Source organism: Schistocerca cancellata, chromosome 7 (assembly GCF_023864275.1).
Source record: "Schistocerca cancellata isolate TAMUIC-IGC-003103 chromosome 7, iqSchCanc2.1, whole genome shotgun sequence".
In the NCBI taxonomy this organism is placed as follows: domain Eukaryota; kingdom Metazoa; phylum Arthropoda; class Insecta; order Orthoptera; family Acrididae; genus Schistocerca; species Schistocerca cancellata.
Window position 1 is genome coordinate 402,992,871 of NC_064632.1, and position 144,179 is coordinate 403,137,049.

The 144,179-nt window shown below is 43.6% G+C and overlaps 1 pseudogene; it reads right to left on the reverse strand.

Annotated features, from left to right (window-relative positions):
• Positions 1–127,788: 127,788 nt before the first annotated feature.
• LOC126093002 (5S ribosomal RNA) lies at positions 127,789–127,906 on the reverse strand (annotated as a pseudogene).
• Between the last annotated feature and the right edge of the window lie 16,273 nt (positions 127,907–144,179).

Sequence of the window (144,179 nt, forward strand, 5' to 3'; positions counted from 1 at the left end):
GTCGTGTTGTGTTGAAGTAATATCAGCCCACTTTACTGGAGTGCTTTGCACAACGGCCTGTACATGATGGGCAAAGAAATTATTTTCAAGACCCTGATGTGTAGCCTGCCCTTCAAGAGAGGTGTGATGTTGGATGGTATCGGCCAGCTTTGTTGAACTTATTGTATTGCAGGGACTACATGTGTCAGTGAGCATGATTGGGGATAAGTTGGCATGTACAAACGAGTAGATGGACAGAGTAAGCAGAAGGAGGTAATGGACAGAGAGAGGGGAGGAAGGGGGGGGGGTGCATGAGGCAGGTGTAAGCTTTAGAGGGATGGTGGGCAGGTGGAAAGGAGGAAGGGGAGGCAAAGATGGAAAGATGCAGGGGGAGAAGGATATGGTCAGAGGGAGGGGAGGAAAATGTGATCAGACAGAGGGGATAGAGGAAATGGATGAAGAGTGTGGAGAAGGAGATAAAGAGACAGAGTGACGAGAAGGGGATAGAGGTGGAAGGATGAGGTGGGCAGACAAAAGAAGGAATGGATGGACCCAGAAAGGATAAGAAGAAGGTATGTTCAATATATGTTATGTGCAGACTGAAGTCGGAGGGGCGGGGTGGGGTGGAGGAAGGAAAGCAAAGGGAAGGGATAACTGATATCAGCTGCTTTGGGGCATTACGTGTAATCAGCGGCGACGAGTGAAAATGCGTACCGGATTGGCATTCGAAGCCAGGATCTCCTATTTGCTAGGCAGGTGAGTTAACCACTGCACAATCCGGGACACAGTGTTATCACAAATGTGTGGACTACCTCGGCACGCTTCACAACTGACCCACGTTCCCACCTGTCTGCGTTTCCTGTCGATTTCCTAAATGCGCGCTACTCTGAGATTCCTGCAGGACGTCGAACTTACTTGTTGTGCATTCGCACTCATCTAGGTGAACCAGTTATATGAATGCGTGGTGTCGAATATATATGTGGGAGAAGCCATGGGGGAAAGGCCAGTTTTCCAACGGCAACTATCTACGTTCATACATGTTCCTACAACTTTATATTTATCCTCTATCCACTCCTGTTATGTTCACTCTCTATCAGGTTCATCTTTACGCATCTACACTGATGAACCGAAACATTATGTCACTGCCCTTGGAGATACTGAGTGCCACCTGGTGGCATGTGACGCGGTAACAAGAGTATATAAATGGGGAAATACACGGAAATAAGCAACTTTAACAAAGAGCAGATTGTAACAGGTATCTCGGTAACAGCGAAGTTGGTTGGTCGCATGCTATGTCATGAGGCTGAAGGAAGGCCAAACCACAAATTGCCAAAAAGGTGTTGGACGGGTTACCAGCACCTTGTCGCCCATATGTGGTTTCGCCTCAGCGCAGAACATAGCAGCTGGAGGTTTACACACTCTGTAAAGCCGGGTTTTCCTAGGAGTGGGAATTGTGCGCTGTGTGAATAGTACCGGGCGTTTTGTGTTGTCAGGGACACAAAACTGAAAATACGAAGCATTTGTGAAACTGCTAGCGCATTATCTATTCAGTCCATAAGTGATGTCTGTGAAGTTCAGTAAGTAAAAGCAGATTTCTTACCGTGACAAAAACAGCAGATACATACAACCACGGCCGGTTCTAAGCGCTTCAGTTTGGAATCGCGTGGCCGCTACGGTCGCAGGTTCGAATCCTGCCTCGGGCATGGATGTGCGTGATGTCCTTAGGTTAGTTAGGTTTAAGTAGTTCTAAGCTCTAGGGGACTGATGACCTTAGAAGTTAAGTCCCATAGTGCTCAGAGCCATTTGAACCATACAACCACAAAACAATTTTCCATTGAGTTTTATACAGCAAATAAGGTGTGGAACATTATGCAAAATGCTGTCTTGTTTTGTATGACTTATTGTATTAGTACTGCCCATCAGAAGCTCATGCAATGAAAACTCTAGTGATTGACTGACAATGTTAGTTATTTGATACATTAAATGTATCGGCAATTGCTTATAAAGACAACCATCAGCAGTAGAATGTAATGACGACAATGAAAACTTGTGCCCGATCGGGACTCGAACCCGGATTTCCGCTTATTGCGAGCGATTTCCTTACTCTCTCGCTATCCGTGCACGACTCACGGCCACACACAAACTTCCATAGTCGTCAACCATGTTTCTAAAACCTGTACTCGTACATCCATTATATAGGGTGACCGGGCCAAATATCTCACGAAATAAGCGTAAAACGAAAAAACTACAAAGAACGAAACTCGTCTAGTTTGAAGGGGGAAACCAGATGGCGCTATGGTTGGCCCGCTAGATGGCGCTGCCGTAGGTCAAATGGCTATTAACTTTTTTTTTTAAATTGGGAACCCCCATTTTTTATTACATATTCGTTTAGTACGTAAAGAAATATGAATGTTTTAGTTGGACCACTTTTTTCGCTTTGTGATAGATGGCGCTGTAATAGTCACAAACGTATAAATACGTGGTATCACTTAACATTCCGCCAGTGCGGACGGTATTTGCTTCGTGACACATTACCCGTGTTAAAATGGACCGTTTACCAATTGCGGAATAGGTCGATATCGTGATGATGTATGGCTATTGTGATGAAAATGCCCAGCGAGCGTGTGCTATGTGTACTGCTCGGTATCCTGGACGACATCATCCAAGTGTCCAGACCGTTCGCCCGATAGTTACGTTATTTAAGGAAACAGGAAGTGTCCAGCCACATGTGAAACGGCAACCACGACCTGCAACTAATGATGATGCCCAAGTAGGTGTTTTAGCGGCTGTCGCGGCTAATCCGCACATCAGTAGCAGACAAATTGCGCGATAGTCGGGAATCTCATAAACGTCGGTGTTGAGAATGCTACTTCAACATCGATTGCACCCGTACCATATTTCTATGCACCAGGAATTGCACGACGACGTCTTTGAACGTCGTGCATAGTTCTGCCACTGGGCACAGGAGAAATTACGGGACGATGCCAGATTTTTTGCATGCGTTCTATTTAGCGACGAAGCGTTATTCACCAACAGCGGTAACGTAAACCGGCATAATACGCAGTATTGGGCAACGGAAAATCCACGATGGCTGCGTCAAGTGGAACATCAGCGACCTTGGAGGGTTAATGTATGGTGAGGAAATACGGGAGGAAGGATAATTGGGCTCCATTTTATCGATGGCAATCTAAATGGTGCTATGTATGCTGATTTCCTACGTAATGTTCTACCGATGTTACTCCAAGATTTTTCACTGCATCACAGAATGGCGATGTGCTTCCAACATGATGGATGTCCGGCACTTAGCTCGCGTGCGCTTGAAGCGGTATTGAATAGCATATTTCATGACAGATGAATTGCTCGTCGAAGCACCATACCATGGCCCGCACGTTCACCGAATCTGACGTCCCCGGATTTCTTTCTGTCGGAAAATTTGAAAGATATTTGCTATCGTGATCCACCGACAACGCCTGACAACATGCGTCAGCGCACTGTCAATGCATGTGCGAACATTACGGAAGGCGAACTACTCGCTGTTGAGAGGAATGTCGTTACACGTATTGCCAAATGCATTGAGTTTGACTGACATTATTTTGAGCATTTATTGCATTAATGTGGTATTTACAGGTAATCACGCTGTAACAGCATGCGTTCTCAGAAATGATAAGTTCACAAAGGTATATGTATCTCATTAGAACAACCTCAATAAAATGTTCAAACGTACCTACTTTCTGTATTTTTATTTAAAAAACCTGCCTGTTACCAACTGTTCGCCGGCCGCGGTGGTCTAGCGGTTCTGGCGCTGCAGTCCGGAACCGCGGGACTGCTACGGTCGTAGGTTCGAATCCTGCCTCGGGCATGGGTGTGTGTGATGTCCTTAGGTTTGTTAGGTTTAAGTAGTTCTAAGTTCTAGGGGACGTATGACCTAAGATGTTGAGTCCCATAGTGCTCAGAGCCATTTTTGAACCAACTGTTCGTCTAAAATTGTGAGCCATATGTTTGTGATTATTACAGCGCCTTCTACCACAAAGCGAAAAACGTGGTCCAACTAAAACATGCACATTTCTTTACGTACTACGCGAATATGTAATAAAAATGGGGGTTCCTATTTAAAAAGAACGCAGTTGATATCCGTTTGACCTATGGCAGCACCATCTAGCGGGCCAACCACAGCGCCATCTGGTTTCCCCCTTCAAGCTAGACAAGTTTCGTTCTTTGTAGTTTTTTCGTTTGACGCTTATTTCGAGAGATATTTGGCCCCGTTACAATCAATGGACCACCCTGTATATTCCCATGCAGGTGAGGCATTTTATTTGAAAGTCGCTTGCCCGGTGTCGGCAAATATATTCGGTACTGCAGTGCCTGTGTTATCCTGAGTTACGTTGCAAAATTCCTTTTAACATGCATGCACTTTCAAATAAAACCCCCTTCACTTTTTCTCTCCTTCCTCCCCTTTTTTCCCCGTCATCTGACCAGTTTCCCCCCACCTGCTCTCGGGTGTGGTATGTCATATTTGTGCCAACTTTTTAGTGCAGTGTTTAAGTGAGTGTTCAGTGTTGTGCGTCTTTCCACAGTGTTGCGAACAGAAATCATGCTGTCGCTGGGTGTGCATTTTATATCTCTTGCGAACAGAACCCAGACTGTCGCCGTGTTTTTTCATTGTCTGTCTATTATTTTTCTGCTTCCTGTGTATTTTATTAGCATCATCAACCCTGTGTTTTATGTTTTAAGCTCCAGAATTTTCTGCCATTTTACCTTTAAGTCACCGATTATATCGCCAACTGTTATTATTTTTTTATTATCTTTATCTTTTTAAAACAAATTCTGTAGGCTGAAGAGCGGCGTAATAAGCTGCTCCTAGCCCGCCCCCTTTAGGGGGAATCGAAACTCAATAAAGGAAAAAAATCAAATAAAGTGTCTCACCTGTATGATAATATACATAACGAATGTACGAGCACATATTGTAGATGCATGGTTGACGACGTATGGAAATTTGAATGTCGCCGTAAGTCGTGCACGAATAGCCAAATGTCGGGTTTTAGAAACTTATGTCTTCAGTGAAGTATATTACGTTGCGCAGGTCTTCCCGCGATGATGGCCCGCAGACTGAAACAGCTGTCTGGTCGATTCCTGTGGCGCCGCCATATCTTTCGTGTCCGGTTTGAAGTAGTGTCTAGGCCTCGAAAGATTGTAGGATTGGGTCTTTCCGATATCAAAATGATGACATCCATCTTATTTTCCCGCCGCAATGTTTTAACCTGTACGCGGGCTCCGCATTCGGTTACCTCTCGTTTACTTTCCCACCTCTGACCCCTCCTGTTGATGTTGGACGGATTAATCCTAAATTGCGGCACATTCGTGAATACTTTCTAATTATCGGTATCCTATGTGCTGATATACATTGTATGACGCATATTAATACCAACATGCTATCACCCCGTCGGGGTGCACCATGTCCCCTTTCTTCTGTTGACCTTGCTTCCCCCCCGTCAACGTCTTGGAAAACGGTCTGGTCTCGTCTTAGTCTTCCTATATTGCCGATGGAAATTGCTTCAACATGGTATAAGGTCAATCACTGTCTGATACCTACTGGTGATCGTCTTTTTCGTATTGGCCTTCGTCCGACTGATCAGTGTGAGGAATGTCATCAGACTGACACCTTACTTCGCAGGCTTGTTGCTTGCGCACGGGATCAGCGGCTCTGGGTCCGCCGTCAATTAGCTTTCCCTTACTCGGGGCCTGAAACCGCTTTCCCAGACGACATTCTCCTACATCCGGACATGTCCTTTTTTCCTCTGACGAAAACGAACACAATTGTCTGGCTCTTGGGTTACCATGTTCAACATGTCGTTGAAGGCGGGAATGACCCAGATACCCACCTTTTTCACCATTATCTGACGACTGCGCATTGGAAGTGGCAGCGGTCGCCACGGTACTGAACGCTTTCTGTGAATACACTTTTTCTTGTGTTTAACCGTCAGGGTGTTGGTTAAGCTCCCGTGTGATATCTGTTTCTTCCCTGAGCTTGAGTCCCCTACCTTGTAGCTTTGTTTTGTCACTTTTTGTGCTCCACATGTATGTTAAAAAATTGACAAGAAGGGTGGGATAATGGGTTAGACTTTCCGTTCAGAATTTAATAATTGTTTGTGCTTGAACTAATTTGTTGATTTTCTTCTTCCAGCTGATATTAAATGATGATTTGACTACGTTTCTCTGATTTTCATGAAAATACCAAGTCAATCTGATAATTAAAAAAATGGTAAGGTGACTATTCGTGATAAGCGGTAAATCTGGGCTCGAGTCCCGGTCGGGCACAAATTTTCAGTGTTTTCATTCCATTTTATAGCTGATGGTTGTCCATATTCGCAGCTGCGAATACATTTAATATATCTCCCGGTCCCGGCGGAGGTTCGAGTCCTCCCTCGGGCATGGGTGTGTGTGTGTTTGTCCTTAGGATACTTTAGATTAAGTAGTGTGTAACCTTAGGGACTGATGACCTCAGCAGTTAAGTCCCATAAGATTTCACACAAAATTGAAAAATTTGATGTATCTCATAATGGCTGTAGTCACGGCAGTTCCTGCAACGTATTTCGGAATAACACAGGCACTCCAATATTGTATCAGTTATTTGAGTCACTTCACCAAGAGGTGCGGTAGGCATATTAGTTGGTGGCCGTGGGGAACGGCGCGCACGAGTGCTGCGAGGACGAATGACTTCGATTATATTCCAAAGTTGGTGATCGAGAATCGCATTGTCGCTGTTGGTTTAACACTTCTAGAGAACTCCCGTCTTGTCCTGTGTAATGGGATCTGGCCCAAATTTTTTCACTGCCCTGGCCACGGTTGTAAAGAGGATATCTACTGCATTCATGCATAAGTCGTAAGTTTAATAAACACAAGAATATGACTTAAGTCAATAATACTATGTTCTCCTTGACTATTTGCGATGTCTACCAACGCTGAGGTAAATTTTAGATTCGGCGACTGTAGAAATCAGGTGGTTTTGAGGCGAGTATCTCATCCAACTGTCGGCCGAAGTGGCCGAGCGATTCTAGGCGCTTCAGTCTGGAACCGCGCGACCGCTACGGTCGCAGGTTCGAATCCTGCCTCGGGCATGGATGCGTGTGATGCCCTTAGGTTAGTTAGGTTTAAGTAGTTCTAAGTTCTAGGGGACTGATGGCCACAGAAGTTAAGTACCATAGTGCTCGGAGCCATTTGAACCAATCTCATCCAACCATGTTCAGAGCGTATTTTCGTCCGGAAAGGATATTCCTTGAAGATTGTTCGTCAGAGAGCGTAGAACGTGGATATCCGAGGGCACAAGAGCAGGTGAATTACGTGGGTGCAGAACGACTTCCCAACCCAACTCCTGTATAGTGTTTTTTTTTTTTTTTTTTTTTTGTCAGTCTAGCAGAATGTGGACGGGCGTTATCGTGATGTAGCATCACTTCATGTAATCTTCCTGGTTGTTGTTCTTTTATTGCGTCTGCAAGACGTCTCAGTTGTTGACAATAAATGTCAGCAGCTATGTTTACAACTTGGGGAAGCAATTCATAGCACACCGCACCGTCACCGTTCCACCAGACGCATAACATTATCTTTTCTGGACGCGCGTTAGGTCCTTGTACTGGGAGTTGCTGCTTTGTTTGGATCCAAATATTGTTTTATTTTCCTTATGTTAGCACAAAGACACCATTTCTCGTCACCCACTCACTATCTCCAAATGACAAAATGACAATATGTAAACTCAGATAACAGCAGTGAACAGCAAATAAAATGGCAGTCGATAAATAAACCCGCACCTACCAGAATATTAACGGGCAAAACAAAAACGCTAGGAACTTACGCACCAATCTTGTGGTGGTTTTGAAAGCTCTCCCAAATAGTTTCTGAGCTGGTGTCTGAGTTCTTTGTTATCATTTCAGTATCTGAGAAGTGCTTCACTTCTTTCCTCTTTTTCGTAGGAGGACACTGGTATTTGGCTTAAAGATGTGGTTTTAGTGTTCACTGAGATTCGGAGAAAAGTGGTTCATACTCAGTTTTTTTCTGGACATTTATCATCGTTGCAGCTGAGGCCATTACTGGCTTCTGCCGACACATTAGGACAATTTTACTTGTTTTCAGTGTACGATATAACATCTGAAAAAATTGATACGTTAAGGAGCTTGGCTTGGAGCGGTTAAAAAAAATGGCTCTGAGCACTATGGGACTTAACATCTGTGGTCATCAGTCCCCTAGAACTTAGAACTACTTAAATCTAACTAACCTAAGGACATCACACACATCCATGCCCGAGGCAGGATTCGAACCTGCGACCGTAGCAGTCGCGCGGTTCCGGACTGAGCGCCTAGAACCGCTAGACCACCGCGGCCGGCTAGCGGTTCAACAAGTTGATTTATACAATCAAAAAAATTAATGGCAACGAACTTTTCCAGAGGTCCATAAAAAGACGTGAACAAATCTTTATAATACTGTAATAATAAACCCAAACAATTTGTGTACTAAATTTACGATAGTACAATTATTAATATGACGTTAGTAATCAAAAGTTTATTCTCCTTTTAGAAAAAAAACAGTAACAAAGTCACATTGTGTTACTGAGTTAACAACATGAAACCAATATTATTATGCACTTGCAGCCCTTAGTGTCCACAGGTACACGGGATGATAACTCCTTGTTCACAAATAGTTTCAAGACCATGAAAAAAACTTAGAAAAACATAAGACCTTATGTTTACTTACCGTTCAATTGTGTTAAAGTAGCAGAATCCTTACACAGAACATACAGTACTGAGTGTGTTTAATCTTTAGTCAGTGCTGCCGAAGCACACATAGATTTCAACTCTCTGCAATCAGTTACTGATAGTATTCTTTAAGCAAGACCATACTTAGGTTTGGTCTTAAGCACTTACACAGTTATACATTAGAGAGACAAGAATTCAGCACTTGTGGGCACACTGGCTTGACTTGAAGCAATCAATCACAGTGCCCCAACTATCTAATCTAATACTCGTACCGTTGCAGAAATTTTAATTTATGCGACCGAGAGGCCGATCCCAACCTCAGGTCAAAAGGGCGTCAACCGATAACAGGTAAGAGGTTACTTATGCATGCCGAAGTCAGAATTCTAAAGTACAGAGAAAACTTACATTACATAAAAGCCTCTGTTCACCTGAGCCAGTATCAATTTTTCTGGTAGCAATCAGTTCTTTAAATTTAACTTAGTTAAGTTTAGCCGGGCCAGCGTAGACCTCAGAGTAACAGATACCAATTAATTAATTCGACCTTTCGAGAAAAACAGTCAGTAAGATACGTCCTTGGGTGCCTCGCACAGCAGCCCACATTAACTTACGAGATTAAACAATATTAAACTTCCTCTTCTTATCTCAAACAAATTTCCAACAGAATCCACATATCAATAGATTAACTGTAACACTTGCGGCGCCTGTGTCAGCTGTCTGATAATTCGTAATTCAGTAAACATCTGTACCTTATTGCACCGAGAACGTTCTCGTCCAGATAAAAGCATTCAATATTTACAATATGCCTGGCGTACAACGCGCCGCAGCCTTTGCAAGTAAGCGTCAAGGCCAGAAAGAACATCAGCACTCTATTCAGTCGTGTACACTGGTTACTACCGTAACACACATAACGGGAAATTACTCTACCAACTAAGCATTAAGAAAATCAGTGCTCTAACGCTGAAGCTATAGAAACTACAAGCGGATGTGGTCTTGCTCACCCACAGAAGGTCCTCAATTTTTAACTAAGCAGACCAAATACCTTAGTAAACTGCGAGCGTTCTTACCGGTGCATAAACCTTCGATTTTGGAAATACCGCCGGCAGGGGTGGCCGAGCGGTTCTAGGCGCTACAGTCTGGAACCGATACCGCTACGGTCGCAGGTTCGAATCCTGCCTCGGGCATGGATGTGTCTGATGTCCTTAGGTTAGTTAGGTTTAAGTAGTTCTGAGTTCTAGGGGACTGATGACCTCAGAAGTTTAGTCCCATAGTGCTCGGAGCCATTTGAATCATTTTGGAAATACCACTGGAGCACAACTGTCACTCTGACTCAGCAGTAAAAGAAAAACCAACACGTACGGAACAGTAACTCTCATTAATCATGCACGGAGATTACTACTGAACACACACAATGGAACATTAATCCACTAGTTAATGAAACACAAAAATTTTAACCACACTGATCTAGACGCTCGAGAGAGAAAATTGACTACAAACAGACATGGGCTTGCTATATCAGCTGATCAAGCTTCACGAGCAGACCAAATGCCACACTTCCCCCTGAACAGCAAAAAAATATAAACCACGGGGTAGATCGTAAATATCGTAGCTAATTATCAATAACTGGTACCAGGTCGGGAAAGCACAAAAGCCAACAAAGGAGTGACCAAGTTTTAGCACATGCAAGTTGTTGGCTAAGAATAAGGTTTTTTTTTCCTTTATTGTTATTTCATCCCCCTTCGCCCTATGTGAAACGAGGGGGGGGGAGGGGCTGGCAGCGGTACAGTCAACCCGTTCTTCAGCCAGTAAACATTATTCTCTAATTATATTATAAAATAAAAAACAAGAAGAGATATTTACCATGAATTTAAAATTATTTTAAAAGATGATGTTAATGGGAGACTGCTGTTTAAAAACAATGGAAAAAAGGTGGACAGACAGCATAGTTAAAAATACTCGAAGACCATCAAACACATTGACCATTAAAAACAGAGCACTATACATTTTCACTAAAAGTGGAAAAATACCTACCCTGGGATGGTAGATTGTTGATGAGAAGAGAACTGGGTATAGATGGAGATAGGAGACGGGTAATCTTGAGAAATCTGGAAGGAAAAGGAGTTTGGGGGGGGGGGGGGACAGGAAAGGGGAAAAGGAGGTGTGATATGAGGAGAGGACGACGAGGGACCCTTGGAGGGTGGATAGGATGGGGTGAAGTCAAGATTGGTGAAATGGATATACGTCAGGGAAGAGGTCGGGGTCTGTTGAAATTCCTTTGGGAGAGGACGTGAAGAGTGTGTGGGTGGAGGGTTAGTAGGATGTATAGGTAGAGATGCGGCAGCACACTAGGATCGGAAAGGAGAAGGTCCATAACAAGACTGTTGGAGTCGAGTTTGTGGATGATGTAGGTTATTTGGAGGTATTTAACGTGAGTGAAGAGAGGTGGGAATTCATGAGTTGGTAGAGGATCCTTGTGGGGGAAAGGTAAGGGGATGTGGAAAGCGAGACGGAAAGCATGATACTCGAGGATTTGGAGGCATTTGTAGAGCTAGGCTGTGGCAGACATCCATGTACCATTTGCATATCAAAGTGTGGTGCAGATCGGGGATTTGTATGTGTGAAGGACAGTGGAAGATGTAGGCCACGTGATCGACCAGTTATTAGTTTCCGTAATTTTAATCCGTTGTGGGCTTTTTGTTATAAGATGAGGTATCCACGTTGGTTGCCAGTCGAAGATTAATTCAAGGTATTTTAGTGTTTTAGTTAGTTGGATTGGACAGTCGGAAATGGTAAGGCAGAAGTCTTGGAAACAGAAGGTGCAGGTGGTACGTCCTATAATTGATGCTTGGCTTTTGGAGATGTTAATCTTAAGGAGCCATTGGTTGTGCCAGGAGGTAAACTGATGGGGGTGGATTTGGAGGGAGCGTAGGATAGAGGACAGGGTAAAAGATGTCATCAGTATACTGAAGGGGGTGGATGGAAAGATGTGATTTCAGTGTGTCGGCTGTGTTTGAAACGTAAAGGAGAGCGGAGGAGAACGGAACCAGGGGGCACTCCTGATGCAGTGGGATGGAAGGTAAGGGAATTAGTGACATAGGATGGGCGGCTAAAGAAAAGGATGCAATAAGGCACACATAGTTAATTGGAGGTGCCTAAGTCTGGATTCTGAAAAGGTGACGAGAGCGCCATATCCAGTCATGTGCTTTCTCTAGGTCAAGAGGGACAAAGATGGTGGATTCGCGGTTTTTGAGCTGTTGGGAGAGGAGATGGGTGAAACTCAGGAGGAAATCGTCAGCAGCGAAGGAGACATGGAAGCCACACTGGGTATTAGGGAGGAGGTGGTGTTGGCGCAGATTGCAGTGGATGCATCGAAACAGGATGTATTCAAAAACCTTTCTAAATGCTGAGGTGAGGCAGATGGATGGGGTTCAAATGGTTCAAATGGCTCTGAGCACTATGGGACTCAACTGCTGTGGTCATAAGTCCCCTAGAACTTAGAACTACTTAAACCTAACTAACCTAAGGACAGCACACAACACCCAGCCATCACGAATGGGTGGGGTGATACGAGGAGGTGTCAGTAGGGGGTTTGTTCGGTTTAACAAGAAGCAGGATTTTGGAGTTTTTCCACAGGTCGGGATAGTAGTCTGTGGAGAGAATAGTTGTATATATGAATAATGGATGTTCTCACCAAAAAAAGAAGAAGATGATCGTGTAACGACTACACACAGGCCTTCCGCGTTGTAGCTGCAGTGCCCAATAGATTCTTCTTCAAGCAGCCGCCGTCTCGTCTCTCCGTTTGTCTTCTCAAGGCAGCCCGGCCCCAGACCTCACACTACGTACCTTCACTCATTCGCACTAGCGGAGTAAACACCCTTCCTCGGGCTCACTGTCTAGTCCGACCTCTGCTATCACCTTGCTTCTGCTAAAAATAAAACGAGGGCTAGAGCAGAGTCGGTAGCATGCGGTGTGCCAGGAATACTGGCTCACATGGTACAGAAGTGTTCGTTTAATATTCCACACATTCTATAAATCCCAGCCTGTCCCTGTAGAAGGCTCTCTTCTTTTTTGCAGCAGGCTCTGTTCACCTATTATTTCTTTTCTCTTCGTTCTGTAGAGATCACGAACATTCTTCCACTGTCTTTGGCACTCACTCACTCGAACGCAGCGTGCAACGCAGCAGACTCGTCCAGAACCAGTTGGCCTGGCACGCCTGATGCAAATCGTTGGCATTGCGCTCTGTCGGAAAACACCACCACTCTGTCACTGTCGAGTGAACGACGCACTACTTCTGGAGCATTACATACTGCGCAGTGCAACACTTGTGCTGCGAGGAAGACCCCGATTAAAGCAGGATAGGTGGCGATCACTGCCAGATATGACGACAGGGCGCACAGCTGGTGCAGGCTCAACTCTTTCGGAGCACGCCGTTCAGTGCACACTGTTGAAAATGGGGCCCCACGTCAGAAGACGCCCTACATGTTCCCATGTTGACTCAATGACGTCGTCAGTTACGATCACAATGGGTATCGAATCATCGATATTGGGCTGTGCATCAATGGAGCCGCCGTCTAGTCCAATGTAATACGTTTTTTTGTCGCGTCAGGTCGACGTTCGTGTCTGGATACGCCGCTATGCACGCGAGTGGCTGCTATGAACATGCACCGGCGAATGGACGCAAGGTCGGTGGCGTCAGTGTTATGCTGTGGGAGACAGTCTTGTGATGCAGGAATTGAACAAGTTCGGCAGTTTTGCATTTGTAGTCCAGATCAGTTAACGAGAAGCGCCAGCTTAGAATTAAATATACACTCCTAGAAATTGAAATAAGAACACCGTGAATCATTGTCCCAGGAAGGGGAAACTTTATTGACACATTCCTGGGGTCAGATACATCTCATGATCACACTGACAGAACCACAGGCACGTAGACACAGGCAACAGAGCATGCACAATGTCGGCACTAGTACAGTGTATATCCACCTTTCGCAGCAATGCAGGCTGCTATTCTCCCATGGAGACGATCGTAGAGATGCTGGATGTAGTCCTGTGGAACGGCTTGCCATGCCATTTCCACCTGGCGCCTCAGCTGGACCAGCGTTCGTGCTGGACGTGCAGACCGCGTGAGACGACGCTTCATCCAGTCCCAAACTTGCTCAATGGGGGACAGATCCGGAGATCTTGCTGGCCAGGGTAGTTGACTTACACCTTCTAGAGCACGTTGGGTGGCACGGGATACATGCGGACGTGCATTGTCCTGTTGGAACAGCAAGTTCCCTTGCCGGTCTAGGAATGGTAGAACGATGGGTTCGATGACGGTTTGGATGTACCGTGCACTATTCAGTGTCCCCTCGACGATCACCAGTGGTGTACGGCCAGGGTAGGAGATCGCTCCCCACACCATGATGCCGGGTGTTGGCCCTGTGTGCCTCGGTCGTATGCAGTCCTGATTGTGGCGCTCACCTGCACGGCGCCAAACACGCATACGACCATCATTGGCACCAAGGCAGAAGCGACTCTCATCGCTGAAGACGACACGTCTCCATTCGTCCCTCCATTCACGCCTGTCGCGGCACCACTGGAGGCGGGCTGCACGATGTTGGGGCGTGAGCGGAAGACGGCCTAACGGTGTGCGGGACGGTAGCCCAGCTTCATGGAGACGGTTGCGAATGGTCCTCGCCGATACCCCAGGAGCAACAGTGTCCCTAATTTGCTGGGAAGTGGCGGTGCGGTCCCCTACGGCACTGCATAGGATCCTACGGTCTTGGCGTGCATCCGTGCGTCGCTGCGGTCCGGTCCCAGGTCGACGGGCACGTGCACCTTCCGCCGACCACTGGCGACAACATCGATGTACTGTGGAAACCTCACGCCCCACGTGTTGAGCAATTCGGCGGTACGTCCACCCGGCCTCCCGCATGCCCACTATACGCCCTCGCTCAAAGTCCGTCAAATGCACATACGGTTCACGTCCACGCTGTCGCGGCATCCTACCAGTGTTAAAGACTGCGATGGAGCTCCGTATGCCACGGCAAACTGGCTGACACTGACGGCGGCGGTGCACAAATGCTGCGCAGCTAGCGGCATTCGACGGCCAACACCGCGGTTCCTGGTGTGTCCGCTGTGCCGTGCGTGTGATCATTGCTTGTACAGCCCTCTCGCAGTGTCCGGAGCAAGTATGGTGGGTCTGACACACCGGTGTCAATGTGTTCTTTTTTCCATTTCCAGGAGTGTACCTTGTATTACAGTGTGGTAGGTATTACGGAAAAGCTATTTATTCAAACTATAAATTGGAACTATTGCAAGGTTTAAGAGAAAGTGAAAAAAAAGGGACGAACCGAGATGTGTCTATAAATGTTTGGCAAAATGCATACTGAAGATGAGTTTCTTAATAAAAGCGTATAGTGACGAAACTACCTTTCATACGTGCGGTAAAGTGAATCGGCATAATGTTAAGATAAGGCATGTTCATAAACCAAGTCTCGTAATCGAACATGTGCGGGGCTCGACTACGGCAAACCACACGGGATTAGCCGAGCGGTCCAGGGCGCTGCAGTTATGGACTGTGCGGCTGGTCCCGGCGGAGGTTCGAGTCCTCCCTCGGACATGTGTGTGTGTGTTTGTCCTTAGGATAATTTAGGTTCAGTAGTGTGTAAGCTTAGGGACTGATGAAAAATGTTCAAATGTGTGTGAAATCTTATGGGACTTAACTGCTTAGGTCATCAGTCCCTAAGCTTACACACTACTTAACCTAAATTATCCTAAGGACAAATGCGCACACCCATGCCCGAGGGAGGACTCGAACCTCCGCCGTGGCCAGCCGCACAGTCCATGACTTCAGCGCCTTAGACAGCTCGGCTAATCCCTCGCGCTAGGGACTGATGACCTTAGCAGTTAAGTCCCATAAGATTTCACACACATTTGAACATTTTTGACTGCGGCAAATGTTTTTGTGCTGTAAGCTGTTACCGCCATATCGTATCTGGAGATGCTTCAACATCATGTAACACCACAGTTACAAAACGATATGGGCACCGAATTTATTATCCAATAAGATGACACGCCACCACGTACGATGGAGAAGTTGTCGCATGTCTCTGTAGGAATGTGTCGACTTGGGTTTGACTTCGAGGAACAGTATCGTGTCCACCACCTGATTTAACGCCAATGGATTTCTGTGTATGGGGTCACATTAAAGACAGAGTGTTTGTTCACCCGCTTCCGGAAACGTCGACGAGCAGTGACAACGGATAATATGAGCAGTTCCCACCATACATCAAGACTTGCTTCACATGTGGCATTCATAGACCTTTCAGCTGCATATGATACTGTAAACCATCGGAGGCTCCTTAGGAAAGTATATAATGTGACAAGAGATTACCGTTTAACATCACTGATAGGTACTTTCCTGCGTAATAGGAGATTTTTCGTCTGTCTCCAGGGCAAGAAGAACAGATGGAGAAATCAGAGGAATGATCTACCTCAGGGAAGCGTCCTCTCCCCAGCTCTGTATAATACACTCCTGGAAATGGAAAAAAGAACACATTGACACCGGTGTGTCAGATCCACCATACTTGCTCCGGACACTGCGAGAGGGCTGTACAAGCAATGATCACACGCACGGCACAGCGGACACACCAGGAACCGCGGTGTTGGCCGTCGAATGGCGCTAGCTGCGCAGCATTTGTGCACCGCCGCCGTCAGTGTCAGCCAGTTTGCCGTGGCATACGGAGCTCCATCGCAGTCTTTAACACTGGTAGCATGCCGCGACAGCGTGGACGTGAACCGTATGTACAGTTGACGGACTTTGAGCGAGGGCGTATAGTGGGCATGCGGGAGGCCGGGTGGACGTACCGCCGAATTGCTCAACACGTGGGGCGTGAGGTCTCCACAGTACATCGATGTTGTCGCCAGTGGTCGGCGGAAGGTGCACGTGCCCGTCGACCTGGGACCGGACCGCAGCGACGCACGGATGCACGCCAAGACCGTAGGATCCTACGCAGTGCCGTAGGGGACCGCACCGCCACTTCCCAGCAAATTAGGGACACTGTTGCTCCTGGGGTATCGGCGAGGACCATTCGCAACCGTCTCCATGAAGCTGGGCTACGGTCCCGCACACCGTTAGGCCGTCTTCCGCTCACGCCCCAACATCGTGCAGCCCGCCTCCAGTGGTGTCGCGACAGGCGTGAATGGAGGGACGAATGGAGACGTGTCGTCTTCAGCGATGAGAGTCGCTTCTGCCTTGGTGCCAATGATGGTCGTATGCGTGTTTGGCGCCGTGCAGGTGAGCGCCACAATCAGGACTGCATACGACCGAGGCACACAGGGCCAACATCCGGCATCATGGTGTGGGGAGCGATCTCCTACACTGGCCGTACACCACTGGTGATCGTCGAGGGGACACTGAATAGTGCACGGTACATCCAAACCGTCATCGAACCCATCGTTCTACCATTCCTAGACCGGCAAGGGAACTTGCTGTTCCAACAGGACAATGCACGTCCGCATGTATCCCGTGCCACCCAACGTGCTCTAGAAGGTGTAAGTCAACTACCCTGGCCAGCAAGATCTCCGGATCTGTCCCCCATTGAGCATGTTTGGGACTGGATGAAGCGTCGTCACACGCGGTCTGCACGTCCAGCACGAACGCTGGTCCAACTGAGGCGCCAGGTGGAAATGGCATGGCAAGCCGTTCCACAGGACTACATCCAGCACCTCTACGATCGTCTCCATGGGAGAATAGCAGCCTGCATTGCTGCGAAAGGTGGATATACACTGTACTAGTGCCAACATTGTGCATGCTCTGTTGCCTGTGTCTATGTGCCTGCGGTTCTGTCAGTGTGATCATGTGATGTATCTGACCCCAGGAATGTGTCAATAAAGTTTCCCCTTCCTGGGACAATGAATTCACGGTGTTCTTATTTCAATTTCCAGGAGTGTATATAAACAAATGACCAACCAGTGCCAAACATCACGCGCCAATTTATGTATGCCAATGACACTGCAGTTGCAGCCCAAGGTAACAATTTTATGGATGTAGAGGAGAAATTAACCAGTATCTTGGAAGCTATCTCCCAGTATTATGAGGCAAACCACCTAAGGCCGAACCCTTCCAAGACGCAGGTCTGTGCATTTCATTTAAAGAACAACAGGGAGGCATATCGTGAATTAAATGTAATATGGAGAGGTGAACGTCTCGAGCATTGTAAAACGCCCAAATATATTGGTGTCACGTTGGATAGCACACTGACCTATAAACATTATTGTAAAGCCACAAGGGAAAAAGTCTCAACTAGAAACAACATCATCAGGAAACTAACCAGCGGATCCTGGGGTGCAAACCCAAAAGTCCTGAGAACTTCAGCCCTTGCGCTCAGTGTGTCAGCCGCGGAATACGCCGCTCCAGTATGGTCTGCGTCAACACACGCGAGGAAAGTTGATGTCGCGGTGAATGAAATGGAACGGATTGTTACCGGATGCTTGAGGCCAACCTCAGTGGACAAGATGTACTTAATCATGGGGACCGCACCGCCCAACATACGATGTGACATCGCTGCCGAAGCCGAAAAAACCAAGCAAGAAGAGGACATGCGTCACCCTTTATATGGACACCAGCCTGCTGACCGACAGCTTTGTTCGAGGAAGAGTTTCCTGTTACGTAACCGAGCCCTGGAAGGGTCGGCTGCAGAGAATCGTTTGAAAAGGTGGGAAATCGGCCTGAGAAACCCCCATAAAGATGTAAAAGAAGAACTGGCGCCTGGTGGAGACCTCCCATACACAGTGTGGAGAACCCTAAACCGTATGAGGGTAGAAGTGCCAAACTGTAAGACAAACTTGCAGCAATGGGGTTTCCTAAAAGAGAATGAGAACACTCTCTGTCTGTGTGGTTCTGTCCAGGATCCTCAACACCTGCTTATCTGTCCATATTTAGACCAGCCCTGCACAATGAATGACTAATGGGAGGCAAATGACAAGGCCATATTGGCTACTGATTTTTGGTAGTTTGAAGTCTAGTTCCGGACACGGAAAGTAAGTACTTGCTTCACATGAGTTCGCATGAAACTGATTACTGATGGGACATTTGTCGTGTTAGCCACAATGAACATACTTAAATAAAACTTGAAGATGTACTGCATTCAGTGCTGTATCAAACTTTTTTCACAGTTAAAGGTTACTGTTGTATAATTAATTTCTAAACATCCCGTATTATAAGAAGGCTAACATCGCAACGACAACATAAAAATCAACAGTAAGTATAACACGAACAAAACATATACAAAAAACTAGCCTTTTAGACTTGAAATTTCATTATATTGTCATGCAACAAAAAATTCTCGAAACATCAAAGATAGTTTTACGTAATAGATAAGTTATGTTGAGTTAAACTGGTTTTGTATGTTTGTCATTATTCCTTCGAATGTCACCTACTGTTGTCTTTATGTGGGTATCATCAGAGATTACTGATGTAGAGAGCTACTACTTCAGCTAAATGAGAGAAATCAAACACCAACAACGGGAGCTTTCGTACTTCATGCACGTCAACAGCATGTGATTAGTGCCACCGTAAGAAATATCACAATGGCAGTAAGAGGCGTCCTTGAAGTGCACACAGTAGAGATGGGAGGGATGGTTGCAATAACTGAGTCTGAAACGGTTGATCACAGTTATTAAGTCCGACTCCGTGGAACAAAGGCTGGTTTGAAATACACTGTCCAGTTACATTAATGTGACTATCTGTCAAAAGCTTGAATAAAAATCTTTTGGAGAGCAGACCACTGCGAGATGTGCAGGAAGAGAGTCAAATGGTTCAAATGGCTCTGAGCGCTATGCGACTTAACTTCTAAGGTCATCAGTCGCCTAAAACTTACAACTAATTAAACCTAACTAACCTAAGGACATCACACACATCCATGCCCGAGGCAGGATTCGAACCTGCGACCGTTGCGGTCGCTCGGCTCCAGACTGTAGCGCCCAGAACCGCACGGCCACTCCGGCCGGCTAGGAAGAGAGTCAATGACGGTCACGAAGGTACCAACGCGGACGTGGAGCCATGCCCTGGTCAGCTGCGCTAGGGTTCTCGGTTAAGGCTCAATGCTGCGTACAGACCTACTGAGGCGGTCCAGCAGATATTTAGTTGGGTTTAAATCCAGCGAATTTGCTGGCCAGGGGATAACGGTAAATTCATCCTGGATGCCTTCAAACGATGCAGGTAAACTGCGAGTTTTGTGACACATTGCATTGTCCTGCTGGTAGATGCCATCTCGCCGAGGAAAAACAAACTGAATTAGGGGTGAACATGGTACCCAAGGATAGATGCATATTTGTGTTGATTTATTGTGCCTTCCAGAATGACGAGAGCACTCTGAGAATGCACGAAAACACTCTCCAGACAATAACGCATGCAGAGTGTTTGCTTGCAGAGACATTGGGGTCACGCCGTACACGCAAACGGCTGTCTGTACAATGGGGCATAAAACAAGGTTCATCGGAAAATGTCACCTGTCAACCAAAATTGGCCGAGAAAATAAAGTATGATGCGCCTTTATATGACTCCTGAGCCGTGCGGCTTCCGCGAGCGCGCGCGCGTGATCCTACCGGCGCCATTCAGCGCACGTTCCATCGACTCTTGCGTCGCCGTGTCATCTTCGCTTCGTTATGTGTTCCTTCTGGGGGTGTGTGGTGGTGAGTGGTTTGTCGGACACCGAACTGGAGTACTCGGCGTCCCGGCGATGGCAGCGAGCCAAAACCGTTTACCGTTAAGCTATGGGCACCTGTGTATTCCAGCAGCGTTGACCGTTGCTACCAGCGAATTTACCAGGCAAGGAGCGGCTCTCTTCGGTTGCAGCCTGATTACGCTGTGAATCAGTCAGTTGGGTGTGGTAAATACGCCGCAATCTACTGAACAGCTTGCTAGCAGCTAGGCAGTCACCGGGAATCCTGGAGCTATTGGTCCCCTTGGCATTTGTTTGAAATTATGTATGACAAGGCTTAACAACTGGCCGGTTTTGGGCGCGAGTACTCGCGTCTGCTCAGACACGTGCTCGCGAGCAGCTGCAAGGTCGTGGAGTAGGGAGGGAGGGGAGGAAGGGGAAATGCGCGCGCACGTTTGAATAGGGCCGCAGCGTGCCTATTGAATTCGCGCCGACTGTGTAACGTTTAAAGTACTACGATCAGCTCTTAACAGTCACTTCGCTGGTTAAGAATCATGTGAAGTCGCCGTTGTGTAACCCCAACCATGCTTTCGCAGTTCAACCCCCATTGGGAGGAATTGTATCAGTTTACTGAAAAAGATGGTGTTGCAAAATGTTTAGTATATCACAAAACGCTGAATCCTTTTACGAAATTTAATTTGCAGCGACATTATATGTCGTACCACGCGAAAGACTACGGACGTGGAAAATGTGATTGGCCAGATCGTGCACAGGAAGTTATTAAACTTAAAAGGAAGCTATCCGAAGAAGATCTGGACGACGAAGAAAAATCAACTCAGGCAGCTCTCAGAGTGGGTTACAAAATTGCTTTGCTTTTAGCAAAATCCCTGCGCCCCTTAACTGATGGCGATTTAATAAAAGAATGTTTGGTAGTTGCAGCGGAACATTTGTGTCCATCTCAAGTTGAACAGTTTCGGATTGTGCCATTATCTAACATGACCATTATGCGTCGCATACAGGACATGGCAGACGACGTCCAGAGCCAGCTTGCAAATATCTGTAAAGATTTTATGGCGTATTCTCTAGCTCTAGACGAAAGTGTTGATATCACTCGAACAGCGCAGCTTGCCATATTTATTAGAGGTGTTAATAGAGATCTTCAGGTTAGGGAGGAGCTCCTCGATGTAGTAGCCATGAAGAACACTACAACCGGAGGTGATATTTTAAGTAGTGTTGAAGAAAGTGTTGAAAATATAGGATTGTCGTGGAATTCTTTAGTTTCAGTGTCTACAGATGGTAGAGGCATACACTAAGCTAATAAAATTATGTGGCACGTGTACATTCTCCTTTATTTGTTTCATTTGTCGCAGTAATAATTCGTGAGTGATATCGCTGCAAGTGGCCGCGAATTTACATCGACTGGCGGCAGCTGTTGTGTACCCCACGTGACTCTCCCCACTCTCCGCTCTGGTCCGGTAGTGGGGGTAGCGTGATCGCGCTGCTCCGTGCTCGCGCCTTGCTGCTCACAGCTTGCTCCGCGAGCACGTATGTTGTGAATCCCTGATCTATCAAGACTGTTTACTAAGTACCAGTACTTACAGACTGTTAATTCTGCCCAGTTCGACCTGACCAGGAATACAGTTTCTTAATGCCTTTCGATGACCCCTTGGGGCTGCGCGTCTCAGTCTGGGGGTTTCTGTATGCGCCAAGTTAGTATTTTGCAATGTCAATCTTTCAGCTGAAATCGCGGTTTGTTACTATAGAGTATTTGATACTACTGATTGCAACTTCTGTTTGTTGTAGACATCATGGTTCTTCCAGGTACGAGGTATTGGATTCAGCCTGTAACTGAAGTTGTGTGCGCTCAGCCTAAAGATACGCATGTGTGGGTCATATGTGTGTGTGTGTGCATGCTTGTACTTGCACACTCTCTTACCCCATGTTGAGAAGCCCCTCAGGTTACAGTTGCACAGTTTAACCAGCCATCTGCCATTTGGTTCATATACTAATTATAGTGTCTATTAGCCCCTAAGAAGCCCCAGTAGAGATATACCTTGATTCTTTAAATGTTGTTGTAATTATTCTGGAAATATTCTTTTAAATGACCTTCTACATTGCTTCTTGTTATTGCTGGTAAGGTTAACTTGCAATGTTATGAGTGGGCCGCTCCCATACCGAAATTTTAGTAGTTGAATTTTCAATTGTCCGTGTAAGTATTACTGTGCATCTTAATTTTTATCAAATTTGTTTTGCTGTTTGTTGTTTGATATATTGACACCCTCGCTTAGTCAGCGGTTGACGTGTTCGTTGCTGTTCTGCTAGTCTGGGGTAGGGACGCGTTTTCCTTCTGCTTAGGCAGCCTTCCCGCCATCGCACAAGGCCTAAGCCTGTGTCCTACGTGAGCGACAGAAGCGAGCGACTTCTGGATATGCGACACTCCAGCGACAAGCAGCAGCATCGGGCGAAAACCCTGGGTGTCCTGCATGCGAGCGACCATGTCGCGCTACAAGATGGCTGCTTAGAGCCATCCAGCTGTTTTTATAAAAGGACGTCCCTCGTGCACGAAATTTACAAAGGGAGGAATCTCCATGGAGAATTTCATAAATATCATCAACTACGAAGATTACCAGACAAATTCTTCGAATAAATGTGAATGAGCAGAGGAGCATTCGACTATCTCATCAATAAATTAAATACGAATGTTTTTTACATGATAAAGGACTTTTAACAGTCAATAAATGCAGAGGAATGATTACTACATGACTGACTACGCTAAATACAAACATAACTACACAGGTTGCACCAAAGAATATATGCTAGTTGTGGTGTAGGGGTAATGTAAACAGTGCATGATTACGTGTTAGGAAATGGTCCTGGGTTCCATTCTGGGCCAATATTATATTTTTACTGACTCAGTTACAATTCTGAATACTAAGTTTTATGTATACTGTTTACACTGCATCGCTAAGTATATTTTTGAGGTCTTGCCAAAGAACTTGATCTTCACACCTATCCCAGTATATCACACACATTTAATTCCTAATAAATTACAATTAACCATGATATTTTACATATATTTGATGTTGCAAACGTAATTCATCAGCAGTCAATGTTAGTTTGTAAAAGTAAAGCTCAAAAAGTTTTTGAAAAGAAAGTCAAAAGTTTTGTGTAATGATTTGTCTAAAAGTATGAAATACAAAATATTAGGGAAACGTTTGGTGAACCTCATTTTCTGTTCATGATTTCGAGCATCATTCAAAGGCATGTAGAACGTTTCTCTGATCTACCTATTTCTTTTATGCAAATCATTTCATAAAATATTTGACTGATTTCTTTCATTTTTTAATTTCAAGTTTTATTCAGGAAGCACGATCTTACTGACTCCTCATTTGCTTTCCTAACGTACTTGATTCGAAGGAAGCCTTTCTGACGTTAAAATACCGCACCAATGTATCTCTTTATGTGTCAAATAGCTAGGTCCTGAACAGATGAAATTTTTACACTTCATTTACAACAGCTTGTCGTGAAATACTTCAATTTTTCCAAGCTTATTAAGTTTTCGTTAATTACTCTGACTACTTTCAAGCAGTTAAATATTTTCATGCCAAACTAGACCTCATGCTGGTCACTGTCATACCCCTTTTACCTGTTTCTCTCCCTTTGTTTGGCTCTGAAAATTTGGACAAAACCTCATGGTGTAAGTTACAGGGGGTCTTGTTTTTGCTCTGCTCACGCGTTTACAAAACCATATCGAGTGTTAATCACATGATAAAGTAGCCCTTTCTGCGTGCTGTCATTCCCAAAATTCGTCGTTTCGATATCTTGGACCTTTTATGAGATACGACGATTTTTACGACCACTTGATTCCCGAAGCGCAGGAAAGGTTCGGACGCGCCGTCAGCGACCCGTCCGCGGATACAACAACCAATATCTCAAGAATGGAAAGAGATATCATTCCGGTCTCAACTTTAAATACAATTTAGATATATTGGTTACATTTCATACTCAATAATGTATGGCCTTAAATGAACACAATGTGATTTTACCTCTGCAAATTCTTAAAAACTTTGTGCAGCCATGTGCTCAGTTTCGTGCAGCACAGTAACTATGACGAATAACGAAAATAAATCCTGACCTTTATCGTTTAAAGATATCAAGCTATAAGTTGCGGAAGAATCAAATTTTTTCACCGAATAATTATCTTAAAATCGGATTTTAAGTAATTCATAGCTGCCGTCGCGTCCGCTCCACTGCTTTGCCGAGAAGACGCGTGGCTGTCGCTCTGTGTCGCGTGTGCTCCAGCGACAAGATTTAAACACGTTTGGATTCAAACGTCGCCAGCTGCAGCGGGAGACAGGCAGCGACACAGCTGTCGCTCACGTAGGACACTTCCGTAACTACACCTGCGGTTGTGTTTCGTCGCCTGAAGCTGTCATGCACTGTCGTTCGCTTCTGTCGCTCATGTAGGACATGGCCTAAGCGTTGGCAGGCCACACACGATTCTATGGATCTCCCGTCCCAGCCTCAGGTTGAGTAGCTTGTCGTTATTCTTCACATATTGTCCAACGGCGGGGGTGTGGCCGGATTTGGAAGTAACTGACCCTGTATTTCTGTTATTGTATGACCCTTGTGCGCGTGTGATGAATGCCTTTGGGCAAACTAAGTACTAAGTTTCTTGTTTCCTTTAAAAAATTAAGGATTTAATTGTCATTATCATTTTAATTGTGTTTTTGGACCCCAGTAATTTATTTAAGTACTTAACGTGATTTATGTGGAATAGGCTTGCGGCCAATAAGTGAAGCACTACTGTTGCTTCGGTTTTACACATGGGTAGCCTTTGGGCGACTTGGCTGTATCTTGTCTATATGAGAGCAGAATAACCAATAGAGATGAACGCATTTTAATGTTTTTATTTCATTATATTCAAGTCCTGTTGTTGGATTAGCCCACAGTTGTGATCTAGTTGCTAGGACAGAGTGGCGCCGCAGGTTCGCTTAACTCTTTGTATTCGGGGCCACAAGTGTGGCACAGTTGACTTTTTTGAATACTTTTTGTAATTTTATGTACAATGCAAACGTCCTTATACATTCTGAATTTAATTTGAAATTCTTAACTATTTGTATGTATTTCGCAATTATGGTTCAAATGGCTCTGAGAACTATGCGACTTAACTACTGAGGTCATCAGTCGCCTAGAACTTAGAACCAATTAAACCTAACTAACCTAAGGACATCACACACATCCATGCCGGAGGCAGGATTCGAACCTGCGACCGTAGCGGTCGCTCGGCTCCAGACTGTAGCGCCTAGAACCGCACGGCCACCCCGGCCGGCATTCCGCAATTATCTTGGTAACTGTTGACTCATGATTGAACAGTTATTAAATAAAAATATTTGTTTGGGAATGTTAAATGACTCATCAAGTTCGGCCACCCTTCCTCGTATTTTCCTTAAATTAATTCCAGTCCTTGTTTTTGGTTGCCACTCCATGATGGTTGTTGGAATAACGTATTCGCACGTGCCATCTAGCGTGAACGTCGGTAACTAACAGTCTTACACGGGAATAAAAGATGAAGATATAGTGCAGTCCGTGCTGTATCAAACATTTCTGTAAGCTATTTACCCATTTCAAAATTACAGAATACTTTTTTACGTAACTAATTCATATAATTCATAGACAGCCTCTATTGGTGAACGTAATGAAAATTTGGCGGACCGTGTTATCGAATCTGACGAAATGTCAAACATTAGCTAAACATGTAAATCTTGTGAAGAGGAAAAGTTCCATCATGGTTCTGACACTTGAGATCACGATTTGAGAGGAAACGTCAGGCTTCTAGATTTTCACTTCAAATACTAATCTGTGAACGGATGGACTTCATTATCACTGCTACTGAAACAGCTGTTGTTTGATATAACGATCATATTTCTGGCCTTGCGTTTTGTGTGCATTCCTATCCGTGTCGACACAAGGATTGGTGGCTTAGTACACAAAGCTCCCATCCTGAATCTTAACAAATGGCAGTGCTAATGGGAGCCGTCTGCACGTTGGATACAGTCGAGGAAACGGGTGACTTCTGAAAGAAATGCCGGAATGCTGGTTTCGCTGTTCGGTTTTCCCTGTTGGTCACAGCTAGTGAACATCCTCTTCTGTCTTTGTGAGGAGTTCCGTGAGCTGCCATGCCTTCACAAACATATTTTCCCTCCTTCTATGCTTGTTCAATGAAAAAGTAGATACTTTGGCTCCAGCACTTTTTTTGAACCGTTCTGGAACATCAAACAATCACGAACAGACTTATGTGCGACTATCTCCCACAGCAACAAGTAGACAAATTTCTAAAAAAGGTTTTTCCCTCTTATAATTAAATTTTCTTATCGTTTAAAGAATAGGAGGCAAACTTTTGCAAGCAATTAAAGGTCTTTACATGGATACTCAGTCAGCAGTTAGATTTGACGGTAAATTGAGTTCATGGTTCAGAGTAGTTTCAGGGGTAAGAAAGGCTGCAACCTGTCTCCACTGTTGTTCATATTATTTATGGATCGTATGTTGAAAACAATAGACTGGCTGGGCGAGATTAAGATACGTGAACACAAAATAAGCAGTCTTGCATATGCGGATGACTTAGTTGTGATGGCAGATTCGATTGAAAGTTTGCAAAGTAATATTTCAGAGCTAGATCAGAAATGTAAGGACTATGGTATGAAGATTAGCATCTCCAAAACGAAAGTAATGTCAATGGGAAAGAAATATAAACGGATTGAGTGCCAAATAGGAGGAACAAAGTTAGAACAGGTGGATGGTTTCAAGTACTTGGGATGCATATTCTCACAGGATGGCAACATAGTGAAAGAACTGGAAGCGAGGTTAGCAAAGCTAATGCAGTGAGCGCTCAGCTACGATCTACTCTCTTCTGCAAGAAGGAAGTCAGTACCAAGACTAAGTTATCTGTGCACCGTTCAATCTTTCGACCAACTTTGTTGTATGGGAGCGAAAGGTGGGTGGATTCAGGTTACCTTATCAACAAGGTTGAGGTTACGGATATGAAAGTAGCTAGGATGATTGCAGGTACTAGTAGATGGGAACAATGGCAGGAGGGTGTCCACAATGAGGAAATCAAAGAACAACTGGGAATGAACTCTATAGATGTAGCAGTCAGGGCGAACAGGCTTAGATGGTGGGGTCATGTTACACGCATGGGAGAAGCAAGGTTACCCAAGAGACTCATGGATTCAGCAGTAGAGGGTAGGAGGAGTCGGGGCAGACCGAGGATAAGGTACCTGGATTCGGTTAAGAATGATTTTGAAGTAATAGGTATAACATCAGAAGAGGCACCAATGTTAGCACTGAATAGGGAATCGTGGAGGAACTGTATAAGGGGGGTTATGCTCCAGACTGAACGCTGAAAGGCATAATCAGTCTTAAATGATGATGATGATGGTTTACTTCGTACAAGTGAATCGAAAGAATCGCCATCCAGATTTATTTATTTAGTGTGTGCCTTACAGAATTCCACGTAATTAATGATATGAATCAGTACAAGCAGATACGTCTATACAGGTAGTCTGAAACGGACTGGAAAGCTTGCAAGGATGTTTGATGGTACGTTGTTCGGAGAAATAATTTTTCAGAAAAAAATTCGGGACGCTGCGCCGTTCCCGAGTTAATTAGCACTGAAGTTCGCCAGTGAAGCCGCTGCGCCAGCAAATTCAAGCGATCCGCCAGACACAATTAGTGGTAGTAGTACTCATAGCGTAGATGCTAGCGCACTAGATTGCTCAGCCTTTTGCTTGTTTTTTTTTCAGACCCTCTCGATAACCACTTTTTTTTTATTCCACAAAAACAGTAACAAAAATGGCTACAATGAAATGACAGATAATTGCAGTCATAAATTACAGCATTCAAAGAATGAGGAATCATATTCAGTCGTTAGCAGTAGCAGTAGCACCTTCACTGTCCCCTTCAACTGGTAGCAGTTAAGCAAGCACATTTTCTTCTTCTGCAGCCTGATGTTCCTCATCATCATTTCCCAGACCCAAATTAATCATTCACTAAATCCTTGATGTGTGTTCCTTCCAGGGTAAATTACGTGGACAGAAGAGCAGTCCCGAACAGCGACATCGCAAAATCCTTCACTGCCTTGTATTTTTGTCAGTTCCAGCTTTCTAAACGCATTCTTAGGGACCGATCCTTACTACCGTCCGTGTCCAATTTTTGTAACACTCTGTTGGTCAGGCCGGCCGTTGTGGCCGGGCGGTTCTAGGCGCTTCAGTGCGGAACAGCGCTGCTGCTACGGTCGCAGATTCGAATCCTGCCACGGGCATGGATGTGTGTGATGTCCTTAGGTTAGTTAGGTTTAAGTAGTTCTAAGTTCTCGGGGACTGATGACCTCAGATGTTAAGTCCCATAGTGCTTAGAGCCATTGAAACGTCCCCTTTTGAACATTTATACAAGACTGTGCTTAAACTGACACACAATATTTTTTAGCGCAACGCAATCTGACTTTCAGAAATCCCTACAAAGGAATGGCCCTGATTAACATTAACTTGTGCCTTTCACAAATCACTTACCTCACCAAAAATCTTCGTTACTCGAACTACTGCAATACAGCGAGCGCCACTACTGCCAGCTAAATAAAAGATTCAAACTACTGAAGGCACTAACTACTGATAGGCATAGTTAGCAAATGAAAGATTTTAATAGAGAACAAACAATGTATTTACCTTAATAATCATAATATATATGCCATCCAGTCTTACAAATTTCAAAACTCCGCCATCTCTCTCCTCACATCCACCACTGCTGGCGGCTCACCTCCAACTGCGCAACGCTACGCGCTGTTCACATCCAGCTGCCGCTGCCCAACACTACAATGGCAGACAACAATGCAAACTAGCCACAGACTGCACACAGCACAGCCAGTGATTTTCATATAGAGCGCTACGTAACGTTGCCAATAAGAAAACATAAATAGCCTACTTACATAAAGAAAACATAAACAGCCTACTTACATAAAGAAAACATAAACAGCCTACTTACACCATTTGAACTATTTTTTTTTGGTCATTTTTAGAATACCAAAGGAGGAAAATGTTTGGCGGGTTGCTCGAATGTGAGAGCGCAACGGCATGAATAGCTAACTCGGACACGGCGCAACCTATGAAATTTTTTCTTAATAGTTATTTCACAGTACAGCGCACCCTGATAACATGATACCACCCCGCACACACGGTGAACATGAATAAAACAAACTGCAGGGACCGATTCCTGATTGGAAATGGGAGATAAAAGGTCGGGTGAACATGTGTCCGAAAATGCATCGTTGCCACGGCAGATGGCGATGACGAATGACAGTTCCTCTGCCCACCTACCTTGCGTGTTGCAGGCTGTGTAATTCAAGCAACGTACTGTACAAGCGCGCAAAAAGGCCTTGAAATTCTGTTTGACGTGGTTGGTGTCTGTGAGGGTTTTCTATAAGCATGCTGCGTCTATACCGTTTCTCTCTGCTTGGCACCGGCCGCTGTGGTCGAGAGGTTCTAGGCGCTTCAGTCCAGAACCGCGCTGCTGCTACGGTCGCAGGTTTGAATCCTGCCTCGGGCATGGTTGTGTGTGATGTCCTTAGGTTAGTTAGGTTTAAGTAGTTCTAAGTCTAGGGGACTGATGACCTCAGATGTTAAGTCCCATAGTGCCATTTGTACCATCTCTGCTTGGCCGTACACAAACTGTTGTGTATGAGGCGGAACTATGAGCCTCATGGAAAAAGGGTGACTCGGCTGAGTCACGCAATTTGACTCTTAGTCTGATCACGAGGTGTGACCATTGCAGCATTGAACACGTGAGCTGACGTGAGGATCAATGAACTACACTTGACGGGATGTATCTGGAACATTGAAAGGTGGCTACACTGAGCCACAGCGCCAGAGATCGCGCTAGAGAGTATTGTTCTGCCGCCTCCACTGGCAGTGCTTATTGAGAAGTAGCGGAGTAAAGTGCTTGCTGAGATGTCGTAGTGAAGAGTTCTTGTCGAGAGATCGTAGTAGGGAGTGCTTGTGGAGATGTTGTAGTAATGGGTGCTTGTTCCATGTTTTATGCAGTTGTTTGATGGGCTGCACTACAGATGTTGTTCTAATGGAGATATTGTAATGATTAGAGTGCTTTTCATCAATATATATGAAGGTAACAAACTCGCTTTTTTTTCATTATTTCAATGTCTTGAATAATGCGTCACTACAGGTTCAGTCAACAAAGCATCTGGCTGGTGTTCTTGTGTTAGAGTTTAATTCTGGTTTTCGTGCGTAATTATAGTATTTGTATTTTTTTTATTACTTCAGTATAAACGGTATTTAAAATTTCTTGTCTTGTTGAAGAAGAACCGTGCCAGATGTGTACGTTGAATCACACTCCCACACACAGAACAATTACACTTGTGTTTTGGTTTCGTAGGTTTTATAGTTGCTGGGGACTTAATTAATTAATTGTGTTAACGAAAATTTTCATTTCATTCTTTGTTGTTGTTCTATGCAGTCAGATTGCGTACAAAAACTAGTCAGGGCCAACCGGTTACGAGACTTCGTAATCGGACAGACAGCTACGAAAAATTAAAAAATATTTGCCTTTTATAAAAATTAATAAAGCCCCCATGCAACATTTTAGGTGATTAGAAGTTAGTAGACAGGAATACAATTAAATACTTAGCTTTAATTCAGCATCAGCGGTGAACGTCGATCTTGACTTTGTACAATACTATTTATAAGTGCAGTTATAGACTGAACTGCGAATACTGCTTTACAATTCTGATTGCTTCACACATACAGATCAATTGACAATACATAAACTGTATGTGGCGCCTGGGTAGGTCGTAGCTACTGACTTAACTGAAGGCTATGCTAACTAGCGTCTCTGCAAATGAGATCTCTGAAGCTATAACAAGTGAACCATTCCTATTAAATTCGGCTGTAGAACTGTGCAGTGCTCCAGCTTGTCTCGTAAGACCAGCCGAGTGGCGGCGCTCGGTCTGCTAGCGTCGACAGTGGCGACTCGCGGGTCCGATGTGTACTGACGGACCGCGGCCGATTTGAAGCCTACAACCTAGCCTGTGGGGTGCCTTGCGGTGACACCACACAAACACCATCTCGGTTTGTTTCCGACATGAATATTGGACCAATCTGCTGCTTACAGTACGCTTCGTGAATCAAACAGCCTGCAACAAAGAACGAACACAGGATTAGTGGTCAGAGGAACCGTCGTTCGTCAGCGCCATCTACCGTGGCAACGATGCATATCAGGACACTTGTTCGTGGGATCTTTTCTCCTCCATTTCCAGTCAGGAATACTTCCCTGCAATTTTTTGTAAATGTTTACCCTGCATATGTTTGTATAAGTAATACGAAAGCTGAAGAATCGACTGTAGCTAAAAGAAGTTGAGGTATTCATCATAGCTGGATATCCAAATATCCCAGATCGTTGACTGCTGCATTTGTTGCATCTATGATGTCTTTCCAGGTACCCATGAATTTGCTTTTGGGGCAGTCGTGCAAAATGTGCTCCAGTGTTTGTTCCGACGTTTCGCAGTTGTATTGGTCGTCATAGGTGTATTCCCACTTGTGTATCGTTGCTTTAGTCACGGCGTCACCAGTACTAATACGGTTGAGGGAGAGCCATAGTTTTCCTGGTTGGTTTGCTTCCGGGGATTGGAGGGTCGGATCTGTTTTACCAGATTTCTTATGACCATGGACGGACGTCCATTGCTTTCTCCATTCATTTCTTAGATTATTGCGTTACGGGGCTAGTCGATCATCGTTAACCCAGATTCGTCCCCTAGATTTTAGCCGGTCTACGTATTAAATCTCGGACTCTTTTGAGTTTCATCAGTTTATGTGTTATTGCTTGTTCTTGTTGTCGGAGAGTTGGACGGACAATATTTGCTACACATTTGACACGAAACGTGGTAGTGTGTAGCGCCTAAGTCTGGATGCTGCTGCGTACGCCGCAAGCAACACACCTCTCTAGCTCCTCCGTTGTTGCGAAGAGTTTCCCGTAAACACAAAGCACAAAAAATTAATCGTGCTTAGGAGACATCAAACTGACGCCGTGGAATGCCTCGTCTAACCTTAACAATGTCCTCTTAGATAAGAAATATAGACCACAATTTCATGATTTTAAACATGGCTGCGGCAGCAACTGTTAAAATTCTTCACAATAAAGGATGACAGCCAAAAACAGCTGCAGGATAAAATTTTTTATTAAAATTCTTGACCAAGGTTTCGGTACATATAAATATACCTTCATCAGAAGTAAAACTTCTAAAATTACATCATGCAATGGAGAATAATAAAAACAATTATGCCAAAGGCGTCGTCAGTAATTACTGACGACGCCTTTGGCATAATTGTTTTTATTATTCTCCATTGCATGATGTAATTTTAGAAGTTTTACTTCTGATGAAGGTATATTTATAGGCGTAATTACTGACGACGCCTTTGGCATAATTGTTTTTATTATTCTCCATTGCATGATGTAATTTTAGAAGTTTTACTTCTGATGAAGGTATATTTATATGTACCGAAACCTTGGTCAAGAATTTTAATAAAAAATTTTATCCTGCAACTGTTTTTGGCTGTCATCCTTTATTGTGAATAGATCGCAATTTTATTCGCGTATGCGACATTCGGTGAAGCCATTCATTCATCATTAGAAACGGTAGATCTATGGAATTGCAGGGATATTGGTTGCGGCTTTTCACCATCTGTTTCAAATAGTCCCAGACATTTTCTACGGAATTAATATCGGAAGATTTTGTGGGCCTTCGAGAAGTGCGATAGACTGAGTTTTTGTCAACTCGAGAACACGCACATGCAGCCGAAAATACAGGGTGTCTCAATAGAAATGGACATATTCTGGGATATGACAGGAACGATCATTGGAAACAAAAAAAAAATGGTTCAAATGGTTCTGAGCACTATGGGACTTAACATCTGTGGTCATCAGTCCCCTAGAACTTAGAACTACCTAAACCTAGCTAACCTAAGGACATCACACACATCCATGCCCGAGGCAGGATTCGAACCTGCGATCGTAGCAGTCGCGCGGTACCAGACTGCGCGCCTAGAACCGCTAGACCACCGCGGCCGGCCATTCGAAACAGGCACTCTGCAATGCACGTCTTAAAAGATATGAGGCACGTCTCTCCTACTCAACAATTGCTCACAGCTCGTTAGGTATGAATTTTAGAGCGCCTATTTACTAGACAATTTTGCCTTGTTTCGGTCCTTACTACCTGCTTCAATATGGAAAACAAAGAGCTTGCAGTAGAAGAGATTTGTTTCACAGTACCGAAGATGAGGAAATGTTGATGGCTCTTAAGGTATGCATTGCAGAGCCCATATTTACTACACTTTATTGCTTTGAATGATCATTCATGTCATATCACTGAACTCTACAAAAAATAAACACCGTCTGGATCACAACTTTTTATTTTCCTACAGGTTGGACAAAGTCGATAAGAGTAACGATTTGACAGAAATGAGATATTACCCACACACAAACAGAGAACGAATTCTGTAGTTTTTGTAGAGGATTAGTAGCCGGATAATTGGTTAAGGATTTTGTGTAGTTTTGTAGTATCAGAAATAAATGATTAATAGATAATTTATTACTATCGAAGAAAATGTGATTTTTATGGCCTATTTTAGCTTTTCATATAACAGGCTGTAATTATGAAGAGCAAATAAAAAATTACGAACACCTGTCTCACGGATAGTAGAAATAACAACAAAATATTACGAACCCACACATCCCTGGCGCTGCAAATTACAGTTTGTCAACTTTGTGGGGAACTAACATAAAAGACAAGGATATGGTGAGGAAGAAATATTTTTTCCTTTGATCACAAGACACTTGAGGAAGCCATAGATCAGTGCATTAAAGCAATGTAAAATTATTTCTCCCTATATAATTAAGTAAACAATTAGTAAAAACTTCGACTTAAAGAACACGTTACTGTAATACATTTCAGCATGAATGATGTGTTACACAATAATAGATTATAAACAAATGTTACAAACATACTGACAGGACACTTGCCCACTGTACATTTTCGTTCTCGTTTACATGCTTTAAAAAGTCAGTGCAAAATAACCGAACATATAAGAGACCTTTAAGAAATTTCTCTTCACTGTTATGAATAAAATAGAAATACAGTGAGTTCTCTAACAGCAAGTTAAAAAAGGGGGATGAAAAAGGAATCTAGTTGCGAGATAATCATAACTACGTGAATGTAGTACGTTTCAATATGAATGATGCGTTATGCAATAGTAGATAAAAAACATGTTATAAACATACCGGCAGCAACTGAGTATCGTATATTTTTGTTCTTGTTTACATATTTTAAAAAGCAATGCAAAATTACCAAACATTTCTGAGCTTTTAAGAAATTTCCTTAATTTTATGAATAGGAACGGAAATACATTGAAGACTCTTACTGTAAAGAAAAGCCGGCCGCGGTGGCCGTGCGGTTCTAGGCGCTTCAGTCCGGAACCGCGAGTCTGCTACGGTCGCAGGTTCGAATCCTGCCTTGAGCATGGATGTGTGTGATGTGCTTAGGTTAGTTAGGTTTAAGTAGTTCTAAGTTCTAGGGGACTGATGAGCTAAGATGTTAAGTCCCATAGTGCTCAGAGCCATTTGAACCATTTTGTAAGGCAAAAAGGGAATTTTGACCATTCCCCCTGGGACACCCTGTATATGCATGCAGACGGTGAACGTGACTGCTGCCATACTGTATGATGGGTGTGTCGACGCAACACTCTTCAAGAGCGTTTGACAGACAAAAGGGACTGGTAGGGGACAATGGAACAAGCAAATAAACCTAGTAAACATAGGCCCAGAAACCAATGGTTTTCCAATAGAACATGAACACCTTATAACTGAGTTCTCGAGGATCCAAAATGCAGATGTGCACTTAAGAACAAACACATCATAATAAGTGGTGCACATGTCCACTGCTCATGTGCAGGCAGGCTTCAGCCTTTCTCCTCGTCGATGCTCGTACGCGTTCAGAAGTCCCAGTGCTATTCTGAAAGCAAAGGCAACTATCTCGACTCTATTAACAGGGCTCGAATGCACCAGAACTTGTAAATGCCCTAGGTGTTCAAGTCAGGGGATGTGGGATGCCGTGTTATTGGAGAGCCACGACCGATACACTTATTGTTGCAACGCCATCAACCGGTGGATAAACACGTTATATAATAGATCTCTAAATACAATACAAATCACCTAAAAGCTACTTTTTGAAGCAAAGTGAGGTGTGCAGGACATCACAAGTAAAACTGTTATTTACTACCATAGCTCTTACATATGTCTTTCACACAGCGATTAACCTCTTCTAAAACGAGGGCCGATCAAGACAGACTGATTTTTTTTCCCCAGATGTTTTGTTTATTACTCCATTTCAACGTTTACGTGATGTTTCTCCAAGTACTCCCCTCCTAATAGAATGCACTTTTTACACCATCTCTACCAGTCCTCGAACACATGGTATAGGTTATTCTCTGACAGACCCTTGAGAATCGCCTCACTTTTCTTGAGCACTGCCCAAAGCTTTTTAGTGATAGGAATAGAAAATCACAACCTGCACGATTGGGGCTATAAGGCGGATGCCGTACGCAGGTAATATTGGACTGAGCCAGAAACTGCATAACTTGATTTGTGACGTGAGGGCGTGCATTGTCATCATGAAGTCGCCACCCAGTCCGAGAAAGTTCTGGTCGTTCTCTTGCGATGTGCTTTCTCAGTTTAGCCCGTACTGACGTGTAGTATACTGCTGTAACAGAAATGAAAGGGTGAAATGCATGCTGGTAGATCATTCGTTGACAGTCAAAAATATGAACACCATAACTTTCCCTGCAGATGGAACAACTTTCGCCTTTTTTTGTGTTGGAGAACGTGGCGCCTTCCACTCGTTTTCCTTCAGAACTGTAATGATGCAGCCGCGACTCATCACCGGTGATAATCGACACGAGAAACGCATCCCATCCATTGGTAGAGAGAGGCGGCACCTCACGGCTTGTCTCCATTCGCACAACTTTTTGTTCGGGAGTCAACAGACGTGGCACTCACTGAGCACAAACACAGACCATACGGAAATGATCACACATAATCGTAAAGAAACTGTCATATGAAATTCTCAACACTTCACTGTCGTGTGACTAGGGCCTCCCGTCGGGTAGACCGTTCGTCTTTCGATTTGACGCCACTTCGGCAACTTGCACGTCGATGGGGATGAAATGATGATGATTAGGACAACACAACATCCAGTCCCTGAGCAGGAAAAAAAAATCTCCGGCCCAGCCGGGAAAAGAAACCCGGGCCCTTAGGATTGACATTCTCTCGCGCTGACCACTCATCTACCGGGAGCGGACACTTCACTGACGTTACGTAACGTTTTCTGGTGACCTCACGGTCAGTCACAGCAGCTGTGTTGATGTTGACTTAGTCACAGCTAATGCCGCAACACCATGCCTACCTTGTGTAACACTAAAAATTCGGCCTTCTTGGAAGTCCTTGAACCACTTAAACACTGCTACACGAGGTAGTTCATCTCCACCGTACGCTTGGTGCAGCTTTTCCTAAGTTTTAGTGGCTGTATGGTTTAATCGAACGCAGAATTTTACTGCGCCGTACTGCTCCTAACGCGTCACAGCCTGTACCGAGCGAGGTCGCGCAATGGTTAGCACACTAGACCAGCATTCGGGAAAACGACGATTCAAACCTGCATCCGGCCATCCTGATTTAGGTTTTTCATGACTTCCTAAAATCGCTTCAGGCAAATGCTGGGTTGGTTCCTCTGAGATTCTAAACATTCTGCGTGGTGTCTGTTTGTTCTATATCGTGTCTCCCTACCACTATCGCGCAACGACGCTCTGAGCGTGTTTTTTAGGGAATTGATTACTTTGAACCTGGGACCTGTTGCTGGTAAGGAGACGTCAGACCACACATGACATGTAGAATTCAGAAGAGTTCAGTGAGACTAGCGATGATATAACCAAATACATAATGATTTCAGCGTCAGTTCCATTGCACTTCCTGTAAAGGAATCTTAATACTAACTAAATTTAGTGGAAGGGGTTCAAGGCTTTCCTATTTTTAGTTAGCTGGTAAAATAACGTCGAAAAAGCAGTTAAGTTGACCATTGGAAATTTTATTCTACTCACAAAACATCGTTTATAAATTGCACTATTGATGAAAGGAAATGTTTTAATACAGGATGGTAAAAACCAACTGCGTTCAACAAAAATGTGAACGAATGGGTTTCCAAGTTCTACAATGGATCGAAGGATGACCTATGCCATATCACATCTATAATCTAGGTTTAAATTAAGTTTCACAAGAGAGAAAACTATCAAAATGGTCTACAGTGACCCTCAATTATCTTTAATTACTTATCTAACTTGTCGTAAATTACAGTGGCTGGTGTGGCTTTTCAATAACTATATAACAGAAAAATCATCGCGTTTTATATTTTTACTTCAAGTGGCAAATGTGAACACCATGAGCTTTAATTGACGATCGACACTAGTATTACGCAAAAAGGGGTTGTAACAGATGAGACTTCTGCAGTTCTGAGTGAAGCCTTATGCGCTCAAAAATGCGGCATCGCGTGCGTTCATTACCTTGTCGGTGTTCGTCAGGGGGCGGCGCCCGGCGCAGCTCCGTCCAGCTCGCCCTCTCGGAAGCAACTCTCTTCTAAGTTCTCCTTACCATTATTTACCGAAGTTGGTTTAAAAAAACTATCTGGCTGTGTTTTCATCTGACCAGTCAGGGTCTCAATGTTAACCTTAAGCTCCGCCTGCAAAAATTCTGTCTATCCAATGAGAAACGTTATACTTTTCTTGGTGGGGCAATGTTTTTAAAGTTTGCAAAGTAACAGAGAAGCTAAAAAGTCTCACGCTAAAACTTGCAGCTGGTGTGGTCCTTTTAGCGTTATTGTAAGATCTATTCTGTTCTTCTGGAGGGCTCTATCTTTTAACATGGGCTGGGGGGTGGTCCTAACGTAACAGAGACGCGAAAAAGTCTCACGTTAAAACTTGCGGGTGGTGTAGCCCTTTTTGTGTTATCGTAAGATCTATACTGTTCTTCTGGAGGGCTCTAGTTTTTAACATGGGCTGGGGGGTGGTCCTAGCGGTTAGCTGGCGACGTGGGTGTCCGTCCCTTATCGTAGGGCCTTCAGCTTAACACGGTTCTGCTCTCGGCTTCTGTTCTCGTTTCTCCCCTCGGAACTGCGTCTGTCTCACGGTGGGAAGGTATGACACGCATTTAGGCATTCTTGTGTTAGCCTGTGGTATTCCATTTGCTCAATCGTTACTCGTATTACTTTGGTTAATTTAATGTCAAGATTTATTCGGAGCTGTGTGACATACTACTGGATTTGCTTATCATGTCAGGGTTTTCATCGAAGGTGTTGGATTTGCCTGACACCTTACAAGATGGCATGGCTGACTTCCTTCCCCATCCTTCACTAATCTCAGGGGACCGAGTCTAAATATATATCTAACTTCTGACTTCGAGTTGGGGTGGGACTACGATTACACAGAGTGTCTGCTAGAACTTATTGTTTCACGTGCGTTATACGAGCGAGAAAACTAGCAGGTCTATGAATAATGCAATGGAGTTCTAAGCGCTTAGCAGCTAATGAAGGGGAACGGGTCGTGAGAGGAGATCACAATACACTACGGAGATCACGCAGCTGCGTCATTTCGCCTTCGAATTGTTCGGCTGTTGGATGCCTAAGCTTTTATCGGCCTGAGTTTTCCTGCATCCGTGACAGTCTGCTAATGAGTCTGCGTTGTTAAGCTGGAAATTAATGAGACCTTTTAACAGGTGCGTGGAAAGCCGTTTGCATTCCCGGTAAATGTTGTCTTACCTGTCTTACATTAGTTTCGCGTGATGTAATCCCAGAAATTCCATCGTTCGACTCATCATTTCGGCCAAATATTTCCCCTGATGCGTTACAAGAGCGTTTCGATAGGTTTCTTTGCTAGTTACGTAAATTGTTTATATTTATTTTCCTTTTGCACTTATTTCATCTGACAATTTCTTAAATCTAACAAGAGATCCTTAGTGAGTCAACACTACAGTATGTTTACGGATCTCTCGCGGACTGAATGTGAAATAGGAGCGCGAGTGTTTCTTTATCGAAATAAATGGTTGAAATACCATCGTAAATTGCATTAGTAAGTATCCTTGGTTACTCCTTAAGCTGCTTACGTAAGAAGTCTAACCTTTTATTTAATTACAATACATATAGTACATCAGCATTACATAATAATAATTACAATGGTAATTAATATTATGATTTTTATTATTATATTATTATTGTTATTGTTATATTATCATAATTATTATAATATTCATTATTATTATAGTTATTGTTATTATTATTATTACTATTATTGTTATCCTTGGTAATATACGCTCATCCGCAGCTTGCAGACCATCTGTTAAGATATGGTGCTTCTTCATCACCAACTTAAGTACAGTACACAAGTTTATACTTTTGCTTATTGGAAAACAGACGGCATTAGAATTGGGCCAGTATAGGAAATTTGCAGGTGGCTCTGAGCACTACGGGACTTAACTGCTGTGGTCATCAGTCCCCTAGAACTTAGAACTACTTAAACCTAACTAACCTAAGGACATCACACGCATCCACGCCCGAGGTGGGATTCGAACCTGCGATCGTAGCGGTCGCGCGGTTCCAGACTGTAGCGCCTAGAACCGCTCGGCCACTCGGGCCTGCCGGAAATTTGCAATACATTCGTTGTACCGGCACTTTTAAGATACATTAAGTTTTAGTAAGAGAATACTTGCTCAGTGGTAAAACTTTCACAGATAAATTAGTCTACAAGTTCAAAATAATAACCTTGTATAAAACATAACTTTCCAAAAAGGGTTCAAATGGCTCTGAGCACTATGGGACTTAACTGCTGTGGTCATCAGTCCCCTAGAACTTAGAACTACTTAAACCTAACTAACCTAAGGACATCACACACATCCATGCCCGAGGCAGGATTCGAACATGCGACCGTAGCGGTCGCGCGGTTCGAGACTGTAGCGCCTAGAACTGCTTAGCCACTCCGGCTTTTCCCAGCGCATTTTAATTTCAAAAACTTCGAGACAGCAATATTTAATATACAGTCAAAGTAACGAAAACAAAATACTTCTTTAAATTAAGAGGTGCAAAGCGATCTGTTAATGTTCGGCACCTATGACCATGAGTAAATCCCTTTACTAAGGTTAAGACATTTACGAGCAGGCAGAACTGTGTTCCAAGACGACACAGCTCGCATAGTCTAGGAATGGTTTTGTGAGCACGAGGATTAACTGACGCATCTTACCTGACCACCACAGTCACCAGATTTCAATATTAATGTGTGTGAAATCTTATGGGACTTAACTGCTAAGGTCATGAGACCCGAAGCTTACACACTGCTTAACCTAAATTATCCTAAGGACAAATACACACACACACATGCCCGAGGGAGGACTCGAACCTCGGCCGGGACCAGTCGCACAGTCTCAATATTATTGGGCCTTTGTGGTGCAAGGAGAGAAGGAGGCGTGACCGATATCGTTATCCACTATCGGTACCCGAACTTTCCACTATTTTACTGGAAGGCTAGTACAAGATTCTCTTGCAAACCATACAGGACCTGCATTTATCCATTCCGAGGCGAATGGGAGCTATTTTGAATTCCAACTGTTTTCTTACACCGTCTTGGTCGTGCTAATGTGTTGTGTGTTTGGTGTTCCCACATTTTTGTCCTACCCCTGCAATTGTCAGAAAGAGATTTTTCACTCTGCAGCGGAGTGTGCATCGCGTCAGGTGCAACTTCCGTCACGGCCAAAGCAAAAAAAAAATATGTTAAAATGTGTGTGAAATCTTATGGGACTTAACTACTAAGGTCATCAATCCCTATGCTTACACACTACTTAACCTAAATTATCCTTTTGACAAACACACACACCCATGCCCGAGGGAGGGCTCGAACCTCCGCCGGGACCAGTAGCACAGTCCATGACTGCAGCGCCTAGACCGCTCGGCTAATCCCGCACGGCACGGCCAAAGCCAAGCTGCCTTTGCGACGTACGACACGCGAGACAAAGCCTCTGAGGTATTGCTCCGCCGTTTTACCAAGAAACGTCTATTGGAGGGCCCGGATTAAATATCTGTGCTGTAACGTTGCTAAGTAAATAAGGATCATCAAATACGTTTTGAGCCGGGAGACTAGGTTAAAATTGTCGCTTCCTCCGTATCACTAAAAATGGTTCAAGTGGCTCTGAGCACTGTGGGACTTAATTCTCAGGTCATCAGTCCCCTAGAATGTAGAACTACTTAAACCTAACTAACCTAAGGACATCACACACATCCATGCCCGAGGCAGGATTCGAACCTGCGACCGTAGCGGTCGTGCAGATCCAGACTGTAGCGCGTAGAACCGCTCGGCCACCCCGGCTGGCACCTCCGTATCACTAGTCATTGCGCTGTAGTAACACAAATACAGGGAAACTTCCTGACAGATTAAAACTGTGTGCCGGACCGAGACTGGAACTCGGGACCTTTGCCTTTCGCGTGCAAGTGCGCTACCTATTGAGCTACCCAATCTCATTCTGGAAACATCCCCCAGGCTGTGGCTAAGCCATGTCCTCGCAAAATCCTTTCTTCCAGGAGTGTTATTTCTGCAAGGTTCTCAGAAGAGCTTCTGTGATGTTTGGAAGGTAGGAGACGAGGTACTGGTAGAACTGAAGCTATGAGGACGGGTCGTAAGTCGTGCTTGGGTAGCTCTATTGATGCCGGCACGGTAGCTCAGCGTGTTCGGTCAGAGGGTTAGCTGCGTCTGTAATAAAGAGACTGAGTGAGACTATGAACTTTAACTGGTGTCATGGGACGTCACCCCCCCCCCCCCCCCCCCCGAACATATCTAAAGAACAGTTATGAACAAAATGAGAAAGCAAAAAAAAAAAAAAAATGGTAGAGTACTTACCCGCGAAAGACAAAGGTCGCGAGTTTGAGTCTCCGTCCGGTACACAGTTTCAATGTGTCAGGAAGTTCAAATGGTTCAAATGGCTCTAAGCACTATGGGACTTAACATCTGAGTCATCAGTCCCTTAGAACTACTCACACACAGCCATGCCCGAGGCATGATTCGAACCTGCGACCGTAGCTGGCGCGCGGTTCCGGACTGAATCACCTAGAACCGCTCGGCCACAGCGGCCGGCTGTCAGGAAGCTTCCCTGTAGTTGTGTTGCTACAGCGCAATGACTAGTGATGCAGAGGAAGTGACAGTTTTAACCCAGCCTCCCGCCTCAAAACGCATCTGGTGTTCCTTATTTAGACTTAACGACGTTACAGCACAGATGTTTAATCCGGGCCCTCCTACAGAAGTTTCTGGGTAAAACGGAGAAGCAATACCTCAGAGGTTTTGTCTCGCGCATGGTACGTCGCAAAGGCAGCTCGGCTTTGGCAGTGCCGGAAGTTGGACGTGGCGCGACGTAGCGTGAGCTGCAAGGGCGGACGAAAGGCACGCTTCACGTTGCACGGCCACACGCTGTTTCCCGTGAGACCGCTCGTGTGTTCCGTCGTTTTGGCCTTCCAGCGAGGCGCGGGAAGGTATGCTTCAATGTCACAGTCTTTGATGAATTTCTTATGAACCTGCATACAATACGGGTTTTCTACATCTGCGTCTACATCATACACTCCTCAAGCTACCTTGCTGTGTGTGGCGGAGGGTACTTCGTGTACCATTCTCACACCCACTTTTTCTGTTCCAGTTGCGAATAGTTCGCGGGAAGATCGATTGCCCATAATCCTCCGTGCGGGCTTGAATCTCTCTAATTTCATCCTATGGTGTTTTCGCGAGGAACACGTCTGAAGAAGCAATATGTTTGTTGACTCTTGTAAGGACTTACGCTCTCAGAATGTCGACAGTAAACCACACTGTGAAGCAGAACGCCTCTCTTGCAGCGTATGCCACTTTATTTGCACGGTCACTTCCGTTACGCTTTCGTGCTTGCTAAATGACGCTTTAACGGAACGCACTGCTCTTCTTTGGATCTATTGCGTCTATCAGTCCTATCTGATCCAGGAAGTTTCATATCAGCGCACACTCCGCTGCAGAGTGAAAATCTCATTCTGGAAACATCCCCCAGGCTGTGGCTAAGCCATGTCTCCGCAATATCCTTTCTTTCAGGAGTGCTAGTTCTGCAAGGTTCGCAGGAGAGTTTCTGTAAAGTTTGGAAGGTAGGAGACGAGGTAATGGCAGAAGTAAAGCTGTGAGTACCGGCCGTGAGTCGTGCTTCGGTAGCTCAGATGGTAGAGCACTTGCCCGCGAAAGGCAAAGGTCCCGAGTTCGAGTCTCGGTCGGGCACACAGTTTTAATCTGCCAGGAAGTTTCATACCAGCGCACACTCCGCTGCAGAGTGAAAATCTCATTCTGGAAACATCCCCCAGGCTGTGGCTAAGCCATGTCTCCGCAATATCCTTTCTTTCAGGAGTGCTAGTTCTGCCCGCATCTCGTGGTCGTGCGGTAGCGTTCTCGCTTTCCACGCCCGGGTTCCCGGGTTCGATTCCCGGCGGGGTCAGTGATTTTCTCTGCCTCGTGATGGCTGGGTGTTGTGTGGTGTCCTTAGGTTAGTTAGGTTTAAGTAGTTCTAAGTTCTAGGGGACTTATGACCACAGCAGTTGAGTCCCATAGTGCTCAGAGCCATTTGAACCATTTTTTTGCTAGTTCTGCAAGGTTCGCAGGAGAGCTTCTGTAAAGTTTGGAAGGTAGGAGACGAGGTACTGGCAGAAGTAAAGCTGTGAGTACCGGGCGTGAGTCGTGCTTCGGTAGCTCAGATGGTAGAGCACTTGCCCGCGAAAGGCAAAGGTCCCGAGTTCGAGTCTCGGTCGGGCACACAGTTTTAATCTGCCAGGAAGTTTCAGTCCTATCTGATACTGCTCTCACACTAACGAGCAGTATTCAAGTACTGGTCGAATCAGTGTTATGTTGGTGGACACCATTTCCTGAGTAATCTTCCTATGAGCCTCGTTCCGGCATCTATCTTTTGAGCATCTCGTTTAGCGTGATGCGGGCTGTGGACGCCTGCTTCATTCAGAATGAAGAAGAAGCTTCCTCACCGTCGCATCCTGGTAAGACATGAGGTCATGGACCCGCGGTTCCGTGAGCAACGGGGCTGTTGCGCTGGCGACGCGAGGAGGAAGAATGTGCCTTCTGTCGTATTGTGACATGGTTTTGCTGGAAGGGAAGAGCTCAGAACAGGTAAGAAGCCACACCCGATTCATAGCTCCGCTGTCACGACTGAGGAAAACGGAAAAACGGCCCGCAAAAGCCGGCCCTGTTCATCCTGGAAGACATTACAGAGTTGTGGGCTGTACAGCTCGTTCCATCAGTAATGCAACGCCCTTACTGACAATAATGTGATCTTGTTTCCTGTATTATTATTACAATTTATTTTATTATTTACAATTAACAGAATAAATCGAGCGAGGAGTTCCTAGATAACAGGACGCAGCATGTTATTCTCAATGGAGAGAAGTCTTCCGAAGTAAGAGTGATTTCAGGTGTGCCGCAGGGGAGTGTCGTAGGACCGTTGCTATTCACAATGTACATAAATGACCTGGTGGATGACATCGGAAGTTCACTGAGGCTTTTTGCAGATGATGCTGTGGTGTATCGAGAGGTTGTAACAATGGAAAATTGTACTGAAATGCAGGAGGATCTGCAGCGAATTGACGCATGGTGCAAGGAATGGCAATTGAATCTCAATGTAGACAAGTGTAATGTGTTGCGAATACACAGAAAGATAGATCCTTTATCATTTAGCTACAAAATAGCAGGTCAGCAACTGGAAGCAGTTAATACCATAAATTATCTGGGAGTACGCATTAGGAGTGATTTAAAATGGAATGATCATATAATGTTGATCGTCGGTAAAGCAGATGCCAGACTGAGATTCATTGGAAGAATCCTAAGGATATGCAATCCGAAAACAAAGGAAGTAGGTTACAGTACGCTTGTTCGCCCACTGCTTGAATACTGCTCAGCAGTGTGGGATCCGTACCAGATAGGGTTGATACAAGACATAGAGAAGATCCAACGGAGAGCAGCGCGCTTCGTTACAGGATCATTTAGTAATCGCGAAAGCGTTACGGAGATGATAGATAAACTCCAGTGGAAGACTCTGCAGGAGAGACGCTCAATAGCTCGGTACGGGCTTTTGTCAAAGTTTCGAGAACATACCTTCACCGAAGAGTCAAGCAGTATATTGCTCCCTCCTACGTATATCTCGCGAAGAGACCATGAGGATAAAATCAGAGAGATTAGAGCCCACACAGAGGCATACCGACAATCCTTCTTTCCACGAACAATACGAGACTGAAATAGAAGGGAGAACTGATAGAGGTACTGAAGGTACCCTCCGCCACACACCGTCAGGTGGCTTGCGGAGTATGGATGTAGATGTAGATTTGGCGATTATCAAAGAATCTTGCCTTCTATTCACAGGTCATACGGAAGAGGCGCTGCGATCTTGCGAGGAGAATTTCACAAAGCACTGAACGACATGAATCGAAACAAGGCACCAGGAGTAAAAGCCATTCCTTCAGAATTAATAAGATCTTTAAGAGAACCAACCGTGGTGAAACTGTTACACCTCATATGCAGAGTATATGAGACAGGAGAAATACTCTCAAACTTCTAGGAGATGTAATAATCCATGGAGTTGACTGGTGTAACATCGAACTATCAATTTAGTAACTCATGGTTGTGAAATACTTACACAAATTTTCTAAAGAAGAATCCAACAATTGGTAAGAACAGACGCAGGGGAAGATCAGTTTGAGTTCCAGAGAAATGTAGGAACACGCGAATTTATGCTGGTCTTACGACTTACAGGGCTTATGAGGTCTGTTGAATGGAACTGATCGTGATTTAAAAACAAAGATAATTATCGAGTACAACAAAAAGTGATTAATTGAATAATGATTAATTGAATAATGACACTGTCTGATTCGCAAGCTGCACTACAAATGCTACACCACCGCCAAAGCCAACGCAACAATAACCTCCTAGCGTTCGAGATAATGCGGCAAATGAACATTCTGCAGCAGAATAACACTGAAATTAAATTAATTTGGTAAAAGACCACCTCGGGATAACGAATTAGCGGACTGATTAGCGAATAAAATAATCATTCAGTCATGAGTACGACCGATTTACCTAACTAAGACTTTGTTGCGACTTTAAAGCAAACATTATGACACAATTGAGGCAACAATAGAGACCCAAGTCGTCTTCACAAGACTGTCCTGTAACGAGCTGTATCACCGCGTCTCAGTCTCGCAGTGGTATTTCAAATAATATTCCAAAGAAGCCATCCCAAAAAGGTTCTATGTGTTCTATGTGCCGGCGACATTTAGGACATTATACACACATCAAAAAAAGTTTTGTATCACCTCGGATCCGAGAGTTCCGGCAGAAAATTGGAATAGAGAACAACATAAGCGTCATTTCAGCCCTTTTTATTGCTCATGAAAACCACACGTTGCGTGTTGTACCGCCATATAGCGGGACCTTCAGAGGTGGTGGTCAAGACTGTTGTACACACCCGTACCTCTAATACTCAGTAGCACGTCCTCTGGCGTTGAAGCATGCCTGTACTCGTCGTGTCATACTATCCACAAGTTCATGAAGGCACTGTTGATCCATATTGTCCCACTCCTCAACGGCGATGCAGCGTAGATCCCTCAGATTGGTTTGGTTGGTCACGTCGTCCATAAACAGCCCTTTTCAATCTATCGCAGGCAAATTCGATAGGGTTCATGTCTGGAGGACATGCTAGCCACTCTAGTCAAGCGATGTCGTTATCCTGAAGTAACTCATTCACAACATGTGCACGATGGAGGCGCGAATTGTCGTCCATGAAGACGAATGTCTCACCAATATGCTGCCGATATGGTTGCACTATCGGTCGGAGGAAAGCATTCACGTATCGTTCAGCCGCTACGGCGCCTTCCATTACCACCAGCGGCGTACGTCGGTCTCACATAATGCCACCCCAAAACAGCAGGGAACCTCCACGTTGCTGCACTCGCCGGACAGTGTGTCTAAGGCCTTCAGCCTGACCGGGTTGCCTCTAAACACACTCTGACGATTGCCTGGTTGAAGGCATATCCAACACTCATCGGTGAAGAGAACGTGATGCCAGTCCTGAGCGGTCGATTCGGCATGTTGGGCCCATCTGTACCGCGATGCATGGTGTTGTGGTTCAAAGATGGACCTCGCCATGAAAGGCTGGAGTGAAGTTGCGCATCATGCAGCCTATTGCGCACAGTCTGAGTCGTAACACGACGTCCTTTGGCTGCACGACAAGCATTATTCAACATGGTGGTGGTTCCCCGAACTATAATCCGTAGGTAGCGGTCATCGACTGCACTAGTAGCCCTTGGGCGGTCTGAGCGAGGCATCTCATCGACAGTTCCTGTCTCTCTGTATCTCCTTCATGTCAGAACATTGATTTGGTTCACTCCGAGACGCCTGGACGCTCCCCTCGTTGAGAGCGCTTCCTGACACAAAGTAACAATGCGGACGCGATCGAACCGCGGTTTTGACCGTCTAGGCATGGTTGAACTACAGACAACACGAGCCGTGTACCTCCTTCCTGGAGGAATGACTGGAACTGATCGGCTGTCGGATCCCCTCCCGTCGAATAGGCGCTGCTCATGCATGGATGTTCACATCTTTGGGCGGGTTTAGTGACATCTCGGAACAATCAAAGGGACTGTGTCTGTGATACAATATCCATAGCCAACGTCTAACTTCAGGATTTCTGGGAACCGGGGTGATGCGACACTTTTTTTTATGTGTGTATACACACTAAGAAACACAATATCTGATCAAAGGTATCCGGACTCCTGTTAGTGGACATTAGTGTGATGTGTGTCCACCCTTTATGACGGTTTTAACTCTGATGGGGATAGTTTCACTGTCGTGTCTGAATATCTGTGGAGGAATGGAAACCCATTATCTTTCAGGAGCCAAAACCAGACGAGATAGCAATATTTGGCGCCGGTGTTTGCGACGAAGTATTCCTTTTAAACACATTCCACTGGGGTCAGGTCTGGACTGTGGGCAGTCCAGTCCATTCCAGAAACGCTGTTGTCCAAAAACCATTGCCTCACAACTGTGGTTTTATTGCACAGTGCCTTAACATGCTGACACCATCAGCCACCGTCTCTGAACTGTTCATTTACCGCACGTAGTACACAATGTTGTATAATGTCTTCACATCCTTCGCATCTAGCATTTTTCTTAAACACAATAAGGGGCCCACACCCTAGCCACGAAATCATCAACATGCATTAACACTATCTCGTCCATACTTCACTGAAGACACTACACTTGACGGCAGGTCGCAGGTTCGGATCCTGCCTCGGGCATGGACGTGTGTGATGTCCTTAGGTTAGTTAGGTTTAGGCAGTTCTAAGTGCTAGGGGGACTGATGACCTCAGATGTTAAGTCCCATAGTGCTCAGAGCCATTTGAACCATTTTTTTATTTTTTTTCAAACTTCCATTTCTGAGAACGCATGCTGTTATAGCGTGATTACCTGTAAATACTACATTAATGCAATAAATGCTCAAAATGATGTCCGTCAACCTCAGTGCATTTGGTAATACGTGTAACGACATTCCTCTCAACAGCAAGTAGTTCTCCTTCCGTAATGTTCGCACGTGCATTGACAATACGCTGACGCATGTTGTCAGGCGTTGTCGGTGGATCACGATAGCAAATATCCTTCAACTTTCCCCACAGAATGAAATCCGGGGACGTCAGATTCGGTGAACGTGCGGGCCATGGTTGGTGCTTCGACGACAAGTCCACCTGACATGAAATATGCTATTCAATACCGCTTCAAACGCACGCGAGCTATGTGCCGACATCCATCATGTTGGAAGTACATCGCCATTCTGTCATGCAGTGAGACATCTTGTAGTAACATCGGCAGAACATTACGTAGGAAATCAGCATACATTGCACCATTTAGATTGCCATCGATAAAATGGGTGCCAATTATCCTTCCTCCCATAATGCCGCACCATACATTAACCACCGAGCGACGTGGCGCAGTGGTTAGCACACTGGACTCGCATTCGCGAGAAGGACGGTTCAATCCCGTCTCCAACTATCCTGATTTAGGTTTTCCGTGATTTCCCTAAATCGTTTCAGGCAAATGCCGGGATGGTTCCTTTGAAAGGGCACGGCCGATTTCCTTTCCAATCCTTCCCTAACCCGAGCTTGGGCTCCGTCTCTAATGACCTCGTTGTCGACGGGACGATAAACACTAACCACCTACCTACCATACATTAACCCGCCAAGTTCGCTGACGTTCCACTTGTCGCAGCCATCGTGGATTTTCTGTTGCCCAGCTGTGCATATTATGCCGGTTTACGTTACCGCTGTTGGTGAATGACTCTTCGCCGCTAAATAGAACGCGTGCAAAAAATCTATCATCGTCCCGTAATTTCTCTTGTGCCCAGTGACAGAACTGTATACTACTTTCAATTCCTGGTGCATAGCCGGCCGAAGTGGCCGTGCGGTTAAAGGCGCTGCAGTCTGGAACTGCAGGACCGCTACCGTCGCAGGTTCGAATCCTGCCTCGGGCATGGATGTGTGTGATGTCCTTAGGTTAGTTAGGTTTAATTAGTTCTAAGTTCTAGGCGACTGATGACCTCAGAAGTTAAGTCGCATAGTGCTCAGAGCCATTTGAACCATTTGAACCTGGTGCATAGAAATATGGCACGGGTGCAAACGATGTTGATGTAGCATTCTCAACACCGACGTTTTTGAGAGTCCAGGGCCGGCCGCGGTGGTCTAGCGGTTCAGGCGCTCAGTCCGGAACCGCGCGACTGCTACGGTCGCAGGTTCGAATCCTGTCTCGGGCATGGATTTGTGTGATGTCCTTAGGTTAGTTAGGTTTAAGTAGTTCTAAGTTCTAGGGGACTGATGACCACAGATGTTAAGTCCCATAGTGCTCGGAGCCACTTGAACCATTTTTTGAGAGTCCAGATTCTCGCGCAGTTTGGCTGCTACTGATGTGCGGATTAGCCGCGACAGTAGCTGAAACACTTACTTCTGCATCATCATTTGTTGTAGGTCGTGGTTGACGTTTCACATGTGGCTGAACACTTTCTGTTTCCTCAAATAACGTAACTATCCGGCGTACGGTCCGGACACTTTGATGATGTCGTCCAGCATACCGAGCAGCATACATAGCACACACCCGTTGGGCATTTTGATCACAATAGCTATACATCAACACAATATCGAGCTTTTCCGCAATTGGTAAACGGTCCATTTTAACACGGGTAATGTATCACGAACCAAATACCGTCCGCAGTGGCGGAATGTTACGTGATACCACGTACATATACGTTGGTGGCTATTACAGTGCCATCTATCACAAAGCGAAAAAAGTGGTCCAACTAAAACATTCATATTTCTTTACGTACTACACGAATATGTAATATAAAATGAGAGTTCGTATTTTAAAAAAATGCAATGATATCCGTTTGACCTATGGCAGCGCCATCTAGCGGCCCAACCATAGCGCCATCTGGTTTCCCCCTTCAAGCTAGACAAGTTTCGTTCTTTGTAGTTTTTTCGTTTGACGCTTATTTCGTGAGATATTTGGCCCGGTCACGATCAATGGACCACCCTGTATATATATATATATATATATATATATATATATATATATATATATATATATATATATAAAGAGAACTATGTAAAACTACCCAGACACGTGAACAGGGGTTGACAAGAGGTTCGTGAATTTACACCACTTATTGTCCGAACCGCCAGATTCTGAGTCAAAAATATCGTTTTAGAATGGGAAGTGTTTCCCCAAAATATAACACAATACGATATAAGCTACTGAAAATAAGCAAAGTAGACTAATTTTCGTGTCGAACGATCACTCACTTCAGATACCGTTCAAATAATAAAAATGGCAGCATTAAGTCTTTAAATAAGATCCTGAACGTGGGCTTTCCACGACAGTTTACTACCTACCTGAACACCTAAAAAATCTGGACTGTTCAGTTTCACTAATCATATGCCCATTCTGTGAAATTAAAACCTCAGGTTTTATTGAATTGTGTGTTAGAAACTACAAAAACTGAGCCATACTGTGATTTAGCGTTAGTTTATTTTGTACAAGCCGTAAACTAAGATCATGAGATGCACTATTTGAAACCGAGCCAATGTTGCACACAACATCCTTCACTACCAAGTTAGTGTCATCAGCAAACAGAAATGTTTGCTGATGACACTTTTAAGTGTCTCATTTCCTAGTCTAATTCCCTTAGCATCACCTTACGTAATTCGATTACATTCCATTATCCTCGTTTTGCTTTTGTTGATGTTCATCTTATATCCTCCTTTCAAGACATTCCATTCCGTTCAACTACTCTTCCAAGTCCGTTGCTGTCTCTGACAGAATTACAATGTCATCGGTGAACCTCAAAGTTTTAATTACTTTTCCATGGATTTTAACAACTACTCCGAATTTTTGTTTCCGTCACTGCTTGCTCAATATACAGATTGAATAACATCGGGGAGAGGCTACAACCGTGTCTGACTCCCTTCCCAACCACTGCTTCCCTTTCATGTCCCTCAACTCTTATAACTGCCATCTGGTTTCTGTACAAATTGTAAATAGTCTTTCGCTCCCTGTATTTTACCCCTGCCACCTTTAGAATTTGAAAGAGAGTATTCCAGTCAACATCATCAAAAGCTTTCTCTAAGTCTACAAATGCTACAAACGTAGGTTTGCTTTTCCTTAATCTATTTTCTAAGATAAGTCGTAGGGTCAGTATTGCCTCACGTGTTCCAACATTTCTACGGAATCCAAACTCTTTCAGCTTGATCTGACTTTGTCCGAAATATCTTCATATAAGTATGCATGTCACTTTTTACGTAGAATGGTCATTTTCTATGTACAAAAATGTTCTGTCTGGTAATCACCGAACCTATGTGAAAAGTATTTCGAGAAATTAGTTGTTGTGTACTGTTTTAGAAGAAAACAGAAATAAATATAGAACTAAATTTTGATAGTGCATTTTTTATTGTTTTGCTGCCCTACTGTGCATCTTTAATTGTATGATACAGCATGAATGCATGTACGTTTCACGAGTAAATAGTGAATGGAAATGTGAAGAAATCCGGGCTCAAGTAATTAGCGTTAATTTTTCTGGAAAGAGCGGCGGGTTGTAGTCGCCGCTGCTTTTCCTCCTTGTCCATTGTTCTGCATCGTCGCAGGACTTCCGCGTACAGTATCACCCTAATGGTAATGTCGGCGTGGAGGCTTGTGCTTTGCATGCAACATATTTTCATTAAAAAAATTAGTAAAAGATTTTCCTCCCACTTGCCGCCCTTCTGCAACCACTCAGCGAAGTATTTCAATACATCATTTTACGTTTTGAATTAATGCTTTGCCGCGGAATAAAAAGGCGAATGCAACCTGACTGTTAGACGTTAGTGTGCAACACAACTTTTTCGTTCAACCTCGTTCCCCCAAGCTACCAGCCGAACAGGTAGTACACAATCACTGCATGCTCAAAAAGTAGCAGGGGAAAAAGCTGCAGCTTTCCTCGCTGAGACCGCGTAAATAGAAAGCGGCGGAAGTGCACGGGTAGAGGTGGGCCCCGTGGTTGGCTGGCGTTGCAGGAAAAGCCAACTAGTAGATACGACGATCGAGTTACGACACCACACCTAGCCGCCGCCTCTACTCGCCCTCCAGTTGACTGGCTGGCGCCGTTACTACCGAACACCTTGCTTCCTTGTTCGCCACGACTGTGGACCCTGGCTGCGCCTGTTGCTGCCCAAGATATGGCAACCACATTGATTTGCTCTGTGCTGATGAAAAAGAAAAAAAAATCATATTCGTGGCACTACGAGTCACAGCTATCTTCAAGGACGCACAAACGTCTCAGCAGTAAATGTGGCTTTACCGAGACTGTTATTGACATTAAGGAGCTCCAGAACGCCCTATACTTGCAATGTTAAAATAACGCTTATAAATTACATCTTTCCTCACAAAGTATTTGAGGTAGGAAGTTGAACTTTTTACAGATTATTTATTGGAATATGGGCTAAAACTTAACACAGGGATTTTACAAAATTTTAGTTCAGTTATTAAAGATGATTTTTTTTCAATTGTAATGAAAATTCACAACATTTTTTTGCAATTTTTTATTTATATATTCAAAAATATATAGTTTTTTGGAAAAAGGCTGTGTTAAATTATGCAGAAGGTACTGTGTAACATTTACTGAAAGTTTGAAACAAATATGTATGGAAGATCCTTAGAAAACATGTAATTAGTATGAGAAAATTAAAGTTTTGGGAATCGAGCGACAAAGATTGGATTAACTTTTTAGTGCATTCCAGGTCCATAGGATGGATTATCTTCATCCTCTGCAAACTCCTCCTCCAGCTTCCTCTTGTTCCTCCTCCTGTTTACTCTTGCTTGTATTTCTAGACTCTTTACAGCCCTGTCTGCAGCCCGAAGGCGTTCCTTGTCTAAAGTAAGCATCGCTCGTACCATGTTAGAACCTATCTTCATTCCCATATTTCCCATATTTCTAAATACCTTGCACCTTACAATGTTGCCATCATTGAAAGTCGCAACAGCATCATACACACCAAAGTGAAGTGTTTCTATTCCAACAAATACAGTCTTGGGGATTCTCGACCATATAACACTATTTACACTTTCATTGGGGTTTTGAGTTTTTCCGTGAATACACTTTTTCAACAGTTCAGGTGCTGCTAAGTCTCTGAAAATTGGTTTTATCACCTCCATTATTGCATGAGGCAGACTATGCTTATGAGTGTACACTTCATCAGTTAGCAATCCTTTGTTATATTTACACCAACTGTCTTCTTCTTTGGGACACAAGCTATGTTGGGGATTTTCATCGGTTGAAGAAGTATGAAAAAAAAAGAGCCCAAACAGCCTTCTTCATTTCGTCGACACTTTGTGTATTTTGCCTAATAGCCATTCCATAATAGTTCTCTATTTTGTCAAGAAACAGAATTAATTACGAATATTTTCGAGATAACGACAGAGTAAATAAACATGAAACAATCACACCAGCGGTATATATTGAACCATCACAGTGTAGCCACAACACATACTTTATCTCACATCACTAAAATAACACCATTTGACAGCAGTTTAACAGCGCCACAGTGGGTCACGCCCATGTAGAACACATTTCAAAAAAAATTTAAAAATAGTTGTAGTCTTCTGAATTGAATAAATTATATATCTATTAAAAGGTCTGCAGATTCAGAAAACGCAAAAAAGTAAAAATTGAACTTTTCATGATTTTGAGCCTTTCCGGAGCCCCTTAAATGATACAAGTTTACTGTTACCAGTCACGACGCGTTTCAATGGTTCTCCATCATCAGGTGGGTTTACATTTGTGTGTGTGTTGTGTTACGATTTTTGGAGGAACATGTGGCACTGCCTCTGGTCGTCACAGGTTCCTTTCACTGTAGTGACACATCACATGTATACTGTCATATTTTGTAAAAAAAAATAAAAGTGGCATCCCAGACAGAATGTAGACAGTGCCACAAGTTCCTCCAAAAATCATAACACAATACACACACAAATGTCATACTAACAAATGTAAATCCACCTGATGATGGAGGTTTAAACCTTTGAAACGCACCGTGAAGATAAATAAACAGCGACTGGTAACAGTGAACTTGTTGTTTCATTTAGTCTCAGCATTAGCAAGATTTAGATGTATGGAAGTGAAACAAGGACGATAATTAGTTTGGACAAGAAGAGAATAGAAGCTTTCGAAATGTGGTGCTACAGAAGAATGCTGAAGATTAAATGGGTAGATCACATAACTAATGAGGAGGTATTGAATAGAATTGGGGAGGAGTTTGTGGCACAACTTGACTAGAAGAAGAGATCGGTTGGTAGGACATGTTCTGAGGCATCAAGGGATCACCAATTTAGTATTGGAGGGCAGCGTGCAGGGTAAAAATCGTAGACGGAGACCAAGAGATGAATACACTAAACAGATACAAAGGGATGTAGGTTGCAGTAGGTACTGGGAGATGAAGAAGCTTGCACAGGATAGAGTAGCATGGAGAGCAGCATCAAACCAGTCTCAAGACTGAAGACCACAACAACAACAACAGATCTTATTTGAGTCAACATTTGGAAACCAGAGAACTAAACATGCAATCTGTCGTTTCAGATACAATAAATAGTGTAACAATGACTAATAATCGTCAACTGTGATCTGTTTAACCCGTTAACACGCACAAGTTCCATTGCCTACGTCTACAAATGTATTCTACAAGCAGATCCGGTTCGAGAACATTTTCCGAGACAAGCAGTATATCATTTGGCTCATAATCCCGTCCCCCCACCCCTTCGGCCACCACCCTCCTCTTCAAAACACTCAGTATTTACCTTTCCTTGGACTGGTGGTAAATCTAAATTCAGCGACCGTGGGAATGTGCGAGTGTTTTTTCTTTTAAAATACTAGCTACACAGTCCTCTGTAACAAAAATAAATTTTTTACAATAGATTACCCGTTTTACTGAGTGTTGAGTCCCGCGGCTTTGAATTATATTATTTTAAGAAGTACAGCAGCCAGTCGGCTTTTTACGTATTTTTATGTATGCATTCGAGCATTTCGAGGCTTCAATCATTTTCAGTTGGCGTAATACATATTTGAATCTACATTAAGCACATCGTTACAGCATCGACAGCAGTTTGGAAGCTGCTGCCGTCCTGTGCAAAATTAACAAATTTTTTTAGCTACCACACTTCGCGTGTTGTATATTTGCGCTGTATTACTCGATAGCTGTACTTACTTTCTGCTCTGCTTGCTATTATTCCGATTTTCTGGTTTGTAGATGTAGCACAAACACTTTTTCACTTGTATCGTACACAAAAAACAACGTAATATCCGCCGTGTTTCCGAATGACATCTTTGTTTACCTTTAAATACGAACGTTTTACCAGTCACTGTCATTTATCTCCACGACGTGTTTCAAAGGTTTAAACCTCCATCATCAGGTGGATTTACATTTGTCAGTATGACGTGTGTGTGTGTGTGTGTGTGTGTGTGTTGTGTTGCGATGTTTTTGCAGTAAGTTAAGGAACTGTCTAGTGGAGAAATAAAACACTATTTCAGAAAGTGGTTTTGGGTCTCTTTTGACAAAAGCTAAAAGTATATCTAACGACAAAAATAAAATAAATGAGATAGAGTAACTTCAGAAGTAAAATAGAGTACCTTCAGTGGTCACATGTTCCTCTCACTGTCGTAACATATCATATATATACTCTCATATTTTGTAAGCAAGTATGGCGTCTGGAAAATATTAGGTGCAAGTCTCATATAGCTTAAGTGATACATTATCACAAAGTACAAATATTATACATCATAACAACATTATTACAGAATAAGTTTTAAAGGATTTTGGAGACCTTTGTTTGGAGGTGTTGTATACATGCGTTGAAATAAATATTTCAGGTGGCATATAAATCCGATTTTGTCATGTTTATATAGCTTAAATTACATATTCGTTTATATGGTCAGGTACAAGTACAATAATTATGTTGGCTACAGTGGTAAAATTATACACAAATAACAATTTTGTTTGGGATCCACAGATAGGAATGAAAGTCTGGAAGAAGAGGGAGAGGAAGAGAAAGAGAAAGTGATTAGGAGAGGGTGGAAGAAGTGGTTGGGTGAGAGCAAACTTTCCAAAGCTGCGTTTTTTAAAGATTATATCTGTTACATGTAATACCTGCTTAAAGGCTGGTGTAATGCATTGGTTAACGCTTTAAAATACGCAGATAGATGCACAATTCGTGTCATTAGTTGCTGTATATATTGTTTCAAGCTGACGTGGGGTACAAGTTATTGGTGTGATGGTATATTTGTAAATGAGGTCAATCCCTTGTACGTTTGGGGGCTGTCATGGTAACATAACTAAATGTTTATGGTAAATATTAAGGAGTGTGTGTGTGGGGGGATGCACATTTGTGGCATTAAATTTCATTTTTTCAAGTAAGATCTTTTTTTCCTTTGTTAGTAGGTGGAGTATTTGTAACTTATGAGCTACGTCTCTCATTTGATGTTCATTTTCCACTACTTTAAGGGCAAATGTGGGTTTAATAATGTTCTTTAAACGAAGCATATGCGTGTGTACCTGGAAATGTGTATTGATTTTTTTTTCCTTTCTGGCCTGTGCACATCTTCTAATGTGACTAGTAGTTAAATTTTTATATTTTAAGTTTGAATATTCGTGATTGATTGTGTGGACTGATGTTCTATTTAGTTCTGTGGATGGCTTTGTCATTTATTTTGTTATCTGTGTAGAAACCGTTTCCAACATTTGTTCCTTCTAACAGGGTTTTCTACTTTTTTTGAAAGTTGTCCTAAAAATGGCATGCTCACAGTTTTGCTGTTAGGTGTGATGTGGTGTTATTTAGTGTTGCGTTATCTTTATGGATGGTTACGTGGGAATTTATTTTACTATGTAACTCATCGAATAGTACTGGACTGTAGTGATTATTGTAAGTAATTGCTTTAATGTAGTGTTTTGAAGGAACTGCCCCAGACAGTTAACGAAGTATTTTATTGTGGAAGATTCGTTGATGATACAGTAATCTTATTTGGTGGTACAACAAGAGAATTTGAGGGCTCAGCAAAACAAATGAATAGAATGATGAATATCATCTTCATTGCTGAATACCAAACAGTGAAAGTTTCAAATTTCCTGTACCTGTCAGTGAGTGACTCCAGCAACAGACATAAATCTCAAGCACACAGGCAACTAACATTTACAAATGCCACATCATTAACACTTCAAGCCACCCAGAAATGCACAAAATGGCTTCATACAGAGGAATGCTCAACAAAATGCACAAATTTTCGTTAGAAACAGCTTACCAAACTGATGAAAACGCCATTAAAGAAACTTCTTAGTATAACGGCTACAGTCCAAAATTAAAACATGAGCTAATTCTAAAATAAATTTTCACATGTCTAGCCATAAGGATAAACCAATAAAATAACACCTCATCACAGCTAACAGAAAAATGTGATTGCCATTTTTGGGAAAACTTTCATGTAAAGTAGCAAACTCCATCTGCTGGAATAAACGTCAGAAACAGTTTTTACACAAATAACAAAATAAAGCACAAAGCCATCCATAGTATTAAAAATAACGGCAAGCCATACAATCGATCAGAAATGTACAAACTTACAACATTCAAACTTAACTGTAATTCACGTTCGAAGAAAAATTTACTGGCCAAAAAGAAAAAGGAATTTCAATATACGTTTCTGGGTACATATGCGTACTCTTCATTGAAAGAACTTAATCAAATCCACATTTACCTTACACTTACCTGAAGGTGAACATCAAGTGACAGCCATGTACCATAACTTACTAATACTCCGCCTTGCTAACAAAGGAAAAAGAGTGAACTTACTTGAAGAATCTGAAATTTGTTCTGACAAAAGGCCAAATAGAGTTACCCAACAAAATTTTACTGAGGAATTTCCATAATTAGCTTATACAACCATGCACGAAGTACATTCATGAGGTAACGAATCCAGTGTGTGGGCATCCAGTCTATATGATTGTTCTATGTACATAATGGTAAGTCTCTTGTTCTGCCTTCATTGTTTGTAAATGTTATTCCAACCTGAGTAAAATCTGACGTAATATTAATCCATTCATATAAAATATACTATGTTATTTTTATGGTATTCAGTACTGTAAAACTACAAAGTCACTACTGTACTTATTTAATAACGATACAGAGCGCTCAGTACATTCCTGCTAACCACTTGACTGTTTTTTAGTCCTACAGAAGCTTAAACTAGAAATAGTTCTTCCAGGACCTGCAATCAAAATATAACTTTGACAATATATAATTCTCTGAAGTGAACTGAATGCCCGTAACAGGAAAACGTGGTGCCAGAGTCATGAAATCTGCACTATGGAACAATGGAAGAAAGTCATTTCGTTATACGAGTCTTGATTCACACTGTTTCTAATCTTTGGCTGAGTTTACGTCCGAAAAGTGAATCATAACTGGTTTTCGGTGATGATATGGGCAGCCATATAGTGATATTCCATGGGCCCTACGGTTACTCTGGAGGATCACATTGCTACCAAGAATTACGAGACCATTTTGGCTGATCAAGTCCCTCTTTTGGTACAGTGTTTGTTCCCCCAAATGGTGATGCTCTGTTCCAAGACGACAGGACACCTTTCGCACAACTCGCATCGACAAGGACTGGTTTTGTCAACACGAGGATGAATTGTGGCATCTCCTTTGGCCGCCATGGTCACCAGATATCAATATTACTGAGCCTTTGAGGTCTACTTTGGAGAGAAGCGTGCATGATTGATAGTCATTTCCATCATCATTACCTCCGCTTGCCACAATTTGGCAGGAAGAACAGTATAAGATTCCCACGTAAACCATACAGAATCTATATTTATCCATTCCAAGATGAATAAAAATGGTTTTGAATGAAAACTGTTTCAGTATTCAAAGAACTGTGACTGACGCCCGAACAACAGGGACTTACATGCATTGAGAACAGAAAATAGTGCATTGAGAATGGCTAGCTACTAGCCGAAATCTGGATTTGCGGAATAAAATCTAAAAAAGGACGACTGATTGCTGCACTCTGTAATTTATAAGTCACATAACAGTCGCTGAGTGCACCCATTTTCCGAATGGAAGGTAACCTGATGAAAACTGTTTTTCTTACAAATATTAGGCATGGTCATCTGTTGTGTTTCAGGTGTTTCCATATTCTCGCTCAGACCCTGTAGACTATCATCAGCGCACACCCTGCTACTACAGCTTTTTTGCAATGGGTCATTACTGACACTGTTACATAAAGGTGACGCCAGACGTGCGTCATTCGGCGTACACCGAGCGAGTGCTCGCGGAATGCTGAGTGGTGGGGTCATGTCGCCAACTGCATGCTGAGCGCCGATGTTGGGAGCTCGCCATTTCCCACATTATATGGCTTTCCAGTGCCACATCAGGGTGTACGTGCTCATTAATGCACTTCGGCCCCGCTCCCAAGCGTTTTCAGTTGAGCAATCGTTCATCAGCCTAATTATCCTTTATTGAATTTACCGTCGATAATCCAAGTACCTCTACCAGGTGTACCGGTATGAAATTAGCGTTAAGATACAAATGTGTCGATAGGGAACATTTGTTGTGAACGAGCCTTTTTTTTTTTGTTACGAGCCTTTTTTTTTTGTTTGGTTGGTATGACATCTGTCAAAGATATTTAGTATACATCAAGTTATGGAACAAACAACATCATATGTTTTCATCGTGTTAACAATGTCGAATTTTGTACCAGAAAGTGATGATTTGCGGACAGCATTAATTTTTTGTTTTCATTTGAAAAAAAGTGCAGCAGAGTCGCATCGAATGCTTGTCAAGGCATATGGTGATCATGCTCTATCAGAACCAACGTGCAAAAGATGGTATCAACGGTTCAGAAATAATGATTTTGATGTAAGAAATGAAGAACGTGGAAGACCACCAGAAAAGTTCGAAGACGCCGAATTGCAAGCAATACTGGATGAAGATGATACTTTTGAGTCAGAAGCAAATGGCAGCAATGCTTAATGTTGCACAACAAACAGTGTCTGACCGTTTGAAAGCTATGGGAAAGATCCAAAAGTGTGGAAAATGGGTGCCAGATGAATTGAATGAAAGACAGATGGAAAACCGAAAAACCATTTGTCATATTTTGCTTCAAAGACATGAAAGAAAACCAATTTTGCATCGAATTGATACTGGCGATGAAAAACAGATTTATTTTAAGAATCCTAAACGGGGAAAATCATGGGTTAATCCGGGACAACCATCAACATCGACTGCAAAACCAGATCGATTCGGCAAGAAGACAATGCTCCGTGTTTGGTGGGATCAGAAAGGTGTGGTGTACCATGAGCTTCTAAAACGCGGTGAAACTGTGAATACTAATCGCTACAGACAACAAATGATCAATTTGAACTATGCATTGATCGAAAATAGGCCAAAATGGGCCAGAACACATGACAAAGTAATTTTTTTAGTCAATGCACCTGCACACAAAGCAAAACTGATTCAGGGTACAATCAAAACACTTGGCTAGGAGTTGCTACCCCACCTGCCGTATTCACCAGATTTGGCTCCTTCCGACTACCATTTGTTTTCATCATTGGGACACGAATTGGCTGAGTAACACTTCGATTCCTACGAAGAAGTCGAAAATTGGGTGTCTGATTGGTTTGCTTCAAAAGTTAAACATTTCTATTGGCATGGTGTCCACAAATTGGCAGAAAGGTGATCAAAATGTATAGAAATCGTGGTCAGTACTTTGAATAAAATGTTTTTACTCTTCGATTCATAATTAGTGTTTCATTTTCACAAAAAAACGCTCATTTCATACCGGTACACCTGATATGTAATGCGGAATTGACCACTAGATGCCACGAAATGCAAACCCACCAGTATAAAAAACTCAGTGAGTATTATGTTCTCTTTAGAGAAGCGGCAAAAGCAGAATGGATCGTTTGGGAGAGCTCAGTGACTTCGAACGTAGACCAGTCATTCTACATCTACATCTGCATGGATACTCTACAAATCACATTTAAGTGCCTGGCAGAGGGTTCATCGAACCACCTTCACAATTCTCTATTATTCCAATCTCGTATTGTTGTTGTTGTTGTGGTCTTCAGTCCTGAGACTGGTTTGATGCAGCTCTCCATGCTACTCTATCCTGTGCAAGCTTCTTCATCTCCCAGTATCTACTGCAACCTACATCCTTCTGAATCTGCTTAGTGTATTCATCTCTTGGTCTCCCTCTACGATTTTTACCCTCCACACTGCCCTCCAATGCTAAATTTGTGATTCCTTGATGCCTCAAAACATGTCCTACCAACCGATCCCTTCTTCTAGTCAAGTTGTGCCACAAACTTCTCTTCTCCCCAATCCTATTCAATACCTCCTCATTAGTTACGTGATCTACCCACCTTATCTTCAGCATTCTTCTGTAGCACCACATTTCGAAAGCTTCTATTCTCTTCTTGTCCAAACTAGTTATCGTCCATGTTTCACTTCCATACATGGCTACACTCCATACAAATACTTTCAGAAACGACTTCCTGACACTTAAATCTATACTCGATGTTAACAAATTCCTCTTCTTGAGAAACGCTTTCCTTGCCATTGCCAGTCTACATTTTATATCCTCTCTACTTCGACCATCATCGGTTATTTTACTCCCTAAATAGCAAAACTCGTTTACTACTTTAAGTGTCTCATTTCCTAATCTAATTCCCTCAGCATCACCCGACTTAATTTGACTACATTCCATTATCCTCGTTTTGCTTTTGTTGATGTTCATCTTATATCCTCCTTTCAAGACACTGTCCATTCCGTTCAACTGCTCTTCGAAGTCCTTTGCTGTCTCTGACAGAATTACAATGTCATCGGCGAACCTCAAAGTTTTTACTTCTTCTCCATGAATTTTAATACCTACTCCGAATTTTTCTTTTGTTTCCTTTACTGCTTGCTCAATATACAGATTGAATAACATCGGGGAGAGGCTACAACACTGTCTTACTCCTTTCCCAACCACTGCTTCCCTTTCATGCCCCTCGACTCTTATAATTGCCATCTGATTTCTGTACAAACTGTAAATAGTCTTTCGCTCCCTGTATTTTACCCCTGCCACCTTCAGAATTTTAAAGAGAGTATTCCAGTTAACATCGTCAAAAGCTTTCTCTAAGTCTACAAATGCTAGAAACGTAGGTTTGCCTTTTCTTAATCTTTCTTCTAAGATAAGTCGTAAGGTCAGTATTGCCTCACGTATTGCCTCTCGTATAGCGCGCGGAAAGAATGAACACCTACATCTTTCCGTACGAGCTCTGATTTCCCTTATTTTATCTTGGTGATCTTTCCTCCCTATGTAAGTCGGCATCAACAAAATATTTTCGCATTCGGAGGAGATAGTTGGTGATTGGAATTTCGTGAGAAGATTCCGTCGCAACGGGAAACGCCTTTCTTTTAATGATGTCCATCCCAAATCCTGTATCATTTCTGTGACACTCTCCCCCATATTTCGCGATAATACAAAACGTGCTGCCTTTCTATGAACTTTTTCGATGTGCTCCGTCACTCCTAGCGGGTAAGGATCCCACACCGCGCAGCAGTATTCTAAAAGAGGACGGGCACGCGTTCAAAAAATGTTCATATGTGTGCGAAATGTTATGGGACTTAACTGCAAAGGTCATCAGTCCCTAAGCTTACACACTACTTAACCTAAATTATCTTAATGCCAAACACACACACCCATGCCTGAGGGAGGACTCGAACATCCGCCGGGACCAGCCACACTGTCCATGCCTCGGACAACCGTGGTGTAGGCAGTCTCCTTAGTAGGTCTGTTACATTTTCCAAGTGTCCTGCCAATAAAACTCAGTCTTTGGTTAGCCTTCCCCACAACATTTTCTATATGTTCCTTCCAATTTAAGTTCTTCGTAATTGTAATACCTAGGTATTTAGTTGAATTTACGGCTTTTAGATTACACTGATTTATCGTGTAGCCGAAGTTTAACGAGCTCCTTTTAGCACTCATGTGGATGACCTCACACTTTACCTTATTTAAGATCAACTGCCACTTTTCGCGCCATTCCGATATTTCTTCTAAATCGTTTTGCAGTTTGTTTTGATCTTCTAATGACTTTATTAATCGATAAACGACAGCGTCATCTTCATACAACCGAAGACGGCTGCTCAGATTGTCTCCCAAATCGTTTATATAGATAAGGAACAGCAAAGGGCCTATAACACTACCTTGGGGAACGCCTGAAATCACTTCTGTTTTACTCGATGACTTTCCGGCAATTACTACGAACTGTGACCTATCTGACTGGAAATCACAAATCCAGTCACATAATTGATACGATATTCCATAAGTCCGCAATTTCATTAGGAGGCGCTTTTGTAGTACAGTGTCAAAAGCCTTCCGGAAATCCAGAAATACGGAATCTATCTGAAATCCCTTGTCAATAGCACTCAGCACTTCATGCGAATAATGAGCTAGTTGTGTTTAACAGGAACGATGTTTTCTAAACCCATGTTGACTGTGTGTCAATAGACCGTTTTCTTCGAGGTAATTGATTATGTTCGAACACAATATATGTTCTAAAATCCTGCTGCATATCAACGTTAACGATATGGGCCTGTAATTTAGTGGGTTACTCCTACTACCTTTCTTGAATATTGGTGTGACCTGTGCAACTTTCCAGGCTTTGGGTACGAATCTTTCGTCGAGCGAACGGTTGTATATGATTGTATTGGATGTTACCTGACAAATAAATCCATCAGGGACGTTTGAGCACTTCTAAAAGTGCTCAATTTGACGCTCCATGAGGTGACTGTGAAGTGGAAAGGCGAAGGAGTAACCACAGCTAATCCGAGACCAGGCGGAATTCATTTATTGACGGACATGGATCGTCAAGAATGTTTGTAAAAAAAGTTCTCATATCAGCGGAAAAAATCAGTCGTGAGTTACATAGTGCTACCAGCAGTCCAGCAGCTCTTCATAAGCCACAAATGTTTGCAGCCAGTGTTAAACGGCGCTTGATGTGTCGTAAAGAGCGTAACCACTGGATAGTGGATGACTGGAAACCAGTGATTTGGAGTGATGTATCAAGCTATACGCTGTGGCAATCCGTTGGAGGTGTCCGGGGTTGGGGAATGCCTAGAGAAGAGAACGTTAGCTGCCATCTGTGTAGCGCCAACAGTGAAGCACACAGGAGACGGTGATGGGGTATGCGAGTGTTTCTCGTGGTAGCATGTGGTCCCCATACTGCGCTGAAGAAACTGCTAAATGTGTACAGTAGAGTAGCAGTTCGGAGACGACGATTGTTGTGCCAACATGACAACGCACTCTGTTGTGAAACAACATGTGTGAGACAGTCGTTTGTGGACAATATCATTCCTGAAATAGACCTCCCTTCCCAGGATCCTACCTGAACACAATGCAACGGTTTTGGGAAGAGTTAACTTCGCGTCCGACATCAGTACCTTCTCTGGCTTCAGCTGTTGAGGGTGAATGTACTGCCGTCCCTCCACAGACATTAAAAGCGTCTCCAGCAGAGTTCGAGCCGTCATCGAGGCGAAGGGTGGACACAACCCTTATTCATGTCCACTAACTGGTGTCCGAATATTATTGATAAGATAGTGAACAGATGTGCAACAAAGCGTGTCGCTTAATGCATCATCACCTGTATGTCACTGTTGTTTCCTTTCGTTAATTCTTTGGCTTTATAACTATCGTTAATCATCTCATTTTAAAGATTCACTTGCACTGTGTGATCAGAAGTATCCGGACACCTGGCTGAAAATGACTTACAAGTTCGTGGCGCCCTCCGTCGGTAATGCTGGAATTCAGTATAGTGTTGGCCCACCCTTAGCAGTCCATTCTTCACAGAGTGCTGCACTGAGGAGATGTATCGATGTCGGTCGGTGAGGCCCGGCACGAAGTCGGCGTGCCACAACATCCCAAAGATGTTCTCTAGGATTCAGGTCAGGACTCTGTGCAACCCAGTCCATTACAGGGATGTTATTGTAGTGTAACCAGGATCTGCATTATGAACAGGTGCTCGATGGTGTTGAAAGATGCAATCGCCATCCCCGAGTTGCTCTTCATCAGTGGGAAGCAAGAAGGTGCTTAAAACATCAATGTAGGCCTGTGCTGTGATAGTGCCACGCAAAACAGCAAGGGGTGCAAGTCCCCTCCATGAAAAACACGACCACACCACAACACCACCGCCTCCGAATTTTACTGTAGGCACTGCACACGCTGGCAGATGACGTTCACCGGGCATTCGATATACCCACACTCTGCCATCGGATCGCCACACTGTGTACCGTGATTCGCCACTACACACAACGTTTTCCACTGTTCAGTCGTCCAATGTTTACGCACATTACACCAAGCCAAGCGTCATTTGGCATTTACCGGAGTGATGTGTGGCCTATGAGCAACCGCTCGACCATGTAATCCAAGTTTTCTCACCTCCCGCCTAACTGTCATAGTACTTGCAGTGAATCCTGATGCAGTTTCGAATTCCTTTGTGATGGTGTGGATAGATGTCTGTTTATTACACATTACGACCCACTGCAGCTGTCGGTGGTCTGTCAGTCAACAGACGAGGTCGGCCTGTACGCTTTTGTGCTTTACGTGTCCCTTCACGTTTCCACTTCACTATCATATCGGAAACAGTGGACTTAGGGATGTTTAGGAATGTGGAAATCTCGTGTACAGACGTATGACACAACTGACACCCAATCACCTGACCTCGTTCGAAGTCCGTGGGTTCCACAGAGCGCTCCATTCTGCTCTCTCACGATGTCTAATGACTACTGAGGTTGCTTATATGGAGTACTTGTCAGTAGGTGGCAACACGATGCACCTAATATGAAAAACGTATGTTTTTGGAGGTACTTCTAATCACATAGTGTTCATCACTTATCCGTTTTCATATATTTCCGTGTTAATTAGAATTAAAGTTAGCCAATCAGGCCATTGCGAGCGAAAATCCAAGTGTCCTATCAAACGCGTTCTTCATTTGGTTTCCTAAAACCGAACAAAACAGCAATGCAAAAATTAGATATGATACAGTAGTAAGTATTGAACCCGAGATAAAGGTTTGAAACGTCCCCTTTGAACAATTTATACATGACTGTGCTTAAACTGACACACAATATTTTTTTTAGCGCAACGCAATCTGACTTTCAAAAATCCCTACAAAAGAATGGCCCTGACTACCTTAATAGTCATAATGTATATAGCAGTTCATAACATCCATTCTTACAAATATCAAAACTCCGCCATTTCTCTCCCCACATCCACCACTGCTGGCGGCTCACCTCCAACTGCGCATCGCTACGCGCTGTTCACATCCAGCTGCCCAACACTACAATGGCAGACAACAATGCAAACTAGCCACAAACTGCACACAGCACAGCCAGTGATTTTCATACAGAGCGCTATGTGGCGTTACCAATATAAAACATAAACAGCCTACTTACAGGTTGAGCAGTCACGTGCACTATCATCGACGCCGTGGGAACAGCTGACACTAATTGCATCTGGCGAGCCACTTCAATTTGCGCTCGCAACGACCTTATTTTGTAACTTCAATGCTAATTTACTCGGAAACAGCACATGGTACAGAACTTTTTTACTTACTTCCCAGAACAACGTAGCCTGCAACATACTTACCAAGCTTTTCAGACTGTTTCTGACCACTCTGTATAGGGTGAACGAGAATTCCTCCGACAAACTTTCAGATGTGGTAGAAACGAGCAAAGTCTAGTACACATGGGCTGTAAAATGCATATCTTGCACTATAAGCACTTGTGAAGTAGACCAGATGTGCTTCATACGTCTGATAGTTACTGAACTTATTTCCTTGTCTTGGTGTAAACTAACACCTCTGAAGGTTTGTCGGAGACGTTCTGGTTCATCCTAAACAGCATATAAAGCCAACGTACGCCACTGCAGGGTGTGAGGTGGTGAGTGCTCCAGTCAGATGCAGATCCAGGGGAACGTTGCTGTCGCCGTCCCTCACTGCTCTTACTTGAAATAACCCATTTTCCAAAAAGTTGAATAAGACTCTATTTTGACCGAACTACCAAACTGACCAAAAGTTAAAAAAAAACAGCATTCCCATTATCCTTGTAGTATTAGTTATTATTAACATAGTGAAAATATTCATTAATCATTCTGAAATTTTTTTCGAATTTTCCATATGGTTCTTATAGCAAGAACGTCAATACGTTGGTACCATTATATTTACAATAACAAATTCCAAGGGCATCTTTAGAAACACACTGAAGCGCTGGATTTGGGAGGAGTGGAATTGGGGCTGGTGTTGTGTAACTGTAGGCTAAAATTTAAAAATTAATTTATTAAAAATAGAATATTCTGCTTGACAACGGAGAAATGACGACGAACATAACTCAGTTTACAGCCCAGTACAGTTCTTGAAGGCTGGACTCAACACGAAAATAAGAGAAAATATCTTTAGTACAATGAAAACAAAATTCAAAAGATTTCGCTCCTGCAGACGGAATTGGGCCCACAACAATAAATAGTAACATAATATGACACCTGGCCAAAGGCATGAAAACGAGAACAAAATTAGCTAATACAATTAACTATAGAACAACAAAAAGTAAACCAACTCTCTGACTTAATTAAGGCTACTCATATTATCACTCAAATAAATATGTATCAGTGACCACTCCCATCACCAACTAGTCACTCAGGCAAAGTTAGTATCAACCAACTACTGGGCTACCTAAGCAAATCTGTCAGTATAGTTTTCTGTACAATACGACATACAAAATAGATCACTCTTGCAGGGTGAGAAACAAGAGCCGGCCGCTGTGGCCGAACGGTTCTAGGCGCTTCAGTCCAGAACCGCGCCGCTGCTACGGTCGCAGGTTCGAATCCTGCCTCGGGCATTGATGTGTGTGATGTCCTTAGGTTAGTTAGGTTTAAGTAGTTCTATGTCTAGGGGACTGATGACCACATATGTTAAGTCCCACAGGGCTTACAGCTATTTGAACCATTTGAAAAACATGATAATTTCCGACAAAATGGCATAAACAGAGTCAGTAGTGCTCATAGTATAATAATAACAAGATCACCTGTGCAGTGGCACATACAGATGCAGGCATGCTCATGGCGTATAAATAGCAAAACCAGTATAGCTTTCGCTTTTAAAAAATGGTTCAAATGGCTCTGAGCACTATGGGACTCAACATCTTAGGTCATAAGTCCCCTAGAACTTAGAACTACTTAAACCTAACTAACCTAAGGACATCACACACACCCATGCCCGAGGCAGGATTCGAATCTGCGACCGCAGCAGTCCCGCGGTTCCGGACTGCAGCGCCAGAACCGCTAGACCACCGCGGCCGGCTTTCGCTTTTAAAGAAAACATCTGAATCCTCAGCGTGTTACCACACAACAACCGTAACATAATGCCTTGTTCGCACTGGACTTCCTTGCCTAACATTACTGATAATCCGGTACACTCAATGTCCAGCCTGTGTTCTTCACTATAGGCTATGTTGCGTTACTCAATTGATCAAAATACTGCTTTCGGCCACTAAAGGATCCAGTTAGTGCTACTCTTGTAACCTAGAACCCCTGTCTGTTCCTGGGATCACCTCCATCTCGTTCCGGAAAGACATCAATCGAACCTGGTTGTTTGTGTACACTGTGATCTCCCGTAGACAGCTCCTTGGTGTATCAGCTTGGAGAAGGCTACTCGTTCCTGGCTCCCCATGAATTGGCTGCACTCGTCCACTTTTCTTTTCGCCTCCACGATGGCCACCATTAGCGGTCGCACGGCATCAGAACGACAACTGCTGTCCGCGAGATAATCCCGGATAGCCTGCCTTGCCGCCACCGAAATGAAATCCGCTGCGCGCCGCCGCTCGTAGTCCAAGGTTCGACTTCTCTGCCCGGCTCGCCCGTCGGTCAATCTAAGCCGAAGCTCCCACGCCATCTGCCTCATCCCTGCTCACAGTTGAGCCAACAGCGCTACAAATGCCGCTGACTACTTCCCCCGATCCAAGCACAAGTGCAACAGTAGCCGGCTTGGTAAGGCTGGAAACACGACCTGCTGCTAATTTCAAATACACAGCACGAAATGTTGTTGTGGTCTTCATTCCAAACAATGGTTTGAAACAAAACTCCAAGCCAATCTATCCTGACCAAGTTCCTTTATGAAATGATAGTTAAATCTTGACCTTACGCTGTCAACAGGCGTTGATATACATCAATGGGGACGGTTGAAAATGTGTGCCCCGACCGGAACTCGAACCCGGGAGCTCCTGCTTACATGGCAGACGCTGTATCCATCTGAGCCAGCCGGCCGCGGTGGCCGAGCGGTTCTAGGTGCTACAGTCTGGAACCGTGCGACCGCTACGGTCGCAAGTTCAAATCCTGCCTCGGGCATGGATGTGTGTGATGTCCTTAGGTTAGTTAGGTTTAACTAGTTCTAAGTTCTAGGGGACTGATGACCTCAGAAGTTAAGTCCCATAGTGCTCAGAGCCACTTGATCCATCTGAGCCACCGAGGGCACAGAGGATAGTACGATTGCAGGGACTTATCCTTTGCACGCTCCCCGTGAGACCCACATTCTCAACTTAATGTCCACACACTACATTCGTTGTGCCCCTGTCCACTACACTCACTACTTGCGGCAGACAATCTGACGGAGTCCCGTAAGAGTTCGGGCAATGCGTATGCATCTGCACACGCATCTGTTCCGAAAGAACAGATACCATCTCCATATATGATATGAAGATGGCATCTGTTCTTTCGGACATGTCCGAAAGAGCAGGTGCCATTGGTCACCGTGCAACTCTCTAGAATGAAATTACAAATAAATCAATACCATTAGCTGCTGACGGGCGTTGATACGTATCAACGGGAACAGTTGAAAATGTGTACCCCGACCGGGACTCGAACCCAGGACCTCCTGCTTTCGTGGCAGATGGTTCAAATGGTTCAAATGGCTCTGAGCACTATGGGACTTAACATCTGAGGTCATCAGTCCCCTAGAACTTAGAACTACTTAAACCTAACTAACCTAAGCATATCACATACACCCATGCCCGAGGCAGGATTCGAACCTGCGACCGTAGCAGTCACGCGGTTCCGGACTGACGCGCCTAGAACCGCACGGCCACCACGGCCGGCGGCAGACGCTCTATCCATCTGAACCACCGAGGGCACAGAGAATAGTGCGACTGCAGGGATTTATCGCAGGCACGTTCCCCGTGAGACCCACATTCTCAACTTACAGTTCACACACTACATTCGTAGTGCCCCTGCCGCGAGTAATACGTAAATGGCAGTGTGTGGACATTACGTTGGGAATGTGGGTCTCACGGGGAGCGTGCAAGCGATAAATCCCTCGGTGGTTCAGATGGATAGAGCGTCTGCCATGTAAGCGGGAGATCCCGGGTTCGAGTCCCAGTCGGGGCATACATTTTCAACTGTCACCGTTGATGTATATCAACGCCTGTCGACAGCGCAGCGTCTTGTTTTCATTATCATTTCCTTCCAGAGCGCTGCATGGTCACTGATGGTATCTGTTCTTTCGGACATGTCCGCAAGAACAGATACCATCTCCATATTAAGGTCCTTTATGTCACATTATGTGTCCTATTAATCGATCCATTCCTTTAGGGAAGGCTTTTCTTAATGGCATACAGCCAGCGTCACACCATAATAAGTGACAATTATCTGTTAAATCCATTGAAATTAACATATTTAACGTACAGGTAAGAAAATTATCTATTCTTATATTTTTTTTCACTCCTGTTATAAAATCGTATAAGAGCTTGTACACTTCTGTGTCCTCTGTTAATAAAAGAGCTTTAATGATCGCACGAACGCCATTTCCAGAGGTCATCAGATGCTGTAATAATTTCGTAGCTCATTCAAACCTTCCGTGACAGCTGAAGAAAATGAGATGAATATCTTCCTCACTGCAGCGTTCACATGAAGATGGTGTGAGCACGTTGAGGCGATAGATATGTTGTCGGAATCTCGCGTAACTGAAGCGAAGTTCGTATCATTGTCACTATAAAGATGGTGCGGTGTATGCAATTTTGGTTCCAGGGACGGGAAGGGAGATTTGACGCAACTGTGGCGTAGCGTCCCTCTTTAATTTCGTAAGGCTGTTGGAGATTTTCATTCCCTAGTTATAGTCTTCCCTGATTATAGTCTTTAAGGCATTTTATCATATTTTATTGAACCAGTGTATACAGCTTCCTTGGCCAAAATATCTACTTTTTCATTTCTTTTATTCCGCTGTCCACTTTCACATGTAACATCCATTCGTTTAACGAAGCTGGGCCGTAAATTTCCACCATTTCGTTTCAGTGCGTCCTAATCAGCTATCTGCTCTTATAATTAAATCTTCGGCAACCTTCTATAGCACAAAATTTGAAAACCTTCTATTCTGCTCCTGTCTGAACTGCTTACTGTCCACGTTCCATTTCTATAGAAGGCCATACACTGGACAGCTTAAGAAAGGTTTCCTAACATTTAAATTTATATTAGATGTTAAAATATTTCTATTTATCACAAATGATATTCGTTTATAGCTAGTCTGACTTTTATATTCTCTCTACTTTTTCCATCATCATTTATTTTCCTGCCCAAATAGCAAAACTCATGCTTAAAAAAAATGTTGTAGCATCTTGTTTGCTAATTCCTGCAGCATCTCCTGATTTAATCCATTACATTCCATTACCCTTGTTTTACTTTTTGTTACATTCATCTTATAACCTCTTTTCACGACTTTATTATTCCGTTCACCTGCTCTTCCAACAAATTTGTTATCTCTGACCCAATTACAGTGCCATCGGCACATCTCAAAGTTTTATTTATTCTCCCTTAACATTAATTCCCTTTCCAAATTTCTCCTTGTCTTCCTTTACTACTTGCTCACTGTACCGATCAAATAAGATCTGTAATAGACTGCATCCTCTTCTAAATCACTGCTTCCATGTCCTTCGACTCTCATTACTACAGTGTGGTTTCTGTCGTAAATAACTCTTCACTCCCTGTATTTTGCCCCTGCTATCTACAGAATTTCAAAGAGTGCATTCCATAAAAATTGTCAAAAGATTTCTCTAAATCTACTAATGCTATAAACGTACGTTCTTCTTTCTTTAACCTATCTTCTAGGACAAGGCATAGAGTCCCTATTGCCTCGCGTGTTCTTATATTTCTCCAGAACCCATACTGATCTTCCCAGAGGTCGGCTTCTAGGAAAGTCTGTTGGTCGGCACTTCACGCGTTGGAGTTGGTTTCCTCCAATCAAACCCCCAACGTCACGCCCGCAGTCAGTTCGCTGACAGACAGTCGAGATAACTCGCATGCGACATGCAGAAATACTTTGAGAGGGAATCCTGTCTTACCGGTTTCCAAAGTAGTCGCGCGAACGGCAGCCGCGGTTACGGTTAGTGAAATTCGGTACTTCGAATCACTAAAGAAAACTACGTTAAGAAAGGAAGTGAAGCAGGATCCTCATTTCTTCATACGAGGGGGAAAGAAAAAAAGTATTCAGAAATGCGTAACAAATCTAGAATCTTTCGCACAGGGTGTGACTCGGAGTACCAAGTGAGAAAATTTAGAGAACCGGTATTTGAAGCTGATTACACAATTATTATACTCCAGCCAATATACATTTCGCGTTATGACCACGAAGATAAGAGAAATTAGGACTCTTACGTAGGTATGTACACAGTCGTTTTCCCCTCGCTCTGTTTGCAAGTGGAACAGGAAAGGAACTCACTAAAATTGGTGTAGGTTACTCTCCGCCGCTCACCGTACGATGGCTTCTGGAGTATGTATGTAGATGTATTATAATGACAGAGATCGGCTTCCATTAGATAAGCTTCGTACGACATTGTGTGAGACCGAACTTTTTGAAGGTGGAAAATTGCTGTTGCGACTGGTTCTGCGGAATCTCAGTTTTAAATAAAAAATACTTCAGGGCGTGAAATGTTAATGGAACGAGCAGACATAGACGCATGAGGTGTAAAAGACAATAATTTCGAGAAAATTGTTTAATTAGGCGAAATACGGGCAAATGTTGGTCATACTGATACGTAAGGTTGGGTTGCCCACAAAACAAAAGGTGGTGCACTCCGCACAGTCTAAGGTGGTATAATTATTCTTTTGCTTGCTGCTACCAACCATGGCTTTATTCCTGGCTGTCAACTGCATTTCAAGTAGAAGAAAACATTGGACTACAAAGAAGAAATGAATCATGAACATTTTGAAATTAATTCTAAAATACTTCGTTACCAAGTTTAGAAACACCATCAATAATTACTCTCGGAAATTCTACATACCATTCAGTTTTAAAGGATACACCTCAAACCCTACCCTCTCGAAAGGAAAACTTTATTCAGTGGTTACGACAACACGAAATAAGTGTTAATGATTTACCGGAATATACTGAATTATTAGAACTCGAAGCTCTGTATGTCCATCCTTGTAATACACGGTCACGAGGACTTCGGCTGTTCAATATGAAATGAAAGTTAAAATACCTGAAGCCTCTCTTTTGCACGTAATGTACACTACTGCCCATTAAAATTGCTACACCACGACGATGACGTGCTACAGACGCGAAATTTAACCGACAAGAAGAAGTTGCTGTGATATGCAAATGATTAGCTTTTCAGAGCATTCCCACAAGTTTGGCGCCGGTGGCGACACCTACAACGTGCTGACATGAGGAAAGTTTCCAACCGATTTCTCATACACAAACAGCAGTTGACCGGCGTTGCCTGGTGAAACGTTGTTGTGATGCCTCGTGTAAGGAGGAGAAATGCGTACCATCACGTTTCCGACATTGATAAAGGTCTGGTTGTAGCCTATCGCGATTGCGGTTTATCGTAAGGCGACATTGCTGCTCGCGTTGGTCGAGATCCAATGACTGTTAGCATAATATGGAATCGGTGGGTTCAGGAGGGTAATATGGAACGCCGTGTTGGATCCCAACGGCCTCGTATCACTAGCAGTGGAGATGACAGGCATCTTATCTGCATGGCTGTAACGGATCGTGTAGCCACGTCTCGATCCCTGAGTCAATAGATGGGGACGTTTTCAAGACAACAACCATCTGCACGAACAGTTCGACGACGTTTGCAGCAGCATTGACTATCTGTTCGGAGACCATGGCTGCGGTTACTCTTGACGCTGCATCACAGACAGGTGCGCCTGCGGTGGTGTACTCAACGGCGAACCTGGGTGGACGAATGGCAAACGTCATTTTTTCGGATGAATCCAGGTTCTGTTTACAGCATCATGATGGTCGCATCGTGTTTAGCGACATCGCGATGAACGCACATTGGAAGCGTGTATTCGTCATCGCCATACTGGCGTATCACCCGGCGTGATGGTATGGGGTACCAGTGGTTACCCGTCTCGATCACCTCTTGTTCGCATTGACGGCACTTTGAACAGTGGACGTTACATTTCAGATGTGTTACCACCCGTGGCTCTACCCTTCACTCGATCCCTGCGAAACCCTACATGTCAGCAGGATAATGCACGACCGCATGTTGCAGGCCTCTCTGGATACAGAAAATGTTCGACTGCTGCCCTGGCCAGCACATTTTCCAGATCTCCCACCAATTGAAAACGTCTGGTCAATGGTGGTCGAGCAACTGGCTCGTCACAATACGCCAGTCACTACTCTTGATGAACTGTGGTATCGTGTTGAAGCTGCATGGGTAGCTGTACCTGTGCACACCATCCAAGCTCTGTTTGTCTCAATGCCCAGGCGTATCACGGCCGTTATTACGGCCAGAGGTGGTTGTTCTGGGTACTTTTTTCTCAGGATCTATGCACCCAAATTGCGTGAAAATGTAATCACATGTCAGTTCTAGTATAATATATTTGTCCAATGAATACCCGTTCATCATCTGCATTTCTTCTTGGCGTAGCAATTTTAATGGCCAGTAGTGTATTTACGCAACCTGTTTCGGTGCTCCATTATACCATTTTGAGGCCCTTTGACCAATGTAAATTAGGAGGAATCCAATCTCGTGTGCATTCATAATCGGATCCTGTAGTCAGGACAATATTCGAAGCAGAGCGTCCAAAGATGAAGAAACATTGACGTTCATCTTTGGACGTTCTCGTATGAGTGTCGTTCTGACAGTCGTCAGTTGATGAACGAAGGTATAATGCCATGTGAACCAGAGATCAGCAGACACCGGTTATTTAATATTAACTCCTATCATGACTACAAACGAGATTGAATTCCTCTCAGTCTATGTTGATCAGTGGGCCTGAAGATGGTGTAATGGAGCACCGAAACTGGTTGCGTAAATAAACTAAGTACAAAAGGTTAGCCGCGCGGTCTTAGGCGCTGCAGTCCTGGATTGTGCGGCTGGTCCTGGCGGAGGTTCGAGTCCTCCCTCGGGCATGGATGTGTGTGTGTTTGTCCTTAGGATAATTTAGGTTAAGTAGTGTGTAAGCTTAGGGACTGATGAACTTTGCAGTTAAGTCCCATAAGATTTCACACACATTTGGACATTTTGAACAAAAGGTTACGATAATCCGCTTAGCACCGACCGGGCAGACAGTCTGCGATGCACAGGCGGTCTGCAGGGCCCAGTGCTGCTCCAGAGTGTTCCAGCAAGTTGCTCTCTCTTGGTGCTGAGCCCTTCATTTTGACCGACACCACATACAGGATTTGGACAAATATGTGAAAACACTGCGAAAAATGCATGCTTGAACGCAAATGCAGGTGCCTCCCATGCCTATAAGTTTCACTGCAGTATATGACCATGAGCGGAACCTGTGCAATGTCCTCAATACTTTGAAGTGTCAGAGAACAGTGTTGTATGTAGCTGTGAGGGCATTATGTCGGAGCTAGGTGACTTCGAACGTGGGCAAATTCTTGTTGATCGTATGGTGAGTGCTTCTGTAACCAGGATAGCACAGTCTTTGTTTCGAGAAGCACAGCACCCGAAGATTTATACCGCATACAGGGAAAGCGGAAAAACATCATCTGCCAAGTTGCAATGTGTTCGTATGGTGGGGGCTTCTGTAACCAGAATGGCAAAGTCTTTGGTGTTTCAAGAAGCACCGCACCGGGAAAGCGGAAAAACATCATCTGCTAAGTTTCAATGTGGGCGAAAGTGCGTAATGAGTAACAGTGACAGTCGGTCATTGAAGCGGATTGCGACGAAAAATAAGCGGTCGATAGCGGAAAGAGTCACTGCACAACTGAATGTCGCACTCGCGGACCCTATGGGCACCGAAACAGCACGAAGGTAGCGACATAAACAGGGAATTGAGAGCGAACTGGAATTCCAAACCCACTCATCAGTGATGCAAATGCTCGTAACAGGAAGACGGGTGCCGAAGACGAAACCTAGAGTATGGAGCAATGAAAGAAAATCGCTTGGTCGGATGACTCACGTTTCTCGCTGGTTATAACTTCTAGCCGAGGTTATGTCCCAAGAATAAAACATGGCGATTTGGACAGCTGTTACCATTTTGTCTTATGAGGTCCATCCCATGAAATAATATTTGTTTCCTATTGGTCATGCTCTTGTCTCGTGAGAACGAGGGTTAATTGTCCCACCTCCCCTGGCCACGACAGTCACCAGTTCTCAATATTATTGAGGCTTGACGGCCTACTTTGCAGAGAACGATGTGTGATCGCTATCGATGTCCATCGTCATTACTTGAACTTGCCACTATTTTGCGGGAAGAGTGGTATAGCATTCCTTTGAAAACCACAAATGAGCTGTATTTATCTATTCCGAGACGTGTGGAAACTGTTTTGAATGCCTACAACGTATTAGGAATGGTAATGTGTCGTGTTTTTAATGTTTCCAGGCTCTTTTTCGGCCCGTGTATATTTTGAACGCCAAGTGCAACAGTTCTGTTATACTTGGCACTCCCGACAATCTCAGTAACTCTGAGGGAATGTCGTCTACTCCAGGTTCTTTGTTTCGACTTTGTCTTTCAGTGCTCTGTAAAATTCTCCTCTCAATACCATACCTGCCAACTTATCTTCGTCTATTTCCTCTTCTCTTTCTGTATTATTGCCTTCATTTCTCTTGTACAGCCCTTCTATATATTCCTTCAGTCTTTCAGCTTTCCGATGTTTGTTTAGTACTGTATTGCCGTCGGGTGCTTGATATCATACAACTCCTCTTTATTCCCCTCAAAGCCCATTTAATTATACTGTAGGAAGCATCTATCTGTCCCCTAGTTATGCATGCATGCTTGTATGCTTCTACGTCCTTGCTCTTGTCCTCTTCCCACTCCTGTTCTTCATTTTCGACTTTCTCGGTTTCTGAACTTTTACCTTTTTCATTTTCTGCATTTTTATTCACTGCTTTCGTCAATTAGATTCAATGTATCGTGCGTTATCAGGGATTTCTGTAGCACTTTGTATTTTTACCTGTTTGATTCTCTGTTATCTACATTATTTCATCTCTCAAGTCTACCCAACTGCTTTATATTATGTTCCTTATCCCTGTTTGAATCAATCATGCTCCATTTGAGACTCTGTAATAACCTTTGGTTCTTTCAACTTATCAATGTCCCATCGCCTTAATTTCCTATGTAAAGCTGAGATCTCGTGATTCCGGCATCTGACGAGCGAGCCACGCCAAAATAAATCAAATAATGCATGATTTGTGGCTGTGTTCTGTGCGCTAAGTATTTTTTGCGATGAAAAAGAAATTGTTTTACTGTTGCAGACTATTTCGGACTGTATTTTTCTATGTTTTGAATTGAATCAAAGAAGAAGTCCTATAGAAATATGTATTTTTTACTTAATTATTCGTTATTATTCATGCACCATCTCATTCCATCCTACAGATGTTGACACTTTCGTTTATTTGAATTTTGGAATTGGAAGTTCGGTGTTTTCTTGTCGAAACAGACAACTACAATGTTCCAGAGGTAAAAATTACTCTTCCCTAAAATACTTAACAATTAATGGAAAGCTTGTACACTGCAATTTTTCTTTATGGGCACATTCAAACGTAGCAAAAATAATTGTTACATGTCGCTGCACTCACAAATCAAAAGTTTCGTTATGATGAGCAATAGTGAGTCAGTAAGTTACTATGTGCAACAACGTCAGCTGCCGTCACGGGCCCGGCTGCTCAGATACGCAAAGGCTGTGATGCGGAACTCACTCTCTGCCAACTCATGACCACGAGGCATTGCTAATAAGTGGTCTTTGCGGAGGGGCGTGGGCAGCAGTACACATCGATGCACTGCGCTGTTGAATTAGCTGTACATTATACAACGAATTCGTTATGCAACAAATATAATAATTAATAACAAGTTATGTGTTCACTGATGTAAAACAAATGTTCCATTCCCTGCCGTTTGTCACCAAGCGAGGTGGCGCAGTGGTTAGCACACTGGACTCGCATTCGGGAGGACGACGGTTCAATCCCGCGTCTGGCCATCCTGATTTAGGTTTTCCGTGATTTCCCTAAATCGCTTCAGGCAAATGCCGGTATGGTTCCTTTGAAACGGCACTGCCGACTTCCTTCCCCATTCTTCCCTAATCCGATGAGACCGATGACCTCGCAGATTGGTCTCTTCCCCCAACTCACCCAAATCATTTCTTCTTCACCCCCTACTGTTTGTCACATTCTAAAGGTGGCCTATGGTATTCCTCACGGTTCAAGAAATCTCCATACTAAATTTCGTCGAAATTGGTTCAGCGATTTAGTCGTAAAACGTGACAGAGTTCCTTTCAAATTTAATAATATTAGTAGGGAAGTATGGATTAAAGATGTTTAGCATTGTGTAAGCAATGTACTCATTAATCTGTGCGGTATTACGAAGGGCACATCGACGAATAAAAGCATTTTCACTTTTTTGGTTCAAATGGCTCTGAGCACTATGGGACTTAACTTCTGAGGTCATGAGTCCCCTAGAACTTAGAACTACTTAAACCTAACTAACCTAAAGACATCACACACATCCATGCCCGAGGCAGGAGTCGAACCTGCGATCATAGCGGTCGCGCGGTTGCAGACTGTAGCACCTAGAACCGCTCGGCCACCCCGGCCGGCTCACTTTTATGATAAAATTCAAAATTTTAGTAGTAAACAGCTTTTATAAAGAGCAAATATTTTCCACTATTCGTATAATATTCTTCAAATCAACACACATTCGAAAGTAGCTTATGTTCTTCCTTAGGGTTCTCTCTATCTACTTACAAATTTTTATCAAAATCTGTTCAGCGGTTTAGTCGCATAAAGTAACAGCTAGAGTTACTGTCGCATTTATAGTATCATATTATTAGTATGGGCAAGGATAAATAAGAGCTTGGTAGGGGAGAGTATTTAACAAGAAATGATCGTGAGGCGGTGATGGCCGGGAGGCCCAATCGGGAAAGTTAGGCCGCCAAGTTGCAAGTCGTATTTCAGGTGACGTCACACTGGCCAACTTGCGTGTCGGTGATGATGAGATGATGAGAACAAGACAACACCCAGTCCACCAGCGGAGAAAATCTCCAACCCGGCCGGAAATCGAACCCGGGCCCGCCACAAGGTACGCAAACTCGTTACCACTCAGCTAAGCGGGCGGACTATTAAACAAGAATTGAGGTGAGATTGACATGAGTCGTGGCGGGAGGTGGGGGGAAGGGGAGCGGAGGGTGGACGAGTAGGTCTAAATTTTCTCTGGCGCAAGCTACCCTAGGCACACAACTGTTAATAGGCAAGAGCCATAGGGCCGTGGGTACCGTAGTGCGAGTCAGCTGAACCCCACCACCTATCCTCAGTCAGGGGACGTTCGAAAGAGGCTCTGAGCACTATGGGACTCAACATCTTAGGTCATAAGTCCCCTAGAACTTAGAACTACTTAAACCTAACTAACCTAAGGACATCACACACACCCATGCCCGAGGCAGGATTCGAACCTGCGACCGTAGCAGTCCCGCGGTTCCGGACTGCAGCGCCAGAACCGCACAGCCACCGCGGCCGGCGTTCGAAAGAGGAAGGGGAAATATGATGTGCTGGTAGTCTAGTATAGGAGAGGCACAATTTTATCATGCCAGACAAGACGTCGCAGTTACAGATCTGAAGGGATACGAAGTTCGCTAACACGAAGCAATCGAATTTTCAGTTTGAAGCCAGACATACCTAAATCACAAGGTACTCAGTTTTTCAGTAGTACAAGGTCTTCGCTGGTATCGTTTTGACAAGGAAAAAAAGACTTTAAAAAATTATTTTCTTAGCACCACACAGAAAACTACAGTCTATAAACCAGCTGATTTGAATGATAGAGTGTAAAGCAATGATTCAGTGCCACTGTGTGTTACGTAGATGCAAAAATGTATCATTCTTTCAAGAACTCTTTCTTTTGTCTCTTAAGCTGTCGTTGTTTAATTCTATAACACTGTTTTTAAAATATATAACCGGCTAGTTTAAAGACAGATGTAGTCGTAGATATACTCAAGAAACAAGTGCTAATGACTTATATTGATTATTTTGACAACCTTCTGCTTGTGCTGACATGCTTTGGGCTCATTTTCCTAGATATGATGTACTTGTGCAATAATGTGCTGTGTTCCTACAAGACGTTAGTTCTGTACCTTTATATTGTGTTAAGCAAACCTGATGAACAGAGTATATGTCATCGTGCACAGTACACAGAAAAATGTTAACTATCTAAGAACATTGTACTCGATAATGGCGTGAAATAATATGTCATTTTGCGCAATGCACAGCAAATTACGTTAATGGTCTGAGCTCATTGTACTCGATAATGGCGTGAAAGCCGAAACATAGAATGTACACAGGATATATACGGTCAGATGGCGGTGCGTCCCTTTTAAAAAATGCTGTACGACTGTTGCTCAGCACCACCGAGAGCTGCACTCTCTCCTTCACATCATCTGGTTTATCGATTGTAATTTTCTTTTTGGTGCTAAAAAATAATTTTGTCATGTTTTCTATTCCGTCGTAAGACGAAGAACTGGCAGATTTGTATGCACCATATTTGTCAAACACCTGTTAGCTTTGTGTCTGTATTGCACTGAAACACTGGTTCACAGCAGTGCAGATGCCGGCAGTATGCGCTTTGTGTCTTGTTTCGATTCACTGCTGTTGACAGTAGTAGTAACCATTTTGTTCTTCGCCTTCAAATTTGCTTTCAGTATTGTCCGGCTCTGTCTAAGGTATGTTTTTCCGTCATTGTTAGTTGCATGTTAACAGTGACGCACAAATGTATGGTTGGGTTTACTCATGAAGAGTTGGTGATATGCACCCCGTGTGTGGCTTCACTGAAGGCAAAGGAAGACCGGCACAAGGGCGCTATGCCGAACTGCTCGCGCAACGACTGCAGCCACATCACAGTACAGTGTTTCGACTAATAGTTGTTGCACTACTCTATGTTGTGTGGTGATATTTTTGGTTATTGCATACAAAAGGCTTCTTCACTGTTATGAAGGTATGTTCACAAAAACAATGGGGTTTGTCAAAGCATACAGAAAAAATCATAATTACATAATTACTCTATAACGAGCAGCTGATAACCTTACGATCTTTATCGCAAAATACTCAGAAGGTATCCCTGAACAACCTCTGGAAGTTTGTCAGCGGAGTTCTTGTTCAACTTTTATAAAATTCCTCGTAGAGCACGGCTGTCTCGTCTGGAGGTAAGAATGTGAGCTACTATGAAACTTCCTGGCAGATTAAAACTGTGTGCCGGACAGAGACTCGTTCTTATCAGCGCACACTCCGCTGTAGAGTGAAAATTTCATTCTAGAAACATCCCCCAGGCTGTGGCTGAGCCATGTCTCCGCAGTATCCTTTCTTCCAGGAGAGCTAGTTCTGACAGGTTCGCAGGAGAGCTTCTGTGAAGTTTGGAAGGTAGGAGGCGAGGTACTGGCGAAATTAAAGCTGTGAGGACGGGGCGTGAGTCGTGCTTGGGTAGCTCAGGCGGTAGAGCACTTGCTCGCGAAAGGCAAAGTTCCCGAGTTCGAGTTTCATTCTAAATTTTCTGCTTGACTGTCCTCAAACAGTGCCACGAATCAAGAGAGTGAGCTTCCAAAAGTTCTCACTTTCTCGTCGCCAGTAACTGTTGTATAACAAATTACGGATGGAATAGAGGGTAAAGAACAAAATGGAAAGTTGTTCATACACTATGTGATTAAAAGTATCCGGACACCTGGCTGAAAATGACTTACACCTTCGCTGCGCCCTCCATCGGTAATGCTGGAAATTTAATATGATGTTGGCCCTCCCGTAGCCCTGGTGACTGCTTCCACTCTCGCAGGCATACGTTCAATCAGGTGCTGGAAGGTTTCTTGGAAAGTGGCAGCCCTTTCTTCACGGAGCGCTGCACTGAGGAGAGGTATCGATGTCGGTCGGTGAGCCCTGTCACGAAGTCGCCGTACCAAAGCATCCCACAGGTTTGCTATAGGATACAGGTCAGGATTCTGTGTAGGACAGTCCATTACAGGAATGTTGTCATGTAATCACTCCGCAACAGTCCGTGCATTATGAACAGGTGCTCGATGGTGTTGAAAGATACAGTCGCCATCCCCGAATTGCCCTTCAACAGTGGGAAGCAAGAAGGTGCTTAAACATCGATGTAAGCCTGTGCTGTGATAGTGCCACGCAAAACAATAAGGGGTGCAAGCCCCCTTGATGAAAAACACGACCACACCATAACACCACCGCCTCCAAATTTTACTGTAGGCGCTACACACGCTGCAGATGACGTTCACCGGGCATTCGCCATACCCACACCCTGCCATCGGATCGCTACATTGTGTACCGTGATTCGTCGCTCCACACAATGTTTTTCCACTGTTCAATCGCCCAATGTTTACACTCCTTACACCAAGCGAAGCGTCGTTTGGCGTTTATCGGCGTGATGTGTGGCCTATGAGCAGCCGCTCGACCACGAATTCCACCTCCCGCCTAACTGTCATAGTACTTGCAGTGGTGCCTGATGCAGTCTGTACACTTTTGTGCTGCACGTGTCCCTTCACACGTTTCCACTTCACTATCACATCGGAAACAGTGGACCTAGGCACGTTTAGGAGTGAGCAAATCTCGCGTACAGACGTACCAAGTGTCACCCAGTCACCTGACCACGTTCGGAATCCGTGAGTTCCGCGGAGCACCTCATTCTGCTCTCTCACGATGTCTAATGACTACTGAGGTCGCTGATATGGAGTAACTGGCAGTAGGTGGCAGCACAATGCATCTAATATGAAAAACGTATGCTTTCGGTACTGTCCGGAAACTTTTTATCGCAAGTCGTATAAAGTGTGAAAAGCAATAGGATAAATTTAATAAATCAGAAGAAACGTAATTTTCACTACGCTTAAGGGAAATATTTCAAATTAATAAACCATTTCTCATACGTTGCTTAAAACAACTGATCAAAAAAATTCCGATTAAAATTCATAGGGAAGAAGAAACGTGAAATGAGGAGCAATGATGATTTTGACAAAGGAAAAATTAACAACATCTTGTTACCGGCTACATCACTACCAAATATTCGATACTGCTTTCCTTAAATCTAATTGTTACTCTTACAAAAGTGTAAAGCGCCTATGTCAGTAATTGCGTAGCAGGTCGTTATGGCACAGCTCTATGAAAGAAAAATCAGCCATCGCAACAGGAATTTCGAAATGCGCCACAAGAGTTGATTACGTTTCCAGTCAGTCATCGGCAGCTTGAAAATTTCCTGTTCGAAGAGGAAAATATTTTCCCCTCAAGGTAACTAACAAAATGAGATCAGCACCCGTGATGTAGGCGCCTCTTTACCTAAAACAGAAAATAGCGCTTATGTTCCTTTTCTCAACGAGGAAAACTCGTGATATCGAAATTTTGCAGTGTAGTTAATACTACATTACTTTTTATTTACACATATATTTTAGGTGTAGGGACGTACTTTATAATGATATTCAATGGAGAGTGCATTGACAGGGCGTCTGCTAATGGTTGCGGGCGGACATTTCTTAAAAATGCTCCAGAAGTATGCTACAGTGGAACTTCGCCCATCCAGACTTGGTGGGACTGTAAGCCATCCGGATAATGGAAAACAGGGAAAATTTGTAAGCTCAGGAAAAAATGGAATGACACATATTGAATGCTATAAAAACACACGTTGTATTTATTTTTGCGTAGACACAAATTACACATTATATTCACATAACTGCCGGCCATAAATTGAAAAAACTCTGCGTTTTATACACCAACCAGACACACTGGCTGTTTATGTACAACAATAGCAATAGTTCGGCCGAAATCGCTTCTCCCTGGCGTTCCAAATAAACTATTATTTTATCTAACTGCTTTATTGCCTCCGTATGTGTCGCAATGTTCTCACATTGAGCGCCAGTTTCCTCATCTTATCCATCATCGCTACCATTATTTTCTACAGACCAACGACGATAATTTCATTATCGGACATCATGCTGTAGCCAGCGTCATTGCCTGGTCTTTCAATTATTTATTTATTTTATTAATTTGAATCATCAGTCTTCTGACAGGTTTGACGCGACCGGCTACGAATTCTTTTCCTGTGCCATCCCAACATTCTCCTGTAGCGCCACATCTCCAGTGTTTCGATTTTCTTCTGTTCCGGTTTTCCCGCACTTCATATTTCACTACCATGCAATACTATGCTCTAAAAGTACATTCTCAGAAGTTTATTCCTCAAATTAAGGCCTAGGTTACATACTAAAATACTCTTGGCCAGAATGACTTTTGTCATTTCTGGACTGCTTGTATCGTCCTCCTTGCTCTGTCCATCATGAGTTATTTTGCTGCCTAGGTAACAGAATTCCTTAACTTCATTTACTTCGTCATCGCCAGCTGTGATGTTAAGTTTCTCCGTGTTCTCAATTCCGCTAATTCTCATGACTTCCATCTTTCTTTGATTTACTCTCAACCCATGTTCTGTACTCATTAGACTGTTCAATCAATTCAACAGATCTTCTATTTAATGTTTACCTTCACTGAGGACAGCAATGTCATCAGCGAATCTTAAAATTGGTGTCGTTCCACCCTGCATTTAACTCTCGCTCTTGAATTTTTCTTTAATTTCCATCATTCATTCATCATATTTAGATTGAACAGTAGGGACGAAAGACTACATCCTTGCCTTCCACCATCTTCAATCCGAGCATTTCGTTCTTGGTCTTCCAATCTTATTGTTCTTTTTTGGTTGTTGTAAGTATTGCGTAGTATTTTCATGTAGCCCCCTCCTATTGTTCTCAGATTTTCGAACATCTTGCACATTTTACACTGTCGAACGTTTTTTCTAGGTCGACAAATCCTATGAAGGTGTCTTGACTTTCGTGCAGTTTTGTTTCCGTTATAAAGTGCAACGTGAATACCGCTTGTCTCGTGCCTCTTCCTTCCCTAAAGCCAAACTAATCATCGTCTAGCAGATCCTCAGTTTTCTGTCACATTGTTCTGTATATTATTCTCGTAATCAACTTGGACGCATAAGCTGTTAAGCCGATTTGGGATGGTCACACTTATGGGATCTTACTAAATTCAGAAGTGAATGGATGTTATTTTTCCGAATGTCTGTTCGTATGTCGCCTGTCTCATAGATTGTATACACCAACTTGAACAGTCGTTTGTTTCCCACATCCACCAACGAATTTAGAATTTCTGATGTAATGTTACCTATTGTTTCTGTCTTATTTTAAGTCTTCCAAATTCTGATTCTAATACTGGATCCCTATTACTTCCCTATTGACTACTGTTTCTTCTTCTATCACGTCATCAGATAGGTCTTCCCCTCATTGAGGTCTTCAGTGTACTCTTTCCACCTGTCTGCTTTCTCATCTGGGTTTAATAGTGGGGTTCCCATTGTCACGTTTGCCTTTTCCTTTACTGGGGGCTGTTTCGGATTTCCTATAAACTGAGTCAGTCTTCCCGACAATCATTTCTTTTTCGAGTTCTTCACACTTTTCCTGCAGCCATTTCACACTGGCTGCCATGAACTTCCTTTTTACTTCAGTCCTAAGTGATTTTTCTGTTGTATTTCTGCCTTTCGGTGAACATTTTTATACTTGTTTCTTTCGTCGATCACTTGAAGTATTTCTCCTGTTACCTAAAGTTTATTCACTGTTGCCTTCCTTGTACCTATGCTTGCCTGTCCAACATCCGTGATTACTCTATTCAGTGATGTCCGCTTCTCTTCATTCAACTGAACTGGCTACTCTGATATTCGTTATCGCAGTATCCACACATCCAGCGAACTTCAGATGAGTCTCCTCATTCCTCAGTACTTTATCATCCCACTTCCTTCCACTCTGATCCTTCCATATGATTCTTTTGACCTTCGGCCTACTCTTCATTATTAGTGGGCTGTGAGCCTTAGTTGTAAAAAGGCGTGCTGCTCCCTGTTTTGTCTCCAACTCTTCATAGACTTCTTTCCAAGAGCAACCTTCGCTTTTCCAACTGCTCTTGTTGTCAACAATCAATCACAGTTCGAAAACAACAGCAACATTCCCGAATACTGTATAACACTGGAAGGGGACATGTTTTAACACTACCCTTCACTCATCCGTAGTTTGACTCAGAAAGTAGTCAGACATTCTGCCTTAAAAATCTTTGGCCATCTACCCAGCAGCGTAAAGAATTTTGTTAGATTGAACATAGTCAAGCATAAGAATGGAAAATGCGCCAAGATCTCTTATTATCTCTCAATAGTCTTGTTTTGTCGCTTGAATTTTTGTGATATTCTACACCATTTACCATGGCAAACTCAACACATCAAAATTTTTAGTTGGTTCTCCCTGGCATAATTCATTACTCCAGATCTATGACAATGATGGAAGCGAGATCATCCTTTTTCAGATTTAGGTCTTTCCACTCATATATAGAGGGGTCAGAAACTGTCTGAAAAGCTTATGTGTTGCAGTGTATTTTGTGCTCAGAGATAGCTGTTAGAAAGAAATTCGATGCGATGCACCGTTTCCGAGTAAATTATCATTGAAGTTAGACATACGGCCGTTACGTGCGCAAATTCTAGCGGCCCGCCAGAGACGGTGTTGCCAAACGCGTTATTCGTTTGTTTTCCCAAAACTCAATTAGCGATACAAAAATTGGGCATGGGATGGTAGTAAGGATCAAACACGAGCCAAAGTCTGAGCAGTCTCGTGGCCTACCATCTGCACTATGAGAACAAATGACACGAACTGTATCAGTTTTAGGAAACCAAACGGAGAACACGTTTGGCGACAGCAGTTTTGACGGACTGATTGAATTTGCGCGCAGCGGGCTGATTGTCTAATTTTAATGCTAATTAACTCAGAAACGGCGCAACGTGTCGAATTCTTTTCTATCTATATCTACTATATCCGGATCCCGCTGCAGCTACTGCCGGGTCTGGGTGCTGACGAGTCCTCTCAATTTGGCTCGGTCCTCCACCACTTTTCTTCCTCCACTTGCTGCCAGGTCACACCTCTCCTTTCCACAGATATTCTCACTCCCGTTTTCCACCGTGTTATTGGGCACCCTCTAGGTCTTTTTCCATCCATCTTTAGTTCCTCCATAATTTTGGAGAGTCTCTGCCCACACATCCTCTTAACATACCCGTACCATCTTAATCTCTTTTTTTTTCAATTACTCCTCTCATACTTTCTTTTATTAACAATTACTTATCAGCACAACCAACCCTGCTACATCGTTACAACCTCAGCAGACTGTTCATGACCACCTTGTATATTACTTTCTGTGTTCTGGTCGTAGACGTATATATAACAGATTAATAAATTCATTTTGATCCCGTTTACCCATTTCTACATTCCTACAGGCAACAACTGAATCAAATACCTTAATGTACGCGCGTTATCTTTAGAACCGAAGCGAAACAATATTGTTTCACTGCTCTGATTACGTAACTTGACACTGCAGCGCTGTCAGCGTGAGAAGGAAGAAAGGAAGCCTGAGAGTAAATAGAAGCATTTACAGAGACGGACCCAGGGAGACATGACATGGCCTTACGAAATATTCTCTGTCCTCCACGGACAATATTGGCTACATCTCGGCCATACCTCGGCAACTGCCTGCAACAGCCTGCTTCATCAGCAATATTTCCCAGCCATACCACAGTGTTGCCGTGTGCCGCACCCACAATGCGGAAAAATTGACGGGAAACCTATTTTGGTCATAGTTCTCAATAAAATATCACCCGTGTGAAGGCACCCTATAGAGCCGTGTAATTGGTCAGCATGTTGCCACGCTTTCCATTGATGAAGTGTACTATATTTTCAAAACCAAGTTGTTCATTATCTTAGGGATAGGTCGCAATTACGGAACATGGAACATGGGACATGGAAATAACTAAACTTAACTACACTGCTCGGTGGCACGGTTAAGGTAAAGCTTGACAAAGAGCGGCTCCCTCAGAGTCTTGTCATCAATATTTCTCTCCACGCCCTCATTCGTGAACGGAGCAGGAAGAAAAATGTAATGTACGGCACAAGGAAAAGAAACCCTGCCAGCACATTGTAGAGACTCCCAGAAGACTGATACAGATTCCAACTCCTTATTAAGTCACAGACTCATACCGCGCGCTTGTTATATAAGGGAGACGCGTTGACGTGGTCATTCGCATACGGCGCCTGTGATCTCTCGTCACAGTGGGTGGACGCCAGGATGGAGCCCTGCGCACTCACCGTTGACGCATTGACATGTGACCGTCTGACTCAGGCCGATGAATATGAAAGAGACTGTCCAGTTGCGCAACGCGTGTGCACATACTGATGTAGCAGCACCACATGTTCTGCATAAACAATTCCGTATACCGTGAATAAAGAAATACTGTGATGAAGAGTCAACTTTATATCACGGTTCGGACGTGTGCATTGGCGAAAACTTGTGTTCACCTGAAGCTAATCACGACTGCCTCAATTCAACAATCTTCCACTGTTTCACCATACTTGCAAACTCTTAGGAAACCTTTTCTTACAGTAGCTGACAAACTTTACACTTTATCTTGAATGAAACCGAAAGTAGCATGTGGCTGCAGGGAGCTTATAATAAATATTTCGCCACTTGAGAGGGCCCCCATGAAAAACGAGTGATCGTACAACAATTAAACCTCATAGATACATATATAAGGAAATGTGTAAGAGAAATACCGACTTAACCATTGAAAGAAACAGATTTTAATTTCCTTATGAGAGGGCAAACGTTTGTTAACTGCGTACCATGTTTACGTTCTAGGTTACAGATGTTGCCCAATATAATGGCCATATGGATCCACGAAGGCTTGGAATAGCTCTACTGCTGCCCGAAATAACGGTCGACCGTGGAACGTTCAGCTGTCGTGACACAGCTCGTGCGCTGCTTGAAGTTCGCACATTGCGTACAGCGTTCCCAGCCACGGAAATAATAACTTCAACAGTTTGTGGCGCAATTGGCCTTTGGCCTCTCCCAGGAGGAATCCGTAATTCACGGGTTACTTTCAACTTCCGTATCATGTTCTTCAAAGAGGACTTCTCCGTGTTCCTTTAATGCGTCGATATTCGCCAACAGCAGCATCACTATTGCTGGTGCTTTGATAAACCAGCACTACCGGTAAAGCCCTGCTTATCTTGTCCAGATCTATGTTGACTGTCTACGTCGCCATACCACTGGCGGCGCCTAACACTACTGACAGCGCGAACCCTGCAGTGCACAGCCCGAACAAGATCGGGATACCCATATGCTTAATACTTTCCCATCTACACTGACTCAAGTAGCGAAAGTTGAATCATAGCCATCCTGCACATGAAACGACGTTCGACGCCGTGTATTTCCTTCCCCATCCTTCGCCAATTCGAACTTGAGCTCCGTCTCTAACGACCCCGTTGTCAGAGACACGTTAAAGCTTAATATTCCTTCTTGTTGAACTAATTTAAAGTTCCCCTTGTATTTGCACGACTGCTATTCTGGGAATTTAAGGACGTTCACATTCCCAGGACACGTACATTAATATGTTCTGCAGAAATCGTTAGCATTTCAATCAGCTCGGTTAGACATGTTTCCTGTTATCTAATAGGCAAAGGGTCCACCATAGGTCCTGATAACCTGTTCCAAGCATGATTGCATCGACGAGTATAAGGCGTGAATGGTGTCCTGTGGTATAGCCATCGATGCTACATTCACCTGGTTGCAAAGTTCATCTGTGGTGGTTCACCCTGTGTCACAGCACTGCACGCATCATTTCAGCATATCAGACACATCTTGGGTTGTCAGGTGTACTGCCGGATATCAGTGTCGTACATGTACGATATTTCAGTAGCGTTATGGTCACTGTTAGAAGTATATTCGTGGGATTTCTGGTGCAAAGCCCATTTTGAAGTAAAAATTCCAGATTGAAAACCTGGAATTTAGTTCTTTATGAAAAAGGACCAAAAAATCTCATTTGCCTATTCGAAGAAACTAAATTTTATATAAATACAGCGAAATCAGAATGACCAACAAAGTTGAATTATTTAAAAAGTTAAAAATTATAGTGAAGGAAAATTTAATTTAATTAAAAGAAAAATATTTTTTTAATTTATGTCATATCAATAAAACAAATAGATGCAGCAGAATGAGATTTTCACTCTGCAGCGGAGTGTGCGCTGATATGAAACTTCCTGGCAGATGAAAACTGTGTGCCCGACCGAAACTCGAACTCGGGACCTTTGCCTTTCGCGGGCAAGCGCTCTACCATCTGAGCTACCGAAGCACGACTCACGCCCGGTACTCACAGCTTTACTTCTGCCAGTACCTCGTCTCCTACCTTCCAAACTTTACAGAAGCTCTCCTGCGAACCTTGCAGAACTAGCACTCCTGAAAGAAAGGATACTGCGGAGACATGGCTTAGCCACAGCCTGGGGGATGTTTCCAGAATGAGATTTTCACTCTGCAGCGGAGTGTGCGCTGATATGAAACTTCCTGGCAGATTAAAACTGTGTGCCCGACCGAGACTCGAACTCGGGACCTTTGCCTTTCGCGGGCAAGCGCTCTACCATCTGAGCTACCGAAGCACGACTCACGCCCGGTACTCACAGCTTTACTTCTGCCAGTACCTCGTCTCCTACCTTCCAAACTTTACAGAAGCTCTCCTGCGAACCTTGCAGAACTAGCACTCCTGAAAGAAAGGATACTGCGGAGACATGGCTTAGCCACAGCCTGGGGGATGTTTCCAGAATGAGATTTTCACTCTGCAGCGGAGTGTGCGCTGATATGAAACTTCCTGGCAGATTAAAACTGTGTGCCCGACCGAGACTCGAACTCGGGACCTTTGCCTTTCGCGGGCAAGCGCTCTACCATCTGAGCTACCGAAGCACGACTCACGCCCGGTACTAACAGCTTTACTTCTGCCAGTACCTCGTCTCCTACCTTCAAAACTTTACAGAAGCTCTCCTGCGAACCTTGCAGAACTAGCACTCCTGAAAGAAAGGATACTGCGGACACATGGCTTAGCCACAGCCTGGGGGATGTTTCCAGAATGAGATTTTCACTCTGCAGCGGAGTGTGCGCTGATATGAAACTTCCTGGCAGATTAAAACTGTGTGCCCGACCGAGACTCGAACTCGGGACCTTTGCCTTTCGCGGGCAAGCGCTCTACCATCTGAGCTACCGAAGCACGACTCACGCCCGGTACTCACAGCTTTACTTCTGCCAGTACCTCGTCTCCTACCTTCCAAACTTTACAGAAGCTCTCCTGCGAACCTTGCAGAACTAGCACTCCTGAAAGAAAGGATACTGCGGAGACATGGCTTAGCCACAGCCTGGGGGATGTTTCCAGAATGAGATTTTCACTCTGCAGCGGAGTGTGCGCTGATATGAAACTTCCTGGCAGATTAAAACTGTGTGCCCGACCGAGACTCGAACTCGGGACCTTTGCCTTTCGCGGGCAAGCGCTCTACCATCTGAGCTACCGAAGCACGACTCACGCCCGGTACTCACAGCTTTACTTCTGCCAGTACCTCGTCTCCTACCTTCCAAACTTTACAGAAGCTCTCCTGCGAACCTTGCAGAACTAGCACTCCTGAAAGAAAGGATACTGCGGAGACATGGCTTAGCCACAGCCTGGGGGATGTTTCCAGAATGAGATTTTCACTCTGCAGCGGAGTGTGCGCTGATATGAAACTTCCTGGCAGATTAAAACTGTGTGCCCGACCGAGACTCGAACTCGGGACCTTTGCCTTTCGCGGGCAAGCGCTCTACCATCTGAGCTACCGAAGCACGACTCAGGCCCGGTACTCACAGCTTTACTTCTGCCAGTACCTCGTCTCCTACCTTCCAAACTTTACAGAAGCTCTCCTGCGAACCTTGCAGAACTAGCACTCCTGAAAGAAAGAGTGAAATCTCATTCTGGAAACATCCCCCAGGCTGTGGCTAAGCCATGTCTCCGCAGTATCCTTTCTTTCAGGAGTGCTAGTTCTGCAAGGTTCGCAGGAGAGCTTCTGTAAAGTTTGGAAGGTAGGAGACGAGGTACTGGCAGAAGTAAAGCTGTGAGTACCGGGCGTGAGTCGTGCTTCGGTAGCTCAGATGGTAGAGCGCTTGCCCGCGAAAGGCAAAGGTCCCGAGTTCGAGTCTCGGTCGGGCACACAGTTTTAATCTGCCAGGAAGTTTCATATCAGCGCACACTCCGCTGCAGAGTGAAAATCTCATTCTGGAAACATCCCCCAGGCTGTGGCTAAGCCATGTCTCTGCAGTATCCTTTCTTTCAGGAGTGCTAGTTCTGCAAGGTTCGCAGGAGAGCTTCTGTAAAGTTTGGAAGGTAGGAGACGAGATACTGGCAGAAGTAAAGCTGTGAGTACCGGGCGTGAGTCGTGCTTCGGTAGCTCAGATGGTAGAGCGCTTGCCCGCGAAAGGCAAAGGTCCCGAGTTCGAGTCTCGGTCGGGCACACAGTTTTAATCTGCCAGGAAGTTTCATAAATAGATGCAGCAGTTGAAAATGCAGTTACAAATAATAAAAATTTGATAAAGAATTAGAAGAACAAAAAAAAGATAATTTGGAAGTGCAAAAGAGGGAAAAAAGAGTAAAAAAAATCAAAGAAATAATCGACAAAGTTACTAATCGTTTATCTAATTTTTAAATGGAAGAATTAGTTAAAAAATTAAAAATTAAACATTTTTTGGAATTTTTATGGTTAATGAATTACCAAATGTACCCAAAAATTTAGAATGTGGAATATTAAATTTAAATAAATCTGATCATGTTGGAACTCATTGCATTTTTTATTATAAAATAAATATATAAAATTTGGTTTGATTCATATGGAGCCAAAATAGCTTGTTAACACTTTGGGGAAGAGTGATCTTTACTACAACATCGAAACAACAAAAAACTTTGATAAAGTAATTTGTGGACATTTCTGTTTATTTGTTTTGAAATTTATAAATTATAAGTTTACTGATACTTTAAATTTTTAAATGGGTATTTTTTTAACTAAACTCAGTAAAGATTTTCAATCATTAAAATCAAAAGCAGACAATGAACTAATTTCAAAAATCAAAAATATTCAGTTATCAGTAGATCTAAAAATAGATGATGTAATCAAACAATTTCAAAAAGAATTAAGTAGCATTATTAAATTAGCTAAATATGTTTTGATTTTAAAAATAGAAGAATTGTTATATTATTGATCCACTTGATGATTTCGACGCAGTTAGTAAAAGGTAGTTCGAAACAAGACTCTACCAACCCAAACAGCGGTATGTAAATGCGTTAACTGTGGTTGAAAATTATTATTGCAAGAAAAATAATGAGAAAGTTTTATCACACCTTGTTCCAAAACCTGAATACAGCAAAATGCTCACTGATTTAAGGCAACAAAATAGTATTTACGATGGTATCACAGAACTTCACAATAAAGAAATTAATAACACAAAAAATCCATAATGCAATAGATAAAATAGTTTCACTAGAAGATAAACTTAATTCATAGGTTTCGAAAATTAATAATTTAGACAATAAAGTTGGAAAAGGTTTAGAAATACTGAAGTCTTTTCCATTGAACAATTAAAAGTAAACTAATTATCTTTTATTCTTTATAAATGAAGACTGATAATCACATTTATCCTCTGAAGTGCAAAAACTTTACTGAAACACTTCATGGAATGGAAAACAAAGGATTGAAGGTCTTCATTCAGTGTATAAAACTAAAAAAAGTAAATTCGTTAAAAATTTTGTAGTTGGTCTAAATATTCCTTATGTTAGCACGAATACACCATTTTTTCGTCACCAGTAACGACAGGGGTTGGGACGGTCAGTATTGCTTGCGCACCACTGGATGACGAGCATGCGCAGTTACGCTGACTTTTACGCTGACTTTTGTGGTTTTGACTTAGAGCATGCAGTACCCATACACGTGAATCTTGAATCTTCTCCATTGCATGTAAATGAGCCGCGCGCAGTGGCCGCGCGGTTAGTGGTGGTGGTGGTGGTTAGTGTTTAACGTCCCGTCGACAACGAGGTCATTAGAGACGGAGCGCAAGCTCGGGTTAGGGAAGGATTGGGAAGGAAATCGGCCGTGCCCTTTCAAAGGAACCATCCCGGCATTTGCCTGAAACGATTTAGGGAAATCACGGAAAACCTAAATCAGGATGGCCGGAGACCGCGCGGTAAGAGGCGCCATGTCACCGACTGCGCGGTCCCTCCCGCCGGAGGTTCGAGTCCTCCCTCGGGCATGAGTGGGTATGTCGTTCTTAGCATAAGTTAGTTTAAGTATTGTGTAAGTCTAGGGACCGATGACCTCAGCAGTTTGGTCCCTTAGAAATTCACACACATTTCAACATTTTGCATGTAAATGTCGCATGATGGTGGAATGATCACAGTTCATGACATTTGCCACAGAACTGGATCATTGTGAATTAATGCGTTTAAAGGACATTATCACACCCGAAGGTCTTCCCGAACGTGGAGAGTCAGTAAAGTCAAAACGATCCTCCTCAAAACGAGAAACCGAGCGAGGTGGCGCACACTGGACTCGCATTCGGGAGGACGACGGTTCAATCCCGCGTCTGGCCATCCTGATTTAGGTTTTCCGTGATTTCCCTAGATCACTTCAGGCAAATGCCGGGATGGTTCCTTCGAAAGGGCACGGCCGATTTCCTTCCCCATCCTTCCCTAATTCGAGCTTGTGCTCCGTCTCTAATGACCTCGTTGTCGACGGGACGTTAAACGCTAATCCCCTCCTCCTCAAAACGAGAAAACTATTTTTTGCCATGCTCTGTCCAGTGGCATTATCCCCATAAATGTTTGCGGCTGCCGCTGATGTTTTTATCCCTCTACTGAACTCAAACAGAAGAATATGTAGAAAATGTTCCGATTTCTCCACTTGGCGTTCCGTTTTCTAACGCCCACAGCTCCATTACCTGCAAATGACAAAATGACGCTATGTAAACTCAAATAGCAATAGTGAATTACATTTAAAAATGACAACCGATAAAAAAACCATACCACTCGGAATAGCAACATGCAAAACAAAGAAGCTACGAACGTACGCATCAACGTAATAGTAGGAGGAGAAAGGATGATGAAATATGCAAAAGATATCACGCGGTATTGGCTTAATCAGAGAAAGAACTACAATTTGTGATGGAAAACATAATAAAAGCAGGAAAAGCGTAAGAAACGAGGATAAATGTAGAAAAAAATGGTTCAAATGGTTCTGAGCACTATGGGACTTAACTCCTGAGGTCATCAGTCCCCTAGAACTTAGAACTACTTAAAGCTAACTAACCTAAGGACATCACACACATCCATGCCCGAGGCAGGATTCGAAGCTGCGGCCGTTGCAGTCGCGCGGTTTCCTGACTGTAACGCCTAGAACCGCTTGGCCACTCCAGCCGGCAAAATGAAGAAAAGACAGAAGTGGTGAGTATCAGTACATTTAAAGGCTGTGTCGAAACATAAGGTGAAAACAAAGACTTTGAAACAAGAGCAATCTGTCAGATTGAAGATTTTATTGACAGTAAAAATAATTGCGATAGAATTAATTAAGACTTACGCTGTTTTCAGTTATGTGGATTATTCTATGGCAGCGTATGACGCTCACCAAAAAGAAAGAAAGAAATGTGGTTGCGAAGAAAAACGCTAATGCTGAAGTGATAGAATGAATGAATAAATACTTCCAAGAAATTACGAGGAAAAAAAAACTAGTGGAAATGTTAAAAATGGGAAAAACGTCTTTCCTGGGATATGTATTGATCATTAATTGTCTGAAAAGAAGGATCACTGAAGGAAAGATTGCAGGAAAGACCTCGCTTACGTGTGCAAAAGCAAAACAAATCTCTGTCGTTGTGGCTGCAGAGCGGCCAATAGGGATTGACCGTCGTCTCATCCTCCGCCAATGGCAGCGTTATGCAGGGGCGTGGTGAGACACACCGCTCTCACGGCCGTTGTCGGCTTTGCAGACCTTGGAGCCGCTACTTATTCAAGTAGCTCCTCCACTGACTTCAGATGACTAAGTAAACACAGTCCCTCCCTCGAAGTAAAAGTCGCTGGCAGTACCAGTAGCCTGCACTCAACTCTGAAGGCAGATGATGGAAGGAAAATTTGTTCGCATGCCACAATAGATGGCTTTGTGATACCATCACTCTGGTAATGTTATTCTGATTTCGAATTACATTAGCACTGCGTAGCCAAGAAACAGTTATGTATCTTTAATCTGAGTGAAAAAAGAGAATAAATACTTTGAATCGGGATGTGATTGTGTGATGGTAGTGGAAGGCTGGATAGAAGTTCTGACGAGTTTAATTCGACTCCGACTCCGATTTAGTAATTTAACGTTTGGATAGAAGTAATTGAAGCTCTCAAGGACGACTGATCCGTTTGTGTTCCCCCAGTCACTCCAAATGCAGCGGATGCGGCATGGCGCAAACTCCAGCGTTCTGCCCCAGAAACCTTGAACTATAACTTTAATCATTCCTACAATCTTGGAAACAGATTAGTCCAGATCATGACATCCACCGTAACCGTAGGAACACCGCAAATAACAATTTTGGAAGCTCAGCAGAATTAACAAAATTCTTGCATGATGCGACACGTTTCTATTGATCGACAGTCGAATCCCCATGGTCCCGTAATCGACCATGTCGTTGGTTCAACATGGGAACACGCAGGAGTGGTCTGCTGTGGAGGTCCGTGTTCAACAATCTACGCCGGCCGGACTGACCGAGCGGTTCTAGGCGCTACAGTCTGGAACCGCACGACCGCTACGGTCGCAGGTTCGAATCCTGCCTCGGGCATGGCTGTGTGTGATGTCCTTAGGTTAGTTAGGTTTACGTAGTTCTAAGTTCTAGGGGACTCATGACCTCAGCAGTTAAGTCCCATAGTGCTCAGAGCCATTTTTCAACAATCTACGATGAATGGTGTGCTCTGAAACACTTCTGCGTGCGGTTGCGTTGTGCTCTTTCGACAGAGATGACGCAGATCACCATCTAACCTACTTTTCAGAGTGGACAAACCTCCGAGCCACATGTTCTGTGAAGATTCGTGGACGTCCAACAATTAACCGCCTCTTCGTAGTTTCACTGTCCTTCTACACTATGTGATCAAAAGTATCTGGACAACCCCACAAAACATACGTTTTTTATATCAGGTGCATTGTGCTTCCACCTACTGAAAGGTACTCCACATCAGTGACCTCACAAGGGAACCTCCCCATCGCACCCCCGTCAGATTTAGTTATAAGCTGGCACAGTGGATAGGCCTTGACAAACTGGACACAGATCAATCGAGAAAACAGGAAGAAGTTGTGTGGAACTATGAAAGAATAAGCAAAATATATAAACTGTGTAGTCCATGCGCAACATAGGCAACATCAAGGATACTGTTAGCTCAGGAGCGCCGTGGTCTCGTGGTTAGCGTGAGCAGCTGTGGAACGAGAGATCCTTGGTTCAAGTCTTCCCTCGAGTGAAAAGTTTACTTTTTTTTATTTTCGCAAAGTTATGATCTGTCCGTTCGTTCATTGACGTCTCTGTTCACTATAATAAGTTTAGTGTCTGTGTTTTGCGACCGCACCGCAAAACCGTGCGATTAGTAGACGAAAGGACGTGCCTCTCCAATGGGAACGGAAAACATTTGATCGCAAGGTAATAGGTGAACCGATTCCTCCACAGGAAAACACGTCTGATATATTCCATACGACGCTGGTGACGGCATGTTGTCGACCCACCTAACTTGTACACTTGGCGAATGAGTAAAAACATTCTTCTACCTTGCCCGATTTAGGTTTTCTTGTGGATGTGATAATCACTCCCAAGAAAGTGATAAAAACATAAGAGTTTGTCACAAAAACTAAAATAAAAAATTAAAATTTCACGCGAGGGAAGACTTGAACCAAGGACTTCTCGTTCCGCAGTTGCTCACGGTAACCACGAGACCACCGCACTCCTGAGCTCACAGGGTCCTTGATGTTAATTACCTTGCGCATCAACTACTCAGTTTGTATATTTTCCTTATTTTTTCATAGTTCCACACGACTTCTCCCTGTTTTCTCGATTGATCTGTGTTCAGTTTTTCAAGGCTTATCCACTATGCCAACTTACAACTAAATCTGAGGGGGGTGCGATGGGGAGGTTCCCTTGTCAGTAGCCATTAGACATCGTGAGAGAGCAGGTTGAGGATCTCCACGGAACTCACGGACTTCGAACGTAGTCAGGTGATTGGGTGTCACTTATGTCATACGTCTGTACGCGAGATTTCTACACTCCTAAACATACCTAGGTCCACTGTTTCCGATGCGATAGTGAAGTGGAAATGTGAAGGGACACGCTACACCACAAAAGCATACAGGCCAACATCGTCTGTTAACAGACAGAGACCGCCGTCAGTTGAAGAGGGTCGTAATGTGTAATAGGCAGACATGTATCCAGACCATCACACAGGAATTCCAAACTGCATCAGGATTCATTGAAAGTATTATGACAGTTAGGCGGGAGGTGAGAAAACTTGGATTTCATGGTCGAGAGACTGCTGATAAGCCACAATTCACGCCGGTAAATGCCAAACGACGCCTCGCTTGGTGTAAGAAGAGTGAATATAGGACGATTGAACAGTGGAAAAACGTTGTGTGGAGTGATGAATCACAGTACACAATGTGGCGATCAGATGGCAGGGTGTGGGTATGGTGAATGCCCAGTGAATGTTATCTACCAGCGTGTGTAGTGCCAACAGTAAAATTCGGAGGCGGTGGTGTTATGGTGTTGTCGTGTTTTTCATGGAGGGGGCTTCCACCCCTTGTTGTTTTGCATGGCACTACCACAGCACAGGCCTACGTTGATGTCTTAAGCACCTTCTTACTTCCCACTGTTGAAGACTAATTCGGGTATAGTGATAGCAACTTTCAACACGATCGAGCACCTGTTGATAATGCACGGCCTGTGGCGGAGTGTTTACACCACAGTAACATCCCTGTAATGGACTGGCCTGCACAGAGTCCTGACCTGAATCCTATAGAACACCTGTGGGATGCTTTGGCAGCCCAACTTCGTGCCAGGCCTCACCGACCGACATCGATACATTTCTTTAGTGGAGCAATCCGTGAAAAATGGGCTACCATTCCCCAAGAAACCTTCCAGCACATGACTGAACGTATGCCTGCGAGAGTGGAAGCTGTTATCAAGCCTAAGGGTGGGCCAACACGATACTGAATTCCAGCATTACCGATGGATGGCGCCACGAACTTGTAAGTCATTTTCAGCTGCTGTCCGGATACTTTTGACCACATAGTGTACCTCTTTTTGTAAATTCTCACGACAGTAGCACGTAAATATTCGAGTAGCTTCGCCGTTTTCGAGATACTGGTTCACAGGATCTGCGTAACAATAATCTGCCCTTTGTCAAAGTCGCTTATCTCAGCGGATATCCCCATTTCCAGCCCATATCTTCGCTAGTGTGATCCGCATCCGTGTACGCTCCGCTTACTTACTTTTGTTACCGCATCACTTTGCGTAACGCCACCGGGCGACATCTAACGTCGCGGTGGGCAGTGGTCGTAATGTTTTGGCTGATCAGCCGATAGCGACAGTGCGAATTGAAAAGTGTCGAAGAGGAACCAACGAGCACAAACTTTGCTAACGAAATGGCATTAGCGCTAATCGCGCTGCCAAAAATAGTTAATGACGTTTTTGAACATGATGTCGTGTCAGTACATGGGGAACATAAATACACTACTGGCCATTAAAATTGCTACACCACAAAGATGACGTGCTACAGACGCGAAATTTAACCGACAGGAAGAAGATGCCGTAATATGCAAATGATTAGCTTCTCAGGGCATTCACACAAGGTTGGCGCCGGTGACGACTCCCACAACGTCCTGACACGAGGAAAGTTTTCAACCGATTTCTCATACACAAACAGCAGTTGACCGGCGTTGCCTGGTGAAACGTTGTTGTGATGCCTCGTGTAAGGAGGAGAAATGCGTACCATCACGTTTCCGACTTTGATAAAGGTCGGATTGTAGCCTATTGCGATAGCGGTTTGTCGTATCGAGACATTGCTGCCCGCATTGGTCGAGATCCAATGACTGTTAGCAGAATATGGAATCGGTGGGTTCAAGAGGGTAATACGGAACGCCGTGCTGGATCCCAACGGCCTCGTACCACTAACAATCGAAATGACAGGCAACTCATTCGTATGGCTGTAACGGATCGTGCAGCCACGTCTCGATCCCTGAGTCGACAGATGGGAACGTTTGCAAGACATCTGCACGAACAGTTCGACGACGTTTGCAGCAGCATGAACTATCAGCTCGGAAACCATGGCTGCGTTACCCTTGACGCTGCATCACATACAGGAGCGCCTGCAAAGGTGTACTCAACGACGAACCTGGGTGCACGAATGGCAAAACGTCATTTTTTCGGATGAATCCAGGTTCTGTTTACAGCATCATGATGGCCACATCCGTGTTTGGCGACATCGCGGTGAACGCACATTGGAAGCGTGTACCCGTCATCGCCATACTGGCGTATCACCCGGCGTGATGCTATGGGATGCCACCGTTTACACGTCTCGGTCACCTCTTATGCGCATTGACGCCACTTTGAACAATGGGCGTTACATTTAAGATTTGTTACGACCCGTGGCTCTACCCTTCATTCGATCCCTGAGAAACCCTACATGTCAGCAGGATAATGCACGACCGCATGTTGCAGGTCCTGTACGGGTCTTTCTGGAAACAGAAAATGTTCGACTGCTGCCCTGGTCAGCACATTCTCACCAACTGAAAACGTCAATGGTGGCCGTGCAACTGGCTCGTCACATTACGCCAATCACTACTCGTGATGAACTGTGGTATCGTGTTGAAGCTGCATGGGCTGCTGTACCTGTACAAGCCATCCAAGCTCTGTTTGACTCAATGCCCTGGCGTATCACGGCCGTTATTACGGCCAGAGGTGGTTGTTGTGGGTACTGATTTATCAGGATCTATGCACCCAAACTGCGCGAAAATGTAATCACATGTCAGTTCTAGTGTAATACATTTGTCCAATGAATACCCGTTTATCATCTGCATTTATTCTTGGTGTAGCAATTTTAATGGCCAGTAGTGTAATTTGATTTCTATTTAGCACTTCATTCCCCTGAACGTAGCACTGAAAAAGTTTGTAGAAATCATGACGAAAGTTTAACAACACAGGTACATAGCAGGCATCATATGTTGAAAGAACCACATACCGATCACGAAGCAGTTTTAAAATATTCAGATGAAGCTGCAAGCCAATAGCACGATTTCATATGATCTGGCGGTGAATCCTTTGTCTGGAAAAACTAACTGAAGCAAAACGAAGTTTCAGAATTTTTCAAATGCTGATTACGGACGACAAACTTTAGCCACGTACGACAACAATGCATCAAAAATGTAGTAGTCAGTGAAAAGGGATGTCTTGTGAAAGCAGGCAGTAGAAAGGAGCAAGAAACTAGCCCCTGTTATGTGTGGAGCGGTTTTAGTTTGAAACGTGTTATCTTTCAATAAAAACACAGAATATTGTTCTATGCATCGTGCCCAAAAGCCACGATGATTCTTTGAGAAGGAGACGGCCCCTTCCTTTCCTTTACTTCTCCAACCTAAGTTCGTGTCCTGTCTGTAAAGACCTCGTTGTCGACGGGACTTTAAACACTAAACTTCCTTCGTTTTCTCTTTAAAATGCATTTTCTTCAATCCTAAGACGCATCTTCTGCAATGGGATCACTGGAACTGGTTATGGCACAGCTTTACGCCATTTCTGAAAAACTTAGTTGTGGATGCTATCGTGCAGCGCCTGGTATTCAGGAGTATCCTTCCTCTGCTGTCGCCTTCTTTCTTATTTTTTTATTCGTCATTTATTGTATTTTTGTATTTCTTTCTTTCATCGATTAAAAAAGTTCGAACGCCCTATCCCAACAATGTTAAATTTGGTGACCTGGCTTCCTTGTATTTTAGGAACCACTGTAGCCATTGACGTGAAACTTTTACAGGACATTATTTTTTTATTCGTCATTTGTTGTATTTTTGTATTTCTTTCTTTCATCGATTAAAAGGAGTTCGAACGCCCTATCCCAACAATGTTAAATTTGGTGACCTGGCTTCCTTGTATTTTAGGAACCACTGTAGCCATTGACGTGAAACTTTTACAGGACATTAAACTGTTTGTTTTGAGTCTACTGAACTATAATAATTGCATTTCAGCCACTGATTTCGGGAATACAACTTTTTAATACATGGTTAAAATTTTGTGTACTTTTTTGTACGTTATCCTAAATAATTTTAATTATATATAACAATGTCCTTCTTTTAGTTCAGTTGACTCAGGATATGTATGTTATTACTCCCTGAAAAATTGAATACTCTACTCGAAGCTCTTTCTGAGATTTCGGAAAAAAATGCAATAGAAAATGTAAATTTTCAGGAACGAAGTTTCAAAAGACTGTAACTCACTTAACATATTTTTTATTTTTTGTGTGTAGCGATTCTGCAGGGCTATCGTCCATATATCGCTAAGTTTCATGGTCTCTTGTTTCCTGTTAAAACTATCCCTATGTTTATATATTTCAGTGGCTTCTCTACAAAGCCATAGATAATACTTCGTCGTCGTAGATAAAATTTTTGTTTCAGAAAACTTCACTTTCTGAATGCTCTGATATAGCCAATTTGTCTATTTTGCCTAGTCGACAAAAACTTCTGTGTTCCTTTAGCCGTGTATTCACGCTTTTCTTTGTTATTCCAATATGAACTTTAATACACATACACAGAATTTTATATACGCCACACGCTGACATATCGGACAGCTTGGCCTATTTTCCTTGTTGGTCTAAAAACCAGTCTAACGTCACGTTTCTGTAAAATCTTTCCGATCTGGAGGAGGAGCAATGTCTCTGAAGATGTACAGCGCAGTTCTGGAAGAAAAGTTAGAAACAGAATAGTTTCGTTGATCACGACCTTATAGCCCAAAAGGTTTACCAGTAGCAATGACTATGCTTGTTGTACAGAGCTGAATATAGCGGATTTCTCAAAATTTAGGGAGAGTCCATTTCCAGAGAACCATTTTATAATTCTTTCGAAAATATCATTTACCATCTCTTCCCTGGCTTTCTCTCTAAACCGATTTATTATAATTCTAGTATTGTCTACAAAAGGTACCAATTCTGCTTGTCGAATGTTAAGTGGAAGGTCATAACATATATAAGGAATAGGAGTGGACCCAAAACTGAACCTTGTGGCACTCCATTTGTGATTTCTCCCCAGTCACTAAAATTTGCTATCCTTCGACATTCTTCGAAATATTCACAACGATCTTTTGCATTCTGTTCCTTAAGTATAATTCCAAGCAGCTGTGTGTAAAACCATCAGTTCCATAAAACTTGAGTGACATGATCTACACAATAAACACCTCGAAAAGATCGCAAAGTATACTAAATGACGGTATTTTATTATTGAAGGCTTATACTGTTTGATGATTGAATGTATAAATAGCATTCTCAGTCGAGCAACTATTCTGAAAACCAAGTAAGTATGAGACTGCGCTTGAGTAAATTAGATTTTTGGAATATTTCCGATAAAGATGTCAGTACAGTTTCTTATTATAACCAGCTTGGGAAATACCTTGTGCCAGTGTTGCATTGCATCTATCACTAAGGACACTACTTGTTAAGTTGGAACAACTTCTCAGAATTCTGTTTGAAATTCCATTGACACCACATGAGTTCGCTGTTTAGAATTTTTACAAGTCTATTAATGTCAGTGATGGGTGTTGGTGTCACTTCTAGTTGCTTAAGCTTTGTGGAATTTCATTTTTAATATATTCTCTTGTTTCTTTAACTGAACCTTTTTTACTGCTATATTTAGGAAGCGATTGTTAAAAATAGTTGCACGTTGGGAATTATCAGTCGCAACATTGTCATTTAATTAAATTTTTATGGTACCTTGTACACTGATTGGGTGTTCTGTTTCTTGTTTCATAATATCCCACGTAGCTTTTTATCTTATTATCTGCATTAATTATTTCTGTTTGGATGTGCATACTTCTGGATATTTTAATGACATTCCTCAGAATACAACGGTATTTTTTGTAGTATGCAAGTAATGTCGGATCTTGACTTAGTCGGCGTTTATTTTTTTATGGATATTCCAGATTGCCGGCCTCTGTGGCCGAGCAGTTCTAGGCGCTTCAGTCTGGAACCGCGTGACCGCTACGGTCGCAGGTTCGAATCCTGCCTCGGGCATGGATGTATGTGATGTCCTTAGGCTAGGTTGGTTTAAGTAGTTCTAAGTTCTAGGGGACTGATGACCTCAGCTGTTAAGTCCCATGGTGCTCAGAGCCATTTGAACCATTATTCCAGATTTTTTTAGGAAAGGAATTTTCAAATAGTGACACAAATTAAACTAAATTTGACATTAGCATTCATTCCATACCGCCCCTTTTAACCAACCCTCAAAACATTGTATATGCAGTGGGAGAAATCTGAGTGGGGCCTCCTAGCAACTGTAAGAACGGAATTTGGGTGAGGAGGCTAAGGTAGAGGACGTGATATGGGAAAGGACTAAGGTATACACCGCTGTGCAACACTTAAGGACGGTAGTAACTATAGCATGATATGTCACTGCCAAGTTACTTAGCACAAATAATCTTGGGCCATTCACAGAAAGAACTGCTACAGTACAATACAGAAGCTATCTGAAAGAAATACGCTCTGAGACAAACAGGAATGAGACCTTTCTCCAAAGACAATAATAACATTGAAGTCACCACGATTTATAATGATTCCCTGATTATTACAAAAGGTGGAACGTGCTCCTTAATAGAGTGTCTAGTCATCACGAACGACAGTGCATGCTCTGCAATGCGCTCCCGTGCTGGCTGCAAGGTTGCTAAGGAGTTCTTGTGGTAGGGCGTTCCATTCCTCTACTGGAGCTGTTGATAACTGCTGGATGGTCGTTGGTTCATATATGCGTGTGAACGTGCTGGAGTACGTCTCTCCAAAGCAATCCATACGTGCTTTATCGGATTCAAGTCGGGAGTAACACACAGGCAGTCCATTCACCGAATATGCCCTCATTCCAAGAGCGCATGCGATGCAGTCGCGCATATTCATCCACAACAATTAAGCCAGAGCCGAATATACACCTGAAAAGGATCACATGGTGAAAGAGAACAGTGTTACAATGACGTTGTCTGGTGAGTATACAGTGTTCAAACATTTGGAGGTCAGTGTGCCTCCCCATGCCATAACACCTGGACCACCAATACGACCATGTTTGACAATGTTCCTGTGTCCGTTGTGTGTTCCCACTTCTAGCCGTGTGAGGATACGTCCAGAATCACTACTCATACTTAAGGGGCTCCGGAAAGGCTCAAAATCACGAAAAGTTCAATTTTTACATTTTTGCGTTTTCTGAATCTGCAGACTATTAACTTTTAATAGATATATAATTTATTCAATTCCGAAGACTACAACTATTTTTAAATTTTTTTTGAAATGTGTTCTACATGGGCGTGACCCACTGTGGTGCTGTTAAACTGCTGTCAAATGGTGTTACTATTAACGTCCGTGTTCATCAGGTACATTTTAGTGATGTGAAATAAAGTATGTGTTGTGGCTAACCTGTGATGGTTCAATATATATCGCTGGTGTGATTGTCGATTGTTTCTTGTTTATTTACTCTGTCGTTATCTCGAAAATATTCGTAATTAATTCTGTTTCTTGAGTCTTTGTTTTGTTGAAGTATAATAATGAGTAAAAGTAAAGTTGCTGTTGCGACTTTCAATGATGGCAACATTGTAAGGTGCAAGGTATTTAGAAATATGGGAATGAAGATAGGTTCTAACATGGTACGAGCGATGCTTGCTTTAGACAAGGAACGCCTTCGGGCTGCAGACAGGGCTGTAAAGAGTCTAGAAATACAAGCAAGAGTAAACAGGAGGAGGAACAAGAGGAAGCTGGAGGAGGAGTTTGCAGAGGATGAAGATAATCCATCCTATGGACCTGGAATGCACTAAAAAGTTAATCCAATCTTTGTCACTCGATTCCCAAAACTTTTATTTTCTCATACTAATTACATGTTTTCTAAGGATCTTCCAAACATATTTGTTTCAAACTTTCAGTAAATGTTACACAGTACCTTCTGCATAATTTAACACAGCCTTTTTCCAAAAAACTGTATATTTTTGAATATATAAATAAAAATTGCAAAAAATGTTGTGAATTTTCATTACAATTGAAAAAAAAATCATCTTTAATAACTGAACTAAATTTTTGTAAAACCCCTGTGTTAAGTTGTAGCCCATATTCCAATAAATAATCTGTAAAAAGTTCAACTTCCTATCTCAAATACTTTGTGAGGAAAGATGTAATTTATAAGCGTTATTATAACATTGCAAGTATAGGGCGTTCCGGAGCCCCTTAATCTACTCTCATCTGAAAAGAGTAAGCGGACGCACTCCTCGTTCGTCCAATGCTTATGCTCTTGATACCGTCGCAAATGGTGTCGCCGATTTGCGAGTGTCAACGGATCACCAGCTTACTGATGGCTTGTCGAAGAGACCACCCCCACGAAGTACCCGTGTCACTGTGCAGCGTGAGATAGCGTGCCCGTCAGTCCTGTTAAATCTCGTTGGAATTACACCCTCTGTTTGACGTGTGCCCCTTCCTCCCTGTTGCGCAATATACCGGGTGATCAAAAAGTCAGTATAAAATTGAAACCTTAATAAACCACGGAATAATGTAGATAGAGAGGTAAAAATTGACACACATGCTTGAAATGACATGGGGTTTTATTAGAACAAAAAAAAGTTCACAAAATGTCCGACAGATCTCTTCCGCGCGTCGTTTGGTGATGATCGTGTGCTCAGCCGCCACTTTCGTCATGCTTGGCCTCCCAGGTCCCCAGACCTAAGTCCGTGCGATTATTGGCTTTGGGGATACCTGAAGTCGTAAGTTTATCGTGACCCACCGACATCTCTAGGGATGCTGAAAGACAACATCCGACGCCAATGCCTCACCATAACCCCGGACATGCTTTACAGTGCCTTTCACAACATTATTCCTCGACTACAGCTATTGTTGAGGAATGATGGTGGACATATCGAGGATTTCCTGTAAAGATCATAATATTTGCTTTCTCTTACTTTGTTATGCTAATTATTGCTATTCTGATCAGATGAAGTGCCATCTGTCGGACATTTTTTGAACTTTTGTATTTTTTGGTTCTAATGGAACCCCATGTCATTCCAAGCATGTGCGTCAATTTGTACCTCTCTATCTACATTATTCCGTGATTTATTCAGTTTTCAAATTTATACTGACTTTTTGATCACCCGGCAGCGGTCATATGCTGCTGTAGTTGACCGTTGTCGACCACGTCCTCTCCTTCGGGCAGCAGCGCCTGCTTTCGTAACTCTCCCATTGCATATGAAATGGTGCTGTGAGCAGTGGCAAACTACTGCGTAACACATGTCACATCCAGTTCCCCGAAGATTCCTCATCCGTGTGAAGTCATGCATATGTTGTCTCTGGGTCACACTGCACTTTAACTGCCTGCTGATTGACCCACGCTGCCTTTTGCTGTTCCTTTAACTGTCTCGTTTTGTGGGGCAAGCTTCATTTGGTGCTATAGTCACGCTGACCTCACATCATGTGACGTCCAACTTTACTGACACCTTTGGCAATACTTCCGTTTATTTCCACCGAGTATTTAATATGTTACGTTACTTTACGTCCCTCATCCTTAAGGGGACCACACCCTGCCTGTCAAACCTATGTTAATTTAAGCAAGTATTTGACCCATTTCTGAAAAAAACTATTTGATGCAGGGCTTTATATTTTTACTGTATGTTACATGATGCTAATAGAGTCAACTGTACTAAAATCTACTTTATCCATGTTATAGTTTCTAAGAAATACTTTTTTAAATTTATTAACAAAAAATATTAAATTTTTTCTGCAGAAAATACTTTTTTGTGAACTTCCTAATGAGGGAATATTAATAAATGTAGTACCAGAGATGGCTTTTTATGTTATGCAGAGTCTCTGAAAATTTCATTCATTTATCTATGATACTTTCTGACATAATGGGGCATATGTACTGAAAATTTTAGTTTGCGGGAAATGGACTGTAAATAAAAAAACTGTTGAAATTTGTTACTTACAATTAATTAAAACTGTCCTGCTGCATATGATGGCCCTTCTTTGGCCTCTAGCAGGTATTTTTAACCTTCCTGGATGTTTGTCTTGCTTTCTTGGCCATATTAGATGCACACCTGTCTGCATCTGCTATCCTCATTTTATCGCAGTGTTGCAGCCCAGTGATCATATTTTCACCAGGATTAATTCCCAGCTTTTTCAGTACCCAACACTTTCCAATATTACCACAATTGAATGTAATAACAGCATCATGAACTCCTAGTTTCATTGTATGCATGCCTAAAAATACAGTTTTAGGAAGGCGGCTCCAAATTATGCTGTTGAAACATTCATTTGGGTTCTGTGTCTGCCCTTGCAGACATTTCCTTAGAAAGTCAGGATGAGCCAAGTCTCTGAAAATAGGTTTAACTGCTGTAATAACAGCAGCAGGAAGAGAATGCTGGTGAGAATAAGATTCTCCAGTTGCCTGAGCCGTATTGTATTTGCTCCACGAAATTTCTCCTGGTGGACACAATCCATGACATAGCTTATAATCAGTAGAGGACTCATGGAAGAACATGGCCCAAACATCTCTCTTAATTTCCTCTAGATTTTCTTTATTTTTCCTAATTGCCTGCACTGCAAGTTTTCTATAACAACTACCCGCAAATCACCCTTGAGCAAAATTAACCGCGTGTTTGAAAACGTGTTATTTGCAAATAGCAGAAACAAAAGAATACCGACCGTTGCATTCCGAGGATAGCCAACACATTCGGGAGTAAAAAAATCCTTAACGTGCAATGTAGGGGATATAAAGATCTAAAATATTTGCAGAAAAGTGGGTGACAGAAAAGTGAGCGTGGCACATAAACACACGTGATAGGAAAATGCTCTTTAAATGCTGGAAAAAAAAATTTTCAGCAAAATCCTTTTCAGAGTACTTAAATAAAACCTTAGTCTATCGAAATATGATGAAAACTGAAAATCGATTTTTTTCCATCTGACCCACTGTGTGGTCCCCGTAAGTTTGATAGTGATGTGTATATAGAGGAAGCTGGGATATGAGATTTTTAATCATCTTGAGCTACACAGAAGATCCTTGTTAATATTCACAAGAAGCCATCACAGCTGTATTGGACAGCATTTATAATGTAACGGCAGGTTTCATTTGAGAAAACCTCATCCTGTTACCTGCAGTAGAAAATAATGTTAGGACGAAAGTTATAGTACCGAAATAGTCTCGTGCGACTGTAATAAAAGTCTTGTTAAGACCATACAGATTTCGCTTTATTTGGCATCTTCAGTGGCTAATTTTTTTGCTTCCTACTTCAAATATTTTCACATGCATAGGTACTCGCTTTTTTAGGAGACTGTACTTCATTTGCAATGGCTAAAGATAAGTTTTCATGTTGTTTACGTGCACTTATACCTTAAAGTGGTAGACCATGAGAATGAAGTAGAATGCAAAAAAATCGGACCACTGAGGATGCTTTGAAATAAATGAAACGTTTATGATCTAAAAATGGTTCAAATGTCTCTAAGCACTGAATATCTGAGGTCATCAGTCCCCTAGACGTAGAACTGCTTAACCCTAACTAGCCTAAGGACATCACACACAGCCATGCCCGAGACAGGATTCGAATCTGCGACCGTAGCAGCAACGCGGTTCCGGAATGAAGCGCCTAGAACCGCTCGGCCACAGCGGCCACCGTTTATGATCTAAATAAGATCTTTACTACAGTCTCAGAAGTGGCGGGAAAAGGGGAAGCCTGAAAACGAAAAGGACAACAGCTCGCAATGCCAAAAGCTTCATAAGAAATCCCCACAGATTGGTGGCAATAGTGGGACTTAAGAACTCATACGTAACGTTAAAGACAAACTCCGGAACATGTCGATCGTATCAACACTCCGCCGACCGCCAGGCAAAAACGCGGCGAGGAGTGAGTGCAGGCAGCTAGACGACACTGTCCAGGACGGGCCGAACCACGAGAGAGGTAAACGCGTAAACATTCTAGCTGATCTCAATCGAATACTAATTATCGATTGCTGCATATTATGAGCGTTACAAACAAAGAAAGTAACTAATTAGAGCAACGAAATTCAAGTGTAAAAGTGCCACACAATTCCCCAAACAATTTGCAAAAAAGCAACAAGCAAAAGTAGAACAAAACAATTATGCACAATAAAAAGGAATAAATGTCAATGCTTACACAGCAAGTGACTGATAATACGAAACGATCGAAAGTAATCTACATATACAGTAAAAGCCAATGTCCTGACTGGCTCATCAGCGCCCAGCCTGGATTGCTGAGTATAGAAACTTTGAATTCGGAGAGAGTGTTGGTCTTGTACTGAAAGCGTCGTTTAAGAAGAGGTTTTTCGGAATTCCACCCATAACGGAGTGAAATAGACCACAACTGTTTTTAAAAATGTCGCTATAAAAGCAATTTTGAAGCAAGTCGCACAAAAATTGGATTTTTGGCGGGCCGGGGTGCCCAAGCGCTTCTAGGCGCTACAGTCTGGAACCGCGCGACCGCTACGGTCGAAGGTTCGAATCCTGCCTCGGGCATTGATGTGTGTGATGTCCTTAGGATAGTTAGGTTTAAGTAGTTCTAAGTTCTAGGGGACTGATGACCTCAGAAGTTAAGTCCCATAGTGCTCAGAGCCATTTGAACCATTTTGGATTTTTGTTTCTCGATCACAAATAAACAAACATGTGTTTCAGCATTTATGAAAACTTACGTCTGCAAATCACACTTCAGTGCCTCCTGGAGGGTTCATCGTGCCACCTTCACACTAGTTCACTATTATTCTACTCTCGAACAGCACGCGGAAAAAATGAACACATACACTGAAGACCAAAGAAACTGGTGCACCTGCCTAATACCGTATAGGGCCCCACGAGCACGCAAAAGTGCCGCAACATGACGTGGCATCGACTCGACTAACGTATGAAGTAGTGCTGGAGGAAATTGATACCATGAGTTCTGCAGGGCTGTCCATAAATCCATAAGAATACGAGGGGAATGGGGATGTCTTCTGAATACCACGTTGCAATGCATCTCAGATATGATCAATAATGTTCACGTCTGGGGAGTCTTGTGGGCAGCGGAAGCGTTTAAACTCAGAAGAGTGTTTCTGGAGCCGCTCTGTAGCAATTCTGTACGTGTGGGCTGTCGCATTGCCCGGCTAAATGCACAATGTATATGAACGGATGCAGGTGATCAAACAGCATGCTTACGTACGTGCCACCTGTAAGAGTCGCATGAAGACCTATCAGGAGTCCCATATCACGCGAAGTCCTCACGCTTCATACTATTACAGAGCCTCCACCAGCTTGAACAGTCCCTTGCTGACATGCAGGCTCCTGGATTCATGAGGTTGTCTCCATACCCGTATACGTCATCCGCTCGATACAATTTGAAACGAGACTCATCCAACCAGACAACATGTTTCTAGTCATCAACAACCCATGTCTGTGTTGAAGGGTCCAGGCGAGGCTCAAAAGCCGGCCGGAGTGGCCGTGTGGTTCTGAGCGCTACAGTTTGGAGCCGAGCGACCGCTACGGTCGCAGGTTCGAATCCTGCCTCGGGCATGGATGTGTGTGATGTCCTTAGGTTAGTTAGGTTTAATTAGTTCTAAGTTCTAGGCGACTGATGACCTCAGAAGTTAAGTCGCATAGTGCTCAGAGCCATTTGAACCATTTTTCGAGGCTCAAAAATTGTTCAAATGGCTCTAAGAACTGTGGGACTTAACATCTGAGGTCATCAATCCCCTAGAATTAGAACTACTTAAACCTAACTAACCTAAGGACATCACACACATCCATGCCCGAGGCAGGATTAAAACCTGCGACCGTAGCAGCAGCGCGGTTCCGGACAGAAGCGCCTAGAACGGCTCGGCCACAGCGGCCGGCCCAGGAGAGGCGTAGAGCTTTGTTTCGAGCAATCATGAAGGGCACACGAATGGGCCTACGGCTCCGAAAGCACATATCGATGATGTTTCGTTGAATGGTTCGCAAGCTGACACTTGTTGACAGCCCAGCACTGAAATCTGGAGTAGTTTGCGAAAGGGTTGCGCTTTTGTCATGTTGAACGATTCTCTTCAGTCGTCTTTGGTCCCGTTCTTGCAGGATCTTTTTCCGGCCACAACGATCTCGGAGATATGATGTTTTACCGCATTCCTGATATTCACGTTACACTCGTGAAATGGTCGTACCGGAAAATCCCCACTTCTCCACTACCTCGCAGTTGCTGTGTCCCAGCGCTCGTGCGCCGGCTATAACACCACGTTCGAACTCCCTTAAATCTCGATAACCTGCCTTTCTAGTAGCAGTAACCGATCTAACAATTCCACCAGACGCTTGTTGTCTTATATAGGCGTAGCCGACCGCAGCGCCGTGATCTGCCTGTTTACATATCTCTGTAATTGAATACGCATACCAATACCAGTTTCTTTGGTGCTTCAGCGTACAGCTTTCTGTGCGAGATCTGATTTCCCTTGTTTTATTATGACTATCTTTTCTCCTTACGTAATTCGGCGTCAACAAAAGATTCCCGCATTCGGAGGAGAATGTTAGTGATCGAAGATCCCTCAGCAACGAGAAACGCCTTTGTCGTAATGATGTCTACCCCAAATCCTATATCAAGTCGGTGATAACCTCTTCCATATTTCTCGATAATGCAAAATGTGGTGTCCTTCTTTGAACTTTCTCGATTTACTCCGTTAAGCCTACCTGGTAAGAATCCCACACTGCGCAGCAGTATTCCAAAAGAGGACGGACAAGCGTAGTGTAGGCAGCTTGTACAGTGGATCTGTTGCATCTTCTAAGTGTTCTGCCAGCAAAACGCAGTCTTTGGTTCGCCTTCTCCACAATATTTTCTGTGTGTTCTTTCCAATTTCAGTTGTTCGTAATTGTAATTCCTAGGTATTTAGTTGACGTTATGGCTTTTAGATTTGACTGATTTATCGTGTAGCCGATGTTTAACGTATTCCTTTTAGCAATCAATGTGGATGAGCTCATACTTTTCATTATTTAGGGTCAATTGCCAATTTTTGCACTTTTGTCATGTTTTGAAATTGGTTTTGATATTCTGCTGACTTTACTAGATAAACGACAGCATCATTTGCAGACAAGCCAAGCGGATGCTCGGATTGCCTCCTAAATCTTTTATTCAGACAAAAAACAGCAGGGGGTCTGTAACACTACCTTGGGGAATGCCAGAGATCGCTTCTTTTTTATTCGATTACTTTCCGGCAATTACTACGAACTGTAACCTTACTAACAGGAAATTATGAACCCAGTCACGATATTCCACAAGCATACAATTTGATTTCAAGCCTTTTATGAAGCACGGTGTCAAAAACCTTCGGGAATCTAGAAATACGCAATCAATTTAAAATCCCTTGTCGACAGCACTCAACATTTCGTGTTTCATAAGAACGGTGTTTTCTAACTCCCAGTTGACTATGTGTCAATAGACCGTTCTCTTCGAAGTAATTCATAATGTTGGAACACAATGGATTCCAAAATCCTGCTGTATATGGATGTTAATGATATGAGCCTATAATTTTGTGTATTACTCCTATTGCCTTTCTTGAAGAGTGATGTGACCTGTGCCACTTTCCAGTTCTTAGGTACGGATCTTTCGTCGAGTGAGCGATTGTACATGATTGTTAGGTGTGGAGGTATCGCGTGAGCGTACTCTGAAAGTAACATAATTGACATACACTCTGAACCGGAAGACTTGTTCTTAGTAAGTGATTTAAGTTGTCTAACTACTCCGAGGATAGCTATTTCTGAGTTATTCGTGTTAGCAAATTTATGGGAGTGCAATAGTTGGTGACTTTTTTTAATAAATCATTATTAAAGAACCACTACAGTATTTTTAAGGCTGCATCTATGAAAATTGGTGTTAGACTTCTCGGAAACAAATAAAACATGCGTATTTCTATGTTTCTGGAAATTCTTCCCCTAGAGGGGGGGGGGCGGGGGAGTGAATTATTCGATGAAACATTTCATGAGAGTATTTCATTATTGAACCATTTTTAAACCTAAATCTACGAACTTTTGAATTCGGCTTCTCGGCTGGAAACAACAAAATACGTGTTCCAGTGTTTTTGGAAATTCAGCCGCTAGGGAATGAAAGTTTTTTTTAAATAAATCATTATTCAAAAACTGCTAAAACCTTTTTAAAGTTACATCTATGAAAATTGGTATTCGACTTCTGCTTTAGTGTGATGCCACCTCTAGTGCCTGTTTCCTCGTACAGCCCTTAGCGGCGTACAGTGTGCTATGTCATGTAGTCATATTTTTTACTGACAAGTATCACTCTTATGTGATTCCCGATACCTGTAATTTTTGTATGATTTCGAATATGATTCTAAGAAGTTATTTCCTGTGACGAGAGCATTTTGCATGTAAATTTTTTTCTAACAATCACTACAATTAATTGTTTTTGGTTTTTCCTGATGAAGACACCTATAGTCGGTGTCAAAATCAGTCAAGTTAAATCCTGTTGAAACTGGTTGGCTGGATTATAAAAATCATATTTCGTTATATTAAAAAATTTTAAAGGTGAATCTATGAAAATTGCTATTTGACTTCTCGGTTAGTTATAAAGATATGTGTTGGGAGATGAAAGTTCCTACGAAATACCATGGCAAGCTTATGTATATGTGTGTGTGCGTACGTAAATATTTAATATATAAAGGGGAAACGTTATTACGAAAAAGCTCGAGAGATTCTTACGCAATACTCTAATGAACATTCCAATAGACAGCGAACCATTGTCAGAAAACAGCAAAATTGTATTTATAGCTTATCGTCTTACATTTATACAGCTTGTGAATTTGCGATAGCAATAAACAAGTCTCAAGGTCAGAGAGAGTGGGAAGAAGAGATGGAGAGAGAGGTGGAAGAGAAGACAGACAGATAAAGGCGAGGGCAAGAGATAGAGAGGGGCAGAGAGGACAGCAGGAGATGGAGAGGGGGGGGGGGAAGAAGACGGACAGAGAGAGGGGGAAGAGGATATGGATGGAGAGAGGGGGCAGGAGGAGAAGTTGGACAAAGAAAGGGATGATGGCTCTGAGCACTATGGGACTTAACTTCTGAGGTCATCAGTCCCCTAGAACTTAGAACTACTTAAACCTAACTAACCTAAGGACATCAGACACATCCATGCCCGAAGCAGGATTCGAACCTGCGACCGTAGCGGTCGCGCGGTTCCAGACTGTAGCGCCTAGAACCGCTCGGCCACGCCGGCCGGCTCAAAGAAAGGGAGAAGATGGAAGTAAACAGAGGGAGACAGATTAGGACGTACATCCAATTCCCATACGTATTAGAAATGTGTGATTCCTCTTTTCTTTCTTTTCCATCTTTTCCATTTAGCCAGGCTGAGCCGCTACAACACGTGGCCGGGAACAACCATTTTGCAATATAACGGAAATAATTATCATTACTAATGAATGAAAGAGATTAAAATCACATTGTCATTGAACGTGTGAAAGACTTGAAACGACTGAACTGCAGGCGTATACACAGAACTGAGGAACAGCGTGGAGCGGCGTGTCTGAACAGTCTGTTGCTCACAGCATTCCAAGTTGCCCGCACTCACTACTCGCCGAGCTTCTGCCAGGCAATCGACTTTACTTAATATAAATGACTTCCAACTCATGATATTGGCACACCTCCGTGAGAATTTCTTAGCAGAACTGTTGGCATTACGTGTTGCATATCACTTATACGTTTAAGTTACTATATCTTTTATCCTAATTTTTAGTACGTTCATCTGCAAGGAACCCGATGATGTTCTTTCGAATGAGATTGGTCACGGCATAATAAATGAGTATCAATACAGCTGTGGTTGTTTCTGATTAATAAGCACTCCGTCTGCTGGCCAAGAGTGCCCCATCGGGACCATCCGACCGCCGTGTCATCTTGATGGGGGATGTGGATAGGAGGGGCGTGGGGTCAGCACACCGTTCTCCCGGTCGTTATGATGGTATTCTTCACCGAAGCCGCTACTATTCGGTCGAGTAGCATCTCAATTGGCATCACGAGGCTGAGTGCACCCCGAAAAATTGCAACATCGCATGGCGGCCCGGATGGTCACCCATCCAAGTGCCGACCACGCCCTGCAGCGCTTAACTTCGATGATCTCACGGGAACCGGTGTATCCACTGCGGCAAGGCCGTTGCCCCGGTTCTGATTAATATTAGGAAGAATTTTAGTTACGAAGGAATATGATGGGATGAATACTTCATATGGGGTCGGACAGATGTGTTGACTTACAACTGTCAGAATAGAGAGATGTCATGAAATATCTCAGCGTCTCGGAGAGAGAAGTGATCAAAATTGTATGGGAAAATTATATGCAAATGAAATCAGTGCTGGATGTGTTAAAGAAGGCACAACAGTAGAGCAGATTTCTCAGTGGTATTGGTTGCAATAGACGCAGGAACTCAAATTTATGGGAGACGTTGAAGGAGCGAAGGCGTTGCAGATATCTGACGAGGTGAGGGCACTTTAAAAGTAGGATGAGGTTCTCGGATATAGTAAGGAGTGCAGAGAGCCTGTTACGCTAGGATTTGGAGGGAGTGATAGAACGTGAGAGGAGAGATGGTCAGTGTAACGTCTGGGCACTGAGGACTGAGCAGATCATGATGTTTTATACACGGATGGTAGTCATGTGGTTTAGTCCCTACATTTAGCCAGTCAACAGATGTGGGTATTCTTTTAGAGATATTGGAACTTGGTGTTCGGCTATGAATGGTTCCACTTTGTGCCAGAGCAGACAAATGAGCGCCCCTTTATGGATAAAGTGGTCCAGGATGGCTAAGGATTGGGAGCTTTGACTGAGTAAAGGCTGTGGCTCTTTTCTGCCGTATTCTCAGAATACACGCTTGGCCACGGCAGCGAGTTTCGGGTGGATGAAGGGGTAGACAATATGTGATTGGTTCGCATAGCGGACAACGCACTCTGAAGAAGCGCTGACGGAGAAGGTGTACGCCAAAAATGGGACTGAGGATATAATGAGGGCGCTTGCAGGAGGTAGTTTGGGCGATTTCGTGGCTACAAGTTTGGGTTCGCACTGGAAAAGAGAAAGCAAATGTTGCAGGGCAAGTAGGTTATGATGAATTATACGGGGCGGACGACGACTGATGAGAGCAATGGGCTTGAGTGTATTCTACTTTTTTTGTGAGTCTGTTCTTGTGTTTTGAATGGATGGTAAGTCGGATTAGCTTCGTGTAAGAAATTGCTTGAACGTTTATGATGGAAGGAGATTTAGGGATATATCGTGTGCATTACCTGTAACCTGTGATGAAGGTGAAGTACTGGTGATGGCGACATATATGGCTAGATCATTGATGCCGGAGATGACGTCGGTGCTTACAAGGACGTTGCTGTGTAGTCGGTGGTGGTTCTGTTGGCGGTGACTTCGTCGATAAAGCTGGTTACAGTACCGCGGAAGTGCTGATGATAACGATAGTAATTTTGCTGAAGACAAAACTGGCAGTGAACCGGAAGCTGCAAAGTGATTGGTTGAGTTGTCAGTGGTTTATACAGGAAAGGGAAGGAGCGAAAATCGCAGCCGTTGTTTGTGCTTGTAGGAAGTGGTACGATGATGTATGAAACGGTGGTCGTTGGATGATGCTGTGATCCCATTCTGTTTCTTAGATACTATTTTTCCGTTGGACGCATCAGTAGTAGGTGCCGGGTGGTGCTGGACGGGTTAGCAGTACGGAGTGAGACCGTACCTTCTGGTAGCGGCAACAGCGGTGGCGGTGGCGTAGAGGCTAGAGGGACAATTGTTGGTAAGCCTCGGTGTCACCTCGAATGTCTCTGATGTTCACACCGCGTTTGGCTTCAGTTTTGACGAATATTCCTTTTAAAGATTTGAACCAATATCGCTAAATTACTTCAGCACACAGCACCTATGAAATCCGACACGTCTTTCACAAAATGACACTTTTGTAGGTTCGAAGTCTGCTTTACTCCGTAGCTAATGGCGTCACGTCAGCCATGGGTTCATTAGTAAAACTGGCTCTACTGTGTACAAGAGTTACAATATTATTTATGACAGTTAATAGTAACTACAGACTTCGAGAAGAATGTATTAATTCCAGTTCCAAAGAAAGCAGGTTCTGAGAGGTGTGAATAGTACCGACCTATCAGTTAAATAATTCAGGGTAGCAAAAAACTAACATGAATTCCATATAGAAGAATGGAAAAATTGGTAGAAGCTGAGCTTGAGGAATATCTGTTTGGATTCCTGAGAAATGTAGGAACACGCGAGGCAGTATTGACCCTACGACTTTCTTAGAAGGTAGGTTAAGGAAAGGCAAAGTTACCTTTGACAGCATTGTAGACATAAAGCTTTTGACTGCAACACTCTCTTTGTAACTGTGGGGGTATCAGGGGTAAAATATATGGAGCGCAAGGTTATTTACAATTTGTACAGAAACCATACTGCAGCTACAAGAATCGAGGGGCATGAAAGGGAAGCAGACGTTAAGAAGGGAGTGAGACAGGATTGTAGCCTATCCCCGATGTTATTCAGTCTGTACATTAAGCAACCATTAAAGGAAACAAAAGAGAGATTCGGAGTAGGCATTAATGTCCAGGAAGAATAAATAAAAACTTTGCGGTTTGCCGACAACATTGTAATTTCGTCAGAGACAGCAAAAGAGCAGTTGAAAGGAATCCACAGTGTCTTGAAAGGAGCGTATAAGATGAACATCAACAAAATCACAACATCGATAAGAGGATGCAGTCGAATTACATCAGGTGATGCTAAAGGAATTAGATTAGGAAACGAGGCACTTAAAGTAGTAATGCGTTTTGCTATTTGGGCAGCAAAATAACTGATGATGGCCAAAGCAGAGAGGATATAAAATGTAGACTGGCATAGTAAGAAAAAGAGAATTTTGTTAGGGCGAATATAGACTAAAATGTTAGGAAGTCTTTTCTAAAGGTTTTTGTGCGGAGTGCAGCCATGTATGGAAGTGAAACTTGAACGATAAACGTTTTTGAAAAGAAGAGAACAGAAATGGGGTGCTACAGAAGAATGCTGAAGATTAGATGGGTAGATCAGGTAACTGATAAGGAGATACTGAACAGAATTTTGAAAGCAAGAAATATGTGGCACATCTTGACTGACAGAAGGAATCTGTTAACGGCGCACATTCTGAGTCATCAAGAGATCACCAATTTAGTGTTGGAGGGACGTGTGGGGGATAAAAGTCGTAAAGGAAGACAAGGAGATGAATACAGTTAGCAGAAGGATGTAGGTTGGAGTAATTATTCGGAAATGGAGACACTTGTACAAGATAGAGTAGTATGGAGAGCTGCATCAGAACAGTCTTCGGACTGAAGACCACAACAACAATAACAACAACAACAATAACAACTGTAACTATAATTTGAGCTGTGTCACACATACATTAAGCTGTAACTGCTGCATCGATATAATCATAACATTTTCTCTTTTGTTGCAGGTGAGTGCAAATTCAACATTGCATGCAAGCACCCTACGTTGCGAAGAGGTAAGATACATTACTATAATTATTTTGTATATTCTACCTTTTCTACACTCAGTTCTCGTCTGGATTTCATCTTTGTATTTTCGTTTAAGGTGAAGAATGAAACGTCACTTGAATTGATAATTTTATTACCCAGATATTACCGCTTCGTTTACTCAAAGTTAATATGTTAAAGAACGCATTGTGATGGAGTGCTTTTTACTTATTACTGCTAATTTTACATCCTTCTACTCGTATATCACCATGAAAAGAGAACCTAATAATTGGAAGAAATCGAGACAGATAAATTTAAGTTATTGGAATAACGTCCCAGCAGCATTATAACATATATCACGTTCCTAGCGACTGGGAAAAATGTACAGCTCACTCTTGTTTTCAAGAAACAATGGACCTACATAAACGACGTCAGCATTTTGTAGAATTTTCGAAAATGTTTTACTCTTGCGTATTGTGACATTTCTGGAGACCGAAAATCTCCTCTGTAGGAATCAACATGGATAAAGCAAACAAAGCAAAGATCATCTGTAAGTAAGTAAGCTCTGTTCATCCACGAGATTCAGGAAGCAGTAAATATCGGCACCCTTGTTGATATCGTGTCCCTTGGCTTCCAGAACGAGTTCGACACAGTTCCGAACTCTGCCTAATGAACAAAAGACGAGTGTACGATATATCGGCCTAGCTGTGTGATTTGATTGAAGGGTTCCTAGTAAACAGATCACAGCATGTCACCCGTAACGGAGTCCGCCCCCGGCAGCTGAGTGGTCAGCGCGACAGAATGTCGATTCCCGTCTGGGTCGGAGACTTTCTCCGCTCAGGGATTGGTTGTTGTCCTAATCACCTTCATTTCATCCCCATCGACGCGCAAATCGCCGAAGTGGCGTCAAATCGAAAGACTTGCACCCGGCGAACGGTCTACCCAACGGGAGGCCCTAGACAAACGACATTTACATTTTTACCCGTAACAGAGAGAGAGCTTCAGCCGCGCGGAGTGGTCGCGTGGTTTGCGGCGCCATGTCATGGACTGCGCAGCCCCTCCCGACCGCGGTTCGAGTCCTCCCTCGGGCATGGGTGTGTGTGTTGTTCTTAGCATAACTTGTAATCCACACACTTGCGAAGTAGCATACAGAATCCTCGTTCGACCAATAATTTAATACTGTTCGTCAGCTTGGGATCCTTACCAGATGGGATCGATAGAGGAAGTAGAGTAGACCAAACGAGGCTCAGCGCGTTTCGTCATAGATTCATTGAACGAGCATCTCGCAGATGCGCGTCCACCTCCAGCGTCAGAAGCTACATGAGATGGGTTGTGCATCATGTTGTGGATTACTTTTAAAATCCCGAGAGCGTACCTTCCTGGGTTGGTCAACCGATATATTGCTTCCTTCTACGTATGTTTCACGAAAATACAGTGAACATAAAATTAGAGCGATTGGGTCGGACAAGGCTTCTTGTCAACAATCGTTCTCGTGACTGGAGCAGAAAAAGCGAGCAGAGAACAGGTGTTGTTATTCTGGGATGTTCAAAGTACGGAACCGTGATGGCAGAAGGTAGGCACACGAGAAGTGTGGAGTCACTTGTCCCTCAGTAACCTACACTACTGGCCATTAAAATTGCTACATCACGAAATGACTAGCTACAGACGCGAAATTTAACCGACAGGAATAAGATGCTGTGATATACAAATGATTGGCTTTTCAGAGCATTCACACAAGGATAGCGCCGGTGGCGACACCTACAACGTGCTGACATGAGGAAAGTTTCCAACTGATTTCTCATACACAAACAGCAGTTGACAGGCGTTGCGGGGGTGATACGTTGTTGTGATGCCTCGTGTAAGACGGAGAAATGCGTACCATCGCGTTTCCGACTTTGATAAAGGTCGGATTGTAGCCTATCGCGATGGCGGTCTATCGTATCGTGACATTGCTGCTCGCATTGGTCGAGATCCAATGACTGTTAGCAGAATACGGAATCGGTGGCCTCAGGAGGGTAATATAGAACGCCATGCTGGATCCCAACGCCCTCGTATCACAAGCAGTCGAGACGACAGGCATCTTATCCGCATGGCTGTGACGGATCGTGCAGCCACGTCTCGATCCCTGAGTCAACAGATGAGTTCGGTTGCAAGACGACTACCATATGCACGAACAGTTCGACGACGTTTGCAGCAGCATGGACTATCATCTCGGAGACCATGGCTGCGGTTATCTTTGACGCTGCATCACTGACAGGAGCGCCTGTGATTGTATACTCAACGACGAACCTGGGTGCACAAATGGCAAATCGTAATTTGTTCGGATGAATCCAGGTTCTGTTTACAGCATTATGATGGTCGCATCCGTGTTTGGGGACATCGCGGTGAACGCACATTGGAAGCGTGTATTCGTCATCGCCATACTGGCGTATCACCCGGAGTGATGGTATGGGGTGCCATTGGTTACACATCTCGGTCACCTCTTGTTCGCACTGACGGCTCTTTGAACAGCGGACGTTACATTTCAGATGTGTCACGACCCGTGGCTCTACCCTTCATTCGATCCTTGCGAAACCCTACATTTCAGCAGGATAATGGACGACCGCATGTTGCAGGTTCTGTACGGGCCTTTCTGGATACAAAAAATGTTCGACTGCTGCCCTGGCCAGCACATTCCCCAGATCTCTCACCAATTGAAAACGTCTGGTCAATGGTGGCCCTGTAACTGGCTCGTCACGATACGCCAGTCACTACTCTTGATGAACTGTGGTATCAAGCTGTATACGCAGCTGTACCTGTACACGCCATCCAATCTCTGTTTGACTCAATGCCCAGGCGTATCAAGGCCGTTATTACGGCCAGAGGTGGTTGTTCTGGGTACTGATTTCTCAGGATCTATGCACCCAAATTTCGTGAAAATGTATTCACATGTCACTTCTAGTATTATATATTTGTCCAATGAATACCCGTTTATCATCTGCATTTCTTCTTGGTGTAGCAATTTTAATGTCCAGTAGTATATTTAGGGATTCCCTGAAGCTATTATTGAGCGAAGTACTCTGGTACGCGACCCTGCAGTTATCGTCGTCGTCATTATCGGCTTCGCCACCACTGCCATCCGCAGTATTATCATCCTCTTACCCAAGGCAGTAGTCAGTATCTCACCGTAGCCACCGGTATTGTCATCAGAGATCTCATTGCTTCACCAAGCCGTTGCTAGTCAATCTAAGCGCTACCGCCGTCTTTGTTGCCGCTGCCGTCCGCTCCCTTCGTGGATGAACTACACTTCCTGAGGAATCTTCAAAAATCTCAGTCTTACATCTGCCTTACCTGCGAATAATGTAGTCGTCCCACTTTAAGTTACTCTGCATGCACACTCAGAGATTTTTATTGGATGAGACTGCTTCCAGTGATTGTTCTCGAATCGTTTAATCATACAACAGTGGGTCCTTCTATCCACAGGTTGACAGTTACTGAATTATATGAAAAAAACGTAAATGAGTTACAAACTATCGCGTGCAGCAAGTAAACGTCACTAAAGATTTTCGGATTTAGGTTGTGACACGTTCGATATGCCTGCCATAATTGGCGATGATGTGGCGCATACGAATAGAGAAATTCTGCAGGACCGCTGAAGTGTCGGAAAATCGATGATGTGTATGACCTCCTGAATGGCTGTTTTCAGTTCAGCATTAGTTTTGGGGTTACTGCTACACACCTTGTCTTTAATATAGCCCTACAAAAAGGAGTCACATTTGTTCAAATCCGGAAAATATGGCGGCCAATCGATGTCCAAGCCAATGGTCTCTGGGAACCACAGAGTCAGAATGCGTTCCCCAAAGTGCTCCTCCAGGACATCAAACACCCTTCTGCTTCTATAGGGTTGATCTCCGACTTGTATGAATGACATCTTGTCGAAATTCAGGTCGCTTTTGATAATGGGCATGAAATCATCTTCCAAAACTTTCACGTAACCGGTAATCCCTGTGCTATCCCTGTACCATCAAGGAACATCGCACCGATTATTCCTTTACTGGGCATTGCGCACCACACAGTCAACTATTGAGTGTGAAGAGATTTCGCAATCGCGAAATGTGAATTCTCAGTCCCCCAAATGCGCCTATTTTGCTTATTGACGAAGCGATCCAAATGAAAGTCGGTTTCGTCGCTAAAAGCGCGTGTTCATGCGCATACTAATTCCCATCATGGCCTGCCGCCAACTGGGCAGTTTGAACTTCCTAACGCAAGCCATTCTGCAGTTATGTCGATTTCATTTCATATAGTTCAATAATTGTCACCCTGTATTTATGCGCAGCACGTCAAGTTCGTTTCTATTGAGGGTCAACTGCCGTTTCCTGCACCAATCGTCGAACTTCTTGAGGGTTCCCCGCAATTGCTTACAATTTTCTAACACTGCGATTTATTTACATACAAACGCAGCATGGAATTTCGGCTGTTATTTACTATGTCATTGATATTAGGGGCTGTCAAAAAGTTTTGCTCAAATTGCGCTGAGCACTATGGGACTTATCTACTGAGTTCATCAGTCCCCTAGAACGTAGAACTACTTAAACCTAACTAACCTAAGGACATCACACACATCCATGCTCGAGGCATGATTCGAACCTGCGACCGTAGCGGTCACGCGGTTCCAAACTGACGCGCTTAGAACCGCACGGCCACACCGGCCGGCAATCAATAAGTTCCCTTTCGTTGGTCGCAGAGCTCGGTTGGAAATCTGGCAACACCAGCGTGAGGATTCAGGCAATGATCCCACCGACACACGAGGTTTGGTAAATTCCATGTCCTGATGCGTGAAGAAACCGTAACTGCCTTTCGCACATCCTCGTCCGATAGGATCCGTCAAAGGCCCTTTTTAAGGGCTCTAAGGCGTAATATCTGCAATGGAGAGAGATCAGGACTATAGATGGGATGATCGATTGTCTCCCACTTGAGCCTCCCAGGTCGATAGGCGTCCTGTGTCGAATCGTGACCAGCACGGAACTTGGCGCACCATTACACAATGGTGGCTTTCGACAGACCTGCTGCCCATACACTTTATTCATTCTCTGATGGCAACCAAGAAAAGAATAACGACACGTTCGTGCTGTTTGGGCGCATTTGGTAATCAGTATCAGCATTTACCACGCACACATCACAGAGACACAAATGCCACACTAATCTTTTTTCTACTTGTTGCTGCTTACCTGTATATACTCGCAGTGCATACCATATGCGCTGCATCAAAGCCCTCAGACGGAAACTTTTTGATCGCTCCTTATACATATTGTGAAAAGTGATGGTCCTATAAAACTCTCTTGGAATACTTTTTGAAGATTTGTCTCCGTCAAGAAGTACGTGACGTGTTCTGTCTATTAGGATCGCTTCAAGTCCATCACAAAGCTGGCCTGATGTGTCGTACACTCGTATTTTGTTCATTCAGTGACTCTGTCGAACTGTACTGGACGCCTTCCTAAAGTCAAGGAGCACGGCGTAGAACCCGAGCGCCAGTATCTACGGCTGTCAAGAAGTAGGTGCCAGGTTGCATGTGTACTTGCAAACTCGTTTCTGATCTGCAAAACAACAACAGAAATCGTACTTATGATTTAGAGCTGACGGAAAACTGTAAGGTCTTCGGTTCACATAACTTTTCTTAATTTCATAACAGCAGAACAGCTGTTGCAGCGTCATATTGCGTAATACGGAAGTGGTTGGTCTGCCAATGGGCAGTTAGCGTATATCAACGCTAGATGTACGCGGAGATATGTTTATAACTCTCTTTTCAGTGTCTCGACTTCTTAAAGGAGATACTACTACTCATAATTAGAAATAAAAGTACTGCAAACATATAGACGTAAGAAATATCGTGCCGTTTTCCTTTTTTCTAGAACAGCAAGGCCTCAGTGGAGTACGTTGTCTTCTTATTGTGGCTGATTGCTCATTTCTTACTGGCTTTGACGTTAGATGCAGATTACTCGGACGGTCATTGAAACAAAGCATCAGCTTCACTTTATTGTAAGGGGCGATCAAAGAGTTTCCCTTTGAAAGCGTTGTTACAGCGCACATGCAACTCCGATGAGGGTATATAAGCACCGACATGTAGGCACGGAATAAGTGTGGCACACGCGTCTTTCCAGGGTGGGTGCAGTATATGCAGAAACGTGAACTATGGCGACGTTTTCACCAAATACCCACAAACAGAACCAACGTGTTATTCTTTTCTTGGCTGCTGAAGGACAAGAACCGGTAGACATCAGAGAATGAAGAATGTGTAAGTAGCAGCATGTCTGTGAAAACCACCGTTGTGAAACGGTTGAAACGTTGCGCCAGTTCCGATAGTGTGAGACTACCTTCTCTTGGTCTGCAGAGAGAGTAGCACTCCGTCTTCAGGCCACAAGTGGCCCATCGGGACCATCCGACCGCCGTGTCATCCTCAGCTGAGGATGCGGATAGGAGGGGCTTGTGGTCAGCACACAGCTCTCCCAGCCGTTATGATGGGTTTCTTTGACCGAAGCCGCTACTGTTCGGTCGAGTAGCTCCTCAGTTGGCATCACGTGGCTGAGTGCACCCCGAAAAATGGCAACAGGGCCTGGCGGCCCAGATGGTCACCCATCCAAGTACCGACCAAGCCCGACAGCGCTTAACTTCGGTGATCTGACGGGAACCGGTGCATCCACTGTGGCAAGGCCATTGCCAAAGAGTGTAGAGGTGAAGAAAAATTCCCTTCGCACCAGAACAAGCCGTACATATTATGGAGCAAGTTATCAGATAATTTTATCTACTCTGTGACCAAAATAAATTTAGGTTAACTCCGAAAGATCATCAATAGATGCCGTGAAGTATAGCCACGTAGGCAAACCAGATTGACGTTGCGATGTTGCGTTATCTAGGGAATATAAACCAGTCACAAGTGAGAAATCAAGCTCACGGAAGAGCAATAGAGCGATATATCTCAGAATACACTTAAGGAACAGGTAGTTGGTTCTATTAAAGGTTTTAAATCAGTATGTCTATGGCGAATTATGAACTAGGATTCGCTCGCAAACGCCAAACAGGCTCTTGACTAAATCACAGCGTCTACTATGATTTAAATCAAATCAAATATTTAGTCCAGCTAACGAAGTTGACTACACGGTACAACCTACAAATTAATTATATCCTTTCAATTAAAATGTTGATTATTATTTCAGAGCAAATATAAGAACATTGTTACAATAATAAGACTAAAAACAGCCGACCAGTTGCAATGGATAAAGTAATCTTTACCTAGGTTTCGACAGATTTAAATCTGTCTTCTTCAGAAGGCGGCAGTATTACATTAATATGGAATGATGTATCATTGTCGTTTTTACAAATATCTGCATAGATCCATTAGTCCAAAATAAAATATAGCCCTGAAAATAGGGTTTGTCATGTAAATAAAAATTAGTATATGGATGTTGCAGAGCTCACACTTTATCCATTGCAACTGGTCGGCTGTTTTTAGTCTTATTACGTGGAACCGTTGCTGTTGCGCAGCTATGTTTAAAATATTGTTACAATAGCTGCTCTTCCTAATTCGTTCTCGTCAAGGTACAATAGTACAGACGTAGTAATTCATACGTTTTTAAGAAAAAATGTGAGCCGTCAAAGCCACCCCAGAGATAATGAATCGACAGTCTATGCACTTCTTGTGAAATCAACTTCGAAAATGTCTTGAAAGAATAAAATAGTGTCCTTGTGAAGCATTACTATAGAAGCATACAACGCATTATGTGCAGGAGTTAGGTTACCATCAGATCTGTAGTCAGTGGAAACCCCCGGCGTCGAATGTCGAACAAAAAGCAAACCGGATGGCTGTTTGTCTGAAGCACCTGGTGCGTTTCAGTGTTGAAGACCACACTTTCCTCGAACGCATTGCTGCAGGCTACGAAAGCTGTTGCCACCACTGGGAACTGGAGTCGAAAGTTTCGACACTGCAGTTGTGTCATCAACCGTCTCCTCGCCTCAAGAAGTTCAAGAGCGAGCCACCTGCTGGCAAGGTGACGCTCACCCTGTTCTTTGTTTGCCGGGGCCCATTGCTTCTTGATTTCAAGAAACCTTGTATCTCTATGACTGGGAAACGGAACTTTGCAAATCTGGAGAAATTACGGCGTGTAGCTAAGGCCAATAGTCCGGGAAAACTGAAAGGTTTAAAAGCAAATACATCACCAGGTCAGGATGGAATCCTAGTTCGATTTTACAAAGAGTACTCTATGGCATTGTCCCCTTACCTAGATTGCATTTATCGTTAATCTCTCGCCCAGCATGAAGTCCCAAACGGCTGGAAAAAAGCGTAGGTGGCTCTAGAAAATAAGGAGTATAACAGAACGGACCCAATATCCTTAACTTCTGTTTGCTGCCGAATCGTTGAACGTATTTTCAGTTCGATTACAATAAACTTTCTTGAGAAGCTGATGCCCACGAATGAGCATGGTTATAGAAAGCATCGATCGTGAGAAAATCGGCTTGCCCTTTTCTCGCATGATATACTACGAACTATGGATGAAGGGCAACTGGCAGATTCCATAATTCTAGATTTCCGGAAAGCATTTGACACGGTGACCCACTGCAGGCTGTTAACGAACGTACGAGCGTATGTAATAAATTCACAGATATGTGAGTGGCTCGAAGAGTTCCTAAACAATAGGACCCAGTTTGTTGTCCTCGACGGCGAGTGTTCATCAGAGACAAGGGTATCGTCAGGATTGCCCCAGGGAACTGTGGTAGGACCGCTGTTGTTCTTCGTATACATAAACAATTTGGCGGACAGCAATCTGCGATATTTTGTTGATGATGCCGTGGCGTAAGGTAAGGTGTCGAAGTTGAGTGACTGTAGGAAGATACAAGATGACTTTATTATACAGTTGCAGTATTACTAGTGTTCGTTTAAATATCTGGGCGTAACGTTGCAAAGCGACATGAGTTGGAACCAGCATGAGAGAATTGTGTTAGGGAAGGCGAATGGTCGACTTCGGTTTATTGGGAGGATTTTAGTGAAGCGTGGTTCAGCTGCAAAGGAGACCGTATATAAGACGCTGGTGTGATCTATTCTTGAGCAGTGCTCGGGTCCCGGGTTCGATTCCCGGCGGGGTCAGGGATTTTCTCTGCCTCGTGATGACTGGGTGTTGTGTGATGTCCTTAGGTTAGTTCTAAGTTCTTGGGGACTGATGACCGTAGATGTTAAGTCCCATAGTGCTCAGAGCCATTTGAAGTGCTCGGGTGTTTGGGACACGTGCCGGATCGGATTGAAGGAAGCCAACGCAGCAATTCAGAGAAGGGCTGCAAGATTTGTTACCGGTAGATTCGAACAACACGTAACTGTTACGAGGATGCTTCGGGAACTCAAATGGAAATCCCTGGAGGGAACGCGACGTTCTTTTCGAGGAACGCTGTTGAGAAAATTTAGAGAAGCGGCATTTGAAGCTGACTGCCGAGGGATTCCACTGCTGCCAACATACACTGCGCTTAAGGGCCACGAAGATAAGATACGAGAAATTAGGACATACGGAGGCATATAGACAGACCTTTTTCCCTCGTCCTATTTGCGATTGGAACAGAAAAGGTATTGACAAGTACAGCGTCCCTCTGCCACGCACCGTACTGGCATGCGGAGTATTTATGTATATGCAGAAACGGCAACATTGGTGCTGCTACTTCATGAAAATGTAACGCAGAAGTTACGCCTACTGAAATGGGAGTCACTCGAGCACCCGCTCTACAATCATGATCTCTCCTCATGCAAGTATCATGCCTTCAGTCCCTTCAAAAATGCCTTGAAAGGTCGACGATTTCTGTCGGCCGAGGATGTGCAAGTTCTAGGGGACTGATGACCTCAGATGTTAAGTCCTATAGGGCTTAGAGCCTTTATTTTCTTAAACACTCAGTACACAACGTAAACAAGGAAGAATCAGACTGTAATGGCGTCAGTGCGTAGATTAAGGTACAGGTTTTCATGTAAAAATAAAATTATTGAGATATCTTAGCACGTCTTTTTTTAAATTTCAAAACGGTACTTACTTAAAAAAACACTTGTACTATCCAACAGTCGTGTATGAGAATTTGTGTCGGTCAGGGACACGAATCTGGATTTTCAACTTATCGCGAGCGGCCGCCTTACTCACTACGGCTATCCGTGTCCAGTCTCTGGCCGATCCAAACTTCCATGTGTCACAATGTCTACGCCGTGGTCCACTAAATTCATCACCCGATGCTCACAACATTACTTGGATTCTCGCAACAGGGTGAACGAGACAATGCTGCCGTCGTGTGCTTGCCTAGGCTTGTTATTTTACCCGCATCCCTCAAAGAATATATACTTTTGACGGTACACAGCCGTACTTTTCATCGACATTAATTCGCTTAATTCGGTCCCGGAAGCATGCACGGATAGCCGAAGTGGTTAAAGCGACCGCTTGCAAGAAGTGGGAAATTCAGGTTTGACTACCGGTCCGGCACAACACAGCTGATGTCAAGGAATTCGCAGTCAGCGAATTATTTCGAAGTATTTCGTGCAGCTGCGCTTCGTCAACCGCGTCTGTTCTTTCAGACTGAGTGTAAATATATTCTATAATGGGCAGATCTAGGGACCTTGCTGGGCACGGGAGTACCTCATCCTCAGAGCCATTTGAACCAGAGCTCAGAGTACCTCATCGCCGTGCAGTTCGTAGTGATACATACCGTTCATGGACGAGCCATTGTTATGCTGAAAAATGGAATCGCGATACTGTCACATGGGTGGTAACACATGAGACGCAGGATGTTAGTGACGTACCGTTGTGCCGTCAAGAGTTCCCTCAGTCACTACCAGCCGTGATCTGAAATCATTCCCGACGGCTCCCCACACCATGACGCCAAGAGTGGCACCATTGTGTCTCTCCAAAATAGAAAGTATAGGATCTCTCCCCATGTCATTGCCATACTCACCGACGATGAAAATCCAGGGTAGCGCATTGTGGTTGCAATTCACCAGCGAGCATAGTGGGACGCCATACGTCATCACTCCATGTTTCCTGGAAAAGGCACCACTTCAGACACAGCCCTATGCTTGTGGAGTTAACGGCAGCTTTGCACAGGTCAGTAATTCGTAAAGGATGTCACAGAATGTTGCAGGGGTTCATTACTTTTTCTCAGATGGCACACGCTGATGTGAATGTGTTACGTTGTGCTCGGTGCACAATACAGCGATCCTCTCGTATGGCTGTCAGACGTGATCGATTGGAATCTTGAGAAGTAGGCCTGCCCTCGCGCTTCGATGAACTCCAACATCGAGTCGAGTCACTGTCGCATCCGAATACTCCTCAAATATAGATATTGCACGATTCGACCAGCTGACCAAATAGATCCACACTTAGTCTCCTTTCAGGCTCTGTCAGGTGCTAATAAAGCTTTACCACTGGAGTACGTGATATTCTAAACATTCTGCGTGGTGTCTGTTTTTTCTATATCGTGTCTCCCTACCACTTTCGCGCTACGACGCTCCGAGGGTGTTTTTTAGGGAATTGAATAGTTTGAACCTGGGACCTGTTGCTGGTAAGGAGACGCCAGACCACATATTATTATTACTGCTCACTTCCGTGCAATCATTACTTTCTCTCTAAGTGATGACATATCCCAAATTATACTGTGAGATATTATTGAGTGGAACTATGCGAAATATGTCAAAGGTTGATTCATTTTCTTCCTAATCTAGAAGTTACACGGAAAATAAAATAAGCTGAAATGAATTTTTTGGGCAACTCAGTAAAATGCTTCTTCTGATTCAAGTTTACATTACTATGTGCACCCAAAAATTTTGAGCATTCTACCCTATTTATTAACACCTTTTCATTTGCTACATCAATTGTTGGTGTTTCTCTACATGTTGTACGTAACTGAACGTAGTGTGTTTTCTCTAAATTATTTGGGAGTCCATATTCAGAGGACGACTTAATAATGCCTTGAAAAAACACCATTAATAATCTCTTTATTTCTCTCTAATGGGATCTGTTATAGCTCTAGTATCGTTTGGAAACATACAAATTCTGCTTCGTGATTGTTATATGTGAAACGTCATTCACATACACAGATTGTCTCTCCAAAGGGTCGTCAGGTGCAGTTTTCTCTGCTGTTTCGACAGATATTTGCAATTTCGATTTTGCAGTGTGCAACTAGAGTCAGCCCTAGCAAAACACTGTTCATCAAGTCTTTCATGCGGCTCCCTGTGTCGACGGAAAGCATCTGTTTGTTTCCCATTACAAAGAAAATTATTTTTAAAGGGGAATATTCCATGCGCATTCGATAGGGCGTGGTCGAAAATTCGTCAAGTGCGGTATTCGTTTCATCGATGTGTATTAACAGGCACAGCAAAATACGAAGGAAAAACTGCTACTCCAGCAACAATCGAGTAGCGCTGCTACATCGTGGTAGCAGCTAGTGCAGGCCGAGGTAGTTCTGGCGCTGCTAGAGTACTGGTTATTCTCCGCGTTTTACCCTTCCTGTCCGTACATATCAATGAAACTAATATCGCACTAGACTAATCTGAGACCATTTTATCGACTAAACGCGTAAAATTCCGGTTTAAAAATCACTTTGTTTGCAATGGGAAGCAAACCGTCGCTTACGGACGACACTGGGCGTTGCATGAAAAAGTTGATGAGCAGTACTTTGTTGGGACTGACTCTAACTACACATTGCAAAAATGAAACTAAAAATACGTTTCTAAACATCGGAGAAAATGCACCTGACAACTTTTTAATAGGACATCCAATATAAAGAACAGGAGTGGGCTCAAAATTGAATCTTGTAGGACTCTCTTCGTCATTTCTCCCCAGTCACTAAATTTTTCTCTTCTTTTGAACGTTGTTTGAATTATACAGAACAATCTTTTGCATTCTGCTTGTGAAGTATTATTTCAACCAGGCGTGTAAAGCCATCAGTTCCACAAAACTCGAGTTTTTTCCAGAAGAGCAACATGATCTAAGCAATGAAACGCCTCGGAAAGATCACAGAAAATACCAACTGGCGATATTTTACTATTTAAGGCTTGTTATATTTGGTGATCAGATGTGTATATATAGCGATTTCAGTCGGCATCCCTTCTCTAATCCAATCCTTGATGTGCTAAGTAAACTGTTTTTCCTTAAATGTGAGAGTACTCTTTAGTACTTTAGTTTTTCTAATAATTTGAACAAGGACGTCGGTAAGGAAAGTGTACGATAACTTTTTAAGTCAAGGTTTAACAATAGCATATTTTAATCTGTCTGGAAATATTCCCTGTTCCAATGATGTTAGTGGGGATATAACGTATTAAGTGAGAACAACTATTCAGAATTGTGTCTGACAACACTGTGCGAGCTTTTGCTTCTAGAATTCTGTTAATTTCTGCTGGTGCTTCTTTCATCTTGCTCAATGTCTTGTGGAATGACTTTTTAACATATTCTCTTGCTCCGTCAACTGATGCATTTAATCCCATTTTTGCTGCTATATTTAGAAAAGTGATTGTTAAAAATATTTGCACCCTGTGAACAAAAGTGCCACTTAGTTTTAACTACTGTGGTATCTTGTACGCTGACTGATTGTCATGGGTCCCGTTTTATGTATGCTATGTTTTTAATCTTATTATCTGCATTATTAATTTCTGTCTGGACTTGTATATTTCTGGACATTTTAAAGACTTTCCTTAAATTATTACAGTATTTTTTGTTGAATGCAACTAACGTTAGATCTTACGTATTCTAACTTCTACGTAAATTTCCCTTTTCCTCTTAGATGAAGTTTTAATACTTTTAGTTATCTACAGCTCACGTGTTTTCATAATTAACTTTCTGGATAGCTCCTCAGGAGAGGTCTTCAAATTCAAGATGACTATAAAATACAAGTAACTGAATAATAACAATTTTTTTCTACTGCGTACAAGACAAACTTCATTTTTAGAAGGGTAAATTAGAGATACAAGTGGATAATTTGAAAGTAGCAAAACGAAAACATTTTAAAAGTTGGAAAATACGTGTCCAGTATTGTAATGTTCAGCTTGTTCATTGGAAATTGTACCACAAATTGAATGATAAACCGATTGTTTGGAAGATCTCATGATCTGTACATATCGTGGTTTTTATCAGTAAGTTCGTATAACAATAAAATAAAAATTATTCCCGGCGGCAGCACCATTAAAAAAAAATCTACATATCGTAGTTTCAGTACAGTTATGTCTCCGCAGGAAACAATGATGATACCTCAGACATCAGTGCAGTAATTTAAGAAGGCACAGCTAGGAGGCACGTCAGTGAAATTTAGATCTTTTTGCAGGCATGTCATCGAATAATTTCTTTTTTTCAATTTGTCCAGGTCCTATATGGTACTTTCGTTAAGTAGCGCTGTTCTTTCCAAGATTGCTCCTTGCATTTTTGTCTCCTCCCAGCACTAAACACAGCATTTGCGTTAACTGAATTTTCGGAGGTGCCTGACAGAATATGACAACGATATTAAACAGGAAATACTTAAACGTTATGTTAGCCATTTCTTAGTTGATGTATAGATTGAAGAGTAGGGGAGGAAGACACTACTCCTGTCTTACATCCTTTCTGATCTGAGCAGTTCATTCTTGGTTTTCCATTCTCACTATTACAAAATTCCAAACACGTAGCTTAAAATATCATATTGTTGACACCAATGACGTCTATAATCTATCCACTCTCATATGCGGAATAGCTCTATTTAAGAATCAAAATGAGCAACTTTGTTTAAACTATCATAGATGGCAGGTGGGATATATCGATTACTAGAGATTTTAAAACCTGCTAACCCGTTTGTTGGCATGAGTTGTCCAAACATCTCACGAAATCATTTTTTCTATCTATGTTGCACTGTTACTAGGTCCGTAAATGCGGCATTGGCCGTTGCTCTTATGAAACACGATGCTCGGTCGGGAAGTGGGTCACTCAGTCAGTCACATGATGCCAGGGCGCCTCTAGCGGCAAATGGCGAGTCACGTTCTGGGAACGACTTATAGCTGACAAGGAAGCAACGGAATCTCCCAGTTGTGAAACGTCACACTGTACGCCGAAATACTTTCCATTGCCGATATAGCAAATTGTTGTTCCCACCACGTAGGCAGCAGCGTTATGTTTAGCTTCGAGAAAGAAAGTGACGGGTAGAGAACCGGTATTTAACGGGTCTGGATATTTTCCTTGTGAGCAGTATCGTAAGAAAATTAACGTTATCATAAAAGTACCGACAGAAACGTATCGATACCAATATTTTGATAAAAGGGTTAGAGTAGATACCCTCTGTCAGCTCCAGTCTATTCGTATCTGTTTTCAAAATCCACACTTATTATAAAAATGGATCTATGTATGTGTGTGTGTGTGTGTGTGTGTGTGTGTGTGTGTGTGGGTGGGTGGGTGTGTATTTTCCGAATCTCCTCCTAAACAAAACTTGATACACATATCCCTTATTGTCAGCTAACAACCTCCATGGGGGGTAAGAACCTCTCATAACTCAGGAGATACGTCACAAACAATTAGACGCGAGAAAAGCTGTCACATCATGCTTGACGTTTTAATTTATTTCGTCTTTGTTATTGTATTTATTCGCAACACATTTCGCAGACAGTAACCACATATGCTGCCGTATGTACCTACACAAGTACGTCATCGGCTGACGCATACTTCAAGAGATATGATACTGAGATGCGTGAAAAATGCCGCACCATTAATTAAGTTTTTATGCGTCTATTCTTCACTACCAAGACACTCCTACTCATTCAATGGAATCTACATACGACAGTACGGTTAAGCTGTTACAATTTTCAGAGTATAGTATGTAGAAAGCTCCAATAGCATCATAATCAGCATATGAATTGCAGTCCACCAGATACGAGATTACAACTATTAACTGGAAATTACTACAACTTGACAGAACTATCAGAGTTGGATTACACTGAAATACGAATGAAACGATCGTCTCTTTTCAAACAGTGCTGAAAAAGACAAGAAAAATTATTTTACACCTGTGACGTGATGGAACACTGTGTCTCATACTGAATGTAATTAATACAAGAGCGAAGTAAACTGGATATATGAGAGATTATATAACATGTTATGATACAAGTCGTTGCATTAACATCGGTTAAAATGATGAATTCATCATTGGAATACGCCGAGAAAGACTGTCATCGCATATAACGGTTAAAATTACGAAAACACCTACGATAAATAATCCAGCGTGAAACACAGTGTAATCCAATAACAAAAAATTCTACACTGCATATAAAATATCGTTGTCACATAGGTCAGATCATTCTGGATAATGAAGGTACCACAATTAAGAAAAATACGTATCAACATAAACCTATAATGTGTAACTTCAGCAGCAGGCCGTGGTGGCCGAACGGTTCTAGGCGCTACAGTCTGGAAGCGCGCGACCGCTACGGTCGCAGGTTCGAATCCTGCCTCGGGCATGGATGTGTGTGATCTCCTTAGGTTAGTTAGGTTTAAGTAGTTCTAAGTTCTAGGGGACTTATGACCTAAGATGTTGAGTCCCATAGTGCTCAGAGCCATTTGAACCAAATCTGGCTCATATTGTGTGTCACAAGTATCTAGGACACACAAAGTGTAACTTCAGCTGTGACATCTCTTAACACGGAGATGGGATACATTTTATTCCGATGACATAAATAGAACTGTTCATACCAAACATATCTTATATACAAATACGTAAGCAGTTACCATATGAAGTATTTTATCATCGATATCTTTATTATCACATCCGAGACACCCACTAGCATCAAATTTTGTTCTTTGTAATAGATGGCTTGTGAAACTTGGCAAATCACGAAACATAATTTCATTATAATCCAGTTTATCGAAATGCTGCCACGTTTCACTTCCCATAGGCGTCATTCAGTATGCTGATATAGTAATTTTTTAATTTAAAATGTTTTAAACAACAATATGAAAGCAAACAAGTAAGTCCGGCCTCAAAAACAAGTATTTTACGAGTGAAAGAGCTACTGACGAAACGTTGCCAAGCTTTATGAAATGTCACAAATATCTACGTAAACTCATTCTGTCACTCGCGCCCACACCGCTCGCTGAGGCTTGTGCAATCAGTTGTCGACAGCGCTGGAACTGAGTCGTGCTGCCAAAATTTTGAATAAATAATAAAAATGTAGTAAATGATCTGTAACGGCAAAAGCCTAGGTAACAGGGCTCGCAGCCGTAAAAGGGCCATTTGCAGTATTAGGCTAGCGCAGCATTAAGCCACGGAACCCGCTGGTTGCCACCTGGTCACTTCCTGGCTATTTAGCGAAACGCAACACGTGGCGTACGTGACATCTGCGGCAGCAACACCACAACAAACCTGCTTCGGCACGTATAGATACTGGCCACCCAGGCAGGTCAGTGAATCAGCAAGTCATCAAGTCAGCGTCCGTCACAGTGTCGGCTTCTGAGGTGAGGTCCCTACCGCTACATTACCATTCTCACAGGACGCCTGGCAAGGGTTGGTGATAAACTGAGGGTCCTCCAGGTCACTGAAACGAAATGATCGTACGGCATTGTTGGCCAGTAGACCCCATGCGGGGTGTTCGGCCGCCGAAATTGCAAGTCCTTTTTAGCTGACGCCACTTCTGCGACTTGCGACTCAATGATGATGAAATGATGCTGAAAGACACACAACACCCAGTCATCTCGAGGCAGAGAAAATCCGTGACCCCGCCGGGAATCGAACCCGGGACCCCGTGCGCGGGAAGCGAGAACGCTACCGCAAGACCACGAGCTGCGGACTTTCAGGCCACTGAGCCACTGGGTGTCCACCAGCGACGGACGCTACCACTCAGGCACCGGTCCGGGTTTCGTTCCTGTGACAGCTAAGCTCCTGTAAAAGTGTCAGTTGAAACATATTGTGTAAAAATGTATCAGTTTCGAGATGAAAGTAGTCATGCTGACAAGGGAACCTCCCCATCGCAACCCCCTCAGATTTAGTTATAAGTTGGCACAGTGGATAGGCCTTGAAAAACTGAACACAGATTAATCGAGAAAACAGGAAGAAGTTGTGTGGAACTATGAAAAAAATAAGCAAAATATACAAACTGAGTAGTCTATGCGCAACATAGGGAACAACAAGAATATTGTGAGCTCAGGAGCGCAGTGGTCCTGTGGTTAGCGTTTGCAGCTACGGAACGAGAGGTCCTTGGTTCAAATCTTCCCTCGAGTGAAAAGTTTAATTTTTTATTTTCAGACAGTTATTATCTGTCCGTTCGTCTGTCCGATGCGAGATAACTGCGCCGTAGTATAGGGACGTTACACTTAAACAAACATCGAAACACACGACGTCAGTCGACTACAGCGCACGGAAGAGAGAGTATTCCTGCTAACGAGGTTCCCTGGCTGGCAGTTGACAGTTCGATACTTTGGACGAGAGTGCATTAAATACGTGAGATGTATTCTGTGGGCAATGTGAGTCCAGCAAATACAGCTTGCGACTTCATTGGAGAGGCACGTCATTTCGTCTACTAATCGCACATTTTGCGGTGCGGTCGCAAAACACAGACACTAAACTTATTACAGTGAACATAGACGTCAATGAACGAACGGACAGATCATAACTTTGCGAAAATAAAGAAAGTAAGCTTTTCACTCGAGGGAAGACTTGAACCAAGGACCTCTCGATCCGCAGTTGCTCACGCTAACCACGGGACAACGGTGCTCCTGAACTTACATTGTCCTTGATGTTGCCTATCTTGCGCATGGATTACTCAGTTTCTATACTTTGCTTATTTTTTTCATAGTTCCACACAACTTCTTCCTGTTTTCTCGATTGATCTGTGTTCAGTTTTTAAGGCCTATCCACTGTGCCAACTTATAAATAAATCTGAGGGGGGTGCGATGGGGAGGTTCCCTTGTGAGGAAGACCAAAACGTTTTCCTTGTCCTTATTGACGAGCAAGCCACATAAAATCCATCATTGTTATAAATGAGACTGTCTTGCACACTACCCGAGTAAATGTTTACTCACGTGCTTATCACATTGCTGCGTGCAGACAAATCACTGACTCTGTCCATACAGGCCTTTGAAGGCCCAATGTTATAGTCCAATCGCATTGCAATCCTCAGCCCAAAGGTGCCAGCAGTATACGGATGTGGAGGGGCATGAGGTCAGCACACTACTCTCCCATCTATCGTCAGTTTTTGTGACTTGCAGCCGCAACTTCTAAATTAAGTAGCTTCTCAGTTGGCCTCACAAGGGCTGAGTGCACCCCGCTTGCTGCATTTACGCCAAAACTGTCACGCAATCTATTTCATAATGTAATACGCGTATTCCAGTGATCAGTACAATCGATTCTTTAAAACGACATGAAAAGTCCAGACAATATTCTCTACTGCCAGTGACTCCACAGATAATTACTTCATCTCCTTTCCTGTTGTTATGGCGAAGGAGACCTGTTATTTCTGCAGTCTTGGGAGCTTTCTTTAGCTGGCTCAAGACAGAGAGGTTGACTTAGAAGGCTCAGGGTGTCATAAAGTTGCTCAGCACTGAAAGCTGTCACCTAGTACACTACTGGCCATTAAAATTGCTACGCGACGAAGATGACGTGCTACAGGATGATGATGATGATGTTTGGTTTGTGGGGCGCTCAACAGCGTGGTCATCAGCGCCCGTACAATTACCCAATCTTTGCTCAGTCCAATTGCGCCACTTGCCTGGATGATGATGAAATGATGAGGACAACACAAACACCCAGTCATCTCGAGGCAGGTGAAAATCCCTGACCCCGCCGGGAATCGAACCCGGGACCCCGTGCTCGGGAAGCGAGAACGCCACCGCGAGACCACGAGCGGCGGACAACGACGTGCTACAGATGCGTAATTTAACCGACAGGAAGAAGACGCTGTGATATGCAAATGATTAGCTTTTCAGAGCATTCACACAAGGTTGGCGCCGGTGGCGACACCTACAACGTGCCAACATGAGGAAAGTTTCCAACCAGTTACTCATACACAAACAGCAGTTGACCGGCGTTGCCTGGTGAAACGTTGTTGTGATGCCTCGTGTAAGGAGGAGAAATGCGTACCATCACGTTTCCGACTTTGATAAAGGACGGAATGTAGCCTATCGCGGTTGCGGTTTATCGTATCACGACATTGCTACTCGCGTTGGTCGAGATCCAATGACTGTTAGCAGAATATGGAAAAAGTGGGTTCAGGAGGGTAATAACGGAACCCCGTGCTGGATCCCAACGGCCTCGTATCACTAGCAGTCGAGATGAAACGCATCTTATCCGCATGGCGGTTAAGCATCGTGCAGCCACGTCTCGATCCCTGAGTCAACAGATCGGGACGTTTGCAAGACAACAACCATCTGCACGAACAGTTCGACGACGTCTGCAGCAGCATGGACTATTAGCTCGGAGACCATGGCTGCGGTTACCCTTGACGCTGCATCACAGACAGGAGCGCCTGCGATGGTGTACTCAACGACGAACCTGGGTGCACGAATGGCAAATCGTATTTTTTTCGGATGAATCCATGTTCTGTTTACAGTATCATGATGGTCGCATCCGTGTTTGGTAACCTCGCGGTGAACGCACATTGGAAGCGTGTATTCGTCATTGCCATACTGGCGTATCACCAGGCGTGATGGTATGGGGTGCCATCGGTTACACGTCTAGGTCACCTCTTGTTCGCATTGACGGCACTTTGAACAGTGGACGTTACATTTCAGATGTGTTACGACCCGTGGCTCTACCCTTCATTCGATCCCAGCGAAACCCCACATTTCAGCAGGCTAATGCACGTCCGCATGTGCAGGTCCTGTACGGGCCTTTCTGGATACAGAAAATGTTCGACTGCTGCCCTGGCGAGCACATTCTCCAGATCTCTCACCGACTGAAAACGTGTGGTCAATGGTGGCCGAGCAACTGGCTCGTCACAACAGGTCAGTCACTGCTCTTGATGAACTGTGGTATCGTGTTGTTGCATGGGCAGCTGTACCTGTACACGCCATCCAAGCTCTGTTAGACTCAATGCCCAGGCGTATCAAGGCCGTTATTACGGCCAGAGGTGGTTGTTCTGGGTACTGATTTCTCAGGATCTATGCACCCAAATTGCGTGAAAATGTAATCACATGTCAGTTCTATTATAATATATTTGTCCAATGAATACCCGTTTTTCATCTGTATTTCTTTTTGGTGTAGCAATTTTAATGGTCAGTAGTGTTACTGCAGTGTCCCGTACCCACACACCAGGTGCATAGGAGGACGGCCTGCGTTCCATAAAAACCGCACTGCGCGAGACACATGAAGGACTCCCTTTTGGTGGGATAAGATCTGAAAACCAAATGAAAAACTCACAGCTTGACACTACTGGCCCAGCCACGCCACGTACGGATGTGCGTTTAAATTCGTGTAAGAGGGAGTGTGAGTGGCTCACAATAAATATTTGTGTATTAGGTGTGTTTCCCTATGTGTGTCTACGTGCAGGGATTTTGGTTGGCTGCGTTTGGAAACCTGTCACGTAGTGGAAGAGATTTTCTGTTTTATTTCACGCACCACACCATTACTGATTAACCACGACAAAAACTCTGAGACTAGGAATTTGGTAAACATGTGTGTAAAATTATTATAGGTCAAAAATCGCAAGGTCTGCTGGAATTGGCCGGCGAGATTCCTTCGCTGGCAGAAGCAGCTAAGTGTTGAGGAGTAAAGTCAGAAGGCACTTGCTTCAAAGATGCCATCGAGAATGCACTTCACTCTCGGCAGCTGCTAAGAGATACACTCCTGGAAATTGAAATAAGAACACCATGAATTCATTGTCCCAGGAAGGGGAAACTTTATTGACACATTCCTGGGGTCAGATACATCACATGATCACACTGACAGAACCACAGGCACATAGACACAGGCAACAGAGCATGCACAATGTCGGCACTAGTACAGTGTATATCCACCTTTCGCAGCAATGCAGGCTGCTATTCTCCCATGGAGACGATCGTAAAGATGCTGGATGTAGTCCTGTGGAACGGCTTGCCATGCCATTTCCACCTGGCGCCTCAGTTGGACCAGCGTTCGTGCTGGACGTGCAGACCGCGTGAGACGACGCTTCATCCAGTCCCAAACATGCTCAATGGGGGACAGATCCGGAGATCTTGCTGGCCAGGGTAGTTGACTTACACCTTCTAGAGCACGTTGGGTGGCACGGGATACATGCGGACGTGCATTGTCCTGTTGGAACAGCAAGTTCCCTTGCCGGTCTAGGAATGGTAGAACGATGGGTTCGATGACGGTTTGGATGTACCGTGCACTATTCAGTGTCCCCTCGACGATCACCAGTGGTGTACGGCCAGTGTAGGAGATCGCTCCCCACACCATGATGCCGGGTGTTGGCCCTGTGTGCCTCGGTCGTATGCAGTCCTGATTGTGGCGCTCATCTGCACGGCGCCAAACACGCATACGACCATCATTGGCACCAAGGCAGAAGCGACTCTCATCGCTGAAGACGACACGTCTCCATTCGTCCCTCCATTCACGCCTGTCGCGACACCACTGGAGGCGGGCTGCACGATGTTGGGGCGTGAGCGGAAGACGGCCTAACGGTGTGTGGGACCGTAGCCCAGCTTCATGGAGACGGTTGCGAATGGTCCTCGCCGATAACCCAGGAGCAACAGTGTCCCTAATTTGCTGGGAAGTGGCGGTGCGGTCCCCTACGGCACTGCGTAGGATCCTACGGTCTTGGCGTGCATCCGTGCGTCGCTGCGGTCCGGTCCCAGGTCGACGGGCACGTGCACCTTCCGCCGACCACTGGCGACACCATCGATGTACTGTGGAGACCTCACGCCCCACGTGTTGAGCAATTCGGCGGTACGTCCACCCGGCCTCCCGCATGCCCACTATACGCCCTCGCTCAAAGTCCGTCAACTGCACATACGGTTCACGTCCACGCTGTCGCGGCATGCTACCAGTGTTAAAGACTGC